General features: G+C 34.7%; 1 long non-coding RNA gene and 3 pseudogenes across 2 annotated transcripts; 2 read left to right on the top strand and 2 right to left on the bottom strand.

Moving 5' to 3' along the window:
• Positions 1-32,130: 32,130 nt before the first annotated feature.
• Positions 32,131-47,779, top strand: LOC140595784 (uncharacterized). Of its 2 annotated transcripts, none has more exons than XR_011997658.1 (3): positions 32,131-32,178; positions 44,232-44,325; positions 47,701-47,779. It is a non-coding gene; the product is annotated as an uncharacterized lncRNA (long non-coding RNA). The 2 variants fall into 2 exon arrangements; XR_011997657.1 differs by lacking the exon at positions 32,131-32,178 and adding an exon at positions 41,353-41,382.
• On the bottom strand, positions 42,834-43,340 carry LOC140595783 (large ribosomal subunit protein uL24-like; annotated as a pseudogene).
• Positions 47,780-52,099: 4,320 nt separating the features above from the next.
• On the top strand, positions 52,100-53,147 carry LOC140595782 (mothers against decapentaplegic homolog 2-like; annotated as a pseudogene).
• A 36,220-nt stretch (positions 53,148-89,367) lies between these two features.
• Positions 89,368-90,928, bottom strand: LOC140595780 (hydroxymethylglutaryl-CoA synthase, cytoplasmic pseudogene; annotated as a pseudogene).
• Between the last annotated feature and the right edge of the window lie 53,251 nt (positions 90,929-144,179).

The following is a 144,179-nucleotide window of genomic DNA, read 5'->3' as shown; positions in this document are numbered from 1 at the left end:
GAGAGGGAGAATTTTAGGCAGGCTCCATGCCCAGCATGGAGCCCAATGTGGGGCTCAATCTAATGACCTTGAGATCATAACCTGAGTGAAAATCAAAAGTCAGACTCTTAATCAAGTGAGCCACCCAGGTGCCCCAAGAAATCCTTTCATGTTGTAAAATAATATTTAATCTATTAAGGAAAGTACTTTATAAATGAATTAAATTGGAGTCAACAATATACATATTATTACTCCCAATATCTGGAGTGCATGACAGGTATTATTGATTGATCTGTGTACTTTTTTGTGTTAATTATTGAAGGAGCTTAAAGAGTTTTAGTAAGCTCATCCCAATCCAGCATGTGTACAAAGATGAAACTTGCCATTTGTGAGATAGTAATCTTGTTTAACTTAAAGTCATATATTTAACCTGCCACTACACAAAGAAAAAAAATATTTTTAATCTAAAGAAGAGTTTCCTTTGAATCTTAGATAGTTATCTTGAAGGTTTATCCTTGCAGTCACAGGTAATATTCATTCATTCATCTCTTACATTTCCAACAAGTTTGTTAATTGCACTAATGCTAGATATTCTGGGAGATCCAAAGGTATATATAAAAACTTCTTTTTGCCTCAATGATCTTTTAATCTAGTTAATGCTAGTAACAGTATAGAATGTGCTAGCAATATAGAATTTGTGCATATTATATATTAGAGTGGACAACTTAAAACTCATCAATCTTTAATTCATAAAGATAGATACACACACTCACAATTAGACAGCTGAAGAGAAATAATCATATATTTTGGAAACATTAAACATTTCAGCATTCTTTTCCTAGTGAGTGAACTTATAAATGCTAGCTTATTTATTATACTTTGAAAGGGAGGATGAATAAAACAGGCATTTTATTTGTTGTTGCTTTATACCATTCATAAGATGATATTTCTAATTCTCTTGCTCTTCTCACCATCCCACTTTTATTTTGTCCTCAGAACTTCAACTGGAAGTTAAATAAAAATTTAACTACCACTCCTAATGGATTTGGAATTTGTTCATTTACGTATCATAGAATTAGTGAAAGACCTAGAGGGAGAGAGGAAGTGGCAGAGAGAGAGAGAGACTGAAAGAAAATATCTGATAAATAGCTGCATATGACACTCCAAAAGCTGGATTGATTTGTTATGACACAAAGATGACATGTGGATGAGTATCTGTAACCATGTCTGTAAAAGTGCCCCTGTGAACACATTTTGAGGATGTTATTGTTCTCCTGCCCGTCAGTCAGACTTCTCAGGCCCCATATAAATAGTAAATGCAAATATATAACAAATACATATTATCAATAAGTGTAGAGCAATTCTACTGTTTCCAAATTTAAGCTTCAGGATAGAAATCTGTTAGCCACTTACATGGATATAATGGTTTACGATTATACATATGTATTTATTCATGATGACCTTAAATTAAATCTCTAGCCATTTCTGAGTTTTTATTTCTTCATCACTAAGTTTAATCTTCTAAATGAATATCTTTTTTCTTGAAATATCTTTTATGAGCACTATTTCCTCTCTACTCATTTTATCATCATCACAGCTTAGAACTACATAAAGGAAAGCTACAATAATTTCTCGGATTACCACTGAATCCACCTTCTCCCTCTTTTGCTCACATATTTAGATAGGGAAATATTCCAGTCATTAACCAAAACTTTAAGATCATTACTTTGCTTCCCATGATCTTATGATGCAGATTCCCAAGAAATCTAAGAAAGAGCAATATACTCCCTATATATTTACAAACATGCTTTCTATTCCTTTGTGGTATGAATCCCTCATTCTGAGAAAGCTCTTCATTCTTTGAATGACTCCTCACAGTTTTCCTTAAGTCTTGAAGACTGCTCTGTCCTGGCTGCAGGGTTTAGAGTCTCACACTTCTTTCTCTTCATAATCCATTTAAAGGCACTTTCTCCAGACAAGGTGTAGGATTGTGTGTCATCAGTTAGGTCAGAAATTTCTAGTGGATGGGTGGAATGGATGAATTTCATACTATTTTATTCCTCTGAGAATTATGTTTTCTTCAGTGGAGATAATAGAGAAACCTAGTTAATTTATCTTTCCATCCCACTGAATAAGACAATTGTTAATATACAATAATGTCTTTGCATTATTCATGAAATGGCATCAGTCAGATAAATTATGGTGATGCAGAAAAATTATTGATAGATGATGAAATAGTACATTTATGGAAAGCAGCATATCTTACACTTAGATTCCCTTATACCTGGATAAGATATCTTATTAGAAGGTTCTTAAGTAGTAATACATTAGAAATATTACCCAATCAATATACACTATAGATTCAATTAGGGACTAAATGTGTGCTTTTCAAAACTGATATATTTTGTGATTATGAATTGCCAATATATAAATAATACATAACATTTATGTATTAGAGAAAAAGACCAATATTTGGAAATTATTTGCTTTAAGAATCAATGTGATATAAAAAAGCCAATTTTTTCCTATAGATAGAGTAAATGGTGTAGGAAGTAAACATGAGCAATTCTTGTAAACATTGAAATGTCTTTCAATTATATATTATACAGTAGTTTGGGGATGTATTCAATAGTACTATGTGACACATCAGAGTCAAACTTGCCCTGAATTTGTTATGTTCAAATGTATATTATAAAAAGATACAAAATAAGGAATGAAATATAAAAGTAGATCAAGGCATACAATATTATAGCAATATTTTTTAGCATGCAACATGCCAATATGAGTTCTGATTTAGTCATCTCATAAAATAGCAACATCAAATCTGTCAGCATTTATATAAAAGTTTTTCAAAGAAAATTGAGATTTTATAGGAAATCGTGAGGTGGCATCATTCATTTTGAGTAATATATAAAACAATCTTTGAGAACTTATAGAAGGTTGGCATTATTTCAATGCAATATAAAGTTTATTCTTTAATATTCATTATACAATGATAGTGTCATAACAAAGCTCTCTGACCCGGGCAAAACCTATTTGGAGCTTTTGTATCTGTTTGTGTATATATGCGTGGGTTTGGCACCTATGTCAAGAAACAGTTCTATCTCAAGTCATGAAAAAAAAAAAAACAATTTTCTATTATTCTGTATGTTTTAAAATATTAATTTGCTTTTTTAAAGCTAACATAAATGCAGGGCACCTGGGTTGGCACCTGGGTTGCTAAGTGGTTGAGCATCTATCTGCCTTTGGCTCAGGTCATGATCCCAGGGTCCTGGGATAGAGTCCCACATCAGGCTCTCCACAGGGTGCCTGCTTCTCCCTCTGCCTGTGTCTCTGCCTTTCTCTGTGTCTCTCATGAATAAATAAATACAATCTTTAAAAAAAAAAAAACTGACATGCTAAAATCTTCCCACTTTCCTGTAATAATACTCCGTAAGTTTTATACCAATTCTGTGCTTAACATTAGCAAATAAAAATAAAAAGAAAAATTAGTGAATATTTTTGAAAGTCTGTATTACTGCAAAATAAAAATCTTTTTTTTTTTGTATATTTTTTATTGGAGTTCAATTTGCCAATATATAGTATAACACCCAGTGCTCAGTCCATCAAGTGCCCCCTTTAATTCTTAAACTCTTCCATCATTGAGTCCCAAAGCTCAGCCACCATTACACAATCATAAAGTTATTTCATAAAGTAATCCTAATAATTTAAATAGTATCTTCTATAAATAATTTGTATATGTACTTTTTAATTTTTGTAGTGAAAAAACATCATATGAGATTTACCTTCTAGCAAATTTTGATGTGTATAGTACATTATTAATTATAATCACAATATTGTATATCAGATCTCAAATTTTTCCATCCTGCAAAACTGAAATTTTTACCTATTGAACAGAAGCTTTCCATTTCTTCCTCCTTCAGCCCCTAGCCACCACCATTTTACTCTCTGCTTCTATGTGCTTAAATACTTTAGATACTTTATGTAAGTGTATTTCGGCAGTATTTTCTCACTGGCTTATTTCACTGAGCATAATGTACTCAAAGTTTATCCATGTTGTTGCATACGATAAAATTTCCTTCTTTCATAAACACTGAATGGAACCACATTTTTCTTTATCCATTCATCAAAGGACATTTAGGTTGCTTCCACATTGTGACAACAAATGTGGGAATGCAAATAACTCTTTGAGATCCTATTTCTAATTCTTTCGCATAAATACTCAGAAGTGAGATTCCTGGATCATATGGTAATTATATTTTTAATTTTGTGAGGAACACATATTATTTTCTGTAGTGGCTGTACACTTTACATTCCCGACAGAGTACAACATATACCTACTGGCCGTTTGTGTGTTTCTATGGGCAAATATCTATTTAAGTCCTTTGCCATTTTTAAAATCGGATGGTTTTCTTGTTTGTTTTTTATTATTGAGTTGTAGGAATTCCTTAGATATTTTGGATTATAACCCCTTATCAGAATGTAGTTTGCAAATATTTTTTTCTATTCCATAGTTTGCCTTTTCAGTCTGTCAGTTGTTCCCTTTGCTGTGCACACACATTCTAGTTTGATATAATTTAGCTTGTTTATTTTTGTTTTTGTTGCCAGTGCTTCTGTTGATATATCTAAGAAATTATTACCAAGACCAACACTGTGAAGCTTTTCTCCTATGTTTTCTTCTTGGAATTTTATAGTTTCTGTCATGAATTTAAGTCTTTAATCCATTCTGAGTTGGATTTTGTGCATTGTGTAAGAATCCAATTTCATTCTTTTGTATGCAGATAGCCAGTTTTCCCAACACCACTTTTTAATCTCTGTTACATAAATGATGGTTTGTCCATGTATTAAAGTATCAAACAGCAATAAAGATATCATGCTGAATTGGGGACCAATGGGGCTAGGCAGAGCTAGATTGGGGGCTATGATATCAGGCTCATAAAAATCCCCAAAATGCCGAGGGGTAAGGAAACCAGAGATAAACCAGACCATGAGACCACCCTGCCCTAGGTGTCTTGTTATATCAGATACTTGTGACTAAGGATGAATTCCCAGACCCTAAAAAGGAAGCAAGCTATTAAAGATGTTATTACTAGCTCTAACTATCAACTCAATGGTGATATCAATAGATATGTTAAAAGGACTTAGGTTCCCTGGTTGGCTTCCAATAAAAGACCAACCCTACAAGCCCTTAGTGGCAACCCAGTTGGGACCCCTCTCACTTCTGAGATCTTTCTCTGTATCCTAACTAATACACTTCTATCCCTTTATTCACTCTCCTTTGTCCACAGGATTCATTCTTTGACTCCGTGAGACAAGAACAAGCTCTCCTGTATTGTTTGCAAAGATTACTTTGCCAAAGTAATATTGAAAATTAAACATGGGAAAATGCCCATGTAATCATGGAAAGTGAAAAAAAAATTTGCAATGTAAAGATGACTACGGTATGATTTGTTTGTTAAAATTGAATGAATGAATGAATGAATGAATGAATGAATAAAAAAATATAAACTGAAGCTTTCCCTTCTCATTTTCATAGCATATACCAGAATGGAAAAGACTACAACTTATCCTTCACAAACCTTATCTCATGTTTTTTCACTTTCTAAACAAACCTGAATGGTGGGAAGCAGATAAAATTTTAAGAAACTTTAGAAGAACCTTTAAGAGCTAAGTACTCCATTGTCTGTTATTAAAATGGGTAAAAAGTCCTTATAAAATTTTGAAACATTACTTTCTTTTTTTTTGTTGTTTTTGTTAATGGATCATAAAACTTCATAATTTCAGGGATTATGATATCATGAAATGTAGAAATACTCCTTTTTATTATCATTTAGCATGTAGAGAACTAATAATCAAACAAGTGGGAGGCAATGTTATTTAGGGAAAAGAACCCTGGACTTGTCCTATTTCAACTTCTAGCTCCATTCAGTTATATAATCCAGAGATTTGTTATTTAATCTCTTTGAATCTTTCTTAGTTTTCATGATTTTATCATTGTCATTGTTTTGTTTTGTTTTGTTTTCATTTTTAAGATTTATTTATTTCTCCCTTTAACCTATTCCCCTCCTATCCCTTGCCTCTGGCAACCCATCTATTTTCTGTATCTATAAGCTTCTTTTTCTTAATTGTACAGAGACTGTGTGATATTTGTCTTTCTCTATCTGACTTATTTTGTTTAGCATAGTGTCCTCCAGGTCCATCCATGTTGTCATAAATGACAAGATTTCATTTTTTATTAAGCCTGAATAATACTATTCCATTGTATATATATATATACCACAATTTCTTTATCCACTCATCCTTTGATAGACCCTTAGGTTGTTGATACCTTTTGTTATAATTGAGTTGGGTTTGGTATAGTAAACTAAGCCTAAAGAATATAATCAAAATGTCTTTACTTCTAAAATTAGATGATAGCTAGTCCAGGCTTTTACGAATTATTGCTCAGTTTTTGAAGTACTAGAACATAGACTTTTATTCTCATCTTTTCAACTCTGAAAAATGAAATTTGGATCTCCAGCCAATGAAAAAATTCATTCATTTTGTGCCACACTTTTTTTCAAGAAGTGTCAAAGTTTTATTTGTTTATGATTATTTTTCAAAATAGTAATTGTATAGAGCACAAAGTACAAAAAAATAGCAATAGCTTTCTGAAAACAAATTAGAAATGACCACCTCACCTAGTAAGACTATAATATTAGAAAATGGATAAAGTGCTACTTTCTTTTAAAACAACAAATGTCACTGTAATCAATATGAGTTTTTAATAGTACACTGAAATGACACTTGCCTGGATGTTCTTATAAAGGTATCTGAAAAGTAAAAATAATCTTTCTGAATACCAGTTGTTTCTTTTTAAATTCATAAATAAAAGAAACTGTTTAAAACACACTATTTGCATGTTTTTCAGGATACAGTTGCAAAGAAGACAGCATAAAACAATTCAGTAAATCTTTAATTTGGCTTTGAAAATTAGAGTAAAAAAAAATTAGAGTCATATGTAAGCCTTTTTTATGTATGAAAAAGTTCAAATTCAAAACAAAAGTATGTTTGTTTTTTGTACAAAAGTATTGCTTGACTTTAATTTCAATTTTCTGAAAGAAAAATAATAATATAGGATATATTTTTCAAATACTGTATGTCAAGTTAAAATCCCAACGCTACCAGACCCCACACTTAAGTCTATAATTATTTCCACTATTTAGCTCCATGAGGCTTGTCTTGTATCATACACAAGGAGATAAGGATTACCTTGGTAGCCTTTTGTAGCACAAGGGAAACTATATTTCCCACACACACATCTAGAAAGCAAGGAAGTAAAAACTTTCATTTCAATCTAATATGACTATATTTGTGGAAAATGATATCCAAGAACAGGCCAATGTCAGTATTGCCTTATTTTTTTTAAAGGAAATTCATATGATTTCTTTTATAATGCAATAAAATGTGTCCAAGATTTTGAAATGGTACATGGCCTTTCAATAGCTTAAACTACTTTTCCTAACATAATTAATCTTGTTTTCAATATTTTTATTGACTATTTCAGAAGCATTTGGAGAATAGGATATGAAAACAAGGAGGGGGCGCCTGAATGGCTCAGTTAGTTGAGTGTTAGACTCTTGGTTTCCACTCAGGTCAGGATCTCATGGGTCATGGGGTCAAGCCCCACAATGGACTCAGTGCTCACATGGAGGCTTCTTGAGGTTCTCTTTCCCTTATCCTCTGGCCTCCCCCACCAACATGTTCTTTTTCTCAAAATAAATAAATGATATATATATATTTTTTTAATTTTAAAAAATGAAATGATAAAATATGCTATCAGAGGCTATGCAAGAGCATGATACAAAAACAAGGAGAAAATATGATACCTTATCTGACAATTGGAAATAAATTTCATAATTATCATAAATTCAGATTATAATGTTAATGTATCCGGTAGAGGTACTTGCCAATGTGAGGGACAAAAATCTTGATAAAGAGTAGTTTAACCAAGTTCACAGACAACTAGGACACTGGATGAATTACAATGCATATCTTAATCTCTCCACTTCATTGAATCAAGAGTGTAGGGTGTGTCCGCAGGCCGAAATTTGTGTTTGCTTGATTGGAAGGTGATTGCTTCAGTTACAATCATCCCATCCACAATTGAGGCTAACAGAAAGGGGGAAGGAAAAGAGAATGACCGTGCTCTTCGTTTTGACCCTTTTTATTAATACAGCAAGTGTTTTCCTTGAAACAACTCTTCTTCAGTAGAAAATATTTGTAGTTTATTGGTCAGGATGGTGTCAAATGGTTGACAGAGGCTAGGGATCTGAGTAGTGAGGCTTGTGATTGTATATATTAGAGGCAGAAAAAAGGGGATTTGGGTCTTTAACATTCAGTGTATGTTATCATTAATTTTGCAAGAGTTTAAGTATCTCTCAAAAGTGTGTTCAGAAAAGAAGAGAAGGCGGGACAAGCTGGCGGAGGAGTTCGGGCCTCACCTCACCCGGCCCCACCCCACCCCCCCCATACCTTCCAAACCATCCTGAACACCTACGAATCCGACCTGAGATTTAAAGAGAGGACAGCTGGAGGTTACAGAGAGAAGGGTTTTTGCTTCTAACCAGGTAGAAAGGTGGAAAAAAATAAAATAAAAAAGAATCGAGTGGGGGAGGGGCCCCGCAAGGAGCCAGGCTGAGGGGCCGGTGGGAGCCTCGGGACAGGAGAGCCTCACCCTGGAGACACGGGAACTTTAAAAATCCACACGGATCCTTCCCAGAGGGAAAGTGCTCAGCAGGGAAACGGGCAGAAGCGCAGGAGGGGCAGGGACCCTCCAGTCTCCCGGGGTCACTGGGAGAGGAGGGCGCCGGGGAGAGCGCACCCACACCGCGGGGAGCTCGGTCCAGGGCTGGAGCGCACCTGGCGGGGCCTCGGGAGAAGCCGGTGGGTCAGGGGGGGCTCCGGGCAGGGGGGGGCGGGGAGCTGTGCCCCAGGAGCCGATTCCAGCAGTGCAGGCCTCTGATCCCAGGGAACTAAGGGGACAGACACAGCCCCCATCCTGCGGTTCCCCCGGACAGGCTGAGGCGGGGAGGGCACAGGACAGCGAGGATCCTCCTGCCACCGGAAGCCCCTGAGCTGAGCAGGTCAGCGCCTCCACCCAGGAGCACCTAGGCCAGTGCGGACTGGGAGCTGCAGGTGGTTACTGGGGGAGCTGACTCCAGGGCTTGAGACCTGGCTGCCTCCAGTGGAGTCATTCCTCCTTGTGTCACCCTGTGCCTGGGAGAGGTGGGGCCCAAGGTACAGAGGCCTCATGAGGTAAACAGCTCCCACTGAGCCTGGCATGGGGGAGAGGGGATCTCCTCAGGTGCACACACCTGAGAATCAGCACAGCAGCCCCTCCCCCAGAAGACCAGCTGGAAGGACAGGGGAAGAGCAAGTTCTGGAGCAAGCAACGCTGGAAAGTTCCAGGGGAAGTTGACGGATTTACAGCATATAGAACTAGAGGGTACCCATTTTTTTTTCCTTTTTCCAATACAACTCGTTTTTATATCAGACTGTAAATTTCCATTTTTTTTCTCTTTTCCTACCTTAACTACAATATATTACCACCTTTTCATTTTTAAGACTCTTCCCTTTTGACTTTCATATTTCTACAATTACAGGTCTTAGATATATTTTCCATACCTAGATTCCCTTCAACATACTCAATTTTGGGAGATATACAAGATATGTTTGTGTGTGTGTGTGTGTGTGTGTGTGTGTGTGTGTGTGTGTGTGTTTTGTTTTCCCTGCCTCATTTTGTTCTACAATGGCAGGAGTTAATACCTTCTAAAAAATGACCAGCACATACCCAGAACCAAATAGGATACTATGCTGGTTCATTCTATGAAATTCCTCATTCCCATTCTGCCCCCCTCTTTTATCTCATTGATGATTTGATGGTCAATGGTGGGGTCCTCTACAAGTATTTCTGGTTTATATAAATTTGGGACTAAGCATCTTCCAATATACAGAACTTAATACACTCAGAACCAAGAGGATCACCCTCTAGATCCTTCAGGTAGACTACATTCTCCCTCCACTACAACTTCATCACCACCACCATCTCCTAGTCCTTCCTCCCCCGCCCCCATTTTTCTTTTTTTTTTCTTTATCTTTTCTCTTTACTTTTGATTTTTTCTCTACATTTTTTCTCTTTTTATTTTTTTTTCTTCTTTGGGATTCATGGCCTTTATTTTTTACTACTTTGTTTTAAAATTTGTGTTTCACTTTAATGATCCTTTTGTTTTATTTTGTTCTGATCTTTGTTTTCAATTTCTGGTCTCTGATCTCAGCAGAATCATCTAGGGTGAATTTTACTTAGGTCATGGTTGATATTGTTGATGCAGCCCACTCATACAGCACAGTGAGCAAAATGACTAGAAAGAAGAACTAACCACAGAAAAAGAATCAGAAACAATACTCTCTGCCACAGAGTTATAGAATTTGGATTACAATTCGATGTCAGAAAGCCAATTCAGAAGCACAATTATAAAGCTACTGGTTGCTCTGGAAAAAAAATCATAAAGGATTGACTGCAGAATTTAGATCTAATCAGGCCAAAATTAAAAATCAATTAAATGAGATGTAATCCAAGCTGGAGGTCCTAAGGATGAGGGTTAATGAGGTGAAGAAAGAGTGAGTGACATAGAAGACAAGTTGATAGATTAACAATGAGATGGATAAGCATTTTATTTTCCAAGGAAGGAAGATGAGGAAAAAAGAGAACAAAGATTTAAAAGTCCATGAGGAAAGGTTAAGGGAAATAAATGATAGTCTCAGAAGGAGAAATCTACGTATAATTGGGATTCCAGAGAATGCTGAGAGGGACAGAGGGACAGAAAACATATTTGAACAAATCATAGCTGAGAATTTACCTAATCCGGGGAGGGAAACAAGCACTCATATCCAGGAGTTAGAGAGGTCTCCCCCCAGAATGAATAAAAACAGTTCAACACATTGACATTTAATAGTGAAACTTGTAAATTCCAAAGATAAAGAGAAAATCTTTATAGCAGTGAGAGACAAGTGATCCATAAGTTATATGGGGAGAAATATTAGATTAACATTAGACCTCTCCACAGAGACTAGCAGGCCAGAATGGGCTGGCAGGATATATTCAGGGTACAAAATGAGAAGAACATGCAGCCAAGAATACTCTATCCAGCAAGGCTGTCAGTCAGAATAGAAGGAGAGATAAAGAGCTTCCAAGATAGGCAGGAACTGAAGAATATGTGATCACCAAACTAGCTTGCAAGAAATATTAAGGGGGACCCTGTAAAAGAAAGAGGAAGCCCAAAGAAATAAGCCACAAAAACAGGGACTGAATAGGTATTATGATGACACTAAATTCATGTCTTTCAATAGTTACTCTGAATGTGAATGGCCAAAATGATTCCATCAAAAGACGCAGGGTTTCAGACTGTATAAAAAAGCAAGACCCACCTATTTGCTGTCTACAAGAGACTCATTTTAGATCTAAGGACACTTCCAGCCTGAAAATGAAGGCTTAGAGAACAATTTACAATTCAAATGGTCCTCAAAAGAAAGCTGGGATAGTAATCCTCCTATCAGATAAATTAGAGTTTATCCTAAAGACTGTAATAAGAGATGAAGAGAGACACTATATCTTACTTAAAGGGTCTATCCAACAAGAAGACCTTACAATCATGAATATTTATGCCCCTAATGTGGAAGCTACCAAGTATCTGAATCAATAACCAAAGTAAAGACATACTTATAATAATAATTCACTAATAATAGGAGACTTCAACATGGCACTTTCTGTAGAAGAATGAAACTAGACCATTCTCTTACACCAGACACAAAGATACACACAAAATGGACAGAAGTTCTAAATGTGATACAGGACTCCATCAAAATCCTAGAAGAGAACACAAGCAACACCCTTTTTGAACTTGGCCATAGCAACTTTTTGCAAGATACATACATCTATGAAGGCAAGGGAAACAAAAGCAAAAATGAACTATTGGGATTTAATTGGATAAAAACCTTCTGCACAGCAAAAGAAACAGTCAATAAAACTAAAAGACAACCTACAGAATGGGAGAAGATATTTGCAAATGACATATCAGAAAAAGGGCTAGTTTCCAAGATCTATAAAAAAGTTACTAAACTAAACATCAAAGAAACAAACAATCCAATCATGAAATGGACAGATGCCATGAACAGAAATTTCACCAAAGAAGACATACACATGGCCAACAAGCACATGAGAAAATGCTCTGCATCACTTACCATCAGGGAAATACAAATCAAAACCACAAAGGGATCCCACCTCAAACCAGTGAGAATGGGGAAAATTAACAAGACATGAAACAACATATATTGGAGAGGATGTGGAGAAAGGGGAACCCTCTTGCACTGTTGGTGGGAATGTGAACTGGTACAGCCACTCTGGAAAACTCTGTGGGGGTTCCTCAAAGAGTTAAAATAAAGCTATCCTATGACCCAGCAATTGCCCTGCTGGGGATTACCCCAAAGATACAGATGCATTGAAACAGCAGGACACCTGCACCCCAATGTTTATAGCAGCAATGTCCACAATAGCCAAACTGTGGAAGGAGCCTTGGTGTCCATCAAAAGATGAATGGATAAAGAGGATTTGGTCTATATATACAGTAGGATATTACTTAGCCATTTGCTTCAACGTGGATGGAACTGGAGGATATTATGCTGAGTGAAGTAAGTCAATTGGAGAAAGACAATTATCATATGGTTTCACTCATATGGGGAATATAAGAAACAGTGAAAGGGATTATAGGGGAAAGGAGGGAAAATGAGTGGGAAATACCAGAGAGGGTGACAACACATGAGAGATTCCTAACCCTGGGATATGAACAAGGGGTAGTGGAAGGGGAGGTAGGCAGGGGGATGCAGTGACTGGGTGATGGGCACTGAGGGGGGCACTTGACAGGTTGAGGACTGGGTGTTATACTATACATTGGCAAATCGAACTCCAATTAAAAAAATATACAGAAGAAGAAGAAGGAGAAGGAGGGGGAGGAGGAGGAGGAGGAGGAGGAGGAGGAGGAGGAGGAGGAGGAGGAGAAGAAGAAGAAGAAGAAGAAGAAAGAAGAAGAAGAAGAAGAAGAAGAAGAAGAAGAAGAAGAAGAAGAAGAAGAAGAAGAAGAAGAAGGAGAGCACTCAGTAACCATTTTCTTACAGGTTTCTAAATAATCTTGAATTTATTCCATTTCAGTCAATAGTTATTTACACAGATTATTTTATTCAGCCCAGTAATTTTGAATTGAATGATATACCTAGGTTCTCTCTCTCTCTCTTTTTTTTCCATCAGATACTATATGCTCAATTCTGTGATAGATACCATAGTTTAAAGAACCATTGACTTTCAACTTGTCAGGGAGATTTTTATACCAATGAGGGAGTGAAACTATTGTGCATACAAATTAATACACTTATTGAAGTTACCATGAGATGGAAAAAACAAAAAAAATATTTAAAAAAATGTAAGTGCTATGGAATTCTAAGATAATAGAGGTAAATATTTATCAGTATGGCTGTGCTGAGCTACAAAAATCAGGAAATATTTGTGGAGATAGTGGGAATGAAGGAAGGGTATTCTATGATTTTACAGATAATTTTGTGGCACAAGGTTCACTTTGACTTAGTAAATGTTTAAATTTGGCCAGGGGAGGAAGATATTCATTTGATTATCTATAGGTCTTTTCAACGTGATTTAATTTCTGTTTGTTGGGTTGAGAATCTTTCTTTGAATGAGATATTCTTTGGTGTGTGTTTGGCTACTTTACAAGTCTTTCTAGGAGTAAAGCAATAATCCCTTTTTAGGTCATGGGAAATATTGAGTCGAACAAGAAGAAACAATCTTTTTAAGCACTAGAATAATGAAATATATAGTCTGACAGATAGGTACAAAGGCATGGTGAAAGGCATGGGAAGTAATTAAAATAATTCCAAGTTAAATTACTGTCTGATAAAGATGGTGATAGTTGAAAAAGAAATGAAATGTGAGGGGTCGTTTCATTAGACTGTATTTTAGGATTTTATAATGTATGATGGTCCCTGGCCTTTTATTATGAAGTATTATGCAGGATCTTTGAAAACAACAACAACAACAACAAAAATGAAATGACAAATCCCAATCTTGAGTGGGTTCAGTCACAGTTTTATAGAAGTTGGGGTGCAATTACACATACACCTGTTTTTCTTCGTGAATCAGATGTCTCTATCAAACCACAGTCATCTCCAGAATTAAAATGGCATATCAACTTTTAAATTTTAATAGTTCATATTTTCTAAAATCAGTAGATTACAGATAATAGAGATAATAAAAGTCAATAATGGCTCTTAGACATGTATCAAATTTAGATACTTTCTACCATACCCTGCAAATTTCATAAATAATTAGATTACCAAGCATGACTGAGTTTTTTCTCTTAGAATGCAAGATTCCCATATAGAATAGGAAGACATTGGGTATACTAGAAATACCTGATACTTATTGCAACAGAATATCTCATATACTTATACTGTCTTTTAATTGAGTATATCCATCCAATGCTGATTCTGAATAAACTGAATCACTTCCTTATAAGCTTTAAAAAATCAGAAGCCTATTTTCCCTATTGCTAATAGATAATTCTAGCAATTCTGAATTACAGAAAGTTCATAATTATAAAACAAAACAAAAACAATTATTTTTTTTCTTACATTCATGTTTTCTTCTTAACTCTGAGTATAAGATAGAAGGATTGATTATCTAAAGACAGAATTTGAGTCAATAAGGAGAGAATAGATTTCTTTGTATTTTAATTCCAATATAGCTAACATACAGTGTTATATTAGTTTCAGGTGTATAATGTAGTGATTGAACACTTCAATACATCACCTGGTGTCATTGTGATAAGTGCACTCCTTAATTCTCTTCACCCATTCCCCACCAACTTACCCTCTGGTGACCCTCAGTTTGTTCTCTATAGTTGAGAAAAGGGAATAGGTTTTAATAAATCTGTTAAGCTATAGCCATCCAAAATAGAAAAAAAAAAAAAAAAAAGAGCTGTTGAATGTAGGTTGTGGTTTATTCTGAGATGTTTCAGTTCAATTCTATACAAAGTTTGTAGGGATTATTTTCTTCTTCTTTCATTTTGTACCCAAAGTGTAGTAGGAAAATAAAACATTGGGAAAGTTCCTGTGTTATATCAAGCTTGGCAGAATGAATGGATAATCATGCAACATATATATTTGTATTCTAGGGGTTGTGTATGTATAAGTAAATATTCTAGTTTTGAAGCATGTAGAAGTAAAACAGACATTCTTGTTCTGAATGAGCTCACATTAAGAACAAGGAAATTTAATTAGACAACTTTTTGCCTTGCCAGAGCAAAAAGGAAGGCTATAGTCCCATTCAATTTGACAAAGAAAATTATTTCTGAGGTCAGCATATAGAATAAATCCTTTTGGGGGCAAAAACAAATGATAAATAGATTTCTCTGTAAAAAAACACTTTCCCTGAGTACAGTAACTTGGGATACATGATTGTATCCCCAGGAATTTTATACTTTTCCTTACATAGTCTATACTATTCCCTAATTTGTGGTTCTGAGACATCTGTAGTAGAGGTGCAGAGATTTTATGTTGGAACACGTTCATTTACTCATTTATTTATTAGTTTGTTTGGTCTTTCAACAAGTATTTACAGAGTGACTACTACATGCCAATGAGATTTCATCAACAGGAAATCATTCCTTTGTGAGACCTAGTGAGAAAAACGGGAGTTTGGAGTCAGTTATATTGGTGTTCAAGCTGCAGATCCACAATTTACAGACTGTATTTAAAATCTAGGGTAAATTATCAAACATTTGTATGTTCTCAAATCTGTTCTGTACCATATTCACAGGATCATCAGATGCCCAAATTGATAAGAGGTCTGCAGTGTGTGACAAAACTCTTAGGATATGATAGGTGTTCAACAGTTTTGGAATAATCCATTCATTAAGATTTGTTTACAGAAACAATTTGATGTCATAAAAAAAAACACTAAGGAAAAATTGGATATAATTTCTTATTTGTGATAGTAACTTTGGTCATATCACTTACAATTTCTAAGCCTTAATTTCTTATCTCTTAAATAGAAAGCATAACACCTATTCTCCCAAACTTAAATAGTTACTGTAAGACTACCATAAGAATGGATAGTTAAAATGATTTACAAACATATAAATATAAAATGTTTTATAAATATAAAAAATTGGGGATCCCTGGGTGGCTCAGCGGTTTAGCGCCTGCCTTTGGCCCAGGGCGCAATCCTGGAGTCCCGGGATCCAGTCCCACATCGGACTCCCGGCATGGAGCCTGCTTCTCCCTCCTCCTGTGTCTCTGCCTCTCTCTCTCTCTCTCTATAAATATGTCTATCATAAATAAATAAATAAATCTTTTTTTAAAAAATTAATAAATATAAAAAATTATATAATTTTAAAAGTAGAATATATTCTATTTGTGTTTTTTGTTTTTTTCTTTTGATTCTTTTATTATAATTTCAAAAATATGTATATTAAAGTGAAATTTATTTTTATTTTCTCCATATATTTAATATCTTTTATTTATGGTTCTTGTTAACTTTGTCTTAATTCATTTGCTCACCTGTTTGTCCTTTGTTGTATTTTACATTGCTTCGTAATCTCTTTAATCTTTCATCTTAAATTAGAACATACCTTCCGTAACTCTCCTTCCATTTTTTTAAAGATTTTATTTATTTATTCATGAGAGACACACACACAGAGAGAGAAGCAGAGACAGGCACAGGGAGAAGCAGGCTCCATATAGGGAGCCCAACGTGGGACTCGATCCCAGATCTCCAGGATCATATCCTGGGCTGAAGGTGATGTTAAACCCCTGAGCCACCCCCACCCCCCCGCCCTCTCCCTCCGTTTCTTTTCTTTAAAAAAAAAAAAAAAAAAATATATATATATATATATATATATATATATATATATATATATATATATTCATGAGACATACAGAGAGAGAGAGAGAGGCAGAGACACAGGCAGAGGGAGAAGCAGGCTCCATGCAGGGAGCCTGACGTGGGACTCGATCCCAGGTCTCCAGGATCACACCCCAGGCTGCAGGAGGCGCTAAACCGATGCGCCACTGGGGCTGCCCTATCCCTCCATTTCTTGAAGAAACAAAACACACACATATATATCCATAAATGCATAATACACCTACCAACATTCTCTTTTCCTATTCTATCACAAAAAATTCTAACTTCTCATGTAAAGAATGGCAACTATTTATCACATTGATAATAATGACTAACATTTCTTGAACTCTTATTAATATGGTAAGCGGTATACCAAATGGTTTTTTATGTACAAATATGATTTAATTTTTACAACAACCATATGAGGTTGAAGTTTAGTCATTTAAATAATTTGCATAATAATTAGATGAGAAAGAGTTCAGTTTTACTGATTCTAGAATAGAATACTTGAATATTATATGATACTTATTTTTTGATGGAGAAAATTCCAATCAGAGTCATTTTATTTTTGGCAAATGAAATTATAATTAAAACAATAAGACAGTTTCATGGGGTAGTTATTATTTTAACGTGAGTCACTTTTCCAAATGCATGACATGTAGTATGCCTGTTATGTTCTACATTTTTCTTTTCTTTATATTTACTCTTTACTTCCCTTAATTGTCTCTTAGTCATGGTGTTAGTTTTTCTAAAAATAACTTTACCTTTGTGGATACCACTATAAAAGTGATTTAATTCATTGTTTAACAGTATGCCAGAATAATTAACCACAAAAGCAGTTTTATTTATATTTCTATTACTATAAATAAAGATGGCTTTGAATAACATATAGATAAAAAAACCAAATTCCATCTAGTGGGAAATTGATTGGGAGTTGCTGTGTACATTTTTATCATATTACAAAATTATGTAAATAGACAATAATGTGAAGCAATTTCTAAGACAGGATCAGCTCCTATGTAAACCTATTTTATTAATAAAAGTTGCAAGGCTCTCGTTTGATTTTCACTCACAGCAAACAAGACCTTTGTTTTAAAAGGTTTCATTCAAAAGTTCCCTGCACAGCAAAGTGCATGACACTCAATTTATCTACCTCGAAGATGAAGGGCTTAACTGGCCCTATGTGATTGGAAACTCTGGCTTTAGGAAGTCTCCTAGAAATACAGCCTGGTAAGCCACCCCTCTGACTCTCACATTGTTATTATATAAAATGCTATGATTTTTTTTTCTAAAGAAAGATGAAATTGGCTATTTTTACCTTGATACAAAGCATTTTAAATAGGAACAATATTATTTTTTCTGTCAGAAAACATTTTATCTAAGCACATTGAGCACACTTCACTAAATCAGCACAAACAGCTATAAGAGCAAAGTCAAACATCTCCAAGCCTAGATTTTATTAAAAATAGGGCATGCTCCTGGCGGTGGAAATTTAATGTGGGCATATATGAGGGAGGAAGAGTTTTGACAAAAAATAATAAAATTATGTAATACTTCATTTTTTAATATATGAAGCATGTAATTTTATGAAGTGCTCAGTTATTATGTATAATAGAGCACTGACTAATGTTTTTTTATTTTTTTTACTGCTGTTGTATATATGCACACACAATAGCAGCACTTATAAATTACAAAATAATGCAAACAAGCAATTCACAGAAAAAAGTCATACCATCAATAAACAGGCAGAAAGGCTTAATTTTACTCGTAGCAATGAAAATTGAAACTACAACAAGACACCTTTTAAATTGGAATGCCAAAAATTAAATCTTTTCTATATTCATCATTATTGGTGAGAGCATGTGGAAAAATGAACCATTTTGCTATATGGGGGAAGGGATTAATATGGAATCCCTGTGGAATATTTTTGGAGGGTGGTTTGTCATTAGCTTGCCATAGGTAAAGTATAAAAACCTTTAGTTTTAGCAGGGATAGAAAGTTAACTTTCAGTTATATAGTCAAATGTATGCAAGTAGAAATGTTTAGTTTTACATTATTCAAATGTTGGTCTCAAAAGTGGAAACAATGGAATAATTTATTAATGAAGTGATGGCTAACTACATTGTTTATAATTGTAGGGTGTATTAGTATGTGACCATTAAAACAATTAGACTCGTATGTTCCAGGATGGGAAGATTGCCAGGCTATACAGAAAGTTGATAATATACAAAACAACAGGAATATTAAGATCTTTTTCTGTGAAAAAGAAAAGAAAAAAAATCATATGTGTAGATACTCTGAATGTTTCTGGTAAAGGATTGAGGTAGCTGATACAGAGAAAGGATTTACTTTAATGCATATATCTTCTTGTTCTTATTGGTTGATAGTGTTTGTTGATTATATTTGTACTTAACTATATACAACATTGGAAATAATTGCTTGAAAAATTGTTAACTCACCTGTGATGTATAGAATTGAAAAGTGGGGATTTGCTAGAATAAACCACTAATTCCACATAAGTCCCAACAATTTTATTTAAAGAAAATGATTCTTAATCATGTTTCTACAAAGGGGTCACTACAGAACGTTTAAATATACAGACTGTGGGACATCTGTGTGGCTCAGCAGTTGAGCATCTGCCTTTGACTCAGGTCATGATCCCGGGGTCCAAGAGCAAGTCCCACATCGGGCTCCTGCAGAGAAGCTGCTTCTCCCTCTGCTTATCTCTCTCTTACTCTCTCTCTCTCTCTCTCACACACATGAATAAATAAATAAAATCTTAAAAAAAAAACACAAACGGCTAGTTAGAATGCAGATATGCTATATAAGCATCTGAGCATATGACCTGAGCATCTGTCTTTTTTACTGAGCTCTTTAGATTAATTTTAAGAAGGAATTTAAGGACTGGCAGTGAACTTTCATTTAAAATATTTTAATAAGGGGTATTTTAGTTATTCTTATAACTCTGATTCTCAAACCACTGTGGTAGTTTGTTTATTATATAGAATCAATGCCTAGATCCCATATGTACTGATATAATTTATTTGTTATGGGTCATTGGAATCTCTCTTTTTAATAATTACATAAGTATATGAATTGATTCTTATGCAGAATACAATTTTAGGTATACTGTGTAGCAGAAAGTTAAATCATCAAATTTTTGGCTAATAAAATCAGTACTGTATTTGAGAATAGAATAACAAATTTCATTGTTATAATAACAACTTTCATCTTGGCCCATATATATGGAGAGAGAGAGAGAATGCTAAGGATAACCACAGTATAAACAAAAACATGAATGATTGTGATTGTACTAAGGTTGCAGACCAACTCATATCAATAACATGGAGAAACAATGGACTGTAGTATACAATAGAGACTAAATCATTGTGCTATCTTTTCTGTAAACCAATTAAAATTCTTGGTTGAAGACCAGAAGTGTGAGTCCCTACAGTATTGAGAACGCACAAGACAGAGAGTGTGCCACAATATGTGTTATACGTAGTTTTATTAATATCCCATCACCTAAGTTTCCTGAAATCCACAAATTATATTGATGTGTATCTTCATTATAGGTTTAATGACATGGAGATGAGCTGTGTTTTTCCGGTTATCAAAATAATTCATTGAAATTTTAATAGATTTCTTATCACTTCTTTTTTCTTCTTTATCCATGCAAATATAGATTATAATATCTGTATTTAAGTACTTTGTTAAATATTAACTATTATATATTGCAACATAAAATTCTGGTTCATTTTTTTTAAAGCAGCCAATATGAGCATTTCACATGTTTACAATATATTAAAACAAACAGACAAGGAAACCTGTCAGGACACCTGGGTGGTTTAGTGGTTGAGCATCTGCCTTCAGCTCAGGGTGTGATCCTGGGGTCAGGGATAGAGTCCCGCATCAGGCTCCCTGCATGGAGCTTGCTTCTTCCTCTGCCTGTGTCTCTGCCTCTCTCTCTGTGTCTTTCCTGAATAAATAAATAAGATCTTAAAAACAAAAACAAAAACTTGTTTACAATATAGTCAAGAATGTCTGAAAAGCAACATCTAAACAAAGAAAATGTAGGGAAATAGCTCTTTGACGTTGGTCTTGTTAGTGATTTTTTAGATTTGACATGCAAAACAAAGGCAACAAACACAAAATTCAGAAAATAGAACTACGTGAAACTGTTTCTGTTTAGTAAAAGAAATAATCAACAAAATGAGAAGACAACCTATGGAATAAGAGAAAGTATTTGCAAGCCATATATCCTAGAAGTGGTTAATATACAAAAAATATAAAGAACCCATACAACTCAATAGCAAAAAAAACAACAGCTCAATCACAAAATGTGCAAGGATCTGAATAAACTTTTTTCCAAAGGAGATATATAAATGGGCAAAAAGTATATGAAAAGATGCTGAACATCAGTGAATTATAGGGAAAAGGCAAATCAAAACCACAATGAGATAGCACCTCACACATGTGGTTCTTGCTTTTGTTGCCTTTGCTTTTGGTGTCAAATCCAAAAACTCATTGCAAAACTAATGTCAAGGAAGGAGAAGCAGGCTCCCTGCTCAGCAGGGCTTGACCCCAGGACTCTGAGGTCATGAACTGAGCTGAAGGCAGATGCTTAACTGACTGAGCCACCCAAGTGTCCCCTGACTATTTTTTCTTATGCTTTAACTCAAAAGATAAATTAATTTTCAAAATTGTCTAGCAAAATTCCTCATTATTTAGGTTAGGAATATAAGGAACACAAGTCTGCTAAATATTGTCCTGAATATTTCATGAAGCCAGTAGACCTTTCTCAGAAGGTGTGGACAACTATAATCCCAGAGTGTATTGCTAAGCAGTTTTTTCTTTTTCCTTTTACTACCTATTGTGGATTGAATTGTGTCATTCAAAAACATGTTAAAGTCTTAACCCCAATAGCTATGAGTGTCACCTTACTTAGAAAGAGTGTCCTTATAGAGGTAACCAAGTTAAAATGAGCTCATTAGAGTGGACTCTGATCCAGTATTATGACCTTATAAAAGTTGGGGTAAATTTGAGCACAGAGAAATGCATAGAGAGAAGATGATCTGAAGACACAGGAATAATGTTATCTACAAGCCAGGAAATGAGTGAGGCCACCAAAAGCTAGAGGGGAGGCATGAGACAGATTTTTCCCTCACAGTACTCAAAAGGAACCAACATTGTGAACATTTTCTCTTTAGTCTTCTAATTGAGCACTATGAGAAATTTATCTTCTAAGTCTAGAAACTACAACACTACCTACAGGTTTTCTTTTCTTTTCTTTTCTTTTTTTTTTTTTTTTTCTCAGAATGACATCAGGATTCCTACCCATCTTTTGCCTTGAAAGTATGTAGTATAAAGTACAGTCTCCAAATTCATATTATATGAGAGATACTGATGGAAAGAAAGAAATCAATATTATTTCCTCTTACATGTAAAAGCAGTTTCCATTTAGTAGATGCTTTATCTTTCTTAGGGCATTAGGAGATGAATGCAAAAGAAAATTGGCTGTAAGATTTATAATCATAACATTCTGAATCAGACAATTAATATTTTAATTTGCCTAATGCAGTATGATGATTTATCAGAGAGACTTGGAAGTTGTGGCCATGTCTAAACAATATTCTATTCTCAGAAATGAGATATGATTTGATTTCATTTCTAATGTTCAGCATATGGTAAACTTCATGAAGGGAAAAAAATCTGTTCTTGGATTATGATGAATGACTGATTATTACAAAGCAAAATGTACCCTTAGAACTCCTATACATTTCTGAGCCATTGAATATTGCACAAAAGTGGCTGCCTGTGGATCTTGGAATTGCTCAGTACAAAGGAACATGTTAATTAAGACAGTCTCAATTCAGCACACAAAAGCATGTAAATTATAACTCAATACAAGATCAATAAAAGGCTATTTTCTTGTTTTATACATAATACCTAAAAAAAATCAAACACATAAGTCTAGTCTTCAATAATTATAAGGTACAAATTCAGCCTACAAATATGAGAATGTTCTGTTGCAATGTGGTCATCTACACTTATACTTCTTCCTCTAGGGTCCAACAAAATTTGTACTGACATGCCACAAAGCCAATGTTGATACTGAATATGCACTGATTAAAAGGCAGGATCTAAATGGTGCTTGTGTAAGTTACGGTAGTATTTTAAGGACAAAAAGAGAACACTTTGTGGAGACAGTCTCCAACTGGCTTATAAAATGTTTTCCTAAGAATATATTTAGTATCAGAATTTACAAATAGAACGTAAGCTACAAATAATGTGTATTTTTTCTTTCATAGGTCCTAGGTAATATTTCAAACCTTAAGTATTTTCTTGGTAAACTTTGAAGTATCATGTAATAAAAAAAAAAAAAGAAAAGACCCAAGACAAAATTACTAATATGTACCTAGAAATAAAGGAACTGGGTCATTGTCATAAAATAAGCAATTTTATAATTTTACTTGACTCTTATAATTTGATCCTACTCATAGGAATATGTCTATAGGCTGTCTATGTTTGATTATGGTTATATCTTGGATTTAAAAAATAAACAGAGTCATTTTTAATGATATGTGCTTCATGGAATGTAAAATTGGAAGTTAAATATATGACAAGCTTAAATTTAGTGATTTTTTTTTTACTTTTATTGATAATCTCAAAATTGTAAAGGACTTGAATATCTATTTGAAAATCTAGAAGATAGATATATGAAACACATGGCAGTTCTTGAGGCATATTGATGAGAAATAATAGTTGAATTTTAGCCAACAGGATATATGTAAAGGAAGGACCACACTTCAGTGACAAAGACTGTACCACCTTTTGAGTGGTAGTGGGATCAGATTTTCATTAAAATTGAATGGATGTGAGAAAAGAGACATTCCACCATTAGATTCCACCATTGGACATCCAGTCTATCATATACAGATTCAAAGTTTCCTTCTTAGACATGGGAGACTGACAGGACAAGGGAGCACTTAAATTTACTAAAAGATTAGGTGAAAATGTTTTCAGTAAAAACAGGAAATAGAAACTAAAGAAGAAGGTACATTGACTGGATCATAATATTGAATGAGAATTGGATTATTGGAGTGAGAGAAAAAATGGTGGTGTTAAATAAAATATTTATTCTGACACTGGTTAAAAAGTAAGAAAGAGGGACGCCTGGGTGGCTCAGTGGTTGGGTGCCTGCCTTCAGCTCAGGTCGTCATCCCAGTATCCAGGTTTGAGTCCTGCATCAGGCTCCCTGCAAGGAGCCTGCTTCTCCCTCTGCCTATGTCTCTGCCTCTTTCTCTCAGTCTGTGTCTCCCATGAATAAATAAATAAATCTTTAAAAAAAAGTAAGAAAGACTTTATTACAGATTATAATAATAAGATTATTATAATGGGAGAAAGACCAGAGTCAACTCCAGATACAGCAAAGATAGCTGGAGATTTATGGACAACTGTAGAGTGAAGTTTCAGTGGATAGAAAATTACTGAAGAGGAAATCATCAAGAGTAGGGGGGACTCTTGCTAGTGCAATGTAACAGGCTTCTTGATGAAGGAAGCCCAAGGTAATCTGGTATCAAGAGTGAAGATAAGGAATTTGACTGAATATTGGGGGTGATCACATATTAAGGATGGATGCATTCTTATCATACTGACTACACACCTGGCACCAAGACTAGGCATAGTTATTAAGCTATTTCTGTCTCACCTATTTTGCCTCAGTTGTCAAGCAGGCTCGACTACTTCCTCTTTGTGGGGCCTGGACATACATAAGTTTCATTATGAAATTTAAATGTTTAGCATTATTTTAAAGTAGCCTATGATAGATAATTATTTCTTCCTCAAACACAAGATTTCATTTTTCCTTTGCATATTTTTTAAAATGTTATTTTGAATAGTATAAATAATATTATAAAAAATGTTCCTGTATTATATTACGAAGTAGAATTCATAGAGACAAATTTGTGACCCCGATAAAGCACCTATGTAAGACTCCATGTAATGGATTTTGATTTATATTTAATTTTATTTATCTTAATATAGTAAGATACTTATGGTTGACTTTTTCAGTACATTAGCCAGTAAACAATATTTCCTCCCTTTGGAGAGCTTTGATTTTAGAAACCCTGAAAGACCTCCTTCCAGTGCAGTTAATGCCATGAGAAAGAACATATATTGAGAGAGACAGAGAAAGAATATGTAATAACATTGAAGAGGAAGACTATGAGAAGAGAGAGAGACTAAGAGGGAGAAAATGCACAAAGTTCCTTGGGTTTCAGGAGTAATGAATGTTCTTTCTTGGGGCATCCTGTTTGTCAAGGTTTGTGAGGTTATTTGGCTCACACTGGGAGGCCAACCTAGGAGTGAAAGGAGTAAAACCCGATATTCAGCAATTTTGAAGTAGAGACAATGAGCAATGTCCAATCCATTGCTGGAGCAGTGGAGCAACTACCAATGTAGTTGATCTGTGCCATCACAGATGAAGCTTAAAAATTGATACATGTCATGTTATAGATACCAATGCTATTTTCTTTGTGGCTCAAGAGAACTAAATCCTCCAAAGTCAGCAAGATTATTGTTTTTAATTCCTAATTTAAATGTAATGATTCTTAAAAGTCACCATACAGTGTTACTTATTATTAAAAAAAGAAATACCTCAAAAATTCTGACATTTCTCTTATTGAGATATAGGACTTTTACCACTTCACTTTGAAATCAGGCAAATTTCATGACTTCTCAGTGCAGCAGAATATTGAAAGGTGGCCATGTGCCTGTATCCGGACCCAGTCCTTAAGAGAGTAGCAGCTATGTGTCCCTTGGAACACTTCCTTTGTGATACTGCCCTTTAGATATTGCCTATAGGTGCTCTATTAAACAACATTGTAAGAGTTTCCAGACAATATTACACATCAACTGCCATGTATGAGTAAGTTCTCTTCAGCATCTACTCCTGAGACTACTTCAGACTGCATCTTATCTTACCACAACCACTTGATGTAACCCCAAGGAGAACCACATGGTTGAGTTCACTCAGCCCAGATAAGCATGGAAGATAACATATTATTATTTTAAGCCACTGGATTTGATTTGCTTTCTTTGCAGAAGTACACAACCAAAACTAATTCTTTTATATTTTAAAATTTTTCTAGTTAGAATCTCTATTAAGTTGATGAAATTGTTACAATAAAGCAAGAGACAGGTTTTGTTTTTTTTGTTTTTTTTTTCCCCTTCTTGTACTAGTTTCATTTTTTCAAGGTTTATTTTTTTTTAAGATTTTATTTATTTATTCATGAGAGACGTAGAGAGAGGCAGAGACATAGACGAGGGAGAAGCAGGCTTCCTGCAGGGAGCCCAATGTGGGATTTGATCCCTTTTGACCCTGGTATTAGGACCTGAGCCAAAGGCAGACATTCAACCACTGAGACACCCAGGCATCTCTCAAGGTTTTGTTTTTGTACCAAGTATCAATTTTCTAAATGTGAGGAATTTGTTATTACCCATTTAATTCATCAGATTAACAAAAGGCAGCTGATGTTTTCTCAAATTTTTATTACCCATTTAATTCATCAGATTAACAAGAGACAGTTGATTTTTTTTCTCAAAATTTTTAATGCTGTGCCTCTCATTTCCCAAGGATAAATACATTTTTTTCCTTAAAAAAGGCAACCCCTTGGAGTTCACTCATTAAATTGTATAATTGTTCATTAGATTCTAGACTTTTCCACATTCTCATTTTGAATATCCAATTTGTGGCATGGAATAATTTACCAGATTATATTTGTTTCTGCTAACAATTCTTTATAGCTAAGTTGCTTTGTTCATGGATCATTTTTATAAACATTGAATAATTGCAAATCACACCTTTTTCATTACCTCTGAAGGTTCACTATAATTGCTTACCTGTAAAAGTTACCTAATCCATGTGGTCCAAAGGCATTTATCCTTTAGTCATTGCTTTTGTTGCTCTAATTTTTCCCCCCTAAACTATGAACATTATTGGAGACCTTTTCACCTTCATTTGGATCAGTGTTTTGGAATTTGATAAAGAGAACTTCCACATTCAGTCTCTCCACACAGTGAATGAAAGCTTCAAGCCATCATGTATTGTGGCCAAGGAATTATCACATTTTGAACCACAGTCACATTAAATGTTTGGCCCTTAAGACCATCTAGCAGCTGCCTCTGTCACTCTTTATTGACATTCGTTATCACTGTAATATTTCTGAGGATTAATTCAGCCAGTTTTTAGATGTTCCTCCACTGATTTGGGGAAAATAACACATAAAAATTTCGTTTTCAGTATTAGCATGGACTGTATTTCAAACTCTTTAAACCTGTGCAAAACATAAATTGAACATGATTATCCTCTGTGTAGCTCTAGAAAATCTACCAAAATTCTCCTTTCTTTCTGGAATAAAAGCCAGTTTTTAAAATTATATATTTAAGTTTTAGACAAGTGATCTAGCCCTATGATCTCGTAAAGCATCATTCATTCATCTGGTCAACAAAAAATTTATAAATATTTTGTGTGCCACATTCCATTCAGTCAAAATCTACAGAAGCCACAATACTCTTGCCATTATCAAATGTCAGACAATAAATAAGCATAGAAACAAATTAATTGTCAGGTAGCCTGGGTGGCTCAGTGGTTTAGCACTGCCTTCAGCCCAGGGCGTGATCCTGGAGACCCGGGATTCAGTCCCACGTTGGGCTCCCTTCATGGAGCCTGCTTCTCCCTCTGCCTGTGTCTCTGCCTCTCTCTGTCTCTCTCTCTGTGTCTCTCATTAATAAATAAATAAAACCTTTAAAAAAATAATGTTATGTTGTAAGAAGAGCTAACTAGGAAATAAGCAAATTAGTTTTACATAGAGCACTGCAACGATGATCATGGGCAGAGAATCTTAAATGTTAAAGAAAGGACCCAGATATAGCAGGGGTAAGAGAAAGTGTATTTTAGGCAGAAAAAAATGAGCTTTATCTATTTGAGCGCTGAAATTGTGGGTAGCATGAGTAAAGTTCAGTGTGAAAAGGAGGAGTGTTTTGAAAGTTGAGGAGGTAAGAAGATGTTCAATCATATTAGGGATTATATTCCATAGAGATATATTTATATTTTGATCCACAGACATCTTGGTAATTTAAGCAAATAGACACTTTTTCAAACAATCCTACAGGTGCATTTAGATCTTATTGTGTACATATCTGTCAGGCTGGAGCATTCGTACTGTTTCTGTTATATGGATAATGGATAGAGATGACAATGATAAATGATAGGTAGCTGAATAGTTTATAGATAGATACACATAGGCAGATATCTGTCACTTTTTTATAGTCAATAAAATTGCAGGATTGCTTAGGTAAGATCTAAAATTTTATAACGATGGTACAGCTCCTAGGGTACTAGCACAGTGCTAAATAGCTCATTGGCCTTATAATTAGCAACCGATTGATTAAGTCGCATACATTTCTGTTTATTTTATAAGCATTGTTTTTGGAAAAAAAGTTACTTTTTGACTGGTAAGCATTCACTCTGATTAATTGAAGGTCTAATTTGGGGACTGTCTTTCTTGGCATACTCTTTGGGAAAGCTTTATCCTTTTTCCTACCCAAATAGAGCTGTGAATAGCCGCATGATTTGGGCTCAGCCAACTGGATGTCCCCTTCAAGTTCTTTAAAGGCTCTAATACATTCAGTAGCTGCTTGGAGTGCTGCTTAAGCCTCCTATAACATTGGTTCTTTGGGTCTGTGATTTCTCAATAACCCTAATAATAAACTTTGTGTTGCCAGATAACCACATGATTTTTATGACATATTAGTTTACCTCCATATATAAACTAAATCTATTTACTTAAATATCTAAACAAATATCTATATAGCTAAATACATATTTTATTAACATATATTAATATATAATATTATCCATTATATTAATGAGGGGGTGTTTATAAATACTTTCTAAGAAAAAAGTGCTAACTTCAGTATTGCAGTTTATTGGCAAAATAGGTTTTTTAGTGGGTTAGTGTATTTGTACCAATACAGAATTCTGTGTTTCTAAAAAGGCATATGTTTGTTCTATAAAAAGACAAACTGTTGAATAGCTATAACTAAACACTTGGTCAAGTTGATATTTTAGAAGCTTAAAAAAGCAAACCTTGATCCATATTAATAAAAATATATTTTAGTTAAATATTTGCATTTTGTTTATGCTTAAAGTGAAGCATATAGAAGTCACCAGTTGTTAATCAACTAATAGAGTGGATATCACCAGTGTAATAGAGAAAGCATAAGCTTTTCATCCACACGGATCCTCTTGTGTCCACACAGATCTTTTCTCTAACATGAAGTTTTACCCTATGAACTTCATGCAAATTTCTATCTCCCCATCCCTCTTCTTAAAAGCAGATGAATTCTCATCTTCTATAGAATTTCTTCGACAGCTAGAATTGAGCACTCTAAACTCAGAACTCATTTGGCATTTTTAATTTTTATGTTAATTTGCAAGTATGATAAGCCTGGTGTTTCTGAGTCTCAGAATACGAGACAGTTGAGGGAGATATTATACCTTATTATATTTTTTAATTTGATTTACATAGTTTGCCTGAAGATTTAAGATGGTTATTAGAAAGAATTCTACGGACCTAGAACAACAATAAGGTACAAGGCTAAGTGAAAAATGAGATTTATCCGGTGACGTTGTTACATAAAAGCAGGACATACCAGTCAGAAAAACCATTGTCTCTGACCTTCAAGTCTCCATAAATTTGTCCAGTGCTTCGGATAATCCCTGAACAGAGAGGGGATCTTGTTATGTCCATTAAGAAGTATGTCTTTTTCTCCTCTCAGGAATTCCTAGACAGTCTTCTGTTTCTTCTCACTATTTTGAAAACTGACAGCAGCCTGGTTGGCTCAGCAGTTTAGTGTGGCCTTCAGCCCAGGGCCTGATCCTGGAGACCCGGGATCAAATCCCACATCAGGCTCCCTACATGGAGCCTGCTTCTCGCTCTGCCTGTGTCTCTGCCTCTCTCTCTCTGTGTCTCTCATGAATGAATGAATGAATGAATGAATGAATGAATTCTTTAAAAAAAAATGACAACTTGTTTGCCCATTTCCAAGTGCAAGTAACAGATCACCAGATCTGTTCAATCCTGAGAAATTACTGAAAGACTGAGTGAATCAAAGGTAATGTAATTGGCTTTCCAGTCTCAGTAGGTCCAGATTTCAGCCTGGGCCCGTTTCTAGACTAGGAAACACAGTACTGTTAGCATATTAGAAGCTGAAATGTCTGTAGGTTCAACAATAAGATGTTGTTGGCAGTGATTTCTGAAAGTTTGTTTCATAGTACAGTATTGCACACTTTTATTTGACTTATAATTTTTCCTTGGCAATTACTGAATTGGACATCCCTGACATATTAAGAGCCAGATCTACAAAATAAGGTTTCCATTTTTACTTCCTACCTCTCCAAAAGCAATCCAAGCAGGACTTAACTTTCTTTGGTTAAGTTCTGAATTTTTATTTCAGATAGTAAAATATGTATTTATGTGAAAATAATGGGGCTAAGGTGTGTTGTGAGAGACTTGAGATAATAAATAACTTGAAAGATGTGGAAAATATGTGTATTAGTTTTCCTAGTGCTGCTGTAACAAATTGCTGGCTTAAAACAGTGCAAATTTATTCTCTTAGCTTTCAGGAGGCTGTAAATCTGAAATTAAAGTGTTGGTGGAGCCATGCCCTTTCTAAAGGTTCTAAGGGAGGTTACTTTCGTGCGTCGTCCTCAGCTTCTGATGAATTCTGGAAATCTGGCATTCCTTGGTTTATAAAGGCATCATTCTAATCTCTGCCTGCCTTGGTGTTTTTATGTTTTGTGTGTCTTTATGTCTCTCCTCATAAGGGCATAGTTATTTTGGATTTAAAACTCGCCTTTTGGAGCACCTGGGAGTCTCAGTTGGTTAAGTCTTTAACTCTCGATTTTGGCTCAGGTCATGATTTCAGATACATGGGATCGAACCCCACATGGGGCCCCTGCATTGAACTCCACACCAGGTTCTGGGGAGCTCTGTGCTCAACGGAGAGTTACCCTGAGATTCTCTCCCTCTTCCTCTCCTCCTCCCCCAACTTGCACTCTCTCTAAAATAAATAAAAACTAAGAAAAATAAATAAATAAAGCTCACCTTAACAAGTAACAATATGAGAAAGAAAGAGAGAGGGAGGGAGGGAGGGAGAGAGAAAGAGAAAATAGAAAAGAAAATATGCTGCATAAGGAAAATTGGAGGACAATGTATGAGCCTGTGTAGTTAGAATTGTTTTTTTTGTTTTTGTTTTTGTTTTTGTTTTTGTTTTTGTTTTTTTAGTTTGAATTGGTTTTGTTTGATGTTTTGAATAGTTATGGTTTATTACAGAGGAAGGAAGAAGAGATTAGAAATTTCTATCTTAGATGATTCCCAGAGAACAGGAACTTCAGTATTCACTGCTCCTCCCTTAAGTTATGAATATCATCAAGATCATCTCTAGAATTCAGAAAATAACTTTATTTATTTATTAATGAGAAAGAGGTAGAGACACAGGCAGAGGGAGAAGCTCCATGCAGGAAGCCTGATGTGGGACTCCATCCCAGGTCTCCAGGATGACGCCCTGGGCTGAAGGTGGTGCTAAACCGCTGAGCCACCCGGGCTGCACTTAATGTCACTTCATAAAATATTAGATTGGAAGATACCTAGAATTTTGAGGACATTTACAAAATAGAGATTTAAAAAGATACCCCCACTTAGATACAAAAATTACTTCTGTTATTTAATATCTGATATCCTTTTATGTAATATACATATGTTTAGAGTAGTGATGTCAAGCATATTTTAGTGGTTTCTGAATATAAATTTTAAATTAAATTTAAGATTGTTTAATGGACATAAATATAATTTTATGTCTTATAAATATTGTTAAAATATGGGAAAATAGATTAATCTTCAAATTTATTTAGTTTGGTTTTACTCTAGTTTTTAAAGTCTCCTATTTCAAGATTCTTTTAATATCATTTAACAGCATATTCATGTTGTAGTCATCAAATGAAGGAATGACATTTGTAACTAATTTGAAATTCTGATATTTTGTTCTTTATTTTGTTCATTTCCACAACAAAGAAATTTAGTTTTTTAACCATATGGCATTTTATTTTTTCATCTTCTTATATAAAACAAGTAAGTTAAGGACACTCAACTGATCTTACTTTCATGTTTTAAAAAATATTTCTACTATTATAGTTTTTAATAGATAACATCTTACCTTGTATTGTAAATATGAAGCCATTCTCTAAACTGTTTGAGATAATGTCTTGAGATAATAGGTTATCATGCAATTAAAAAATAATATAGAGAAATCCCTTGTAACCTTTACCTGTTTCCCCAATAGTATTATCTTGCAAGATTATAGTACAGTATCACAACCAGTTAATAATATTGGGATAAATTAAGATGGAAAATATTTTCATCATCTCAAGGATCTTTTATACCACTCTTTATAACCATAGTCTTCTCTCACACCACCACCCATTCCTTAAATTCTGGCAACCACTAATAAGTTTTCCATTTCTAAAATTTTTTTCAGATTGAGAATATTATATAAATGTAATCATATAAAATGAAGCATTTAGGGATTGGCTTCTTTCATTGAGCAGAATTCTCTGGAGATCCATCAGGTTTATAACATTTATTTATTTTTTTATTTTATTTTATTTTTTATTTTTTTTAAAGAATTTTATTTTATTTTATTTATGATAGTCACAGAGAGAGAGAGAGGCAGAGACACAGGCAGAGGGAGGAGAAGCAGGCTCCATGCACCGGGAGCCCGACGTGGGATTCGATCCCGGATCTCCAGGATCGCGCCCTGGGCCAAAGGCAGGCGCCAAACCGCTGCGCCACCCAGGGATCCCCCATCAGGTTTATAAATGTATCAGTAGCCTGTTCTTATTTTTTCTGAGTGGTATTCCCTGTTATGGATATAACAAAGTTTGCTTAGCCATTCACCACTTGGAGAACATCTGGGTTGCTTCCAGCTTTTGGCTTTTAAGAATAATACTGCAATAAATATTCTTGTACAGGTTTAGATGGAAACATGAATTTCATTTCCCTGGGATAAATGCCCAGGAGTATAACTGTGGGACTGTATGATAGTTGCATGTTTAGTTTAAAAAAAAAAAAGCCAAACTATTTTCCAAAATGGTTATATTATTTTACATTCCTGCCAGAAATGTATGGGTGATCCAGTTGTCCACATTCTCTCTTGCATTAAGTGCTTTCACTACTTTTTATGTTAGCTATTCTGATAAGCATAGGATGATATTTCATTGTGGTTTAATTTGCATTTCCCTAACAGTTAATAATGTTGCACATCTTTCCAGCTGCTTATTTTCTATTGTATTCTTTTATTAAATGTCTTTTCACATATTTTGCCAATTTTCTAATTAGTTTTTTTTCATTGTTGAGTTTGAAGTGTTTCTTATATATTCTAGATCCTAGCATTTTGTTGGATATATGATTTTCAAATATATTTTTCCACTCTGTAAATTGTCTTTCATTCTATTACCAGAATATTACAAATAGTAAACATTTTTTATTTTAATGCAATTTAATTTATAAGGCTTATCTTTTTATTAATCATACTTTAGATCTCAATTCTAAGAACTTGTTACCTGGCTCTAGATTCTAAAGTTTTCTCTTTATTTATTTATTAGCCTCATACTCTAATAATTTTGCATTTTGTGTTTAAATCTATGATTGACTTTGGGTTAATTTTATATAAGGTGTGATACTTGACTGAGTTGTTTGACCTATGGGTGTCCAGTTATCCCATTTACTGAAAAGACTATCTTTCCTCAATTGAATTGCCTTTTTTACCTTTGTCAAAAATTAACTAAGAATATTGGTGGGATATGTCTGAATTCTTTGTTCTGTTTCATTGATCTATGTTTCTTTCTCTATGTTGTTACCACAAACTCTTGATTACTGTAGTTGTATAACAAGTTTTGAAATTTAGTAGATTGATTTTTTTCCTTTGTACTTATTTTTTTAATGATTTTGCTACACTTATCTCTTTGCCTTTTCATATAGATTTTATGATAAACTTGCCCATATGTACAAAAAAAAGTCTTGCTGGAATTATCCTAGCAATTGTATTAAATCTGCATTAACAATTTGGAGAGAATCAACATTTTTACTATGTTGAGTGTTCCAATCCATGAATAGAGAATGTCTCCCATTTATTTATATCCTTCATTTCTTACAAGAGCTTCATGTAGTTTGCCACGTACAAGTTGTAAACAAGGTTTATTAGATTTACATTTAAGTATTTTATTTTTTATGTGGTTGTAAATGATACTGTATTTTTTATTTCAATGTGTATATATTAACTGCTAGCATATATTAATACCATTTTTAAAGATTTAACAGATTTGGGAAACACCAGCAAGATCATAAACTAGGAAGCTTCAGGCCTTATTCTCCCACCAAAGCATTAAACAAACAACTTGAGACTAGTAGAAATAACTGTAGAAGTTCTAGAAGTGTGTCAAAGACCTACAGCAACAACAACAAAAAATGCCCAACCAAGAGAAAGCCATTTAAAATGGTAGTAAATTTTGTGAGATTTCTACTCAGACTTGCCTAAACCATTCTCCATGATGGTTTGGCATGGTTTGGAGGAATTGAACCCTGCAGTGTATTAAAAAGATTAGAAACCAAGTAGGATTTTTTCCTGGAATGGAAGAATGCCTCAGCATACTAAAATCAGTCAGTATAACACAGTAACAGAATGATGAAAAACAATAGCAAAAATGCCTCATCACCTGAATTGATGTTGGGAAAGCATTTGACAAAATTCAACACTCTTCCAGGATAAAAACAATGACCAAACTAAGAATAGAAGAAAATTACATCAATACCATAAAGGTCATATTTGATAAATTTTCAGCAAACATCTTACTCAATGGTGAAGAGTTGAAATATTTTCCTATAATCCTATAACATCAGCAACAAGACAAGGATACTTGCTTTTGCCACTTTTATTCAATGTAGTATGGGAAACCTTAGCTAGAGAAATTAGTCTATAAACATAAATAAAATTTAAATTGGAAAGGGAAAAATTCACACTATCTCTGTATGCAGATGATATGGTCATTTATGTAGAAAACTGTAAAGGCTACATTCACTCACACACCTATTAGAATAAAAAAAGAGAGAATTTAGTAAAGTTACAGGATACAAAATCAACTCATAAATAATCAGTTACATTTCTGTACACAAACTATGAAAAATATGAAAATGACATTAGGAAAGCAATTCCATTTACAGTAGCATCAAAAAAGAATAAAACATTTAGAATAAAACACTTCGTTGGTTAAATGAATTTAACCAAGGAAATAAATAACTTGTGTACAGAAATTAAAAATTGTTGAAAAAAATTAAAGAAGATGCAATCAAGTGGAAAGGCATCCCTTGTTCATTGACTGGTTGACTCAAATTCCATAAGATGTCAATACTATCCAAAGCAATCCATGATTCAGTTGAATCACTACTAAAATTACAATTACATTTTTTTGCAGAAAAAACCCATCCTAAAGTTCATCTGAAGAGTCAAGGGAGGTTCCCTTCCTGATTTCAAAACCTCCAACAAAACTACAGTAATTAATAGTACAAACTAATGACATATAGATAGATAAATGATAGATAGATAGATGATAGATAGATAGGTAGATAGATAGATAGATGATAGATAGATAGATAGATAGATAGATAGATAGATAGATGATAGATAGATAGATAGATATACCACCCCCCCCAATGGAATAGAATGGAGATCCCAGAAATAATTCCTTACGTATATGTTCCAATGATTTTGATAAGGTTTATAACATAATTCTGTGGGGAAAGAACAGTCTTTTCAAGAAATGATTTTGGGAAAATTAGATATCCACATTGAAAAGAATAAAGTTGTACCATATACAATCTTTTTAAAAGATTTTATTTACTCATGAGAGACACAGAGAGTGAGGCAGAGACATAGGCAGAGGGAGATGCAGGCTTCCTGTGAGGAGCCTAATGAGGAACTCCATCCCAGGATTCCGGGATCATGCCCTGAGCTGAAGGCAGATGCTCAACCACTGAGTCACCCAGGCATCCCACCATATACAAAAATTAATTTGAAATGGATCAAAGACCTAAATGAAAACACTAATACCATAAAACTCTTAGAAGAAAATATGCAGGATACCATCATGACATTAGACATGGTGATGATTTCTTGGCTATGACACCAAAAGCACAGGCAACAAAAATAAAAATAAATTGGGCAATGTCAAAAGTAAAAACTTTTGTGCATAATTGTACATTATCAACAGAGTGAAAAGGCAACCCATGGAAGAGAAAAAAAATTTGCGAATAATATATATGATAAAGATTAATGCCTAGAATATAAAAGAACTCTTATGATGACAAACAAAAAAGAAAAAAAAAGAAAAGAAAAGAAAAGAAAAAGAAAACAAACCCAAATCCCCATTTTAAAATGAGCTAAGCATCTAAATAGATGTTTCTAAAAGAAAAACTAGGGGATCCCTGGGTGGCTCAGCGGTTTAGCGCCTGCCTTTGGCCCAGGGTGTGATCCTGGAGTCCCGGGATCAAGTCCCACATCGGGTTCCCTGCATGAAGCCTGCTTCTCTCTCTGCCTGTGTCTCTGCCTCTCTCTCTGTCTCTGTGTCTCTCATGAGTAAATAAATAAAATCTTTAAAGAAATAAATAAATAAAAGAAAAACTACAAATGGCCAAAAGCATATGAAATGATGCTCAAAATAACTCATCATTAGGGAAATACAAATCAAAAGCACAAAAAGATACCACTTACCATGCATTAGGATGGTTATTATTAAAACACAAAACAAAACAAAAAACAGAAAGTAAGTGTTGACTAGAATGTGGAGAAATAGCAACTTTTGTGTATTGATGATAGTAAGGTAAAGTAGTGCAATTACTAGGGAAAACAATATAGCAATTAATTCCCCAAAACGTTAAAACTGAAGTTATACCATGTGATTCAGCAATTCTATATCTGAGTATACCCAAAGGAATTAAAATTAGAGATTCAAACAGATATTTATGTATCCATCTTTAGAGCAGCATTATTCACATTAATCAAAAAAGATGGAAGCACCCCAAGTTGCTTTCATTCATTGATGGTTGGAATAGATATACAATATGTTATACACATGCAATGGGATATCACTCAGCCTTAAAAAGAAAGAATTTTTGGTACATGCTACAACTGGATAAACCTTAAAAAAGTTAAAAAAAAAAAGTTACGCTAAGAGAAATAAGACAGACAATCATAAACGAACAAATTCTGTATGATTCTACTTGTATGATGTATTAGTCAGGGTTTTCCAGAGAAACAAAACAATGGCATATCCAGTAGGCTGGAGAGCCAGAGAAGAATTGATATTGCAGCTCAAATCCCAAAGCAGCCTAAAGGCAGAATTCCCCCTCCCTTGGGGCACCTCAGTCTTTTTTCTTGTAAGGCTTTCCATTGATTGGATGAGAACCACTCATATTATGAAGAGTAATCTGTTTAATTCAAAGTCTAATTATTTAAATGTTAATCTAATTTTAAAAATACCTTCCTTCATACAAACATTTAGACTGTTGTTTGACCAAATATCTTAGTACTATGCTGTAACCGTGTTGACACACAAAATTAATTATTCCAAGTTTATCTCTTATCAATTTGGCACCCATATACATTTCTTTAAAGAATAGCTAATCTACAAATAAATACAATAACAAGGTCATACTTTCACCTAACATGATACAACAATCCTGTGTATAAGCAAAACACACTAAGCCTTTCAACAGAAATGAATGAGAAGTCCTTGGGTGATTTTTCACTCTCCCTTGATGTCCTGTAAGATTACAGGATTACTAAATGTTATGAAGTAAAATTAATGATATTTAACAATATTTAAAGCAAATTTTGCAATATTTAACTATGAAGTAAAATTAACATCATTTAATGTCATGATGTTAAGTAAAATTGAATACTTAACAATAAATTTAACAATATAAATACACTAAATATTTATATACTATATAGTAGTGGTTCTTTACCTTGTGACATGACCTAAACCTTCATTCTTAAAGGGTATGGGACATAAGTAGTTCTGCCTAAATTGGATTACTCTATTTTTCCATTAACTTTCATCACAGGACATAGTGATACTAATGGGGAGCCTAAGGGATCTCCTGTACCTCTGTATGTCCTTTGTTACCACCACTGTGGGGTTGCAGTTCATTTTCCCAGTGTTAGTCAATATCGCACACCCCAGCCAGCATTAGTAACTCTCTCCTTTGCTTGTTGATTCAGAGTTATAAGGAACCCAAAGTGACCAGATAGCAGTCTTACCTTCCAGTTCAATAGAATCACTATGTCTCCTACTATAAATAGTCTTCCGTTTGAAACTAAGATGTCTAGGCTAGAGTATAAGTCATGAAAACAGAAAGAAAGATTTTTCCTAGGGCATTCCTAGCGTAAGACAAGTAATGCCACTCCCATTTCTACTCCTTTTCTCCTATGAATCTTGAATATTGGAGAAACAGCGCTGTATATCAGAAGCTTATTTGGAACATTTACCAGCTCCTGGAGAACCTTGCCCCAGCCTTGCAAGATGTTGCCATCTACTGGTACTATAATTGAACCCTGAAGAAGCCATTCCACACTTCTATGGAGTCAGCTGCTTCAGGATGGTGGGGAACATCATAAGACCAACCAGTTTCATGAGCATTGGCCCCTTGCTGCAGTTCATTTTCTCTGAACAGTTTCCTGATCAGAAGCAATGTTGAGTGGAATACCATAATAATGGATAAGGAATTCTGCAAATCCACAGATAGTAGGTTTTGTAGAAGCATTGTATGCAGGAAAAAAATGTTCAGTAAGAACAAAATGCTGCCCCTTCTGTGATGGAAGCAGTCCAATGTAATCAACCTGTATAGCTTCTTGAATCTATAGCTTTATGTCTTTTGTCAAAATGGGAAGTTCTTAACCATTATTTCCTCAAATACATTCATTTATTTTTATCCCCACCATCTTTTTCTCTAATGGCATGAATTTTATTTTTTGTTGTTGCTGTAATTGCATGGGATTCTAGTCTGTTTTTTAAAATTCATTTTTCTCTATTGCTCACATTGGTTAATTTCTATTTTTCTGTATTCCTGCTTATTGATTACTTCCTTTTATTTCTTTGCTGAAGTTTTCTATTTTTATATTTGTTTCAAAGATGTTCATAATTACTCATTGAAGCACTTTCGTTGTGACTGGTTTAAAATAATGGTCACATAATTCTGCCATTATTGTCATCTTGATGATGGCATCTATTGATTATCTTTTGCATTCATTTTGAGATCTTGTTTCTTGATATAATAGGTTATTTCTCACCGAAACCAGCACATTTTGGGTATCAGAAGACCGGGTCTTTTCTAAACTTTTTGTATTAGCTAGCTATTTGACACCTGGAGGAAGTTCACCTGGAGGAAGGTGAAACTATTTTGATATTTCCAGGTAGACATAGATGTCTATATTCACTGTTTGGCCTCTGCTATACTCAAGACAATAGATCTTTTCATTGCTATTTGGCAGGAATTGGCTTTCTGGCTTAGTGTGTATTCTCTAGTGATACCACACTAGAGTTGTACTTGTAATCTCTAAGTGATGGTCAAAGACTAGACTCTGTGCTTTCTCTGATACCACCCTGGTGGGAGTGTTCAAGAGTGTTCAGTTATCTCATTATACTCTTTTTGAAGATGTAATTTTAGTTTTTCTCCTTTATGAAAGACCTTTTAGCTTTTTTTTTATATTTTATTTATTTATCCATGAAAGAGAGAGAGAGAGAGAGGCAGAGACACAGGCAGAGGGAGAAGCAAGCTCCATGCAGAGAGCCTGATCTGGGACTCGATCCTGGGTCTCCAGGATCATGCCCTGGGCTGAAGGTGGCACTAAACCGCTGAACCACCCGGGCTGCCCAAAAGATCTGTTTAAAGAGAGAGAGAGAAAAAAAAAGAGGGTGCCTGAAGAACATCAAAGTGATTGTTAAGTGCTTTTTTACAGATAGGTATAGAATTTGGAGAAGTTTTCAGCAATAACATCTCAGAATCAAAAGCATTCATTAAGGTGTTTGAACTTTGACATTTTAAAGTTTTTTTTTTTCTCTTTAAGTAATCTCTCTGCCAAACATGGGGCTTGAACTCACAACCCTGTGATCAAGAGGCAAATGCTCTACCACCTGAGCCAGCCAGGCACCCCCTACACTTTTACATTTTATTTTAGTTCTAAGGATTCATTTATTTATTTGAGAGAGAGAGAGAGAGAGAGCTCACATGTGGGCATGGGAGGAGTAATGGACAAAGGGAGTAAGAGAATTTCCAGCAAACTCCCCACTAAGTGAGGAGTGGGACTCAAGGCCCAGTCTTACCATCCAGATATCATGACCTTGAGATCATGACCTGACCTAAAGTCAAGAGTTGGATGCTTAGCTGACTGAGCCACCCAGGCACCCCAAACTTTAACATTTTAAAGTTTATTGTTTTAGGGAAGGATATATATATATATATATATATATATATAGAGAGAGAGAGAGAGAGAGAGAGAGAGAGAGAGAGAGACTGCTGTGTGGGTGAAGGAGGGGAGCAGAGAGAGAGGAAAGAAAATACAAGCAGACTCCACGCTGAGTGTAGAGCCCAACTCGGGGCTTGATCCACCCAACTCTGAGACCATGACCTGAGCCCAAATCAAGAGATACTCGACTGTTGGATTTGAAGAGAGCATTTCTGTCCAGAATCTGTGCCATTAACCTTTACATTCAAATACCTCTAAAAATTTGCTATATATTAATCAGTATGTTAAAAATTACTGCTTTTTTAAATCATATATTCTCACTCTTTAATGTTTTACAGTGAAAATCCTATGAGATTGTTAAGTCTTACCAAGTTTCAACTTTTCCACAGAAGCTTCCATGGTCTAAATTTAAAGTAATGTCTCCGTTGTTGATAGGTTAACACATTATTGTAATAAAATTTTACCTTATTATTAATATTCTATTTTGCCTTTATTGTATGTATTTTTAGATTCTATAAACTATATGATATTGTTTTAAGTGAAAATTCTCTTTTTTAAAATATTTTTATTTTTTTATTCATGAGAGACAGAGCGAGAGAGAGGCAGAGACACAGGCAGAGGGACAAGCAGGCTCCATGCAGGCAGCCCAATGTGGGACTTGATCCCGGGACTCCAGGATCACAACCTGAGCCAAAAGGCAGACGCTTAACTGCTGAACCACCCAGGCATCCTTTAAGTAAAAATTCTTAATGTTGGTAAGAATGCAACTAACTCGATGATGGGATTATAAATTGGTTAAGTTACTAGGAAAAAAAATCATTTTAACAAAATTCATAGAACCTCCAAATGTGTTATACCCTTTATCCTGCTAATTTTAAATTTTGCTAATATTTCTAATCCTATTCTGGAATATAATCACAAAGAAATGGGAAGTACAGAAGAATTTATACATAATCTATAAATTATAGTATTATTTCTAATAGTGGAAAATTGAAAGCAATCAGAATATTAAGCTAAAAAGAAAGAACTAAGTTACTCCTCATTTTTGTTACTATTCTGTCATTAAAAACATTGCTAACAGAGATCATTAATATCATGAGAAATTAACAATGCTTTCTAAGTAAAGTTATGCAAGATGTTTATGAGAGGTACTCAATATTTTTTCAACTGTCAAAAATGTTTTAAAACAATTATCAAAAGTCAAAATCATTAATCAATTGTGTTTTCATCAGGATTAGCTCATGACTTGAATATTGACTTGATTTTTTCCAGATGAGGTGGCGTGCTTTTTCCATGTAGTTGCATGCTATAGTATTTATTGAAATTTTTAAAGTATCTCTTAATCCTCTTTTAAACAACATATGTGATACTGGGAGTAGGATATGAATCTACGTTTTTTTCTTTTCTTTTTTTTTTTTTTTTTTGATATCTTCAGTTCCCAATAAGAATTGGTCATACAAAAGTTGTTGAATGAATATACTTTGAATGAAGTTAATTTAGTTATTTGCTATAAGACTTCATTGAAGAGATATCTATGGGCTGCCTCAGCCTTCTAGAAAATGTTAAACCTCTCATGATAACTAGTCTAATAACCACCAATAATAGAATGAAAGATTTCATTATAGCCAATTAGTTCCTTTTCCTTTTCACAACATACATTCTGCCCATACTTATCAAAGGGCAACTATCAGATGTACATCTCTCAACACTTCCTTAACCTAATGGTAAGCACAAAATACATGCTAAAGTAAAATGTAGGTCACAGTTGATGCTTTTAAATGTGTCTTAGAATATTAGAAAAACACATACTTCTGAAACCATGAAAAAAAAAATTAAGGAGAAACATTTTCATCACTTCAGATGTTTATTCTTAATTCTCTGTACATAAAAAGGACACAAATATATTCCTTATAATAAACTTTGTTCCTCCCTCATCTATTTTTGGAAAATCTATTCCATTTCTTAAAAATTTGATACAGTTTTAACCATCTGGGCCTGATATTTTCTTTGTGGGAATAATTTATGACTTAAAAAAAAATCTGTCTCTTCAGACGTTCTATTTCTTTAATTTTGGGTGTTTACTAGGAATTATCTATCCTATTCAGGTTATTGAACTTATTTGCAAAAAGGTGTTTATAATATTTTTCACTTTATCCTTTTTTTTCATTTTTTACTTTTTTTATTTAAAGTCCTATATAAGATTACTTTATTCCTGCATCTTCTCAATTGTTTCTTCCTTATATTTGCCCTTTTCCTTTCCTAGTTTGCAAGATTTGGCTTTATGTTCAAGGAACATTTTGTGGTTTTTGTCCAGTTTTAGTCTAGTGATAACCACCTTGCCAGGGTGAATGCTCACGCAGGCAGTTGTTCCAACTGCCGTCTCTCTTGTGCTTGTTCAATGTAAAAGATGTATTTTTTCCTATAAACCCGGGGTACTCTACCAGTTTGCTGATTTGTAGTGTCCTCATACAACCTATACTTCATCTTCTTTTTGGATGGGCATAGATCCAACATTGTACTTCTATTTCAGCTCTTCAGAAAGAGAGGAAGACAATCTTCCTGTGATATTGGGAAGACTTAAATATCTTTTACAGTTCGTGCTATCAGAAGTGACAAAGGGATTAAACATCATTTTGGCCACTGGTTTTTCAGCAATGGCTGCAAAAGGGAAGAGCTTGCTTTATTCTTTTAATGTCTTTAAGGTCTATGATAATATCTATCCCCTCTTATATTTCCTATTTTCTTTTTAATCTCTTTCTTTATTGTTGAGTCTCTATCAAGTCATTTAATTTTTAAAAACTTTTCAAAGTACCAAAAATTTTGTTCTTCTACATTTCCTCCAACACTTGGTATAGTCCATCTTCTTAATTTTTGCCACTCAAATGAGTGGTAATAATTAATTGCACTGAGCGGTTTTTTTTTTTTTTTTTGTATGTTTGATTGCAATCCATATATCTTAAAACCGCAAGTAATGTTTAACAAGAAGATAGCAATACACAAGCATTTTGATTTAATTAGAAGAAATTTTTTACCAAAATAAGATAGATATTAAATACAGAAATATTAAAAGTTCTCAACCAAAGCAGTCAATTGTATTACTTAGAGAGAAAGAGAGACAGAGAATGATGGGGAGAAAAACAGAGAGAAATATTGGATATATAATAGATTTATTACTTTGTTGAAGTGCTAAAGGGAGGCTGCCTAAGTTACCTTAATATAAATTACCTTGATATTTGTGTATGTATATGCTAAAATGTGTTTTATTAATAATTCACATTAATAATAGTCATTTGCCTGACTAATCTATTATGTTTTATCTTCTATCTGGAATAGTTGACCTGTGAAAACTTGCTATAATGAGACTATGCTGACACTGTTGTTTTGCTTTGTTTTGTTTTCCATTTCATTTCCAGGTAGTTTCTTGTTCATCTTTTCATTTATTAACTACTTCCCTAAGAACCTAAATTCATTTATTCCTAAAATATTAGACTTTCTACAACTGAAATAAACTCTAAGTGGTTGTAACTTAAGAACAGTAGTTCTTATAATTTTTTTGTACAAGATTTTAATGTTAATGTTAATTATGGTATTTATTTTTCCATAGGCCAACATTGATTTCAGCCCAGCCACTTTTCAAATTTCACCTTAAAACAGGCCTTTTCAGGAACACTGACAACTGCATGCCCTGTGGAGATGAGGTAAGTCTCAGGAATTCATAAAATGTGGCTTCATATCTGAACTGTGCTTCTGAGACACTTGAAAAGGATAAGCAACTGATGGGCCATGTGCCTGTTGATAGCAGGACTTACTTGGTTTCCTGTTGTTCCCCACTAAGCTCTTAAATCTCATTATTCTGAAGGACTGTGGAGAGGGATTAAGTATGCCTGAGAGAGGCAGTGGTAAATTAGAGGGCAAAAATAGAAAAATCTTATATTCTTGCCTATTGGTGCTTGATATTTCCTGGAATATTGATGAATTTACTCAAATTTATTGACTAATGATTATCTTTTCTTAGGTCTTTAGCCTTATCCCTTCATGATACATTTTCTCATTTGGTTCACTGTTCAATTTCTAGGATGTCCAGTGACCTAATTAAATCTTAGACAATAGGCTATTTTCTCCTTCCTCTAAAATACAATTGTATATTGATATTAATAGTTCATCTATTACTTTCTGGAATAACACAAAATAAACCTGGACTCCTATTCATGTAGAACATCTTAAGTGATACCAATGCAGTGATCAAATTGCCCTCTAAGTCTTCTTTTCAGACTAAATATGACCTGTTTCTTCAAATTTTCTTAACCCAGCATGATTTCCTGCAATTAGGTCACCCTTTCTGAGAGTATTCCACTTAGTCACTGTCCCTTCCAAAATATATATGAAGGGTTCCCTTTTCTCCATATCTTTACCAATGTTTGTTATCTCTTGCCTTTTGATGACAATAATCTCAATAGGTTTGAGGTAATGTCTCATTGTGGTTTTGATTTGCATTTCCCTGGTCATTAGTCATACTGAGCATCTATTCAGTTCCTCTGCCCATTTTTAAACCAGACTGTTTTTTTTTTTTATTGACTTGTATGAATTCATTATATATTTTGGATATTAATCCTTTATTAGATATTTGATTTCCAAATATTTCTATTTCATAGTTTTCTTTTTATTTTGTTGTTTCTTTTGTTATGTAGAAGTATTTTAGTTTGATGTGTCCTGCATATTGATTTTTGCTCTTGTTGTTTGTACTTTTGGTGTCATGTGAAAAAAAAAATATTGCAAAGACCAATGTAAAGGAGATTTTTCCATTTTTTTCCCCTCTAGGAATTATATGTTTTCAGGTTTTATGTTTAAGTGTTTAACCCATTTTGGATTAATTTTCTGAGTGATATAAAATAGGAGTCCAATATCACTTTTCTATAAGTGGATATCCAGTTTTCCAAACACCATTTGATGAGACTGTCCTTTCCCTATTTAATATTCTTGGCTTTCTTGTCAAATAGTTTACCATTATTCATTATCTCCAACATAAGGAAATAACTTAAGTGTTCATCAATAGATGAATGAATAAAGACACACACAATGGACTATTATTCAGCCATGAGAAAGAAGGAAATTCTACGATTTGCAAGAACATGGATGGTACTTAAGAACATTATGCGAAATGAAATAAATTAGGCAGAGAAAAACAACTATTGTATGATATTACTTTTGTGTGATCTTAAGAGTTGAACTCATGGAAATAGAATAGAATGGTGGTTATCAGGGGCTGGAGGAGCATGATTGAAGAAGTGGGGTGATGTTGGTCAAAGGGTACAGACTCCCAGTTATAAAAGAATAAGTTCTGGGGATGTAATTCACAGTATTGAATTGACTGTGACTATAATTAATATTATTAGGTTACATACTTGAAAGTTGCTGAGAGAGTAGACCTTAAATGTTCTTACCACAAAAAAGAAATGGTAATTTTGTGATGAGATGGAGGTAAAGGTAAGATAATAATCATTCTGCAGTTATATAAGGGTATCAAATTAACAAGTTGTACATCACTTATAAAATATATGTCAATTAAAAAAATATATATGTCAATTATAGCTCAAATGAAGGGGAGAAAAATTATATATGAACTATTCAAGAAATACTTCAGATAAGTTCTTCAAAATACCAAGTAAAAAGAATACATATGGGGATACAGCACCACCAAGCAGTTGGTTTATTGGAATTAAACAATCAAAAAAGATACTTAAGGATTGAGACATTGGACAGGCTTATTGATTCTTAAAAGCAGTGCATTTCTGAGAAAAGTAGCCTCAGTAAGGCTTTTCAGTATCTGAGAGTGCTCCATTAAGAAAGTGGGAGATGCTGCTCGCCAGCCCGCCCCAGACTGGGGACAGGTCTTAGCGAGGACCCTGCCCATGCTCGGATGCGCTGCCCTCTGGCTCCAGGGTGGCGCTTCCTGGGAGAGGGGTGGGTTGGGGCTGGATAGCATCCAAGCACCTGCTAAATCCCGAGCCTAACCCAGCTGTGCCACGTCTGACCAAAGCTCTAATAAAAACACTTCCACCCTCCCCCCCCAAAAAAAAAGAAAGTGGGAGATGAACTAAAACTTCAAAGATGAATAGGTTTTCATAATGACTTACAGTGGTACTTAGTAATAAGGAACTATATTTCAAATAAAATAATCCTACTCAATGTCCCTTCTGTTTGATGTTTGTACAAGTGAAAAGGGAGGAGAGTCTGACTTGACATGTGGCAGCACAGCAGGTGCTAAACAAACACAACACATTGTGCTCTTGTACGAAATATCATGAAAAAAACACCTTCTCCTACTTTCCATATGCATACAAATGTATTAAATATGGACTCCCTACCTATACAATATAATAAATTAAGTCCCACATTTTAAGTATATACAAGTATAGGTATGCATACATTTATACTTTCATGTATAGGTTTATATTTTAATAAAATGATCAGTGTGGAATTTCACAAGCTTGTATGAAATTTTATAGTGGGTTTTATGATAGTTAAGTAATTAGTCAAATAAATCTTCCTCAAAATTATTGTACACTGTAAAGTTTCCTGTGATATAAAAAATAAAATGTTAATGATCCATGAATTTTCAAAGAACAAATGCAGCATGCACAATATATTAAAATGCTAGCACTTTTATTTAAAAAAAAAAATCAGTGAGTCCAAGGAAACCTAATGACAAAATATAAAAATAGTTTTTATTATTCTAGAATCGGGACAAAAGTATCAGATACATAACATATTGGTTAAGTGATAATGATACTCTTAGGCTTGTTATTTAGGAAAACTTGCAAAGCAAGGAATATACTACATATTAATGCAAGCAGCCATCTTTTGTCTATAGTAATGTTCTTGAAAGGTTGAATTATTTGCGTGGAAACTATCAGGACAATTCAAGAAAATTATTTGAATTATTTCAATGAATGAATGTTGGAGTTTATTTTAAGATGCTTACTGCTTGCAGCATTTTGGGGATTTCATATCTCTGGAATATAAAGAAAGTTCTGGCATTTTTTGTCCTTTATTGTTACTTCATGTGTGCACAGATTTCCAGAAGGAAAAGACCAAAATCTGGTCAAATGGTTGAAAATGATGAGCAAGAGTGAAAGTACATGCTCATCATCTCAAAGAGAGTAAGTCTTTCTTACACTGACATTTAGGCAATCTGAACTTCATATACTCCATGGGGAAACTGACAATTTCTTGATTGATGAGGAGGAGTTGGTAATATAGAAATAACTGTTGCCAAGTTCTGGCCAATAATTCCAATATATTTCTTTCATTCTTAATAAAATTTCAAAACCTGAGATGTTGTAATAAAGTAATTGTAGCATGGTTCTTGGATGATGGAAAGAACTTGAGTGAATATCCTTTAATAAGTGTTTTTTCTTGCCAGATTTTTAAAATAACGTTTTTAATATATATATATATATATATATATATATATATATATATATATGTGCTTGCTGATAAGAAAAATGCTAAATTTCTTCATCCTTTAATAGTTTACATATTGACTCATTCCCCTCTCTACTACCACCCAATAGTTAACTTTTAGCGGTCTGTTACTCATTAGTGATATTTTCAGTAAATTAAATCTATCTATAATTAATTTTTTTTCAGTTGAATTATTTTGATGTTTCAGTTTCCCCCTTCAAGATTTTAGCCAAGTATATTTGATGTATTTCACTGTATTTCACTATTCCTGTGTTTTTAAAACAAGCACTAATGAGAAATTAAAAGTAGCTGTAAACACTCAGACTCAATTTTCTCAGTCACTGAATTCAGTGCAGTTAAAGCTAACAAATAGTTTATTATATTGTGGTCAACATTATGGTAGAATATTCTCATTGATGGATATAAATTTAGCATATTCCCCCACTAACATTTTTGTTATGTTCCAAAAGCTGCCTGCAAAGAAGTTTAGCACTTTGAAATGCAGATTTTTAAAATTCCTCTTATAAACAATACCTTACAAGGTGATTAATTGTTGAAGCAAGTTCACAAATACTATTTACCATAATGTCATAGAGAAATATATTGACTGCAACATTTCTATTGTTATTAACCACAACTCATAACCTAGTTTCTATGGAAAGTATATTCAAAATTCTGTCAGGAAATGCAGGTCTATTTTCCCCAAGTAAGCAATGGGAATGGGAACTCCTGGGGTTGTTTTAGCAGTAGGAAAGAGATTCCAGAATGAGCTTCCACAAGGTGACGTCTTTAGATGAAAAGATATTGGACAGCAGAGTATTGGGGTTGCAAGAAGTATGGCTCATTTATTGTAAACACACACACACACACACAAAAACTCTAAATGAGAATTCTTAAGTGTTATTGTATATTGACATCTTCTGTTGCTCTCTGGCTGCCTAGAACCACACTGTTGGGTCAGCCTTTTACAGAAAGAGCCTCACATTCCAAAATATTTCCTCCCAATTACTATAATAAAAACTTGCATTCTTCCAGAGAAGATGCTTTAGGATAATGTTTTGAGAAGAGACTGGTAAAAGAAATTCACAAAAATATTTGAAGGCTAATAGTCTAATCTTGTATTTCACACACTTTAGTCTGTATCTGAATGATAATTTCACAGTGGAGTTTGTACTTATAAAAGGACTTCCATTAGCACCACTAAAAAAACTGTAGCATTAATATATGTAGCTCAGTTATGTACAAAGGCCATTATAATCCTAAAGTAATATAGGGTGATGCCTTGTAAAATAAAGAATGAGAGAGAATTCAACACTACTATCTTAATGGTCATTGATAAAAATCTATGTCTTGAAACCTAATGCCTTTAGTTATAGAATGGCATGATATTTTGGTTATCTTGAATAAGAATACAATCAATTATAAAAATGGTAGAAACGAAACTGCTTGTGTTTATTTTCTGAACAAGATGACGGAACTGATAAAGATTTATTTAGTTTAATATATTTATAACATGTAATATTACTGACATTAAGTATTTAGTTTTTTTTATAATGCCTCTGCATGTAGAATTTTACCATGTCTTCCAGGTTTGGGAGGATGGGTAATATCTTTGATTCATTTAATAATCATTTTGAGTTTCTTTATGAATTCACTTATTGTGTATATATCTGTTAATATACAGTATTTTAGCATCAACTTTAATAACTACTTTCCTAGATAATGGTAAGAAATATTTCTTGTTTTCTTACACTTAATTAGCTTATAAAATTAGAGCTAATATTTATATAGTGCTTAACATGCTCCTGGCACTGCTCTATGTTCTTTAACATATAAATGTATGAAATCTTTATAGCAATCCTATGTGATATTACTATCTCCATTTAATAAATGAGAAAACTGAGGTACACTATTTAAGTAACTTGGCCAAGACTACACAGCTAGTAAATGTAGAGAGTATTATGTAATTTATCTATTTTTACCAAAGATATTTTCCAGTGTTTAGGCATAGGAAAATATTCAGGATGCTTTTAAAGTCATCTACCTTGAGAAGGTAGTCTATCTGGAAGGATGGTGTTCTTAAATACCTAAACACAGGGGTGCCTAGTTGGCTCAGTCACTTTAGTATCTGGTGTACCTTCAGCTCAGGTCATGATCCTGGGGTCCTGGGCTCCAGTCCTACATCAGGCTCCCTGCTCACTGGGAATGTCTGCTTCCCCCTCTCCCTCTGACCCTCCCCTCTGCTATGCTCTCACTCTTTCTCTCTAAAATGAATAAAATAAAAAATATTTTAAAAATACCTAAACACAGAGAAAACAAATATGTAATCACAATGTTTTTCAGTGTTCTGTGGTCAATTACATGACATGGAACAAATAAGAGACACGTGGTAATTTAGTAAGCATGGCATTGCTGAATATTTTCAAAGAAGGGGAATTATAATTTGAATGAAGTGTGGAGAATGACTTGTCAGGCAATAATGATAACTTGCAGAAATTCAGAGAATTAATGATAGCAAGATGAAATTAGTGGCAAGTAGCAAGAGAAAAATTAGGGAGCATTTGGAAACTAGAATGCACATGTAGTTTGTAAGATATTGGCACGAGGTAGGAAATGGGACACTGAATAATTACACATAGGCTTCTGGGCTAGGTGTTAAGGTAGTTGCTGTTGATAATCATTCATTTAGACAAAGTAAAAGGAAAAAGCACCAGCACTGGCAAATTTGGGCTGGAGGATAAATGACTTCAGATATGGACATACTGATTTGAGTTATAATGTAGGAGATTTTGTATATGTGATGGCATAGGGACAAGTTGGATTCTGCTGTGATTATTATACTATAATTAGATTTTTAATGAAATTAGAATTTTTAAAAAATCTGAATTCAAATCAGAGTAGTATAGAGTTGATTTTTACAAAAGTTCTTAGATTTATGTGACAAAATGGTGATTTATTGTGTACTTCAAAAAAAGTTTATGTTTTATAATATTTAAAAATGATTGTCTAATGTCTGACATTTTAAAAAATAAATTTTGCACTAGAGCCTCTGTGAAACTTTCTTTTGCTCAGGGTTTGGGTTTGTCTGGTCCTCAGGGCACTCCATGGGGCTGCCCCCAAATCTCCTCAACAGGTGAGCAAGTGTCCACTCCTGGCTTGACTACAAAAGGTGGACCAGGGCAGCGGCCCTCAACAGGCCTCTATCTATAGTGCAGACAAGAGACCATGGAAGGGACCTTGGGCCAAGGCATTGAAGGACAGATGGTCAGCAGCACTTTAGGTTAGATAAAGAAGGATATTTCCTTAGTATGGATTGCTGCCTTTAGTAAAAACATGTCCATTTGCCATTCACTCCACCAGTTGTGAAGAGACTGCTGGGATAGAAGAAATCATGTGGATGAGCAGGTAGGAGAACAGAATGGAAAAAAAAAAAAGTGGTTTGAGAAAGCAGTTAAATGTCTGGCAGAGAAACTAAAGAAAACAGGACAATTAGATAAGCTTGAGAAAGCCATCACCACTCAAAATTGTAATACTAAATGTCTTACCATACCAGGCACTTGCTCTGAAATTCAGGAACTGAGGACACCCATTGTGATAGATCGGTGGGATAAGACAGGCCTTCACAGCTTCTTTGAGCAAACCAGGTCTCTTGATGGTTGTCTTCAAGTATCCCATTGAAAAGGACAGCCGCATTTATGTGTCACTGACGTGGTACTGGCCTGATCTTCACAGGCATCATGAAACCAAAGCAATTGTAAACTGTGAATGTGCTTTTAATCTTTAAAAAGATCTGAAGTATGTTTACACTTTACTATTACCAGAGATTTGAGACACAAGTTTTGCTTCCAGTATTGAAATCCTAATAGAACTGTCACCTCTAGATGATTATACCTGCTGCATTCCTGGAAATACTAATTTCCCAGTGAGAACCGAGCCACAGAGTAATTAGACCCCAGAAACTCCATCTCCTGGATGTATCATGGAAATTGGAAGAAACATGATCAACAGATGAACGGATATAGGATCTCCAGCAGAACTATCTCCTACTACTTTTTCTGTGTTAACCATAGTTTGAATTTGCAGCCAGTTACTCATTTAGGTGTTCAGTAGCATATTATGAATTAAACCGGAGGGTTGGAGAGAATTTTCAGGCATCACTGCTCTCACTCAGTGTAGATGGCTTCACAGATCCATCAAACCCAGAAAGGTTCTGCATAGGGTTATTCTCTAATATCAACCAAAATGTGACTGTAGAAATGACAAGAAGACATACAGGAAGAGGAGTGTGCTTATATTAGACAGGTGGGGAATTTTTCACCGAGTGCCTAAAGTGATACTGTAGTCTTTGCAGAGCCCCAAGTATAATCAGAGATAGAGCTAGCACCCTGCAACAGTGTAAAATTCCACCCGGCTGCAGTCTGAAGATCTTCACTAACCAGGAATTTGCTGCTCTTCCCGCAGCGTGCTAATCAGAGTTGTGAAGCTGTGTATCAACTAGGATGTGCATCCTAAGAATGAGTTTTGTGAAATACTAGGAAGCAGAATACAGAAGGCACATGGTAACGAACACTCACCAGATTGTGTTGGGGAATGACTGCATGAGAAGGTTTCCAGAAGGAACTGTCCTCTACAAAGATGCCATGAATGTGATGGTTCAGAGGGAGACTTTATCTTATGCAAGGTCAAGCCGGAAACAGTATGGATTCCTCCTTTTGTCCCTTGAGAAAGGGCGGCCTAGCCTCAGATAATATGTAAACAACCTCTAAAGTAGATTGGGATGAAAAACACAGGGCGTGCTTTCTCTGCTTTTGCCTGAGAACTGAATAAATGCAGCCTGCAAGGGCAAAAGCTTGCCCTTAGCCCTAGAGGCTTTGAGACCCCCACTGTGTGTTCATTCATTCATAGCCAAGCAGCACCAACGGGATTGAACTTCATCTGAATGGACCTCTACAGTGGTTGGACAAAGTATTAGCTCACATATGATCCCTTTGTTACAGAGAACTTGGTTCTTGTCTCACAGAGTCAAAGAACGAATCTTGAGGACACAGGAGCGTGAGTAAAGGATAGAAGCTTATTAAGTAAAGATACAGAGAAAGCTCTTAGGAGTGAGAGGGGTCCCAACGATGTTGCCACTGAGGGCTTGTAGGGTTGGTCTTTTACTGAAAGCCTGATCAGGGAACCTAAATCCTTTTAAAATATCCATTGATATCACCATTGAGTAAGGACTAGTGATAACATCCTTAATGGCTTCTTCCTTTTTAGAGTCTGATGATTTTTTTGGTTACAGTAGGTGTTAGAACAAGACACCCTCCTCACCCACACCTTAGGGCAGTGTGGTCTGGCTTGTTCTCTTATCTCTGGTTTCCTGACACCTCAGCATTTTGGGGATTTTTGTGAGCCTGCTTCCATGGCTGCCTACCTAGCCCTGCCTAGCCTCATCTGTCCCTAACTCACCTTCAGGTGTGTTGCTTAAACATGTCATCAAGCTTTATTGCCAATCAAGTCCCATCAAAAGGCTAAATGTAACAACTCTTTTGTCATAGTGTTTGTCATAGCCCCATGGGCTGTTTACTGTCTAAAAACTTAAAAGAGAAAAAAGCACTTAAAGTCCCACCAATTGAAGCACCTTGTAGAATAGGTTTTCTGCGTTTGAATGTTAAATGGGAAAATTCATTTCTGGAAATACTTTCCTGTACAGGAGGAAGAGGAGATTTTAAAGACATGCTGATGTCTTCTTGGGCATTGTGGAGGCTGAGAAAATTAAGGCCATTTCACCTCAAGTTCAGCATTAGCACAAGTACAGACATCTCAGCCCCCCCACCCCCACCCCCACCCCCACCCCCTGTGCTTAATGCCCTTGAAAGCCCCATATCAGAATTTAAACAGAGTTGAGAAATTCCTCCACCCCTTCTGGAGGTCCCCTAGACCAGCCCATGAAAACCCAGCTGAAACCCACCTCGGGTCCAAGTCCCTGATGCCGTATTGGTTATACGTGGATCCAAGCTCGAGCTTGTTAGTAAACCCTCATGTACTTGCATCGGTGTGGCTCCTTGGTGGTTTTGTGGAGGCTGAGAAAATTAAGGTCATTTCACCTTAAGTTCAGCGTTAGCACAAGTACAGCCATCTCAGGCCCCTGTGAATAAGAGCTGAACTTTACTTCAGTTACAGGAAAAAACAGCTTACAGCTTAACACCCTAGAAAGCCCCATATTAGAATGAGAACAGCTCAATGCCCTTGAAAGCCCCATATCAGAATGTAAACAGAACTTGAGAAATTCCTCCACCCCTTCTGGAGGTCCCCGAGACCAGCCCATAAAACTAAGCTGGAACCCCCCTCGGGGTCCAAGTCCCTGCTCCGCTGTGTCAGGTATACTTGGACCCAAGCTCGAGCTTGTAAATAAACCCTCGTGTACTTGCATCGGTGTGGGCTCCTGGGTGGTTCCTCGGATTCGCAATCTTGGGCACAACAGTTTCTCAGATTCACGATCTGGGGCACAACAGGCATAAAACTGAGTGTCCCAAAGGTTTATTAATAACAGTTATAGTTATGTGTACAGGTAATATATCATGATTCAGTATTGCAGCATTTAGCTGTTTATATACATTATTAATTTGCATAAATTTGGTATGTATGTGCTGTTTCTTGACTTAATGACTTCATAAAGTTACAGTTATCTGTTATTTCCACTTATCCATTATTTTTGTCTTTTTTTGATATAGAATATATATCAAGACTTTCATGTTATCATTTAGAAACAGATTTTCCTTGTAGCAAAACATTTTTTTTCTGCCTTCATGGGACCCAGGAAATTTAACAAAAATCCCCTACCCTGGACAAGCAGAGCAGGACTGATTCCATTTTGTGCTGCACCCACCACCTCCGCTATGACCCCCACATGACCTGCTTATTGCTTAAGGCGCTGCCCACCCTAGTCAGGCCGCTGGGCACACCCTTATCGGAAATCGGCTCCTAACGATGTAACCTTGTGCCCTCCCAAACTGCGCGCCAACTCCGAGCAGAGTGATAGGCCAGTTCAAATGGTCGCTATAGGGTAAATTGTGATTCAACTGCCCACCTGCGTGGGGACCCACATGACTGTGCAACTTTCTGTGTGTGTTGCAATCCCATGGGCCACGGGCCCCTATAAAGCTGCTGCGCCTCTTAGCCTCGGGGTCCAAGTCCCTGTTCCTGTGTCGGGTGCACTTGGACCCAAGCTCCAGCTTGTAAATAAACCCTCGTGTGGGGGATCCCTGGGTGGTGCAGCGGTTTGGCGCCTGCCTTTGGCCCAGGGCGCAATCCTGGAGACCTGGGATGGAATCCCACGTCGGGCTCCCGGTGCATGGAGCCTGCTTCTCCCTCTGCCTGTGTCTCTGCCTCTCTCTCTCTCTCCCTGTGTGCCTATCATAAATAAATAAAAATTAAAAAAAAAAAAAAAACCCTCGTGTGTTTGCATCGGTGTCAGCTCCTTGGTGGTTTCTCCGATCCCCAATCTTGGGCACAACACCTTTTACCAAAAATAAAGTTTTTTTTTGGAGGGGGCAGATAAAAATAAAATAATAAAACAAAATAAAATGAAATAAAAAATAACAAAATAAAATAAAATAAAATCTTCCAACAAGAGAATTCTATCAGTCTTCAAGCAAAACAAAAACACTAATCTATTAATCTATTATAGTAATCTATTTACTGTAAGTGGTCACACTTGTAAAAAATAATAATGCTAATATATTGATATATTAGAAAACAAATAAAAATTCGAATTAGAAATTAGAAAATAAGGCATTTCATCTGGCTGTCTTACTGATTACTTACTGCCAATAAGAATTTCCCTGCTATTGAAGTCTGCCTGACTTTGCCTGTAGAGAGTTTATACAAATTTATACATTTGCAATCTTTCCATCTAAAAAACAAAAATAAAAATCTGTAAGATGACAAATATATTATTTTCTCTTAAATCAAATTTCTTCTCATAGTTTTAGAATTATGTGCCAGTTTGGTATTTAAAGTGAGACACATTTAGAAGCATCAACTGTGGCCTACATTTTATTTTTGGCCTATAGTTCCTATTTCCTGTTATCTTAAGAAAATGTTGAATGATACACATATCTGATAGTTGCCCTTTGATAGCTGTGAGCAGAATCAATGTTGTGAAAGTAGGGGAACTAATAGATTGTTATTAAATTTTTCATTCTGTTATTGGGTGGTTATTAGATTAGTTATCATGAGAAATGTTTAACAATTTGCCCAAGCCTGAGGCAGCTCATAGATATATTTTATTGAAGTCTTATAACATATATCTAAATTAATTTTATTCAAAATCTATTCATTCACCACCTTTCGTATGACCATTTATTTTAATCAGGAGCTAAAAATATCTTTGAAAAAGAGTGATTTTCTCAATCCCATCCCCAGTACCACCATGTGGTTTAAGAGATAAATTTTCAATACAATACCTTTAAAAATATATGATTTTGGCTTAGTAATCAGAAATTATAGTTTTAAAGTTTAGCCAAAGAATTGGAATATATTAAGAAATCGAGGTAATAATTGCCCCTCTGAGACTTTATATGAGACACCTCTGAAATATAAATATATTTTTAATAGAGGTTCAATGCACAAAACAATCTAAAATGTGTTATTTACCATTAATCTGTTAATAAAAAATGAGGAAGTTGATTAATAACATTATAAACATGACCTTAATGAAACTAGAATTAAATAAAATATCCAATTAGTTGCATTAGCTTGCTAAAAGAAATTCTCCTGTGTGCCTTAGAAAATGTAAAAAATTGGAAACATTTGAATGATATATTATCATTCTGTTGATGGTTTGAAATTTTAGTGGTAGTAAGAGTATAATCTGATCTGTGTGACCACTCTATTGGTCAGATCTTGTACATGATACCATTCTCCTTGCAGATGAAATTGAAAATGAGTGTCCAAAATGATGCATTTTATTTTCAGTGCAAGACATCAGAAGGCTAGTAGCTACTATATCCTAATAGCTGTACTCCAAATATTGAAAGGAAATTCCACATTACCACATTCTGTACAGTATCCAGAACAAGCAAAATATATGATTTATGCACATTTATAACGTAATCCAAATAAGCCTATTTCTCCACTGATACATGGAGTTTACCGTGGTTAGTTTGGAACAGTAAGTTTATTTAAAGGATTTACTTTTTAATTTCAACTTATAAAGCTAGGGAACATATTTATATAATGTATCACAAATAGTGCCTTCACAATCTAGCTAATCTGTACTGTGCTTTTTCTACTTTGTCATTCTTGTACCTTATGTTGACTACAAAGCAAGGGTGTATACTTGTCCTCTGCAACTTCCCTGAATGTTTTGTTAATAAGAATGTTATTCATAATTTAGGAAAATGATAATTTCCTAAGACATGAAATTGCAGTATGCTTATTTGTTACTATATTTTAGGTTGTATCTTTCTTAGAAGTCTCTTGCATATAAGACAGAAGGGGGACAAATTATAACAATCATTTTGAGTATGTATTTCCTTTCCAAATATATTTTCCATTTTCAAGCACAGGAAAATATGCAGCATATTTCCAAAATCATACAGCAATAATTTGAAAATGATTTTAATTTTGCAGTTTAAAGAAGTAGTGTATTTGGCTAAGATGGAATGTGCAACTAGATATAATACTTGTGTTTCTATCATTTAGTTCTATTATTTCCTTTAAACTCTGAAAATATATTATCCTTCTGTATCTTGTATGATCATGAAGAGCTCAACCAAGATGAACTGTAGCAGTGGACAAGCAGTGGACGAGTGTTAACAATTAACCTTACACAAAGAGAGATGAACTTTTGTCCTCATTTTCTAGAGGGTAATCTCTAACTATTTGGGATATCTTGCCTGATAAAATGCCTTTATAGGCCTGGGGGCCTGGGGACATGTCTGATAGTGTATACTGATATTTATTGTGGGAGCTTTGGACCTCTGGAGAGGCTAGACTTAGGTCAGCCATATGGGCATGTCTATATGACCAAAATCCAATTAAATTCTGGATACCATGGGGCACCTGGGTGGTGCAATTGGTTATGTGTCAGCCTTCAGCCCAGGTCATGATCTCAGGGTCCTGTCTGGAATCAAGCCCTGCATCAAGCTCCCTGCTAGACCAGAGTCTGCTTCTCCCTCTCTGCCCCTCAGCTCCTCCTCTCATACTCTCTCTTTCAAATAAATAAAAATCTAAAACCAAAACAAAACAAAACAACTCTGGATATCAGGACTTGGATAACTTTCCTTGTTGACATATTCCATGTATATTGTTAAACCTGAATCCTGGGTTACCATTGTTCACAGCTCCACTGGAAGAGAACTATTAGAAGTTTTAAACTTGGAAATGTCCTAGACTCTATCTCATGAACCTCTTCCTATGGTTGATTATAATTTGTATCTTTTCACTCTATTAGTTCCTGTGAATATAATAGCTTTTAGTGAGTTCTGTGAATCTTGAGTAAATTATCAAACTGGAAGGTGGTTTTGGGTACCCCCAGACTTGTAGTTCGTGTGAGAAGTGAAGATGGCTTTGGTGACTCTGAAACTTCGTATAATTAAATAAATATTTATCTCTTTAAAATTTGGTTTTGGAGTGGAGTAGTAGTTAAGAACAAGTTTCTAAGGCAGTTGGTGTGGGTCTGGGCTAATAGAGAAGCTGACAAAATCTTGTGAAGATTACATAATTTAATGTTTTAAAGCACCGAGAAGAAGGATGCCTGGGTGGCTCAGAGGTTGAGCATCTGCCTTTGGCCCCACATCAGACTCCCTGCATGGAGCCTGTTTCTCTGTCTATGTCTATGCCTCTCTCTCTCTGTGTGTGTGTCTTTCATGGGAAAATAAAATCTTAAAAAAAAATAAGGCACTTAGAACAGTTCTTAAAGAAGATTAAGCACTGCAAAAATATTAGCTCTTGTGTTAATTCTTTGACATAAATAAAATCCTTTAAGTAGGACTTTAATATAGCCAGTACTAGTTAAAGAAATGTATACACAGTCAGTCACTGTTCAAATCTTAAGTGACTTTTGATTGACTTTGGCCAACTGCCATAGAGCCTGTACCCATCAGTCTCCTCCATTTACTCTTTAAATGAAGGGATTGCATTTTCAATTCATGGTAGTATGTTCTAGAATCTCCTTTCCTGTTGATGTGATGAAGTTTCTATTCTAGAACCTGCCAGCCACAGATCTGAGGAAATCTATTTTTCTGGATCTTTTCCTATGGTAATGAGCCAAACATTAGTATCTTCAACTAGGAGAGTTATTTTCTGTCCAACTTCTGAACATTCTCAGAAACTCATTTTTTATTCATATAAAATGATATATTGATTTAATCTGTAATCTATTTGTGCATGATAGGTGCACTGAATCTTCACTCCCACCTATTAATATCCTTAAAATGCTTGATAATCTTTACATGATGAATAAATTCAGTACTTAGAAATCTAATGATGCCTCCTGAAATCTTATTTATAAGAATGTCTTATGTATGGTTTACTTTGATTTATTTTGAAAAAAACATTTGCATAATTTTGTCTTTTAATGATAATGCTTATTAGCCTTTTCTTTTTCTTTTTATTTAAATATTTTACTTATTTATTCATGAGAGACACACACAGAGAGAGAGAGAGAGAGAGAGAGAGAGAGGCAGAGACACAGGCAGAGGGAGAAACAGGCTCCATGCAGGGAGCTTGATGTGGGACTTGATCCTGGGTCTCCAGGATCACGCCCTGGGCTGATCACTAAACTGCTCAGCACACTAAACTGCTGAGCCACCCGGGCTGCCCTAGTTTTTTCTTTAGGAAAACATCTTCATTGGTTTTATAAATCTTAATATATATTTACCATATCACCAAATTTTTAATTTTCCATTTTTAAAGTGAATTAATCCAGATGAGACAAGTGACAAAAATTACTACATTTCCTGATTTCTTGCTAAGTTATTTTAAAATACATTTTTTCTTCCTTAAACAACAATTAGCCCATATGGATATCAGTAGATTAAGTTTCAATTATTACTATATCATTTAATATTGGTGATGGGCAGCCTTCTCCTTCTGCCTGTCTCTGCCTCTCTTTCTCTCTGTGTCTCTCATGAGTAAATGAATAAAATCTTAAAAAAAAAGTATATATATATATATATATATATATATATATATAGGATCCTATATATATAGGATCATTTTATTTTTATATTTGAAAAGCTAATGTTTCTAATGTCTTTTATATTCTAAAGCATAATGGGTGAAATGTTTTCTTAGGAGGAATATATTTATTAATTAGGTATGTGTTTAATGAATTATTAGCAAATTATTCCAAAAAAAAATCTATAGTTTGTTTTTAACAATACATCTGAATGCCTTAAGCTCATTTATATAAAGATGTGGTATATTTTCAATTATCTTTATTCTAGATCAGGAGTTGTCAAATTTTTCCTTTGAAGATAACCAGATAGAAATATTTAGGCATTTATTTATTTATTTATTTATTTATTTATTTATTTATGAGAGAATATGTGCAGGGAGAGGGGCAAAGGGAGAGGGAGAGAAACTAAGCATACTCCCCACTGAGCATGGAGCCCAACCTGGGCCGCAATCCCAAGACCCTGAGATCATGACCTGAGCCAAAAACAAGAGTCAGACACTTAATGGACTGAGCTACCCAGGTACCCCATAGGTGTCTGTTTCTTATGGTCTCTGTTGCAGCTACTCAGCTCTGGCATTGTAGTGCAAAAGCAACCATGGAAAATTTGAAAATAAAAAGATGTGACTGTAACCTAATAAAACTTTATTTAGAAACAAACAGATGGCCAGTGCATGGGCCATAGTTTACCAGTGTCTGTTGTAGATTAATAATATATACATGTACAAATTAGTAGACAGATTAAAATTATCTGAATGTGAGAACACTAATAAACTTCACCATTTTTATTGCTAAAATGTTATCCCATCAAAAACATTTGATTCTTTAATATCAATTATGTAAACTAGACTAATAAAATATTTCAGGTTTTGTTTGTTTTGATTTTTTCTGTGCAAATTCAGAGTAAGGAAAGATTGAAAAATAAGTGAACAGTGTTTTAGGGACATGTGGAACAATATTAAAAACTCTAACATATCTGTAATCAGTTTCTCAGAGAGACACAGGGGCATAATATGTGAAAAAAGCATCTGAAATTTTTACAAAAGTATTGCTAGATACAAATTTAGAGATTTGAGAAGCTGAGCAAAACACAAGTAGAATAAAAACAAAGAAAATGACCTAGGCATCTTGTCAAATCACTAAAATCAAAGTTAAAGAGAAAAATCAAGATGAATCCTCAGAGTAGCCAGAAAAAAATAGCATGTCTTGCACAAGGGGTTATGATTTGAACTATCATTGACTTCTTATCAGAAACAACATAGGCTTGAAGACAATGGAACAATGTATTTTTTAAGTGCCACCGAAATTGATTTCTGCATCCACTGAGAATGTCTTTTAAAAATGAAATTGATATAAAGATGTTTTCAAGTAGAAGAAACAAAGATAATTTTTTTTCCCAGAAAACCTGTACTTTAAGAAATGCTAAAAGAATTTTTTTAAATGAAGGATAAAAAGATAATAAAATAAAAAAATAAGGATAAGATGAAGAATACTGATATGAAATGAAAACTTGAATCTAGAAGAAATAATAACAAAAAATTGTGAATAAAATATATTTTCCTCTCAATATGCTTTAAATATTTTATTTATTTATTCATGAGAGACACAGAGAGAGAGAGAGAGAGAGAGAGAGGTAGAGATACAGGCAGAGGGAGAAGCAGGCTCCATGCAGGGAGCCCAACCATGGGACTCGATCTCGGGACTCCAGGATCATGTCCCTGGGCTGAAGGCAGACGCTAAGCCAATGAGCCATCCAGGGATCCCCTCCTCTTAAGATTTTTAATGATATATAACTGTTTTGAGGTAAAATTATATTACTGTCTTGTGAGGTTTAGAAGGAACGTATGTAGTCATAACACATGTATATATAACTAGTAGAGTATAATGGACTTGAGGTAGGTAAATTGTTATATATAGTCACAAAGTTTCCACATTTTCTGTTCGATGTAAATATGTTATTTCTTGTGGACTACAAAAACCTATGGAAGCATATTTTAGTCCATAGGGTAGGCACCAAAAATTTGTGCAAATATTTTTATCTAAAATGTTCTTAGGTTAACTAAAATGAAAGTCTAAAAGTATTCCCAGTAGTTCAAAAGAAGTCAAGAAAATGAGACAAAAAAGATAATGATAAGCAATAAAATAAAATAAGATTCTAAAATTAAATCTAATCTCATCAATAATTGAACTAAGGAGTAATGAACTAAACATACCAATTAAATGTAATGATGACAGGATGGAGAAGTATAATTCTGCAAATGATGCATTTTTTAAAATTTTTTTTTATTTTTTCAAATGATGCATTTTAAATAAAATGGTATGGAGATGTTGAAAGTAATTGGATAGAAAAATACATACCAACCCAAAGTATAAGAAGCTTAAGTAGACTGTGTGTACTAGAATAATATGGGGAAAAAGTAGATTTCATGACAACTGTAAATTGCAAGAGATAAAGAGCAGTATTTCATAATGGTGAAAGGTAAAATATTTGGAAATATCAAACAATTAAAAATATATATGTTCAAATAATAGAGCTTCTAAGTTTGTGAAACAAGAATTGATAGATATGGAGATATACAATATATCATAAGCAGATTGTGCGATATTGAATTTGTCTTTCAGAAATTGATAAACACAACCAAGGGGGAAAAAACAAGGGAAACATAGAAACTCTGAGAAAAACTCTGTCAATCACTTGGAATTGGTTGTGATCTACAGAATATTGATCCTAACAACTTCATGATATGCAATCATTTCAATTAGACATGGTACATTCAGCAAGATGCATTACTTGATGAAAGTTAAAGCAAATGTTAAGTAATTTAAAAAGCTAAATATTTTACAGAGTTAGTTGTATAAATAAAATGCAATTACAGTAATCAATAACATGTCTCTTAAAACTACAAATTTTATTAAGTTTAACTATACACATAAATAATTCAGAAATCAAAGATCCCTCTCTCACCTGTATGCACATATACAGAAAGATACACAAGATGAATATATTTTGATCTAGAAAGCATAACATATCAAAATCTATATGATACAGATATTAAAATAGTTGAGTAAATTTATAGTTCTAAAATTTATGTTAGGAATATTTGGAAGGAAGTTTATAGTGTTACACACTAGACTACTCATTGTATGATCCATTTAGGGGAGTTGGTAGAGGAAGCCAGGTGAGCATGTGCCATAAAACAATCAGTATTATTGTTTTCTCTGGGTAAATGGATACAGGAATTGAAAGAGAAGGGGCATGAAGGCAATTTCTGTAGCAGTGATGCTGTTCTCTCTCTTGTTTGGGATTTCAATTGCAAATGGTATATTTATGAAGATTGACTATACCTCAAACAATCAAGGAAGATTCATAATAAAAAATCAATATTAGACAGAGCATTCTCTGATCACAATACAATAAAATTGGAAATCCATAACAAAAATCAAATTGAAATTAAAACCTTGTTATTAATCAACTGTTGGGCCTAAAGGAAAATACTAAAATTTCAGAACATTTTGGAAATAGTCAAAGAAAAGCAACTGGAAGTTATAGGATAACCAAGTTATGAGAAAAAATGTAGTAAATAGATTTATATTAAAAAGATAAAAAGAAAAAATGAAATTAAATATGTAATGAATAAAGCTAGGAAAAGAATTTAAACCAATAGTAAATGAATATATCCAATTCAGATTTCCTTCAATAGAGATTAATTGAATAAATTCTATGTACCCAATGTAAGGCTATGAAGCCTAACAAGGAATGAAAATAAGCTATAAGCGTTGATATTGATATATTTTTAAATTAATAAGGTGGACAATGTGTGAAAGTATGCTTCCGTTTTATCTAAGAAAGGATGGATGACACAAATATGCATGTGTGTATTAAAAACAATTACACAAACATAAGCCAATAAATTAAAATAAAAAGGTTATGCATGTGTAAGTAGAGACAGAGAACAGAGTAAAGAGCACATAAAGAAAAGTCACATTTCTAAATTGAACTCAATAAAAAAAAGAAAAAGAAAAAAAATAAATGAACACAGATCTCAAAACTAAAAAAAAAAAGTTAAAAAAAGATAAAAAGTCGCATTTCTTTTTTTATACAGATTTTCCACAATTTTAAAACCAAATTATATAAAAAAGCAAATCCGAAAGAGTTAAAGATCAGGAACATAACAGGGATGTCCACTCTCACCACTGTTGTTCAACACAGTACTGCAAGTTCTAGCCTCAACAATAAGACAACAAAAAGAAATAAAAGGCATCCAAATTGACAAAGAAGTCAAATTCTCACTCTTCGTGGATGACATGATACTGTTCGTAAAAGTTTCAAAAGACTCCATCCAAAAATTGCTAGAATTATTACAGGAATTCAGCAAAGTCACAGGATATAAAATCAATGCACAGAAGTCAGTTACATTTATAGACACTAGCAATGAGACAGAAGAAAGATAAATCAAGGAATTAATTCCATTTACAATGGCACCGAAATCCTTAAGATGCCTAGGAATATCTAACCAGAGAGGTAAAGGAGCTGTACTCTGAGAATTATAGAACACTCATGAAAGAAATTGAGAAAGACACAAGGAAATGGAAAAACATTTTGTGCTCAAGAACTGGAAGAACAAATATTGTTAAAATGTCTGTGCTACCCAAAGCAATCTACACACACAATGTGGTCCCTATCAAATACCATCAACATTTTTCACAGAGCTGGAACAAATAATCTTAAAATTTGTATGGAAAGAGAAAAGACCCCAAAAAGCCAAAGGAATGTTGAAAAAGAAAACTAAAGCATGATGCATCACAATTCTGGACTTCAAGGTGTATTACAAAGCTATAATCATCAAGACAGTACCACAGTGTAGTACTGGCACAGAAACAGACACATAGATCAATGGACCACAATAGAGAACCCAGAAATGGACACAACTGTATGGTCAACTAATCTTTGACAGAGCAGAAAAGAATATCCAATGGAAAAAAGACAGTCTCTTCAACAAATGGTACTGGGAAAATTGGACAGCCACGTGCAGAAGAATAAAACTGGACCTCTTTCTTTCTTTTATTTTTTTTAAGATTTATTTATTAATTAATGAGAGAGAGAGAGAGAGAGAGGCAGAGACAGGCAGAGGGAGAAGCAGGCTCTTTGCAGGAGACCTATGTGGGACTCAATTCCGGATCCTGGAATCATGACCTGAGCTAAAGGCAGACGCTCAACTGCTGAGCCACTCAGGTATCCAGGACCACTTTCTTACAGCATACACAAAAATAAACTCAAAATGGATGAAACACCTAAATGTGAGACAGAAATCCATCAAAATCGTAGAGGAGAACAGAGGCAGCAACCTCTTTGACCACGGCCACAGCAACTTCTTACTAGACATGTTGCCAGAAGCAAGGGAAACAAAAGCAAAAAAGAACTATTGGGCCTTCATCAAGATAAAAAACAAACAAAGAAAAAACAAAAAACAAAAAACAAAACAAAACAAAAACAAAACTTTTGCACAGCAAAGGAAACAGTCAACAAAACTAAAAGCCAACCTAAGGAATGGGAGAGGTATCTGCAAATATCTTATGAGATAAAGGGATAGTATCCAAAATCTATAAAGACCCTATCCAGCTCAACACCCAAAAAACCAAAAAAATCCAGTGAAGAAATGGGTGGAAGAAATGAACAACATTTCTCCAAATGAGACATACAAATGGTCAGCAGACATATGAAAAAATGCTCAACATCACTCGGCATCAGGGAAATCCAAATCAAAACCAAAATGAGATATCATTTACACCAGTCAGAATAGCTAAAATTAATAAACTCAGGAAACAACATATGTTGGCAAGAATGTAGGGAAAGGGGAACCCTCTTCCACTGTTGGTGGGAATGAAAACTGGTGCAGCCACTCTGGAAAACAGTAATGGAGTTTCCTCAAAAAGTTAAAAATAGAACTATCCTACAACCCAGTATTTGCTCTATCGGTATTTATCCAAAGGATACAAGCAAAGTGATTCCAAGGCACACATGCACCCCAATGTTTATAACAGCAATATCCACAATAGCCAAAATAAGGAAAGAGACCAGATTTCCATTGAAAGATGAATAGAGAGATGCCTGGGTGATTCAGTGGTTGAGCATCTGCCTTTGGCTCAGGTCATGATCCCCAAGTCATGAGATGAAGTCCCGTATTGGGCTCCCTGCATGGAGCCTGTGTCTCCGCCTTTCTGTGTCTATCATGAATAAATAAATAAAATCTTAAAAATAAAAAGAAAAATGAATAGATAAAATATAGTATACATATGCAATGGAGTATTACTTAGCTATCAAAAAGAATGAAATCTTGTCATTTAAGCGATGTGGATGGAACTAAAGGGTATTAAGCTAAGTGAAATAAGTCAGTCAGAGAAAGACAAATATCATATGATTTCACTCATATGTAGAAATTAAGAAACAAAATAGCTGAAAGTAGGGCAGGAGAAGGAAAAATTTTAAAAGATGAAAACAAAGGAGGAGACAAACCATAAGAGACTCTTAACTATGGGAAACAACTGAGGGTTGCTGGAGGGGTGGTGAGTGGGGGGATGGGAAAACTGGGTGATAGGCATTAAGTAGGGCACTTGATATGTGGAGGACTGGGTGTTTTATGCAACTAATGAATCACTAAGTTATACTTCTGTAACTAATAATAATTGTATGTTAATTAAATTGAATTTAAATTAAAAAAATTTAAAATAAACAGTTAAAGTAAAATAAAACAAATGAATTTAACTATACCAAGCTGGTCGCATAGCTCATATGAAGTAAATATATCAAGTAATTTTAAAATATAGTAGTCTGATGAGGTATGTCTTAAAGAGAAAAAAAAAAACTGCAATAAATAAATAAACTGTTCTCATTAATCATATTATTGATAGCAATATTAGTATTTTTATTCTGAAAGTGGCATACATGTAAAAAATGCATGTAAAGCAAATTAGTAATAATGAGAATTTGATTATGAGCCCTGTTTTTAAGTATAAAAACACGTAAGTATGACATAAAAATGTTAAGTAAAAATCCAAAGTCACATACATTATCTAGGAATATCAGGATGAACTTATGATCAATGTGCATATGTATGTGTATTTTTTAGCTCTATTCCCTGAAAAAAAATGGAAACAGTGACTGACTAATTTAGTAGCAATGAATATCACTATTGGCAGATTCTAGACTCTTAATATCATTCCCCCTAATATGAATGAGGGTTCTTTGGAGAAATAACTGATTCCAGTTTTGTGACAAGTAATATACAAATGCTTTGTCATATCAGAAAATGAGGAAACTGCCACAGAGGTCATGTCAAGAAGGCATAAATGCTATCATGCATTTGCTTTCAGTGGCCAAAGATGGCACAACTTTGAGCATCAATACACGTAATAATTATACTAAACATACATACTAAATACATCTGAATCCAAGATATTGTGCTACTTAAATATGTATAGTAATAACACAGATGCCACTTTGAATGATTCTAGAAAGCAACTCCATATTCTGAATTTTGGGAAATGAAAAGAAATAAGCTTTTAATTGCCTTCCTGGTACAAACTCTGTCTCAGAGTAGGCAAAGGATTTTTAAGGTAAAATTGCTTTTTGCAGTGTCCAGCTAAACATGAAGTTGGAATGATAAAATTAGAATTTCAACACTTTGCAATCCATAATGAAGTAATGGATATAGGTAGCTAAATTTATTATTTTGTTATGGAATAGGAAAAATAATGATTTCCATGTACGTGCTTCCTGATGGAAGACTATGTCACCCATGACATAACCTTGGATTAAAAAAAAAAAAAAAAAAAAACAGACCAAAAAATCAAAATCAGATCAAGAGTCTAGAATTAACAACCATTTTAAGAAAATAAAGGACACATACCAATATATTGAAGAAACTTCATGGAGAAACTTGGCAAAATCACAACTCAATAGGATAAATGGCTTAGTTAAAACAAAACAAAACAAAACAAAACAAAAGGACTTTTGAGGTAATCAGTACAGAGTTAGGGACAATTATAAATTATAAGAAATTCAAGAGAAATATGAATGGCATTTTATTGACTTTTTTGTTGTTGTTGTGATTGTTCCTGATTAAAACATATTGTAAAAACAATTTTAAGATATACGACCATTGAAGACACTGACAGGATATTTGTTATTAGAATAATTGTAAACTTATTTAGGTGTAACAGTGGTTTTGGGCATTTGTATAGTTTAATTAAAGAGTTTCTGTCTTAAAAATGTAATGATCTATATAGATAAATACCAATTGATGCATAATATTGATGGCCTCCAGAGCCTTATATTGAAGCAAATTTCCAACTTAAGTTTATTAACCAAAATTTTGGATTGTTTTACTCTAGTAATGATTTTCATATATATATATATATATATATATGGATAGTTAAATGATGGATGGATAGAAAATACATACATACATACATTCATAACTGTGGTGATGGATGAACGGATGAAAAAGAGATGGTGACATGAGGTGGCGGAAAGGAGAGAATGTGGGAAAGGGAGAGAACTTGTGCAGATATGTGCATGTAAATGTGCGGACACCATTCTATGAACTTACTAGTCATCACAAGTTATTTTCCTATTTTATTAAGTGATTTAATTCCCCTCAGTCCCTTCCTTTCCAGTATTTCTGTGAAGATAATTCCAAGGAGAAATTGCAAAACCTTCCATCTCTTAGTAAAATTGTTCTTGCATTAGTATCTGGATTAAATGATCACAGTTGCCTTATAAATAATCAAATAACTATGTGTAAGATTAAAATCAGTATTTGAGAGGCAAATGAATGATCTTTATTGAAGTTTTCAACTGCACAGATGAATAGCACACAATTTAACAGAGAAATTTAAACTGTTCCGTTTGGAATATTGATAACTGAATAATGAGGAATGGTGGCATGGTGTTACCTATTTAAAATGTATTTAAAACCAATAACGACTAAGCAATTAATTTATTGAGAACATAAATTTAGGGGATTCTCTGGAACCATTAAATGAGGTAACCTAACTTCATTGCTATGTAAAAAGATATCAGAATTATTATTATTTAATTCTATATTTGGTTTATTATATGTATTACATTACCTTATAAGATTAGAATTCAAACAGTAGTTCCTTAAGAAAAATGATTTAGACAAGATATAATTTGGTCAAAATGTACAGCTAAATAATGTCTGGCAGGAAATTCAGCTTTGGTTTTCATATAATTATTTGCGAAGGAATTATGTAAAAGAAATTGGAATTTAATAACTGAAACCTGAAAATTATTTAACAAACAACAGCAAAAGTGGTTTGCCTTATTTTGGTGTATTAAAAATTCCTCTTTTTGGGGTGCATGGGTGGCTCAGTCAGTTAAGCATCTGCCGTCGATTCAGGTCACAATCCCAGGATCTAGGGGCCTGGGATCAAGCCCCACATTGGGTTCCCTGCTCAGTAGGGAGTCTGTTTCTCCCTCTGCCTCTGCCCTTTACCACCTCTCACACATTCTCTCTCAAATAAATAAAATTAAAAAAAAATAACTTTTTAGGAATTGTGATATGATTCAAAAAAAGGTACAAGGTTTAAGAATAAATCCTTTCAGGACTCCTGGGTGCCTCAGTGGTTGAGCATCTGCCTTTGGCTCAGGGCGTGTCCCACATCAGGCTCCTTGCATGGAGCCTGCTTCTCCTGTCTATTTCTCTGTCTCTCTGTGTCTCTCATGAATGAAAAAAAAAAAAAAGAATAAATCCTTTCTTTACTCCTATTTTTGCTCTTAAGCTACTTAGTATGTGTTTCAAGTTTAAAAAAAAAATGTATCCATGAAGTATATAACTGGAGAGTCACATGATCTTATTTAACAAATTAAAACAATAAGTATAAATTCAATTAAAACATTGTTTGCCAATTTTTTTCAATATCAGACACTGTGATATCCTTTATTTGTTTAGATACACTGTCCTTTTATGACCTTCTAAAAAGATCTAATAATGTATTATTTCTTTCAATTAAAATGAATTGGATTTTGAGGATTTCTTGACATCTCCATGACATCTCATAGCTAACTATTCATGTGGAGGAAAAGTCATAGGTCAATTTATTATTCCTTTATAATTCTTATTGCCATTTTCTCTGAAGACAACTCAATTGTAGTTCAATGAGTTAATTCTGTTATTCATCCACTATACAATGTAAATAAATGTCTATAATTTTAACCTCTTTCAAATCTAGAGTGTCAAACTGTTTATAATTAGGGTCATGTATCAAGATTGAGTCCATTTTACTTTGTCTAACATTTGGAGTATAAAAGGTGAATTTATGCTATTTAACATTTATCTTTGTAATATTTATTTTATTATGGAAAATTGAAGTGTTTTCTTTTTCTTTTTTTTTTTTTTGAAGTGTTTTCTTAAGGTTTACAGAAGTTAGCACTCTAAACTGAAGGTTCCATTGCAAAAGAAATATTAACTCTTACTGAAATATATATACTACCTTAAATTTTAGTGAATATTCATGAACGCTATTTATGAACTGGATAAACTGGAGACTTAAATTGACCTCTCTTAAAACACTAAATATGCCTGTAGGATGACTGGGAGAATATAAGAACACTTTTAAATTTTAAACTATAAATATTGTCTCTGAACATAGATTTTCATTTATCGGAGATCTGCCACATTGTTTTCTGCTTATCACAGGATATCAATATTCATCTCAGATAATCCCTCCCTTTCTCTTTCTTTCTCTCTTTCTCTCTCTCCTTCTCTCTCCAGTGACCCTCCCTCCCCTCCTCCTTCTCCCTTTCTCCCTCCTCCTCTTTCATGAGATTATAGGACATTCAATTTTGACACCAAGTGGGGATCCCTGGGTGGCTCAGCGGGCTGGTGCTTGCTTTTGGCCCGGGGCGCGATCCTGGAGTCCCAGGATCGAGTCCCACGTCGGGCTCCACGTGTGGAACCTGCTTCTGTCTCTGCTTCTCTCTATGTCTATCATGAATAAATAAATAAAAATTTAAAAAAAGATTTTGACACCAAATGTAATTTTTTTTTTTTTTTTAATGATAGTCACACAGAAAGAGAGAGAGAGAGAGGCAGAGACACAGGCAGAGGGAGAAGCAGGCCCCATGCACCGGGAGCCCGACGTGGGACTTAGTCCCGGGTTGTCCAGGATCACGCCCTGGGCCAAAGGCAGGCGCCAAACCGCTGCGCCACCCAGGGATCCCATATTTTTCAACTCTTTAAACAATTGGAAACTCTGTAAATTTAGAAAACGGACATTTTGTGTATTTTTTAAAGTCAAGACAGAAATAACATTCCCTTGAGTTTTACCAAATCTTTTCTTATCTCTGCATGTCTGTCTTTATCCATCTACATTAAAATAGGTCTGTGTTTATACATTCCCTGGTGGTTCCCATTCTGGATTTTTTAAATAAATGGATCATACAATTTAGATATTTCAATCATGTTTTGTCTTTTGTTCCTTTAGCATTGCTAAATCAGGCTTTTTGTTTTTATTTTTGTTTTCCTTTTTTTTTTTTTTTTAGGTTCCTTGAATTTCAAAGCATTGTTAGGCTTGAGAAAGGAGCGAGATATTTATCAGTTTACAAAGAGCTTCTTAGTATTTTGGAATTTCAAGAGCGTGGTGCACATTTTAAAATTCTATAAGGTATTACCCTACAGCTTTGGTATAAAATAAAACTTGGTATAGCTGTAAGAGCTTTCCTCAGCCTCAGTAGTCATGTTTTCTCTGGGAGACTTAGCTTAATATAATGTCCCTTTCCCTCTATTTAGCTATTTAAAATCAATGGTCTAACAAAACTTCTGAGGTGGTAAGTTGGGTCAGTGTGCAGTAGAGAGATCTTTCAGACTGTGTTTTCTTTTATCTCTTTGTTTTATGAACACTTCCACATTTAGCTGTCTTATGCCCTCTGGGAGATCAACCAACCTCAGAGTATTTTCTTAAAGCCTTTTCTGAACTTCTACCGTTATTATGAGAATTGTGAAGTCTTTTCTCTGAACCTTTTCCAGTTGATTAATGTGGTCAGCACTGTGTCTTTGTGTGAGCCACTTTGATTCCTCTCCCTGGACTGTATTCACAATTTTTTACACTTTTTTGTTCTTTATTGATTCTCCCGCTAAGAACTTCTCTTTTTTTTCCCTGGGATATTGAGATTCCACATTGTTGCACATCCAATTCCTTTAGCTTTTAAGAAGGTTCTTACTGAATTGTTCATTCAACAGCGGGACTAGGAAAACCCAGTAGCAGAGAGGATTCCATGTCTGAAGATATGCACAAGAGGAAACCAAAACTAAAGTGAAAATCAATCAACAAATGAATCTCCCTAAATTATTTAAATACAAGTATGGAATTTTAAGGGAAAGGTGTTGTGGGATCCCTGGGTGGCGCAGCTGTTTAGTGCCTGCCTTTGGCCCAGGGCATGATCCTGGAGACCTGGGATCGAATCCCACATCGGGCTCCCGGTGCATGGAGCCTGCTTCTCCCTATGCCTATGTCTCTGCCTCTCTCTCTCTCTCTCTCTGTGACTATCATAAATAAATAAAAATTAAAATAAGGGAAAGGTGTTATAAATTTTATAGGATTGAATGTTGGAAACATAAACCTTTGTAAATATCATCTACTCCAACACATCATTTGACAAAAGAAACTGCATGAGAAGGCCAAGCAGTTTGTTGTCTGATCCGAAACAGGAAGATAATTATGGTAACATTATCAAAGGATATAGATCTTAACTGCTCCTTTTTAAACTTTTACAAGTTTTCAAACTTCAGAAGGAATTGCTAGAGTCTTTGGTATGCATTAAATGATTGATGATCCATATTAAAACAAATATAATGTGAGATTCCAAGGAAATCACTAGGAAAATTTATGGGTGTAAATACTTTAACCAAGAAATAGTAAGAAAATTATAATACAAACCTAGAAGAATTCGTCATTCAAAATTCAGAGAATTTTTAAAACTCTTTTGTCACTTCCAAGATAGACAAGAATATGTACATGATACATTAGGATGAGATATTCGAAAACCAGGCAGTGTAGAACTTGACTTAAAAAGGGCCTTTTTGAATACACACACATGCACACATATGTAGGTATATAAATCAGTAGATACATTTCAGTATTTCACACATATACACACACACACATATATATATACATAAAGTGAAATAAATATTAAAGGATGTACATACTACAATTTTGTTTGAAGACCTTTGCTCCACATATAAAGTATACTAAATTTCCTTGTAACCAAAGACTTAATTTCTATTTAAGTTTATTTACTTACTTAAAATAGTAAAGAATATATTTTTATTGTTCAGCATAAAACTTGATTGTTTCTTGGGGGAGGGATTCCTATAATCTTTTAACAGCTTAGATTGTTTTTGAAAATTACTGTCACACTTCTAATACCTAGAATTTTAACAAACTTTTTGTAACCTAAAGCAAAGATTTACTGTTGTTCTCTACTTTTGTCAAGAAGATAACTTCTTTGATTACTTTTGTGGAATACAGATTAATTTTTCTATCAAAAATATTTTTTAGGGGATCCCTGGGTGACTCAGTGGTTTAGCGCCTGCCTTTGGCCCAGGGAGCGATCCTGGAGTCCCGGGATCAAGTCCCACGTCCAGTTCCCGACATGGAGCCTGCTTCTCCCTCTGCCTGTGTCTCTGCCTCTCTCTCTATCATGAATAAATAAATAAATAAATAAATAAATAAATAAATAAATAAATCTTAAAAAAATATTTTTTAAAAAACAGATAAAGTAAGGTCATAAAAGGCATCTTTTTAAATGCTTCATATTTTTTATAATTTCTGCAGTGACCAAAAAGTAAAAATCTCTCCTAAATTTTAGTAACAACACTTTTTTAGGGGGGAGGGGTGCCTCCCCGGTGACAACACTTTTGTAGGGAAATTTTCTGACATTTGTCTTTCAAATTTCCCTGTTTTTCTTTTTTTATGTTAGAGGTTTATGTATTTATGTTTCAAAAGGAAAGGAAACTGATGTGAGCCAAAATAAAAGAGCCATGATACCTGATTATCATTAACTCAGAAAATATCAAGGGTTAATGATGATTGATGAGTGTGAGGGCAGAACAATACTTAGATCCATCAATTATCCTCTATTTTGATGTTACATTGAACAGGTTAGTCAAGTCAAGAAATTAAAAGTGTAATTATTGTACATCCCTCCATGAAATCTATTAATAACCATAGGTTGGAAAAAAAGGTGAAAATAATTTCACTTTAAAATATTCTAAGTTCTTACTAATATGAAGCTAACTTTATTAAGCACCCTTCCTACAGGTCAAATGCTGCTCTAGATACTGAAAATACAAAGGCATAAATGTCATGGGCCTCAGGGAGCTTCCAAATTAATAGAGGAAAGAGACCTGTTATTCCACAGTTAGAAGGGAGTGACTTCTAAACTCAGCTATGAATGATGAGTAAGAATATCTAGAGTTCAGAGGAGGCATAAGACAGTGCAACAAGGACAACTGCAGCGAAGTACTCTAATCCATTGCAAATCATAAGCTAATTCTCTGAAGCAAAAGAAAGATGTCACCTTAGGAGAAATAAAATAATTCAAACAGTTGGAGGAGGATGGGGTGATAGTGTGTGTGCCTCGTACACACACACACACACACACACACACACACACACACGAGTGTACCCTCATTTGCAATAGAGAACCCCTTGAAGGGTTTAGGAGCAACAGTCTGTTTAGAAAGAGAAGCCTAAGAATATATTTGCTTCACCCTTTTCATAAAATAAGGAAATGCCAGTTTTCTATATCAGAGTGTTGGCTAGGTCAGTACTGATGCAGTAAAACCTCTCAAACTTGTGTTTTCTCAAATCCTTGTGGATAAATTTGCTGGGTCAAGGCCCTGAAGAACCTTCTAATCCTTGTTAAAAAGGTTGGACCATATTCTGAAGGCAGAGAGATGTCATTCAAGAGTTCTAAGGAAATGGTAATGATCAGAATGTGTTATTTATTTATTTATTTATTTATTTATTTATTTATTTGAGACACACAGAGAGAAAATGAGAGAGAGAGGCAGAGACACAGGTAGAGGGAGAAGCAGGCTTCATGCAGGGAGCCCGATGTGGGACTCGATCTCGGGACTCTAGGATCACACCCTGGGCCGAAGGCAGATGCTCAACACTGAGCCACCCAGGCGTCCTGTAAAAGGAAAATTTATAAGATATATGGAAATTTGAGAAGAAATTCCATATGTGAGTTATTGCTCTCTCTCTCTCTACTGGTCCTGGAAGAATACACATTCAAATTTCTTTTATAAATGATTGCTTCTCAAAAATGGCAGATGTATTGTTAAAAAACAGTATGATTTTTATTATTTTAATCTCCATTAATGCTAATAGCACCCTGAGTTGATAAGTACATTCATTAGGCTCTTTGAAGAATGTGTTCTGAAAGAATAAATTTTTCTCAACATATTTGGTTATGTATATTGTGACTCATTACATTTCCATAGTAGTGCTAAGAAATATGTTTTAAAAATTATTTTTGTTTATTCCTTAATAGCAATATTTTTTAATGTCTTAAATAGTAAAGAGATGCATCTCTCCATCAAGTTGTAATTGAGACTAAGCAAACTATTTTTAAAGTTTTCATATTTATTAAATATAAATATAATTCCATTCATTGATAGTTAATATTGCCTTACAGTTTTTACAGATTATCATAGATAACCATGATTTTATATTGTTTGAAGTATAAAGATGGAAAACTTTGTAGAGTTATTAATTAGTTCTGAATTTGTGAATGTATATGTTGATTTTTCTAATTCAAAAGAAAACTGGGAAGCAAACAGCTTTGTTATTTATTTTGCTGAATTCCTATGACTGAATATTCACCATTTTATGTGCATTTTATGTAATGAAATATATGGATGTTCTGTTACATAAAACAAAGTAAGCAATATATAACAATTTGATGTAGAAAAACATTTAAAAATATTTAAGAAATAAATGATATGAAGAATAATCATAAGAAGAGTTTTCAATATATCATTTGAAATGCTTATTTAGTCATCTGATTATTATTTTCCTATTTTTTAAATTTTTTAGTTGGCTTTACCAGATGAATTTATTGGGCATAACATGCAAAAGTATTTGTATATTAGTCAAGAGTTTTAGAGAAACAGAATCAGTATAATGTGTGTATGTACATAAAAATATATATATATATATATATATTTTTTTTTTTAGGAATTGGCTTATGTAATTATGGACACTGGTAACCCCAAGTCTGCAGGATAAATTGACAGACTGGAGACCTAAGAAAGAGTTGATTTTGCAGCTTGAGTCCAAAGACAGACAGGAGGCTTCCTTCTTTGAAGGAGAGGGAATTTTCTATAAAACTAGTTTTCTATGAAACCACTGATTTTAAGGAAAAGTCCAAACATCCCGAATCTTTAAGTGTATTGTTATTTCATAGGACATCAACTAACTGGTAGAATTAAGGCTTGCTCTTTTTTATACCGTATTTTCTTCTTTTTTTTTCCCTCCCTCCTTCCTTCCCTCCTTCCTGCCCTTTCTCCCTCCTTTTTTCCTTCCTATCTTCTGTTTCTTTTTGCAAGCATTGAACGTTCATTTTCATTTAAAGAGATATAGAAAGGCAACTTAAAAAAGGATATACAAAATTTTAAATGAGGATCTTTTTTCTTCATTACACCTATGCATATGTGAGCAAGGTTTTATTTAAACTTTTAACAAGGTTTTATTGTATCCATAGCTGAATGAAATACTTAAGCACTTTTAGTTGTTTCAGAGGCATGATATAGTTTATGTGCAGCACATTTTATTTTATCCTAAATGTTTATGATCTAAAGAATAAAAACAATAGCTTAAATGTTCAAGTGACTTTCTATTCAGTGTTTATTAGAAATAGCTCTGATAGCTATGACACATAATATTCATAGCACAGCATACATAGAATGAAAGTTCTGATTGCTAGCTCTTACTGAGGCAGTACCTACCCTGTTATTGCTGATGTTGGTAAGCTGCACACAGAAAATAGCACAGCAGAAGCTTCAATACAAGGCGATAGCACTTTCAGAACTCATTACATTCAGTGGGAAGTGTGCACACATGTAACAAAGAGCAGAAATTTTGGCTAATAAATCTCTAAGACATTTCCTTTTTCTTTTTTTTTTTTTAACTCTACACAGATGCTATTGTACATTTCAGCATCTTAGATGGAGAATGGATAGTTGGAGGCAAGAAATTTTTTAAATCTGCAAAAATTCTTGTCTAAAACACATACACACATACACACACATACAGAAACAAGATGAGAAGGGCATAGTAGCTTATTGAAATGACTTATTTAAAGAGCCTTTACTATTTTTTTGTGTTGGTGCTATGAATACATCTAGTGGAACCAATGTATGTGGATGTTTTCTGATCACTTCATACTTTAGATTGGCTGCGTGTTTGTGTATGCACAGATGTGGGGGCACACTTGCATGCGTGCGTGTTAGCCTTTGAGCGTATAAAAATAATAGAAACAGCAGAAACTTATTTGGGTCATATATAAATCTTAATTTAAAAATAGTGACAAAAAGATATACTTTTTTTATTCTCCTGAAGTTTCTATTTCTAGATAAACCTAGGATACTCTCATGCTGAGACGCATACATAAACCTCCAGAATGTCTGAATTCTCTGAAGTCATGTGAAAGTTTGTTTGGTCTTGATGCACATCGTTGGGCTGGCAAGACTGGGGACCTCCAAACGGCCGACCCAAGCCAGCAATCCCCCCATAATGCCGCCTTCCCCCCACCCCCACCTTGCGGAAAGCTCATTACAGACCCCCCTGGGTCCGCCTGGCGCGACTTCCCCAGCCCGGGCTGTGCCTCCCCGGCCCTGCCCCCACCGCGCCCGAGGTCACGCCCGAGGTCACGCCCAAGGTCACGTCCCATCCAAAGCCTCTTTCGACCAACCTCTGCCCGGCCTCTCTATTCCATTTCACTACCAATCGGGTTAACCCTGACATTTGGCGCTGAGATCCGGGGAGCTGAAGGCCTCGCTCCGGGAGGGGCCTCTCCCCTCTCCCCACCAGGACCTGAACTGAACCCAGGGCCTGGAAACCCTGGGCAGGTTCCCGGTCCCCTGCCCCCGCCTGCCAGGGCACCTGCGCCCAGCCACCAGGTGGCCCTCGCCAGTCCTGGGGATCAGGAGCCGTCCTCCTCCTCCAGGTGACCTCCATTCCTGTCCAAGACCCTGAGCTGAAAACGAGGACACCTGTTTCCAGCCTCTGGGCTACCCGGCAGGAATCACGGGAACTGACACTCCGTTGGGTTTTCCCGCGGCCAATTCCAAGACTCTGGGCCTCTTCCCAGGGCCTCTTTCCCTTTGCCAGAAAAGGCGCCACCTCCTTCATTACTGTACAATGGCCCGGCCCCAATATTGCCTAGACAATTGGTCCCAATGGTCTCCAGAGGAAACTTTTGATTACCAAATTCTTATGGATCTTGATAACCTTTGAGGCACCAAGGCAAATGGCAGGAGGTCCTTATATACAAGCTCTCTGGGATCTGCGCTCCCACGCCTCCTTCTGCTCCCAATGTTCCAGCACCCAGGTCCTTTTGGTGTGGGCGCTGCTCCCTCCCTCCCTCCCTTCCACCTGTTCCCTCAGCTCCAAAAGCCCCTGAAACCTTTCCGCCTTCCCCTCCCTTGGAGTCTCCTGAGACTTTGGCCTGTCCACCTACTAGGGGATGCTAGCCTTCCCTCCTCCCTATCCGAAACCCCCTGCCCCCTCCTTCTCCTCCTGCCTCCCAGCCACACACCTGTTTACCCGTTCCTGACCCCCAGCCTTCACCCCCTACCTCCCTCTGATCTCCATGTGCACCAGATCCTGCAAGGTCTCCTCTCCTGACCTGGTCTGCCCCCTGCAAGAGGTGGCGGGAGCTGAAGGGGTTGTTCGGGTCCCTGCTCCATTCTTGCTCCAGGACCTTTCCCAAGTTAAGCAGCTGGGCTCTTACTCTGCTAACCCGGGAAACTATACCAAGGAATTCCAACATTTGGTGCAGGCATGTGACTTGACTTAGCATGATGTGCGTGTTATGCAGACCCCCACCGTCACCCTGGAGGAGAGGGAATGTACTCAGGCTGCTGCCCCAGAGCACGCTGACCAGGGCATTAGGCCTGCGCCGCTGTGCCGGTCGGTGCTCGGGCAGTTCCCCGGGGATCCGGGCGGGTAATCAGACTGGCCAGGAGGGCCGCTGGCGCCAGGACCACAGGGCCATTGTCTTATCACTGCCACGCGGGCGGCCTCTAACAGGGCCGTCAACTGTGACAAACTCTGGGAAATCATTCCAACCCCAAGTGAAAACACTGCAGTTTTCCTTAATAGGCTGACTGAGCCCTTAACCCAGTACTCTCACCTGGACCTGCCTCCCCAGCCCAGGCTACTGTCTTGGCGACCCATTATATCTCTCAGTCCTCCCCTGATATCCGTAAAACATTAAAGAAGGCCAAGGAGGGTCCTCAAACTCCCATTCTTTGGTGAAAACGGCATTTAAGGTCTTTCACACCGAGAGGAAGTGGCTGAACTTAAGAGGCAGGCTAGACTCCAGCTAAGGTCCCACTCCAGCCCCCAGCCTTGGTGGCAGCCCTGCAGCCAGCGGGCTCTAGGCTCCGGGAGCCCACAGAAAGGGGGAACCAACTGCACCCCACCTGGGGCTTGCTTCAAATGTGGAACCGAGGGACACTGGGCCCATCAATGTCCCAATCCCAAGGAGTCAATGCGGCCATGCCCTCAATGTCGAATGATGGGGCTCTGGAAATCCAATTGCTCGGGTCTCAGAGGATCCTGGCGGATTTCCACCTGGAGGAAACCCTGAGCCAATAAGTGCAGCCCCCCACTACTCGGATTGGATGATGACTGACGGGGCCCAGACTCGGACACCCCCAACCCAGGCTGAGCCCAGGGTCCTGCTCCAGGTAGCGGGTAAGTCCTGTTGGACATGGAGGCGACCTACTGTGTTCTGCCTTCCTACTCGGGGGCCAGTTTCCCCTCTCCAGTAGCGGGGGTGGGAATTGATGGCACTTCCTCTATTCCACGGACCACCGCACTCCTCTCTTGCAGCCTGGATGGGTTCCCCTTCTCACATTCCTTCCTTATAATGCCTTCCTGCCCAGCCCCCTCCTCGGCTGGGATATCCTACACAAACTCAAGGCCACCGTTCATCTTTGTCCCTCACCTCCTGAGTGCAAGGCTATAATTGGAGTCAGCTGGGCTTGGTCTACCTGGGGACGGAGACTTTAAGGAATATTCTCAAGCAGCTGCCCAAACTCCTTTTGTTTCAGGGAAATTCCCTGTCTTATCAGGCCCGACGTGGACTGCCTGTTCCCCCTTGTTGGTGGGAAGACATGGAGTCTGCTCCTCTGTTGGAGCTGATGAGCTCTAGAACCGGGAGATCTTTCTCTGCCTCTGGCAGCACCTCCCCTCTTCTGCCTCCCCCTCCTCCTGTTTCTGCAGTGCCCTGGGTATGGCCTGCATAGCTGGCTTCTAGGCTACCCTCAGGGCCTCAAGTGCAGCAGTTCCTTCTCCCCTCACCATCCAGGAGCAAGAAGACCACCAATTACTTAACACTGCCCACTCCAGATTCCTCCACCAGTGTCTCAGATAAAAATGGACACTGGGGAGCAAATTGGTTGACTTTCTAGGTGGGACATAAATAGGTACTAAATTTGTTGGTTTAACTAAGATAGGTCTTGAAAATTATCACTACTAAGCCTGAAACTTTTGTTCTATTGAGGTTTACTGAAGGTCATATAAACTCTGTTATCTCTTTGCAATTTGTTAGTTAAAAAAAAAAATGGCTAAAATGATTGTTAATTGTTTCCAAGTTTTCATAGGTAATTGTTAAAATACCTTTCAAAGTCTTTGGTAACCTGAAACCTTAAAGTTATGCCTGGATGATAAATGGGATTGAATTCATTGGACATTTAGGTCTTTTCCAAAAAGGAAAAAGTGCTGAAATGTTAATTAATGGACATTACTTTGTGCTTTTAACTTCTGAAAGATATTCGAATCTTTTGGTGAGCATGCTTTGTACTTAACTGTTTCATAAATTTGCCATAGAAAGAGTTGTTTTCTCTTTGCCTGCCCAGAAACAACAACAACAACAACAACAACAACAACAAACAGTTTCTATTGTTTTGCCTTTATCAGCTCTTTAATCCTATATAGGTGTTTTAAAACTTTCTTAAGATTTTAACAAACTTCTACAAACCACCCTAAGTAACCAAACTCACACATATGTGCACAGGAACTACTTCTCCAAACCCACCTACAGACTAACCCAACTCAGGACCAGGACCCCTTCTCCTGGGTAAAACTTATACAACAAGGCACTTCTCTCGCCAGCCTTTCCGGCATGGGCAATCTGTCCCACTGTTTTATCTGTGCCACCTTGGGCAAATCCCCCCTGGTGGCTATTCCCTTCCCTAATGCATTTAACTGCTCCAACCCCACACCCACACCTCTGGGACATTCTCCCTCTCTCAGCAACATTCCCTTATTCACAGACCCTCTCAACCACCAATTCCCTTTCTGTTATTCTACCCCCTAACTCTTCCCTCTGCAACGCCATCCTGTCAAATGTTACGTCTCATCACGCTCCTAACAGCAGTTTTTCTTGGTGCAATGGCACCCTATCTAAATCTCTCAGTACCTCTGCCTCTCTCCTCTGTCTTCCTGTCTCCCTAGTTCCACGATTAACTATCTATAGTCAGGCAGAAAGAGCCCTCCTTACCAGCCCTCCCCTAGAAAACAACAAGGGGCAATCTTTCTTCCACTAGTTGTCGGTGTCTCCTGGTGGCCACAGGGTTGGGTACTGGGGCCTTAATTCACTCTGTAGATTCCACCAGGGACCTATCTGAGAGGTTTCAAATGGCCATCGAGACCTCAGCAGAGTCTCTGGCTTCCCTGCAACGCCAAATAACCTTGGTGGCCCAGGTGGCTCTTCAGAACCGACATGCGTTGGACCTCCTTACAGCAGAAAAAGGAGGAATTTGCACGTTCCTCAGCGAAGAGTGCTGCGAAACAGGTGTAGTTGAGATATCCTTGCCAAAGTTTGAACAAATTCGCGAAATGTCTCAGGCGTCAGTCAACCAACTTCCTTTACACCCCTAAGTTCACCTGCCCACCTCTGACATGCCCCACGACGCCCCTATATCAGCAGGAAGCAGCCAGATCTGAATCGTGGCTCCATTACAACAAAATAAAAATATCAGAATGTTGGGCTGGTGAGACTGGGGACCTCAAAATGGCCAACCCGAGGCCAGAAACCTCCCAATAACGATGCCTTGCCGCCCCACGCCCATCTTCCTGCCCAAAACTCTTTATAATTTTTTTTTTTATTTTATGATAGTCACAGAGAGAGAGAGAGAGAGAGGCAGAGACACAGGCGGAGGGAGAAGCAGGCTCCATGCACCGGGAGCCCGATGTGGGATTCGATCCCGGGTCTCCAGGATCGCGCCCTGGGCCAAAGGCAGGCGCCAAACCGCTGCGCCACCCAGGGATCCCCCAAAACTCTTTATAAATCCCCCTGATGTTTGCCTGGGTGTGACTGACTTCCCTGACTTGTTCTTCCTCTCTGAGTCATGGAACCTCGCCCAGAGCGCTCCCCATTTGAGCACTCTCCAACCTGGCTCTGCTATCTTTAATTTTGTCCTCCGATCATTAAAAAGAAAACCTAACACATTTTTTACTCTTTTTCATCACTTGTGAAAGAACTGATATTCAGACAAGGCACCCTAGTTTGCTATCTAGCCAAGTTGAGTATTCTTTCAAAGTTTTTACATATTTCAAATTTACCTTTGATTTCCAGTGTCCATAGTTCTAACTCTGATTTTTTTTAAGATTTATTTATTTATTCATGATAGACAGAAAGAGAGAGAGAGAGAGAGGCAGAGACACAGGCAGAGGGAGAAGCAGGCTCCATGCTGGGAGCCCGATGTGGGACTTGATCCCAGGACCCCAGGATTGCACCCTGGGCCAAAGGCAGGTGCTAAACCACTGAGCCACCCAGGGATCCCCCTCTAACTCTATTCTTAAGGAGAGATCAAGTTCTCATCATAATGTTATCACTAATTCATCCGGGATTTTTGAGAGAATGTTTTTTTGTTGTTTTGAGACAGCAAATTGCTGACAATTACATAATTTTCACAAAAATGTAGAAGACTGAGTAGTAGTTTAAATCGTTCCAGATGTTTAATATAACATTTCTACATAGGACAGTGGCTCCTCTTGTAGTCCAATTATTAAAGTCTAGGTTTTGAATAAAACCAAATCTCTTAAAAAAAAAAAACAAACAAACAAATCTCTTTGTGTGTTTTTTTTTTTTTTTTAAGATTTTATTTATTTATTCATAGAGACAGAGAGAGAGAGAGAGAAGCAGAGACACAGGCAGAGGGAGAAGCAGGCATCATACAGAGAGCCTGACGTGGGACTCCATCCATGGTCTCCAGGATCAGGCCTTGGGCTGCAGGCGGCGCTAAACCGCTGTGCCACAGGGGCTGCCCCACCCAAATCTCTAAACAATTTATTTCCTCCCTCCTTCCCTCCCTTTCTTCCTTCTTTTTTCTTTCTCTTTCCCTTTTTTTTTTCATGCAGAATTAAAGTAGATCAATTTGTAATAAACATACAAAGGTGGTCACCATATTCCATTATTTGATGAGACAAAAATATAATCATGACTAACTGAATAGAATGTGTCACAACTATAGGGTAAGATGAATTATATCAACTCTCATCAATTGTTTACCAAAACCCCCAAGAACATAAGGCATTACCCTGATGCATCGTGCTAAGAATTTAATGTAGACTGGCATTCTTTTTTAGTGAGAAATACTAAATCTCGACAGACAGCTTTGCCCAGGCATCTTCAAAAGAAATTGAATACAGGGAGTATGCAACATGAAAAACGTGTAATATATTCTAATAAAATAGAGATCCAAACCATGAAGAAGCACATGTTATTCTAAAATTATCTGTATTGTGCAACTAAAGTTTGACTCTCCCTTAATCTAGGACAAAGTATTTTCAGAAAATACTCACAAACAATCCAAGAACCAAAACTTAATTAGAATTACAGTCCATGATGGGAGAACGAGAGGAATGGCATACTCACCAACTCATTGCATTTGTGATCATGTGAGAGAACTAATTTTTTTTTTTTTAAATTCAACAAGCAAGAAGGAAGTCCTCTCAGGGATTATTCTAAGACTCATTCTGAAACTCAGAATTACACTGTTACTTTAGTCTCCATCTCTAGGAAATAATGAGATAAAAGCCCATATTTGCCATTCTATAGGTTATGTGTAAGTGGAGTAATTGATGAGAGTATAATTCAACTTGCCCTATGGTTGTGACACATTCTATTCAGTTGGTCATGATTATATTTTTGTCTCATCAAATAATGGAATATGGTGACCATCTTTGTATGTTTATTACAAATTGATCTACTTTAATTCTGCATGAAAAAAGGGGAAAGAGAAAGAAAAAGTAAGGAAGAAAGGGAGGAGGGAGGAAATAGCATTGTTTACTATCAAAGAGATTTGGTTTTATTCAAATCCTAGACTTTAATAATTGGACTACAAGAGGAGCCACTGTCCTGTGTGAAAATGTTATATTAAACACCTGGACTGATTTAAATTACTACACTAATATGTGCTGATGTCACTTAAAGTTTCACTCCCTGTTATGTACTGAAAGTTTGTGTCTCCCCAAAATTCATATGTTGAAACCCTAACCTTCACTGTTGCTGTATTGGGTGATGGAATCTCTAAGGAAGTAATTAGGCTAAATAAAATCACAATGTGGGGAATGCACCTCAGAGGATGAATGTCCTTATAGAGAGACCCCAGAGAGCATGCTCTCTTTCTCCATCCCTACACACCTAGGAAAGACAATGTGAGGACAAATTAGTCATCTGCAAACCAGAGAGTCTTAACCAGAAGCCAAACCCTGCTGGAAATTTGAACTTTCGCTTTCCAGCCACCAGAACTGTAAGAAAAAAATTTTTTTTCGTATCTTTAAGCTGCCTAGTCTGTGGTATTTCATGTGCAGTCCAAGCCTGCAAATTCATTCCCTCTACTCCAGACACACAACTCCAAGAACTCCTTCAGTCTTTAGGTTTGCTCTGCCCTAGTATCTTTCCTGACTGATTCTTGTTACTAATCAACATAGCCCTTTGCCTCACATCATGAACAGTTTTATTCTATGTCTTCAGTTGTCCAGGTATCTGCTGCTGACACTGTGACCTGTTATATCCAAAAGGGGAAATATGAAACTGGGGACTGACTGGTTATAGAGCAAAAAATTCCTGTCCAATAAAGACGGCTTTGGGAGCAGTGACTAGAGATAAGGAATAGAGCCCTTTCCTTCTAAAAAGCAGTAGGCAAAAGGAAGGGCTGAGAAAGGGCTAATTTCTTATATGTATATACATACTGTATATGTATAAGTATGAATCTTACTGTATGTTTTTTTTTAACTTGTTTTGTGCATGTTTTCTGTCCTGTAGTGAATCTGATGGCATTTAGTAGCAGAGTTCAGCTATCCCTTTGCCTTGTGAGCAATGAAGCCCTGAAGAAAGCAAATCTATTTTAATTCTGAATATTAGGTGCTATTTAAAACATCAGTAGACTTTGATAGTTTTTATTTTAAGGAACTCTGAATTCTGACCCAATTCTGTCACTAAGTTGTTGTATGTTTCATATGTTTGCTGTATATTTGCAATTTTACATATTTTGAGATTGTCTCTGTTTTCTTTAGCTCCTTTAACATATTTATTATATTACAAATTTAAATTGTTGTCGTCTAAACTAGATTCTTCTTTAACAGATCTCAGAGAAACATAAAATGACATTGATAATTTCAGTGATGTTGTTTTCCTTTGAAATTTAATGAATAGTTGAATGACATATGAAAGGAGAAGATATATAATATGTAGGTTTTTTAACGTGGAAAAATACAACAGAGATTTCTACTTCATTTTGCTAACTCTGACGTTAGCAGCAGCCACTCCTCTATTTGTCTATAAATGTATAAGTGACATGTGCCTGGACATTATAAACCTTTAATATAAAAGATCACATTTCAAATTAGTTTGCATGGCTACTTTTAAAATTCAAACTACTTTTCACAGTTAAAAACCAAACAAACAAAAAGAATAACTTACAGATCTAGCCTGTCTCAACAATAAGGTAAATCCATCTGGTTGAAGAAACTATAAAGGCTTTCCTCAGGACCAAAAGAGTTTGCTAAATTTAAGATTTAGGAAAGCCGAGAATGCACTATTGTAATTCTGTAAGAGAAATCTGCAAGAGAAAGAGACTGCTGTGTGTTCTCAGAATCCTAGTTTACAACTTCCTGTTCCTTCAAAGATCGGTTGGAAAAAAACGGAAGATGTGGCCAAATTAATTTTAGAAATTTACTTTTTAACAATTTTTTATTGTATTGTTTTATAAATGAGGCATAACTCAAGGGCAGATTAATGACTAAAATGCATTTTGATTTAACTGTCTTCTCTGATAGTGTCCTTGAGTTTGCTTTTTGAATCATTCTTACCAAGGAAAGTTATACAGATAATAAAACAATAGGAATCTATACTGGGTAGTTTTATCAAATTCACAATCAACTTAGAATTTTAAGTCTGAAAGGACTGTAAATGTGCCCCCCTCCTCCATTTTACATAGTATTTCAAAGGATAGAGGTACTTGTTAAACTAAATTTATTTACCTTAGTCTGTGAGACTTTGCATCATACTGAATCCTAGTTTATATCACATTTTAGAAAAGGATACCTATGGGTTAATCTTGTTTAATGGCTATAAGACCTGAGGATACAAGGAAACTAAAATTATCATCTATCTGACATTAGTAAAGGTGAAAGAAAGGCATTTACTCTCAAATGTACTCACTGAAGAAAATGCCCAGGACTGTTTTTGTTTCCTAGTCCTGAAACGTCCACATATATCTTTGTAGAGCTGTTCATGATGATCTTTATAAAAAATTATAAAGGTTTAATTTTTTCCAGTGTGCAGCAGATGACAAGAAACTAACTAATTCCCGCTGATCCTCTTAAATTCCCTTGGGTACATATCATATTATTTTCTGTTGTTTCTGCTTTGCTGAAGACTTAAAACCCTTCATTAATGTTTCAGACCATTTTTCATCACATTTTTTGCCAACAGGTAAAATGGAAAAGGAGACATACCATGCAATTATTAAAATGGTTCTTGCCAGTCTTCTATGTCTTGAAATGCAAATCCTCTGGATTTCCACCAATATTTCAAGTTTCTTTCTTTTTTTTTTAATTTCTCTAAAACTTTATTCAAAGTTATTCACCTCACTGTTAATAAGGTGTACAGTTAATGCTCTGTGCCAGTATTATGAGGCTTGCCCATTGCCAGCAATGGACTTTGAGAAAAACCCATTTCCTGACACCCAAAAGTTAAATTACTCTCTTCAAAACATACTAAACTCCCAATACTTGTGAAAGTATTACATGCACCATTTTCCCATTAGTCTTTAAATGTGAACTTACATTATTAATCTACATCAGTGGATGTTAAAGTCATTTTAACAAATTGTACAAATCAAAATACCACTAGTTAATATTAGACAAGAGTATTTTACACACATTGCATTACATATTACCTTGCAATTTGAAACATTACAGTTCATGCTTGTGTAAGTTTATTTTAGATAACTGAAACTTCACAGAATTTAACAGCAAATAAAGTTTAAAAAATTTAGTTCTGTACCTTAGTTCCAACTATCTCTATTTTACAGTCTATAAGGCTCATGTCATACATAGTTCAGCACCAAAAATATCTACAAAACTATCTAACCAGTCTTCTTATTCATTTCATGTTGTTGTTGTTGTTGTTTTAAGGTGAAAGTCTGAAAAAATTCTTTATAAATCCTACTCCCAGACCTTTAAATGGAATACTTTTTTTGGCCAGTCATACTTTATAAAACTTGGGTTGTCCTTTTATTTATTTTCATTGAATAGATATCAGGAAAAGGGAAAAGAAAAGAAAAGAACACTTACATCCTGAATTTAGGCTGTCAGTCTGTAAGTTGAATTTATAACACTGAAGTATCACAGGTAACCTAATAATGCCCTGTGCCCCATCCTTCTATTTTGTTTTAAATTTTTAAAAGGCAGCCAGAAAAATGTTTTATTTATTCTTTAAAATAAGGCTCAAAGAAAGATTGCAACAACTTCCTCATACACCTCTCTATTACCATCTCCACCTTGAACCAATGATTCCGAAGCAGACCCAGAGCTACGTCCATAATTTTCCAGTGTACCATGTTGTCTATACCAGACCTCTGCTCAGTGCTAGCATCTCTCTGTTCAGAGGTCATTATAATAACTCGCAATTGCTGGCCTGGATTTAAAGCAACATTCCAGTTTCCAGAACCATTCCGACTCTTCTCCCTCTTTAGGATTTATAAATTATAGAAAAAGAATGTATTTGTCTTGCCATTTCTAAACAGGGTTTGTGCATACCACATTTTAAGACTACATTCCCTAAACTAGAAACATTTTTTTTTTCAAAAATCACAGGTACTTTCAGTAAGCTTGTTGGTTCAAAGTACAAAAGTCTTACATGTTTAAAAAAATTAAAATTGAAAAAAAAATAAAATAAAATAAAAAAAATTAAAATTGGAGACTAGTACCTTGGCTTTCTTCACCTGAAGCACACGATTCATGATACCACATTTAAAAACTAAGCTTCATGCATACAAATGGCCAGAGAGGTATGAAGTTTACAGAGCCCTTTAACATTACTCCCGTAGATTGAGCACTGGCTGGACCACAATAGGAAGCATGCGAGCAAATTGAGCAAAGAGACTCCCCCAAGAACATGATAGTTTTCCAGGCTTCATGTCAGTCACATAAAAAGTTACACAACATGTAATCCTTTAAAATTGTCCCCAGGCATCCCATTCCCAGAACTGTTCCTATACAGACCCTCCACCCCAACCCGCGCTGAAGTCTTCCACCTCATAGAAGTATCTTAATGCTCCCTGTTGCTAAAGACAGCTGCTTCGGGTTCTGCTGCTGTGGCAGGGAGTCTTGGCACTTTCTTAGCAGGACTTGGAATATGCTCAGTGGCTGCACTTGAATGTATGAGTCCTACTCCTTCACCCAGAGTATAGTCGCTGGGGGAGGGCTCTGGGCATAGGTCCTCCTGTGCTTCTCATCCACTCTGACGAGGTACCAGGTCCCTTCGAAGAGGGAATCTACTGAGCTCTGAGGAATATAGTTCATCAAGTGATGAGTGTGCTCTCTGAGCTTCATGTTTTCAGCAAAGACATCTGGTTCCACATAAGTTCTTGAGTCAAGTCTTGATTTGAGGTCACATAAACTTGCAGTTATTTTATCAAGACCAGACCCTGGTGTGGCATCTTGCATAACTCCAAGGGAGTACAGGGTGGCAGCCAAACCAGAACCATAAGAGAACACACCAGTCCTCTTTCCTGCTAGCTGTTGAGGTGAGTACTGTGCTAGAACAGAAGCGAGGGAGCCATAAACAGATGATGTGTACATATTTCCATTTTGATTTGACACAAGCAAAGATGCCTTTGTTTTCTGATTAGAGTTCAGCACTAGCCTTCATAAATGCCTTTTCCACATCTCTGTCAAACTAGGTATCTTCTGATTTAACATCCCCAAAGGCTTCCAGGCCACTATAGATACTATTTTTATCTCTGTTCTGGTCATTAAGGATGTCATTCAGCAAAATCTGAGCTAGAGACTTCTGAACCAGCTTACAGTAGGGTGAGTGGAAGATCATGAAACCAAAATCATTCAAGGTAAAGTCTTTATCATTTCCCTGTTTCTGCCACTGGGCTTGGATCTTTTTGTGATAGAATAGCAGCGGTCTAGTCCACCGAAGTACCACTGTATGGAGAGTTTCCCATCTACTATAGGATATTCCGAAAGCATGTCAGGCTTGTAAAAGTCATAGGCATGTTACATATGTGTCCCACGAAGTCCTTGGTCAAAAATTAAAGGTGCATTTGCCCCAATTAGCAGAGCAACAGATCTCACTTCACCTGTAGATCTAGAATTTCCTGTGGCATATACAGCAATATCTCCCGCAACTACCAGGGCATACTGTCCATCCCAGGAGCTGGACTCAATCCAATTAACCCCATTTAAGACAGCAGCTGTGCTTCCATAGCATGCATTGGTTGTATCTATTCCTTCTACATCTGTGTTCCCAGACTCCTCAAAGAGCTGCAGCAAATTAGTCTTCACGGATTTTCTTTTGTCGATGATTGTCTCTGTTCCAACTTCTAAATGCCCAATGCAATCATACAAAATGCTATCTCTCCATAAGATTCTGAACCACAGTCAGGCAAAGAGAGTTGATATCTTCTCTATCTGTGCAGAAGCCCATCTTGGCTTGGCCCATGCCAATAATATACTTTCCAGCATCTACACCATCATATTTTTCCAACTCTGCTTGATCAACAAATTGAGAAGGAAAATAGATCTCAAGGGCAGCAATTCCCACATCTTTTGGCCAGCAGGCTTCTGCATTCAAAGGAAGTGGCCCAGGCATGGTGAAAGAGCCAAAGATAACCAGGCAGTGGCCGTGGTAAGGGAGTGAGCCACAAAAGAGAAGTACCTCAAGTTGTTTTCATTAGAGAATCTCACTCCTTCTTAATTGGGATGAAGACTTGAATATAGACAACATTTTGACAACTGAGATAAAATTGGTCTTGTCAGTGTCACAACTGACATACTTTTGGCCTTCTGAAACCATACAAATCTATTATGGAAATTAAAGAAGATTTTACCTTAATTATAGGATAATTTTCAAATGAAAGCAAATGGAAATTGAAGTCAATAGGTGTATTAAGTTCTACAAATAATACTTTATAAGGGAAAAATCAGTACTATCAATTTGAAAAAAAATAAAATTAGCAAATACCTTGTGTTTCATGGAAAGTTATACTAAAAGAAATAACACGAGTTAATAAATGTTGAGTATTTTATTCTAGATGGCCAACATATTTTTAAAGTAATATTCGTTATAATAAACTTCCTTCAATGGGTTAAGTTAGGCTATACAATTTTTTTTTTTTTTTTTTGAGTACAAGTGAATTTTTAAATATGTCTCTGGTATTTGGGCTTTCTTCGGAAAGAAAACTAAGCAGAAATTTCCTGAAGAGGTTTATAGTGAATTGAAAGAATGGAAGTCACACTGAATAAAGCTAATGCAAACAAAACTTTGATTTGCTATTTAAAGCTTCATGGATTCTAACCTTTTAAACTTGTATTTTGCGAGCACACAAATGACCTTTAAACTAAGTGGTACCGTCTGTTGTTACATTCGTTGTAGTTTGATCCTGGTGCTGGGTGTTGGATTTTTTTTTTTTCTTGACATATCCTTAGAAATGCTTCTGTGTTCCAATAAATGGTGATAGTTAAATAGCATCAAAGGAAAAAGAAAACTCTGTCAGAAGAAAATTTTCGGTCTATGCACATCTTAATTTAAGCAGAAAATTCAAAGAATTGTCCAGTGACACAATAACAAATTTATGTTCTACAATATTCAGGAATAGGTTCAACTCATCCCATTTGGCTACTTAGCATAGAAGTTAAGGTGGCAAGATCTAAATTCTAAGACTGTGTACCTCTTTCCGAATATGTAGCCTTGGAAATTTTAATTAGCCTCTGAGTCATCCTTCCGTAATTTAGAAAATGAGGGCAAGACTAAACATTCCTTAGAGGGTTTTGTTGAGGATAAAATAATACAGTGTTTGTAAACCAATTATTTTGTTGCGTGGTTCATGTTCAACTATTGCCAACTGTTATAACTTTGATAATATTGAAAATCATTTCCATTCAACAATCCAGTTAATGGCTACAAACAACATGGATTTCCTGGTGCTCTTATTGATAGATTTCTTTTCTTTTTCTTTTTTTTTCTTTTTTTTTCTTTTTTCCTGCCATAGTATGATTATTCATAAGAAGAGACTGACCTCTTGATCTCTGCTTTCTAGTTTATATAGGGCAGGAAACTTCTCAGAAACTTTTATCATTACTACATTTCCCATATTTCTAGAAGCTCACTTGATCCCCAACAAAGTATTTTTACTATTTTTTTTTTCTTTTTTACTGACATCCTGGGATGGTTGTACTATTGAGACTCCTTACTCAGAAATAAAAGCTATTTTAGAAGAAGCATTATATAAGGTGTATCATTATATTATATAGTTTATTTGTATTCAATGCTCTTGAAACATAGCTCGTACATGGTGTAGCTTATGAATCTCTGAAATTTCAGAGAAATGATATGTAAACATTCACACCTCTCACTGATCAATTATCTATCCACAATCATAACATTTACATGAGATTATCAATTATCACATATTTTAATCATATATCTTATAAAGATACTCCATAAAACTATATATAAATACATATACATATATATGCATAGACATAGTCTATATGTGTATATATGCACATATGTATTTATATGTGTTGTGCCCAAGATTATGTATCTGAGAAACCACCAAGGAGCCAACACCGATGCAAGCGCACGAGGGTTTATTTGGAAGCTCGAGCTTGGGTCCAAGTGTACCTGACACAGCAGAGCAGGGACTTGGACCCCGAAGTGGGTTACAGCTGGGTTTTTTATGGGCTGGTTTAGGGGATTTTCAGAAGGGGTGGAGGAATTTCTCAAGTTCTGTTTACATTCTGATATGGGGCTTTCAATGGCATTGAGCTCTGTTCTCATTCTAATATGGGACTTTCTGCCATTGACTTGGGCTCTGTTCTCATTCTAATATGGGGCTTTCTGATATAGGATTCTCTGCTGAGGGCAATTCTGAACTCTGTTGTCTTTCTGATATGGGATTCTCTGCCGAGGACACTCTGCAGTTTTTTCTGTAAAGTTCAGCTCTTATTCACAGGGGCCTAAGATGGCTGTACTTGTGCTAATGCTAAACTTGAGGTGGAATGGCCTTAATTTTTCTCAGCCTCCACAATATGCTACAGTAATGTTTTGAATGAATGTTCTTAAAAGTCTTAGAATTCAAACCATCAACTGTGAGTAGCCCATATTGAACACCCATGGCTATATTTAGGGATTGGTAGAAGTAAATTTTCTGAAAAGAACTGTTTATTTTAGTAATGTAAATAATACTTATCATATTATGAATCCTAGGACAATGATAGTTGGTATCATGGATCTGTACTTTACTGTCACCAAGGAATTTGAAAAAGTATGGAACCAGGCAAAGCATGCAAGGTAGGGGGACTAGTTATAGATGAGAAGTCTGTTCAGATGCTGCTGCTCACAAATGACTAGAGAGGAAATTCACATGGAAAAGAACAAACATCTATTTGGGAAGTGTTGCAAGAGGGGGTCAGGAGAACTGAAAATCAAACAGGTAAACATTAACAAGAAAAACCTGAGGATTCATGGAGGGAATTTTAAGTATCAATCATATATAAATATTGAATAGAGAAACAAAGTTCATAAACATAATTGTTGCATAGGCTTGAGAATATAGGTCCTAATACTGATGTATTATGTACTATGTCTTGTATCTGTGATGGCCACTGGAGGCAGGAAGTTCCAAATTAAAAAATACTAATTTTAACTGAAAATAAATAAGCATATTAGTGTGTTTACCTTCTGGATAAAGTTACAGCTTCTTTTTGTGACTCATATATTTTTACAGGGAGAAAAGATCATGGGCTAGAAGTTGACAGGAAGCCACAGTGCACAAGATCTATTTCTCATGGGCATGTTTAAGACTTGTAGAAGATACTAGACAAGGTTGTGAAGTAAGGGGTTAGGATAAGACCAAATTATACACTTGATGAGAAACAGGAAGGAATACAGAAGCTTTTCAATAGAGATCCGATATTTCCCACATACAAATTTACTGAAAAGGCAAAGTAGCTTAAGGCTGTTGTATCACCAAAGTTATTTGTTTCTTCAGGAGTTATTTGAACTATAGTAGGTGTAAAACTCCAAAGTTCATTAGAGAGTTTGTTCTCAAAGGAAAGGAGAAAAAGTAAGATTGTGTCAAAGTTACAGATAACACAGCATTTATTTATAAAGCATATTTAATATTATACTGGGCCTAAGTGGAAGAAAATATTAGCAAGAATGTGTACAGAATATTAACTGAACTCTTTTAGTAAGAGTCATTATAATTACTTTAAAATATTCTGTTTCATTATGAAATATTTTGAGAAAAAAAATTTATAGATCAAGAATTGAAATAATCTTAAGTGGTGATTTAATGACTTTAATAAACTGTTTTTTGCAGGTAGAAAAATACGGATTAATGGAGATTAAAAGTTTAAAGGGATGTTAACGCTCATGAATCCAATCTTATCCCAAGTTTTCTCAGCATCAGCATCACTTGGAAACTTAATAGAAGTGCAAATGCTCAAAGCTCTCCCTACATTTAGTACACTCAGGTTGGGTCTCAGCAATCTTGTGTTTTGTCAAACCCTCTAGGTCCTTCTTAAACATGCTACATTGCAGAACCACTAATGTACTATTATACTTGAATTAGGATTGCCTGAAGGAAACCAAATAAGCAAAACCAACAGCAACAACAATGAAAAACAGGTTACCACTTCAATTAGATTTTTAGAACAATAACAAATTTTTAGTATAATCATGCCCTACGTGGTACATTATTTGTTATTGTTCGTTAGTTGTTTATCTGAAGTTCCAATTTGTTTCTTTTATCTAACAATTCTATCTTGAATGGACAAGACTAGAGATAGATTGGTCAAGGTAACCCTTTATTTTATTTTATTTATTTTATTTTATTTTATTTTATTTTATTTATTTTATTTATTTTAGATTTATTTATTTATTTATTTAGTTATGAGAGAGAGAGAGAGAGAGAGAGAGAGACAGGAGGAGGGAGAAACAGGCTCCATGCCGGGAGCCCGATGTGGGATTCAATCCCGGGACTCCAGGATTGCACCCTGGGCCAAAGGCAGGTGCCAAACCGCTGAGCCACCCAGGGATCCCCACCCTTTTATTTTAAACATGGAAATAATCATGAGACTCCTGGGTGGCTCAGTGGTTGAGCGTCTGCTTTCGGCTCAGGGTGTGATCCTGGAATCCTGGGATCAAGTCCCATACCAGGCTCGCAGTGAGGGGCCTGCTTTTCTCTCTGCCTGTGTCTTGGCCTCTCTCTCTCTGTCTCTCATGATTAAATAAATAAAATCTTAAAAAAACAAAACATGGAAATAACCAGATTTAAGAAGATAGAAAAAATGATCATGTTCCAAAGTTGATTTATTTCAAAAGATAGTCTGTGTGCCAATATGGTGAATTTTAAGAGCTCCATGCTCCTTCCACAATTTCCTCCTGATATATCCTAAACTCAGTGGAATGTTGTCTTAGTCTTCTAGTGCTGCCATTATAAAATACCATGGGCAAGGTGGCTTAAAGAATAGAAATTTATTTTCTCACAATTCTGGAAACTGAAAGGCTTGCCAACATAGTCATGTTCTAGTGATAGCTTTCTTCTTGGCTTGCAGAAGCCCTACTTCTTGCTGTGTTCTCATATACCAGAGAGAACAACTCTCTAGGATCTCTTCTTATAGGAGCACTAATCCTCTCATGAGGGTTCCTCATGACCTCATCTATACCAAAAGCCCCATCTACAAATGCCATCTAAATGGAGTGAGAATTCAACATATGAATTTGGGGGGGACACAATTCAGTTTATAGCAAGTTATATGTCTTATAAATGTAAAAAAAAAAGCCCCAAGAAAACATATTTTGAAATTTAATACAAAGATGAATGCTGAAATACCTACTAAAATCTAGTATTTCTGAGCAAAGTTCTGGAATGTTTTTGGTCTGAACTACCCACATTCATGAAGTATGTATGTATGTATGTACATATGTATGTATTTATTTATGATTTTATTTTTCCACAAGACAGGCAGAGACATAGGCAGAGAGAGAAGCAGGCTCCCTGCTGGGAGCCTAATGTGGGACTCAATCCCAGGATCAGGACTGGAGCTGAAGGCAGAAGCTCAACCAATGAGCCACCCAGGTGCCCACATTCATGAAGTTCTAAGCAGTGCAACAATCAATGAAGCCACATAATCCAGAGTATATACTGGGTCTGCCCATATTGTGTAATATCCACCAAAGTGCATATTTACTAGAAAGGATTCAATTTTTATTAAATTAATAGACCTTATTCTTTTGAGCAGTTTTAGGTTTGCAAAAAATACAGTGTTCAATATACCTCCTCACTCATCCTCCATTTCTTTTATTATTAACATCTTTTATTAATCTGCTTGTTTGCTGCAATCAATGAGTCAATACTGATACGTTATTAACTAAAGTCCCTTGTTTACATTAACTCTTTACATAAGATACTTTGCATTTTATATCCTGTGGGTTTTGGCAAATGTATAATGCCATGTATCTACCATTACAGTATCACACATAGTAACTTCATTGCCCTAAATGCCCCTGTGCTCAAGGATTCATTTCTAAACCAGATGTTTTCATTGATTGCAAAGTGAAATCTCTACTGCAGATATCTAAAATGAATTATTTGAATAAAGGAAGAGAAACATCTTTCATTCTTATTCTCACGGAAGCAATTACTGTGGTTGTACATTTGTGTTTGCATTCTTTTTTCTTCTTTTTGTTTCCAGAAAGGTAAAAGGCCTAAATGGTATGGCCTTTATTCATATCCCAATATTCACTTACCATACTGCCAACTAAAATTAAAGAATTCACTAATTAACCAATTAATTTAACAGAAAATAAGAATAATTTTAAAAGACCCAAAGAAAATCAGAATCTTCTTCCTTGAGTCTTTAGGCAGCACTAAGTGACATAGAGGGGATATTTATGCTACCTTCCTAATAGCAAAGCAATCTTTTTTATTTGCTGTATTCAAGCACTAGCATCTGTTGGTTACACATCAGCTAAATTTCATGTTGTTAATAGTCTGTTCAAAACAGCCACTTCAAAGATTTCTTTCTGTAGCTGTGTTTGATATTGGTATTTGTTCTTAGTCCTTTGTGGGGTACATTAATTGGATCATTTTGCACTAATCGAAACTGTTTGGCAAACAGTTACTTTGGCAATTTGGAATAGAGTTTCTATTTTTGTCTTGCATGCAGGCTCTATTTGGATCAGAGTAGATACAAGAAAACTGATGGATATGCATTTTCTTCTTACCAGTTCCTAGTATTTTAGCCTCATGTTTAATTATGCTCAATCTGCATACCTTTATAAATAATAGGAGATTTTAGTTGCAAAACCCCTTTTAAATTACTATACCTTTCTAGTTCAGCTGGTTGGAAACTATACCTATTTGGGTCACTGTATTTCCCCCTGTGATTATTTAATTCTAACAAAAAAAAAGTCATTTCTTTTGTTTAACAAAAAACCATTGTCAAGTAAAACTGAGCTAACAGTATGAGACACTCATTACTTTTCAAACATTGAAATCTAACATATATTTTCCTAGAAAACTTTGACCTGAGATTTGGATGTAGAGCATTCTAGTTAAGCTACAAAATGATATTCAGTAAACAATCTATGGACATTCAACAAGGAAGACGTGTGTAAGAATAGAATATTAAATATTGCAAAATTTAACACCATAAAAAAATCTTGAGTTATTTTTAGGTGAGTCCATTGTGAAATTTGAGAGTCAAGGATGTTAGCAATGAAGGGAAGGTTTTGGTATTAATATTTTTTAGATGACACTCTCTTAAATCACATTAGTTTTTACTTACCAGTATACAGTAAGTACAATATTATTTTACTTGGAAAATTGGGATAACATTTGACAAAATTGATAGCCAAAATTTGCCCTTGCCAGTTATGTGAGATCTTTCATTTAGATTTTAGATTTACCTTTATGTTGAATATCTCTATTTATCACCAGTGTTCTCATGTCTCCTGTCTAATTTAATCAATGTAAAATGCTTAAAATACACAGTTTATTTTTTCAAATAACCAATCAGTTTGGTTGATATGTTGAGTCTGCTGTCTTCTCTCTTGAAGCACAGAAATTATATACTTCTATACCATTAAGTATCATAGTCTAATCCAGAAATGGACCTTTATGGCAGTATTGTCTTCAACTTTTCCTCTCAATGTAATTTTTTTTTTTTTTTGTAAATCTACGTTTGATTTTTTTTTTTTTATTTCAAATTCTAATTTGTTTCTGTTTTCTTTTGGAAGGTAACTCATTCCAAATTCTTTTTTGAGAAAAAAAGAAGAAAATAGATTATCCTCTTCTTTAAAACTGCATGTCCTAAATGTAGTCAATAGAACAGTAGCCACATGGTCAAATATATTATGGAAACCCTTCATGTATTTTTACTCCTTTCCTTGTTAATTGTTAACACAGTTAAAGGTTCTGATGAAAATGCAAAAAAAAAAAAATCATGATTAGTACATAATTGACTAAATATATTTATTTTCCACATTCTTCCCTCCCATCTTTTTAAAGAGATCTGCTAATTATTACATAGTATCCATTGGAACATACTACTCTAAGTATTGCCAGAGTAGAGTAGAAAGGACACAGAGCTCTGCTTTTATTTATTTATTTTTTAAGATTTTATTTATTTATTCATGAGAGACTTGGGGGCGGGGTGGGCAGAGACACAGGCAGAGGGAGAAGCAGGCTGCTTACAAGGAGTCCATGTGCGAATCAATCCCAGGTCTCCAGGATCATGCCCTGGGCTGAAGGCAGATGCTTAACCGCGGAGCCACCCAGGCGTCCCCAGGGCTTTGCTTTTAAACCAGATGATGATGTTCTTAAATCTTTAAACTACTAAACTGGTATGAAACATTCTTTCATCCTCCTTAGGATGTCTCACAAAATCAAAGTATGTCTACAGGCTTTATAGGTAACTAATTTTAAAAAATACTGAATAAATCCAACAAGGTCTTTGAGACAACCACTCCCCATCTCCTCTGAAATTTACATGAATACTTATATGTTGCTTTTATAAGGATGAAAGCAGTTTTCCTAAAGTGCTTGATATTGAAAATGGAACAATACAAAACAAAAGAAAAATATGTTCTTTAGAAAAATATGTTCTTTAGAAAAGAAAAATATGAGAGCAAAATTATATATTTGCAAATATTGACACAAACACTTCTACTAGAAGGTACAAAAGATGAATATGCCCAATTCCCCAAAAAGTGTGAACTTCTTAATTAAAAATATTTGACTCAGGGGCACCTGAGTGGCTCAGTTAGTTGAGCATTGGACTCTTGATTTTGTTCAGATCATGATTTCAGGATCATGAGACAGAATCCTGTGTTGGGCTCTGCACTCAGTGGGGAGTCTGCTTGAGATTCTCTTTTTCTCCCTTTGCCCCTTTCCTATACACACACTCTCTCTCTCTCAAATAAATGAATAAGTCTTAAAAAGAAAAAGTATTTCACTCAGAATTAAGTGAATAAAAGCTAGAGAACTGAAAGGAGAAATGCTAACCACAAAATCCAACTCTACAACTTATAGTTGTGTATCCATTGGATAACTCCTTGACACCTCTAAGTTTCAATAGTAAAATTGGACTACAAATAGAAATAAAATCATAAGTTAATTTGGATTTTAGGTGAGATTGTTGAGATAAAATCCTAACACAATGCCAGGCATGTGATAAGCACACATTTTATTAGTTACCATCATGAAAACCTGATGTGCAACATGTCAACCATATAAAATTTTCTGTGCTCACAAAAAGACAAAGATGTTCAAGACTTGGCCAGAAAGAAAAAAAAAATTGGAAGAGATGAATGATCTTCTCAAATATTTGAGCTCTTCTGAACATTTGCTATTTGCAGTTAGAGGCTTGGGTAAATTTTATAAGAAGTAATATAATTTGCCACAGCCTACAGTAGAAATAATTCTTAGGAATGGGAAGAAGGTGTACCAGTAGCATCTCTCTAGAATTAAAGTAACCTAAATCTAGGGTGGTCTTTGAGGTATGTATTAAAAGGAGGAGATTATCAAGGGAAGTACAAAAAGTCAGCTGTTGATTTCATTTCTATACTCTACCTATGAGCTATGGAGGTCACTTTGAGACTAAACTGTGTTTGTAATTGATGTCCTCCAAACAGAAATAAGAAGTTATGGATGCCTATAACTAGTGTTTTCTGTGTTCACACAGGATGTGTGGAAGCCTGAGACCCCTCATTCTTAACTGTCTTTTACCTAAGTTAAAGTGTTATAAAATAGAATGGAGAGAAAAAAAAAGGATCTCTAACTACAAAGAGTAATGTATTAATATATTATAAATTATAAGAATTATGAATACACTATACTCATATATTGCTACTTGGAAGGTGGTCAAGAGTAGTTTGGAAAAGTATTCTACCATTAATGAGAGAAGATAGAAGGGTTGTGGGAGAAGATAATCTGTATTTTCCTTTCTAAAGGAAGACTCCTTTTAAGAGTCTATGACTCTGGGGTGCTTGGGTGGCACGGTTGGTTAAGCATCTGACTCTTTGTTTCTGCTCACATCAGCCCCACATCAAGCTATGTGCTCAGTGTGGAGTCTGCTTAAGAGTCTCTCTCTTTCTCCCTCTGCCCCTTCCACTTATGCCCTCTCTCTAAAATAATAAAATAATAAATCTTAAAAAAAAAAAAAGTCTATGACTCTGTTCTAACCTGATGAAGTGACCAGAAGATGCTGAGTGATTGAGCTCAGGATCATAAACTAGGGCATTAAACTCTGGAGAAAGATGATGTGAAATGACTTCACTGAAAATAATAACCTGTGTCTAAGAATGTCTACAATGAATTAATAAAATTTCTTTTAAGAAAAATTTGTCAAGGGATCCCTGGGTGGCGCAGCGGTTTGGCGCCTGCCTTTGGCCCAGGGCGCGATCCTGGAGACCCGGGATCGAATCCCACATCGGGCTCCCGGTGCATGAAGCCTGCTTCTCCCTCCGCCTGTGTCTCTGCCTCTCTCTCTCTCTCTGTGACTATCATAAAAAAAAAAAAAGAAAGAAAAATTTGTCAAAATTTGTCATACTGATACAAAACTTTAAACAGATGTGAAAGAATACAAAGTGAAAAATTCACTTGAATATATGAATGCTAAAAATTTTTTTAAGTGTGGAGTTTTTGAAATCATACTACTTTATATCCTAAGCAGACATTGCACTTCCATGGTTGCCTTTCTATTTATTCTAAGGAACCGATGGTCTCCGTGGAGGACTCTGCCATTTCACTCTTTTATGTTGCTCTGGTCTATTGTCCTTATGTGATGTCATGATTTAAAATGGTGTTCATCAAGAAAATCTCTTTTCTCAAAAACATTTTATTGAGGACTTGTTTGTTCACTACCTTTACTGCTGACCCAACAAAACAACGAATTGAACATTCTGACTTTTCACTTTTCAAGCAAATACTTGACATCATATTGGTAAAGTTTTAATCCTTTTGAATTAGTTTTCTTATCTCTAAGATTGCTGTTACTTGTATGCCTTTTGGAAAGGTTCTAAGTAATAACAAAAATATATCTTACTGAAGTTTGTGGAACAAGGAAGCATACAGAAGATACTATTAATGACTTTTTTATTAATCCGTATACTTCCGTGAGGAGTATATCCTTGATATGCAGGTGAAAGAGGATTATATAGCAAGCAGTGATCCAGAGTGTTTCAATATAGCTTATGGAACTATAGCAAGAGTTTCTATTCTGATTAGGTTTACTGTTTGCTGAGAGTTGCTCTTGTTAGAAATAATCCCACAAACAGATTTAAGAATTCTTTTTTAGGAAAAATATAAATATAACCTATAAGTAAAAATAAAGTAGTTCTCACTATGAGCCTATGAAGCCAAGTAAGGTGAATCAACATCTATGTAATAAGCTAGCCCTGATAATAGAGGGCCACAATTGGAAAAATAAGACACAAATAATTTAAACCTTTGAGTGATTATTTTTAATTTTATGTTTGTATTATGTATATTGGAAAAAATATTTTAGGCATCCATATTCTCTAATGTAAAATTAATGTTTGCTATCAGATATTTGCAGTTGTCTTTTAAAGACAGTTTTTCATCCATGTATTTATTTTTCTCTCTTTTCTTTTCTTTTCTTTTCTTTTTTTTTCATAAACAATGTGTATAGCATTACAAGAATTTTGAGATCAGCATAAAAATGTGATATTTACTCTCGAGGTGCTTAATATTTGCTGAAAGATAAATTTGAACTCTGAAATGTTTAAAATCAAGGAAATGATTATGTTCACAGTGCCTGACCTGTATATAATTAGGTATCAGGTTAAACAACATGCCATAAGCAGTTATTGGGTTTATAAAAATATCAATATTCTTTGTTAAGTAACCTTACTTAAAATAGAAATGATACTAGAATAATGTTTTTAGCAAATAATAAGTTTTAAATTATTCCATTGTTTCATTTGATATTAATGAACAATACTGTGAGGTATCTCATTCAAATTTAAAACTAGAAAATTATTTTATTTTTTCATTAAAGTATAATTAATATATATTGTATTAATTTTAAGTGTACAACATATTGTTTCAATAATTCTATGTATTACTCAGTGTTCACCATGACGTTTGGTAGTTATCTGTCCCCATACAATTTTATTGCAGTATTATTAACTATGTTCTCTATGCTGCATTTTCATCTCTATGATTTATTTTATAACAGAAAGTTTGTACCTCTTGATCCTCTTGATCTATTTCACTCAGTACCCCCACCCACTTCCACTCTGGCAACCACCAGTTTGTCCTCTGTATTTGAAAGTCTATTTTTTGGTTTGTCTGTTTCTCTGTTGCTCATTTGGTTTGTTTTTTTAGATTCCATATTTAAGTAAAACATATGGTATTTGTCTTTCTGACTGACTTATTTCAATTAGCATTGATACCCTCTAGGTCAATCCATGTTGTGGCAAATGGCAATATCTCATTCTTTTTATGCCAGAGTAATATTCCATTGTGTATACATACCCCACCTTCTTTATCCATTTATATGTAGAGGAACATTTGAGCTACTTCAGTGTCTTGGCTGTTGTAAAAAAAAAGAAAAAAGTGCTGCAATAAACCTGGGTACATATATTTTTTCTAATTGGTGTTTTTGTTTTCTTTGGGTAGAAACCCTGCAGCAAAATTACTGAATCATAGGTTACTTCTATTTTTAATTATTTGAAGAGTTTCCATAATGTTTTCCACAGTGACTGTAGAAATTTACATTCCCACCAACAGTATACAGGGAAGAAAATGAATTTACTCCACATCCTCACCAATACTCATTATTTCTTGCCATTTTGATTCTAGCCTTCTGACCAGGTGGAAGGTGATAATTTTAAATCATTTTAAGAGAATTTAAGTAGTTTGCCAAAATTCACACAGGTAATAAATACTCTACTTATTTTACTCCAAATACAATGTTCCATATTCAAATCTAAATTTCTATGCTCTCTTCTTTATTATAGCAGCTTTGATTGCAGTCATAATACTTGAACACAGTCTTTCAAAGGCACATCAACGGAACCAGGCAAATGAGTGTGCATAATCATGAGTCACCGCTAATTGTAAAAGTGATGCCAATAACAGTGGTCACTGCTGATTTCTTCAAATAATTTTTGACATTTTAGATTCTATTTCTTAATAAATTTTCTTCTCCAGCTTTCATTTACATTTTGAAGTTTGAAAGCTATCCTGAAAGAAGTTGCCTTGAGCTTGATGGTTAAGAAAACTGCCTGGATGTAGTTTACTATGCATGTATTGTACCCACTCTAACCTGAGGTCCTTACATTATTATAAATACATAAAATATGAAAATAATCTTAAACAGTAGTCAAAGATAAATATTTAAATATCAAAGTTTTTGCAACATCTTTAGAACAGGTTACATATTACAATAAATATAAATCCATAACTGCAAATCAATTTAAATATATAATACAAATATTTTTGCATTGTTTACTCTTGCTGTCTGAATTGTTTATACTTATCTTTTTTACAACTTCTACTAGAGATTTTTCTCTGTATATTTTATCATCATTCCAAAATCTGTATTCATAAAACCAAACTTTCTGCTTCAGCATATTTGTCATGTAACAACCAGATTAAATGTCATACGTTAAGAACCTACACAACTTCAATATTGCTTTTGTTTTTATATTGTATTTATTTTTCAATATTGTTTTTAGAAAATGTTTTTGGCCAGTCTTCCAGATGCCCTTGATAGTCTGAGCCTGTGATTATACCATTCTCCACAATATGTCATCCTAGGGAAGAAAGATGATCAGCTTCTGTTAAATACCTCCCATAAGTAGTGTTTTAGGAATATTTATTCCTTTAAATTAATTTAATAATTCTCAATGGTACAAGTGAGGAAAATTTAAGAACCATGCTTTAAATATTAGAAAATAAATTGAGGCTTCTTTTGTTACCCAGTTCCTCACTCTGAATAATACCATGGCCATGTTCCTCTTTCCCCAACTTTGCTTATGGCCAGTAAGCTTTATAATCCTTCCAAATAGTCAAATCATGTCCTTACTTCAAAGTTTAGCTTATGTCTTATTTGCTTTATAAAATATTAATAATTTTTTAAATAATAAATTTATTATTTGAAGTTATATTGCCCTTAAAATTAATTTTTTATCAAATATAAGTAAGGTGGAACTCCTGAATGGCTCAGCACTTGAGCATCTGCCTTTGGTTAAGGGTGTGATACCAGGATCCATGATCGAGTCCCACATCAAACTCCCTGCATGGAGTCTGCTTTTCCTTCTGCCTATGTCTCTGCTTCTCTCTCTCTGTGTGTCTCTCATGAATAAATTAAATCTTTAAAAAATATATATGAGTAAGTTGAGGGCATGGAAATTGTTTTGTTCTTTATTGAATTCCTCAAACCTGGTACATATCAGGTATGGGAAGAATGGGTAATGCACATATGTTATGAAAGTGTCATTGTGTTTATATCATTCCAGTGTTCTTATAAGTATTAAAAACTTTTGCAAAACCTGTATTATATTTTTAGTGTCAGGTTTCTAAAGATCATAAAATAAACCTAATTGAAGATGCAGCAAATATACTGGTGGATTATGAACAAACAGCACACGATATATGTGGTTAGTCAAACTTTTTTTTCACTTAGAAGTTCATCTTCGTCAAATCCTAGGAAAGACATAGACAAGTTTCATTTTTTAAGTTCATTTTAAAATATTGTCTCTATTTCTGTTTTTTATTTAATTAAATACATTTATTATATAATTATATAATTATATAACCCTAACCCTAACCCTAACCTAACACATAATTATTTATATATAATATGTCAATAATATATTATATATATATATATATATATATATACATATATATATATATTTTTTTTTAAGAGAGAGAACAGGGGAAGGAGCAAAGGAAGGAGAGAGAATCTTAAACAGGCTCCATGCCCAGCTTGGAGCCCAGTATAGATCTCCATTCATGACCCTGAGATCATGACCTGACCCAGTCAAGAGATGGACATTTAACCAATTGAGCCACCCAGGGCCCTTTTTTAAAAAAAAATAATAATTTATTTATTCATGATATATATATACACACATATATATTTCATGAAATATATATATATATGTGTATATATATATATATATATAGAGAGAGAGAGAGAGAGAGGGAGAGAGAGAGAGGCAGAGACACAGGCAGAAGGAGAAGCAGGCTCCATTCAGAGAGCCCGATGTGGGACTCGATCCTGAGACCCCGAGATCATGCCCTGGGCGGAAGGCAGACCCTAAACCGCTGAGCCACCCAGGTGTCCCTTGATTTTAAATAAATTATATCTACTGGCTCAGAACTTGGAGAAAGGACTGTTTAAGGCAGAGAAGAATCCATTCCTTTACCTAGTCTTGAATAAAGTGTCCCACTACCTTCTTGGTGAGAATAAATTTTATACCAGAATCTCCTAATGATTGACTATTTGTACAATGAAAAAGTGCTTCTGATATATGTATATGTAGGTTAATGAACATCTAAAGTTGAGTTATTCTTTACAGATTTTTTATGCAAGTTCATCAGAACCTGACTTAAGGAATCTCTGGAAGGCAGCATTTTAAATGGATATCTTTAGAGGTTGAAACTTCATAAATAATATTTTTTAAATTCTCATATCATCTCCTGACAAAGTTGCATTCAAATAAGACTTATTTTTGTTTAATTGAACTATAAAGCTATTTCTGTTTCCTATCCTCTCAAAGTGTCTTAAAAGTTTAATTTTTCTTACTTAACTTTGACATTTCATTTCTGAAAGCCAATAACCTCTCCAATTTTCCAAGAACCAGAATGTATCAAACTCAAATAAAATTATTAGTGCAAAGTGATAATACCATGAATTTTATTTATTTATTTATTTATTTATTTATTTATTTATTTATTTATGAGAGCACAAGTGGGAAGGGCAGAGGGAGAAAGAGGGAGAGAGAATTTCAGACTCAGAGGGGAGCCCCCAGGAGGCTCTATCCCAGAGCCTTGATATTATGACCTGAGCCAAAACCAGAAGCTCAACAGACTGCACCACCCAAATGTCCTATGAATACCATGAGTTTAAATTCAAATAGATTAGGTATGAGGTGATTTTTATAGTGCATCAACAATATAATCTCTGGCAAATTAGTTAATCTGACTAATCACTTTCAGTACAATTCTTCAAAAGTACTTTTTGGTTAAAAAAAATGAGTAAAGAACCTAAAATCCTATTATAGAGATTTAAATATATAAATAATTTATAGCAGTGGCTGGAACCTAATTAATATTTATTAATATTAGGTTTAGTATTTTATTTGCTATAACATCATGTGAAAGAAAAGGTTTTCATATATGCAAATTTGAAGCCATTCCATTATTTTTATTTTTTAAAATTATTTATTTATTTATTTATTTGAGACACAAAGAGAGAGAGAGAGAGAGGCAGAGACACAGGAAGAGGGAGAATCAGGCTCCACTTAGGGACCCTGATGGGACTGAATCCTGGGTCTCCAGGATCATGCCCTGGGCTGAAGCCTGTGCTAAACCACTGAGCCACCCCGGCTGCCCCATTCCATTATTTTTAATTTTCTCATAATTGTTGCTATTTCATTAGAATGTTAAATTACCATTGATACAAAGTCAAAACTGTTCCCCATCATTTACATTTCTATTCGTGAATTCTTTTGAGAACTACTGTTCTTTTGACATTCAACATATATTCAAAACTTAGATTTCTTAAATGTGAGGTTTTATATTTCTTAAATTTCTAAGTAGTTTTTCAGAGAAATTCAGATCAAGTGACAGAAAAAACAGCAGGATATAAGATCCTGTTCAGAATCTGTGTTTGCAAAAATATTTCAGATACATCTCAACTGAAACACATCAAGTGATACAGTAAAACTGGTGGAAAAAAAGAGATTCTATATTTTGAAATTGATTTTACAGAAATATTTTAGATATATATCAGTTTCATAAAATAATGTTCAACTCTATCAAAAATGTGCAAACACATAAAAGTCTGTGCAAAATATCCAATTTTGTTAGATCTCTTGTTCTCAAAAATTTAAAATACACAGATGGCCAAAGTACACATGATCTTTGGGAAGTCTTGCTCCCTAATGCCTCTGGGCGTGCTGTGCTTTGTTTGTCAAAATGGTATCAAGTCTGTTAGAACAGCTTGGCCAGTTTTGAAAGAATTCTTTCCTGAATTAAAGCTAGCAAGATGATGCTTGCTGGAAACAAATTATATCACTAGTTCTCAGTGAGCAAAAGCTATTTCCTACTACATAATTTATGTTTCCTTTTTTATTTGAAAGAATGCTTAATTATTTTCAGTGTTTTATTTAAAACTCTATGCATGCTTGTAACTTTAAAAAAATTGTATTGTACACATAATAATAAAAACAATATGACTAAATTAACTATTTCATCAGACAAAACTTTGATATCAGGGAAAAGTAGATTTGAATTCTGATTGTGTCACTTCACACCTGCATGGATGTATGTTCTTTGAAAAAAAGTCTTCAGTTAAAGCACAAAATATAATGAGATTTTTGTCAATATTTCAGAACATAACTAAAAGTATTTACCAGAGTGCTTAACAAATTAGGTCTCTATATGCACTACTTGTTGTTTCTGTTATTATCATTATGGGTAGGCTGAAGTTTTCAGTGAGCATTCTGTTAATTATATTTTGTGCATAGGGAACTGATAATGACGTGGGTGTTAAAAGGGAAAAAAATAGTGTGAAATGAAACTGATACTTACTAATGAATTATCTGCTATATACACATCAGAGCTAGGTATTGTGTACATACTAGGTCATCAAAATGGTGACCATTTTACAGATGGGAATCATACGCTCCAAGATTAGATAGTTGTCTTGTTCAGTTTTTATATTCCTAGAAAATAACCGACCCAACAGTTAAACCTAGACCTCTCTGAGTCCAGAGCCCTAGGCTGTGCTGTTATTAACATTGCCTCTCCTGTTGCTTTGTGTTTGGATTCAGAATTATGGGAAGACCTCTGTACTGTGGTAAATTTTACTCCCTCTAAGATCATATCAAATATGATATGATTAATTTATAGTCACATTAGCTTCTTGAAAGTAAGTCAATAGATGTCATTTTTGTTCTAATATTATTATTACAGGAGGGATTAATTATATTAGCATTAATTAAGTTGGTGCTATAATTGTTTACTGGTAAAATAATCTATATAACTGTCTGAAACTGTTTTTTTTTCCACGTGCTTTACCAAATTTGTGCCCGAAATAAACATAAATCACATTTAAAACTATTTATATGACAAATAGCAACCTAATAATGTTCAAGGCACATAAACTACTGAAAATACAACTAATAATACAATTACTAAGACACTATATAGTTGACAGTAGTGGTTTCAAGTCATTTGTGTGAAATAGTAGAATTTCTAAATCTGATACATAATAAAAAATGATACTTATGTTTAGTAAGATGCATTAATTATAAAACAAGACACACTGGTTTCCTATTTAATATCCATTAATAAGAATTAACAGTAAAAACAGTGCTGTGATAAATTTTATGCTCTGCTATATCCATATCCTATAAATACTTCTCCACAGTTAGATTTGATAAGATAAAAATTAAGTTAATTAACTTAATTTCATCAGTTAATTAAGCTAGGTAATGAAGAACTACATGTTGAGTAAAGAAATCATTGACCCAGAGTCATAGAATAAAGTAAAGCCTTTTAGATTATAAGTATTTGTTCAGTATTTTATGTTCATCTTGTATCTTAAAGCTCATTTTCATTTCTTACCTTGTGTGTCTGTAGGGCAGCTATAAGATATACAGTTGTAAGATAAGTAAGAGTATCCCAATTCTCTCATTATTAATGCTACTTTTTATTCATTTTCTTTATATGGTGTCTACATTCTATATAAAGTGTTTAAAGATAGGGATACAATCTGCAGGAGTTGTATAAAGTTAAAAGTTATTATGCAACGGTAAAAATGTATTTGTATTTGATAGACTCACATTGTAAATGAAACTTTCTGGGTTTTACTTTTAGGAAAAATAATTTGTATGGTGTCCTATTTTAGTAAAACCTAAAGGAGAAAGAAAATAAGAGTATTCAGAATGCATCAAGTCATGTGTTTTGACCAGTATGTATTAATGGAGTTCTAGAGGCATTAATGATGTACTGAACCAGAATTATGCTGCTAGGAATTACAGACCAAATTTTTGTCCTGGAATACAATCCTTTAAGACAGCTGTATGGCTTGGTTCTTTCAAGTGTGTTCTTAAGTGGAATATTATCAGATAAGCTTTTTTGTGAATGCTCTGTTCAGATTATTCCCCCTTTATTCTTTCTCCTTTAATCCTGCTTTATTTTATATTGTAATTCTTCTACCAACTGGCACAATATGTGCTTTGTTGTTGATGATGATGATGTTGTATGTTTGCTTATTATCGATTTCTTTCACTGGAATGTTAAATCTATGAAGGCAGAGACTGTTTTCGCTAACTCTCCTCTTCCACACCTGTCACAATTATGCACTCAAAAATATTTGTTGACTATTGAATAACAAAACACAGGAAGTTGAAAACATAACCCAAAACACATCTAAATTACAAATAATTAAATAAGATATTAAAAATTATTTTTATAGAAGTAAGCATTTGATGAAATACAAAAAAATTATCATTTTAGTTGCAATGTAGTCACAAAATTTATAACTAATTCTCACCTTCATGGTGTTCCAAGGATTTCCTTCTGATAGAAATTCATGTTCAGAACACTGCAAGTACACTTTGGTGACAATCTGCACTTGGCAGTGAGGCACAGAATTCAGCACATAGAAGACACAAAACACATCAGGGAGAAGGAGATCCAGGATTTGGCATTATTCTCACACCCTTGAAACAGGACAGATGCTGGGGAAATGACCTAGATGCAGAGCTATGCTTCTGACAAACAGGTGGTGGGATTCTAAAAGGAGATGGCATTTGATGGACCTTTTAGTTACCCAATCGATCAATCAATTGGTCTACCTTCTACTGATTGTATCTTTCAGATAGTGGCCATATTCATTCTCTCTTAGCCATCTCTGTATCCATTAATATAGTTTATTACGGACTCTCATTTAGTTAAGTACAAATTAATTTTCATATGGTCTCCAATTTAGTCCCACAATTCTTTATCTGCTCCTCTGTTTCTAAAATGATCTTGTATTCAAAACATAAACTGTTACTTTCGAGATTCAAGATTCCTGAGGACATGCATTGCTAAAGATGTTATTACTATTTTTGTTGTTGTTGTTGTTATTGATTGTCTGTCTCCTGCCATCTAAAATATAAACCCTAAATGGGGGAGGAATTCTTTTGGCTGTTTTGTTTCTTCATATATTCCTAGTTAATATACACTTAATAAATATTTATTGAATGAATAACAGAATAAATGGTCAAAGAACTATTTCTAGTCTCTTAATTCTGATCAGGCCCAGGATCATAAGACTGTGATTTCCAAGACTGTTTTCATGTATGTGATAAGTTTTCTGTCTTATTTTACCTCATGTCCCTCTCCCTTGATCCCAATACTTCTCCCCACTCTTCCCACCTCCACCCTGCAACAGCACACACACAAATTAACATCTATATTTTAGCCTACCCTCCCTGCGCCATGTGCCAGGAATGGCATCCTATTCTGAACATCTGTTATTTAGTTAAGCAAACACAAAGCATATAATTCATAGCATCATTTAAGATGTATTGAGTTAATTGAATGCTGCTAGACCTTAAAGAACAAATGGAAGACAGGGAAAAGATGACAGTATACAATCATGACTGATCTTGTACATCCTATTAGAGGTAGAGACACAGGAACAGAGAAAGGGAAGCAGGAAGTGGGAACAGGTGCACAAATGGTTGGGAAGGCTGAATTGGAATAGGGCTGTGATCATTACTACAGTTTCCTGAAAGATCCCTTTGCATCACACTGTCCTCATCATGTTATATTCTTTTATCCCTTTACTGGTTCTCTTTGCCAAAAGTTTTATCTGGTCAAATAGAACCTTCCAGATATAAAATTTGTTTTGAGAAATGGACATATATTTGACACCCATTAAATGAATGGGAGGGGAAGGGCAAGAATATTTCAGCTTTTCCCACTTCGATAGAATTTGCTCCACACTGACTGAGCTAAAAGCATAGGGTTGCTGTGTCCCTTTTTGGGCCCAGCTGTGTGAAGTTAGTAAAAGCAGAGGCCAGAGATGATAGTCATAGGCTGATATAGAATATTTCCTTATTTTGCTTTTTTTGAAATTTAGAACATTTAAGTCTCTTTGGGTATATATACCTCAGTCACTCTCTAGAAAAATCTTGATTGAATTTAACTAACACCAAATCACATTCAACTGTTATCATATTAAAGAAAACCCAGGAGTAGGAATCAAGGTACCTGCCAAACAGAACCAGTGCTACACACCAGGGCTTCAGTCAAGTTGAGAGACATGCTTTTATTGAGAGGAAAGAACAAGAAAGAGAAACAGGGAGAAAGTAGCATGGAAAAAGAATCAGAAAGAAGATTGAATTGAAATTTATGGAACTTTCATGGAGACCTGTACTTCTTTTAAAGTTGCTTTCTAAGCCTGGCCCTGCTTTAAAACCATATGACTTATGACTTTGCTCAATGTAAGAAGAAAACGAGGAATTTTTCAGAGATTTTTGTTTAAGCTATCTGGAAGACAGACACATGATTTTGTATTCTTTTATAAACAATATGTTGATTTTAAAATAGTTTCTTTCTTACCCAGCAATTTCACTAACAATTTCATTCAAACATCTCATATTAGACTTGTAGATGAGGTGAAGGAACACAAAATTTTCTTTGCCAGAAAGAAAAAGAACTTCTCCTTCCTTCCCTCTTTCTTTCCCTTTCTTCCTTTCTGCCTTCCTGTTTTGCTCCCTCCCTTCTTCCCTCCCATCCTATTATCTTCCTTCCTTCCTTCCTTCCTTCCTTCCTTCCTTCCTTCCTTCTTTTCTTTCTTTCTTTCTTTCTTTCTTTCTTTCTTTCTTTCTTTCTTTCTCTTCTTTCTTTCTTTCTTTCTTTCTTTCTTTTCTTTCTTTCTTTCTCTTTCTTTGTTTCTTTCTTTGTTTCTTTCTTTCTTTCCTTTCTTTCTTTCTTTTTTAAAGATTTAATTTATTTATTCATGAGAGACACACAGAGAGAGGCAGACACATAGGCAGAGGGAGAAGTAGACTCCCTGCAGGGAGCCTGATGTGGGACTCCATCCTAGATTCTGGGATCATGCCCTGAGCATGATCAACTGCTGAGCCACCCGGGCATCCCACTTTATTTCTCTTACATGAAAGGAAAGCCAAAATGATATTGCACTGAATTGAAAGATGATATATGTGAGTAGAAGGAGCATAGAAGTAAATGGCACTTGTGTCATAAAGAAATACCCTATCAGGACTTTTGATCAGATAATCCTATCATTAAAGAATAAGCTTCCCTGAATGCTGTGTGTATATGTGTTTCCTAGCCAAAATCATAATATTGAAGTTTTTGCAACAGATGGCAGTTTTCTAATATCAAAACTACTGCCTTTGTCAATGGAATGAAGCTCTGGCATAAACAGTTGGCCACTTTTCCAAATCCTTACATGTGAGGGGCATCTTAAATGACTAAAGGACGAGTGTAGTAATGAATGGTGCAAAAGCAATGTTGCTGTGCAATTGAGGGTAGTTATGCATTTGTTTCAGTTAAATGCATGTGCTAGAAAGCTCTGTTTAAGGCCATCCAAGGAGAGAAAGAGATGGCTCAGCCTAAGGGCACAGAACAGTGAAATATTTCTTAAACAAGATCTATTCTAGAGTACAACACAATGTCACTTTCACAAGTTGATATTCAAGGGGAAAAGAAAGGGCAATTGTAACTATTTTTAACCCCTTTTCCAGATATTTAAATTAAAGAGCAGCAGTGAGTGGAAGATTCCACCTACCCACCGTATTTCTCCTCCTGCCCACAAGAATAAGTACTTGGCATTATGTATTGCTGCTACACAAGGTGGCATTTTTATACTTACATACTGGGATTTCTTAAAGGCCTTTGAGCTCTTTAAGTACTAAATAATTCAAATATGCATTGACATTTTTTGACATTTAAATTTCTATTTAAGACTCACAACTTCATCAGTTTTAAATTGTCTAGACAATAATCATCCTTGATTAAAGAATTATTCTCCCCCCTATTTGCTTTATTTTGAATATATTGAAATTTATTTTTATGCCATAAACTGTTTTCATGTAAATTTATATATTTATAACAATATGTTGGAAAAGTGTACACTTTTACAGTAATTGAATGATGAAACAGCTAAATCTGCATCATAACTATGCAATTTTAAAGATTCTCCTACTGTTTTGGCCTTTTGCTTTAGTTTGTTTTGTTTTTAAGTATTAGCAGTACATTTGAGGCAAAATTCTCAGAGATTGAAGACTGAAGCTTGGGAGAATGAAATAGAAAAAAAAAAAAAAGTCAAATTCTTAAGGAAAAGAGACAGTATTGATGGCCTCTAAAACCTGCATATAATCTCTACGATTTTCTCCCTTATAATTAATCTCTCAATTTTAAGTGCTTCCTTCTGGACCATTTTATCAATAAATTCCCAAGATTTAAATAATAATAATGATAATAAATAAATTAATTAATTAAAAAAAATAAGAGGGCTATGCATTCCTTTGGAAAGGTAAGGGACTTGGAAGCAGAAAAATTCTTCTGGTAACATCATCCCTGGAGCCAGAAAGAGAAGTGGGTAGGACGACTGAGAGGAAGAGTAAAAACCCAGCAAACACAAAAAGGAGAGGCATAATCTTCCCAGTTTGCTTTCCATTTTAGTATGAAAATATCAGGAGTGAACTGGAATTTCCATGATTAGATATAGTGAAGGGACATTTTGAAGTACCTACATTACTGGATTATTATTTTGCTGTTACTTTACTCAAGATTAAGAAGTTCACTTAGGTTAGTAGCAATGTGGGAAAGGCATTGAAGAGTTCATGGGAGGAAAAGGAGGAAACAGGCATGACAACCTAAGGCTGTGGCTGATGACACTCTGCTGTCTACGGTAGAGGGGTTACAGGCACTGTTACAGGCAGTGGCTCTGGCTATATTTAAAGACTAAACATAGGGCATTGCTTTAAAACTTGTTTTCCGGAAGGACTTTATTTCCAAGTTGCAGGCTAACTTAAAGATTTTATTTATTTATTCATGAGAGACAGAGACAGAGAGAGAGAGAGATTGAGAGAGAGGCAGAGACACAGGCAGGGGAGAAGCAGGATCCATGCAGGGAGCCCGACATGGGATTCAATCCCAAGTCTCCTGGATCACGCCCTGGGCTGAAGGTGGCGCTAAACCACTGAGCCACCTGGGCTGCCCAACTCAGCAAAGAATTAAGAAAATTTTGAACATGCAGAAAATATCACAGATTGAAATGCTTTTGCCACTGGTGTACAAATACATAATAAATACAAAAATTACAAAGGTAAAATAATGCTGTGCTTTCTCTCAGAATGTGAGATGGCAAGTCTCTGAAGAGATGTTTTGTTCTAATTCCATTCAGGTCAGGTCAAGGTGAGATAAAAGTAAATGCAACCCCATTTTTATATTCATTTTCAATGTACCTTTTTTTTTTTCCATTTCTCAGTTTCTTTGTCCTTGTGGGAGGTCTTCTTGGTCAAGTAATGAATTTTTAGTATTAGTATTAGTATTTTCAAAAAGGTATGAAGTTCTTTGCTTTGTTTCCTCTGATCTCTGAATGCTCATCTTGCATTAAAAATCTGCCCTATTTGTTTGGAGTCAATAATGCAACTCCATGAGTTGTGAGCACTAGAATATTACCTTTGTGCACTAATTAATTGAATATGGTAATGAGGGCATGACTACAAAGTCAAAGTCAGAGAAAATGAGAAATAAGGCAATTTATTTACCAATGCAGAAACAATAAAGGCAGGTTTTACTGTCCCTAAAATGATAGTTTTTTGTAGTTATATTTTACACATGTAGTTATATATTTGTATTTAAATAGATATATCATGAGAAGAGTCCATTTTATATTAGTTTCTTTAATTGAAAAATAGCGAAACTGCTTAAATTGAAGATATTGAGCTAAACTATGAGACTGTTCTAATAATTCTTCCAAATTACTGTTAAAATAATTTATTTCTGCTTCATATTTTAAAGCTTTAAATGTATTTAACTCTCTACTACTGCATATTTTATATCCAAATCTTTATATTATGAACCACAGTAGAGAGCATTTCTTGATCACTTTCACTATAATTTAAGGGCAAAAATAAAATTATATCCTAAGAAATAGTTGTTAATGTTACAATGATTTTAGCAGACAAATGCTATTTCTCAAAAAATTACAAATAATCACTAGTCAATAATAAGTGAAACATTTTATTTTTATTTTTCATGAAAATAGATATCTGTTTAAAGATTTATTTATTTATGAAGAGAGAAAGAGAAGGTCAGAGGGAGAAGGAGAAAGAGAATCTAGAGCAGAATTCCAGCTGCATGTGGAGCCCAACGTGGGGCTCAATTCCACAACCCTGAGATGATGACCTAAGCTGAAATCAAGAGTCAAGCCCTCAACTGCCTGAGCCACCCAGGCACCCCTAAATATTATTGGTTTAATTATAAAGGTTTTTCCTCACCTTACTAACTCATGATAGGGGCCAAGGGCAGATACCTCAGGATGGGCCACTTGGTGTGAATATTTTTTTGAGTTAAAAGCAATCCAAACCCAGCAAATTTAGGGAAAACTCTTTACCTCCCCTTCAATGACCTAAATTTACATTGGAAAGGAGAGGCTGTACCAAAATAAAAGAGCTATTATTAAGAGATTTCTGTTTATCTAACAAACTTAACTGCATAAGAGGGCAAACTTTGCTTTCCAAGCATCTTTCACTTTCCTGATAATGGTCTTCCTTCCATTTGTATCCCTAGGCTCTACCTCTTTCCTTAGCTCAGGATGTCATGTCAGGATGCCTGACTGTCTTTGGAATTTCAAGTCTGTGTGAATTCCTTAGATAGCGTTGGAGAGGAAGAATTTCTTCTCCCCTTCAAGGTCCTTCTAGCTGGACTAAGAATCAAATTGACATCAGACAGATTAACAGAAGAAAAATCAGATGGGGAATCCACACAGACATGGAAATTCCACAGATAGTGGAGCAACATGATGCTTATTCAGCTAAGGAGAGGGGTAGGGATCTGAGGATACTAAAGGGAGAAAAGCCATTAGCAGGAAGGTGAAAGGAGATGTTTGGAAAACAAAGGTTTCCCTATATTATGTAGATAAGTTCCTTAGGTAAGAGGAATCTCTATTAAAGCTCTCTTTCTGGTATAAGAAGGTAATTGAGGCACTTTTCTGATTTGCTGGGTTTAGATTGCTTTTAATTTTTTTTTATTTTATTATTTATTTATGATAGTCATACAGAGAGAGAGAGAGAGAGGCAGAGACACAGGCAGAGGGAGAAGCAGGCTCCATGCACCGGGAGCCTGACGTGGGATTCGATCCCGGGGCTCCAGGATCGCGCCCTGGGCCAAAGGCAGGCGCCAAAACGCTGGGCCACCCAGGGATCCCCTAGATTGCTTTTAACTCAAAATAATGTTCATGACAAAGTGGCCCATCTTGAGATGGCCTGCCCTTGGCCCATACAGAGGGAAACTAATTTGTTTTTCTCCTGCCTCATGTCAATTTGATTCTTAGTCCAGCTAGAAGAACTTTTTGGGTTTGTGTGTGTGTTTGTTTTAAGATTTTATTTATTTATTCATGAGAGACACAGAGAGAGAGAGAGAGAGGCAGACACAGGCAGAGGGAGAAGCAGGCTCCATGCAGGGAGCCTGATGTGGGACTTGATCCTGAGACTCCAGGATCATGCCCTGGGCTGAAGGCAGATGCTCAACCGCTGAGCCACCCAGGCATCCCTAGAAGAACTTTGGACAGAAGAAAATTACTTCCTCCCTGATATCACAAAAATAAAATTGCTGACTTTTTAACTAAAAATAAATAGATTTTAATTTTTCTTTGATGATCAATAATTTCCCTTATATTTTAGGACCCTTTTCATGAAAAGCTGAAGTAGGTCCATAAGATTAATTATATTGAGAAAATGTATATCATTAATGTCTGTAAACAAAGTAAATTAAGGAAAAAAAAGAAAAAAAAAGAAGATTGTAATTCATGGCATTGGAGTTTATTATCATAATCACATCAAAAGTCTGCTATTATTTCAAAGATGTGGTCATGGAAGATGACTACCATGCTTTTCCACAAAATGTCACTTTGACCACTGTCACTGTCAAAGAGAGATTACATTAGATAACTGGACTGATGACCTATGACATTTTCTCTGATCGTATTAAATGTAACGGTGGTAGGGTATTGTTAATATAATATTTTGCCATTTGCATGTCAACTTGTAGAATTTTTATCTATTTAAAAATTTTTCTAAAGCGATATACTTTCACCAAGGGTAGCTGCTCCCAAATAAGGAGGGAGAAGTGCAGATGTAACTGAACTAATGTGAATTTGCTCCTTGGTGAGTTACAGATAGAAACTAAACCAGATGGAGTCCTCACACAAAGGAAACTTTATTTGCAGCAAATAAGGAGATCACAAGGAGTAGCTTCCAAAGCTGTGACTCCCTGAGCAAGGGTGAATGAGCATCTTTTACTTAGGGTTATAGGATGAATATTTAGAAAGGGGAGACTTACCATATATAGAGGTGAGCATGAGGTTGCACATGTACCTTAAGGAAACATGCCTGTACATACATTGTGTTATGTAAATGAGGTGTGTGCTCCTCCTTGGGCAGAAATTTTATTTTCTTATTTTTTAAAGATTTTGTTTATTATTTGAAAGAGTGAGAGTGAAAGAGCACAAGCAGGGGCTGAAGTAGAGGGGGTGGCAGAGGTAGAAGCAGAAGTAGGCTTCCTGCTGACCAGGGAGCCCAACGATTTAGTGCCCAATCCCAGGGTTCTAGGACCAGGACCTAAGCGGAAAGCAGACACTACTGACTGAGGCACCCAGGTGCCTGGGGGCAGAGATTTTAGTATTATGTTGAGGTAAAGGTACTATAAGTCACTCCATAGTCAATCTATGCCTGGTGAGTCATGTTAAGGTCAAACTGGTTTGAGTGGTCTGGGCCATGAGAGCTCTTAATGTGGGCAGTCCTTATTGTTTGAGGAGTAGTTTTGGTTTCCATCACAGGATGCTATGCCTGTTGAGTTTTTTGCCTGAGTTAGGAGATAAGCTGAAAAGAAGAGCTAAAGGAAAAATGTGGGGCAAAGGTTGGTGGGTAAAAGCAGATGAGCAGTAAAAATCAGGTCTAAGGGTTTAGCTGGTGACACAGATATTTAGATTTAAATTTACACTTGATTTTCTGATAATCCTTCATTAGAACAGAATAGGAACAGTGGTTAAATCTAGAAATATTCTTATAAGTAAGGATATTGTATTACTTTGTGTTCTCACCAGAAATATGAAATATGTTATAAAATGATGAGTCTGTCTACCTATCTATCCATTTCCTTTACGATACCATACAATTAATTTAATTCTCTACTTCCTTTACTACAACTATTATTGAAAACAATAGTGTAATTTAAGTAATAATAATAGTGTAATTTAAGTATCTTTAAGTATGTTGATTAATTATGACTCAATTTCTCTATTGTATTAATTATTTTCCTCTCAACTATTTGCCCATCTGTGAATATTTCCAGTCTCATTGTTGTGATTCAAAATACAAATGGCCACATCTTAGCAAACATTTTTAATATAATTAATACATAAAAAGAGCAAAATTAGCTTTCTCCTAATTCAATCATGATATTTGCTATTAACAAAAAATAATCTAAGAATGTTTTCTTTCTATATTTTTCCATTTAGGCAAATATTTATAAACTGACTTTTCAGAGAGGATTTATTTAATATTAATATTTCAGAGCAAGACTAGCCCAATGCAGTAATTTGGGGCTTCTTCATCTAAAGCAGTGATTCATAAAACATAATGTAGATCTGAATCATCTGGGGGTGCTTGTTAAATATGCAAATTCTTGGATTCTCCTTCACATTCATTGAAGCAGAATTTCTGGGGGGAAATTTTTATGCAGATAAATATGGATTATGGTCTGCCAAACACTTAGCTAACTGAATGAAAGTAGCTAGCCTCTTAAAAACTACAGATTTCATTCCTTCTGTGTTCTTTGAAACTCATCTTAAAATTCACACAGTGCATCAAAATTAGTTTTCTTTTCTGTAAAAAAGGAACTAACATTTGTCAAAAGCTGGAAATTAGAAGGGTAGGATTCAAATACAGATCTGTCTGGCTCCCAAATTTGTGTTTTTTCTGCAGCAATATGGACATCTATTCTAGTTTAAGAGTTTCTTGCATGAATATATGAATTACTTTGGTATCTTTCATTGCATAATCATATAGGAAAAAAGGAAAATGTGGAGTTAGATTTTGCCTACATTTAAATTACAACTTACTTTATAATTCTGAAAAAATGTGAATGAAAATCTTGCTTTCTTACCCTCAAAAACCTCTATGACCTTTATATTTTAATTTTTATTTGCACATTCCTTTCCTCTAATTAATTCTTTTCCCATTTTTCTTAATGTTTTACTTATTAAAACCTATTTTGTCCTGTATGTCCTGAATTAATTTTAGATGCCTTTGTTCTCAAACTTTCATCTCTTATTTCTGTAACACTCTGCTCTATCTCCTTTCCAGAAGGAAGCAAATAAATGTGAGTAAAAAAATATTGCAATTCACTTTAAAAAATTTTTATTTTGAAGTGCTTTATTTGCAAAAGAATATAACTTTCCATATGCCCTTTACCTATAATTTATGTTAGCATTTTATTACATTTGCTTTGCCATTCTCTTTCTCTGTCTCTCTGTCTGACTCTCTCTCCATATGTGCTCTGAAATGAGTAAGTTACACATGCCTTGTTGAGAGTATAATGATGAAAATAAGAAAATCAATATTAATTATGTAAACCAAAGATATTCTAATTTCATCAATTGTCTCACAAGCAAACTAATTTACTAGAATTTGATCATGGATCACATGATATATTAGTTATTATGTCTTTATTTGGAAATTTGGAAATTTTTAAAATTTTTCTTTCTTCAGAACCTTTGCATTTTCTAGAGCAAAGGACAGTAATTATATAGAATGCCCAATAATGTATATATCTATCTTATAATTTATATTTGTTATGCATTCAGCTTATGCTTTTCTGGTAGAAATTCCACAGAATAACTCTATAGTTTCAGTGATTTGTAACAAGAAACAAATGATGAAGCTTAGCTCCATTAGTAATTTCACAATGAAGAAAACTGGCTCACCACCTATTTTTCCCTGTAAGTATCTTGTGGGGAAATACTTTGTTACCTTGTGACAGCATATTCTCATGTTAATCATTATTTTGCCCACAATACATGGATGATTAATACCTGTGATGGGGAGGAAGAATTTCCTCTGCCCTTCAAGGTCCTTTCACTGGACCAAGAATCAAATTGACATGAGATGGATTAACAGGATAAAATCAAATTTAGTTTTGTACATATAGTGAATCCACACAGACATCCCAAAGACAGGCAACATGAAGCTAATATGACATCCTTAGCTGAGGAGAGAGATAGGGTCTGGAGATACAAATAGGAAGAATACCATTAGCAGAAAGGTGAGAAGAGATATTGGAAAACAAAGTTGCCCTTTGTGCTCCTAAGTTTCTTAGGTATGGAGGAATTTGTTAATAGCTCTCTTTTTGGTACAGGCTCTCCTTTCCAACATAAATGTAGATCACTGAGGGGGAAATAAAGAACCTGTCCTGAATCTGTTGCATTTTGACTGCTTTTAAGTAAAAAAAAAAAAATTAATATTAATTCTAAAGTGGCCCATCTTGTGATGGCCTGTGCTTGGCCCCTACATCTGAAACAATTATTGTTATTCATTAATGATACTGCCTGAAAAATTATTATTTTGATAGTTGTTAAATGGTGATTTAGTAATTCCACCATTTATTTTACATTTATTACCTGCAAACTAGCCATAAGTTACAACCTTTCTTCTATTGGTCTATCTAATCATCTACCTATCAATATATTTATCTTCTACTTTTTATTTATGATGATGTGATTGCATGGATTTTTATTTTATTCATTGAGCAATAAAATATTTAGAGTCATATCTTAAGACTATAGAAGATCTCATTGAATTTTCTGTTTATGACATATAGTATTTCAGTTTTTATATTCAGGAACTTGACATATATGGCATATATTCTTATTTCTGGTGAGATATGTGATTTTAACAGTCATATTCTGTTTGTCCAAAAACACTGTCCAGTTTTCTTAGCACCATTATTGAAAGATTTATTTATTTATTTATTTATTTTTATTTATTTTAGAGAGAGAGTGAGCACAAGCAGGAGGGGGCAGAGGGACAGGGAGAGAGAATCTTAAGCAGACTCCACATGAGCATGGATCCCAATGTGGGGCTCCATCCCAAGACCCTGAGATCATGACTTGAACCAAAACTGAGAGTCAGATGCTTAAGCAACTATGCCACCTATGTGCCCCAGCACCATTATTTAAAAGTTTGTCTTTCCCACAGTGATTAGAAATTCCAAATTTAAGATATATTCTCTAATATTTGATATATATTCTTAAGGTATGACTTACCAGTGACGTTGCTTATATCTTCTATATCTCATTCGTATTTTGTCTACTTAGGCAGTCTTGTGGTGAGAGTCATTGAATTTCCTTTTGCCAAGTAAAGGTGCATGCCATGTTATTTGGTACAAAGATGGTCATCTAAGTTATGAATTGTAGCCTTACAAGAAGCATCCTTTGCATGAATAAATCTATTTCATTTGAATTACACTTTGAATGGTACAAGACTGTTTACAATCTATCACAGCTGCTAACCCAGGAAAGCAATGGGAAAGCCTTGGTGCACAGCAGCAGCCAACTCTTCTAGCCCAGGGAATCTCAAGGGGGCTGGACAAATCAAAAACATAATTCCTGGCTGGGTTTGCAAATGCTATTGCTGAATGGACTTGGATAAACTCATCACAAGTGAAGGCAGTAACTCAAGAGACAAGGGTTTTGGAAAGGAGAAAGGGAGAACTTTATTTCAGGTCCTTGCCACCAGGGAAGGTGGCAGGTTCAAGCCTTAAATGACCTCTCCACAGACAAGATAGACACCTAGAGTTTTATAAGAGGTTGGGGGTGGTGGTAGTGTACAAAAAAGTAGGTCTTGGGTGGTATATGATTATGGGTGGGAGTTGGTATGTGTTCAGTATATAAGGTATGCATGGGGTATAGTCTTCTGGGCATTCCTTTGCTATCAGAGCTTTTCTGGTCTGGTGATTTGAATGTTCTAGTCATTGTAAAACACTTTCATCAATGCCTCAAGAAGATGCAGCAAGAAATAATGAGTTGTAGTTAGAACATGAGTTAATCAGTCTTGTACCTTTCTATTTTTAACTGTTGGGGTCTCTAGTTCAGCAAAGGGATTCACTAACAAGATAACAAACCCTGCATCTTTATTATTTCAATTCTCCTGGTATATCTTTGGCAATTTCTTATTTAGCCTTTTCTTAATTACTTTATCTCTTATATTAAGCAAGCACATAGTTGAATATTTTTCGTGTATGAATCAAATTGGAAATATTTTTCTTGCAATAAGTTACTTGTACATCTGTTGATATGTCTGCTGTGTTTAGTCTCAATTTTGTTCTATTTTTTAAATCATAGTGAAAAGAAGGAAAAATTATCCTCTACACTCCAATGTCTTGCAGCTGGACTAAGAATTAAATTGACCTGAAACAGATTAACAGGAGAAAAAATACCAGAGTTGTATTATGTATGCATGGAGGCCCAATCATGAAACTAAGACCCCCCCCCCCCAAAAAAAAGATCAAGGCAAAGAGTTCATACTTTTTATGCAAAGGGACAATAAGTTGTGAGGAATTGAGAGACCAAGAAAATTTACCTTTGGGAGCTTCAGTAAGTAAAGAATTCTAAATGGAATTAGGGCTCAACTATTAAATTAGTACAAAGTAACAAGATTTGTTTACATAGCCTTCTCAGCATTAAAATTCTCCATCTGTAGTGATAAAAATGTCTCTCTATCTCATGATAAAGGGTGGGTACCTTTCATATGGGATGTGTATTTCCTGATTTCAGGGGTAGAGAAGAGGGTCTGAGTGTCCTTGCACAATTTTTCTCTCAAGTGACTTTTATTTAAAATAATCAACATACCAAAGTGGGGACATATTGGGGACAGTCTGCCCTTGGCCCCTACGATGATATATTTTCCATGTACTCATTGCTTTCTTTCTTTTTAGTGCATTTCCTTTTTTTCCTATTTAGCCTTTTATTATCTGGTTCATTAGCTTTCTATAGTACTCTTTCACCCATATTTTACCTATTCAACCATCAATAAACTAATTTACTTTCCCATTTCCTTGTTCCTTCTGTTCTCATACTAATTGTATTTTACTTCATCAGAATATACAATATTTGCATACTGTTCTACTTATATTCCATTTTTGTTTTGTATTGTTTTTAGAGTTTATATGAGTACAGTTGGTTTTAGGCAACCATTCATTTCCTCAACTACTTGGAAGATCTTGCTACTGCATTTGTATTCTTTAATCTTTATCTTTGTCATGGTGCTTGAAATTTTCCATAACTCATTTTTTATCCTGAGGAATCATCCATGCCCTTATTTTTTATATTTTTACTATTCCAGTTTCTTAGTTTTATTTTTTAATATTTTATATAATGGCACTTTCCAGTGACTTATGACATTTTCATGAAACCAATGATAAATAAATATTTGAAAAAGTAAAATATCATATCTGAATAGACATGTTTTAAATATGTGATTTAATAAGTATTTGCTACTAAATATTATAAGTACATATTTGATTATTCTATTGACATCTCTGAATGTTTAAATAATCAAGTTAGCTAAATATGTCTTTCAGTAGATATTAATCTTAGAAAAATGGGAGATTATCTTCTATTTAGGCTTTTGGAATATTTTCACTATGTATTATACATATGATTTTCACGTATAACTATAAAGAACTGACACTGTACATACGTTTACACCTCACTACAACAAATATTGCTTTATAAATGATTTGTAAATAAGATACAAAAAGATTAAGAGACTTACATTTGTTCTAATATAATGTATCTGAACATATGATATTTCTTAGGAAGAGGTAATTTATGTAAGAAAAAGCCAATCTATCTAGTGATTGAGAATTTTAGAAATGTGTCATTGGAATGATTAATTCTCTAATGAAATATTATGGTGCTTAATAGTTTGATGCCAACTATCTAAAAACTTCAGAAAATTTAAAAAGAGAATGGGTAAATATATTCAGAAGACAATGGTTAAAATGTTAAAGGCAATCACTGCCCTGTTATTAGGAGGGAAGTATCTGAGGGTGGATTATAAATTGTGGCCACATAGCTGTGTCTATACAACCAAAGAAGTATTATGTTGAACATTAGATTATGTCTATACGGACTAAAAGGTTATAACAAGGTAATTGGTAAAAGCTTAAGAGAAAATCAGTTGTCTAATAAAAAAAAAAAAAAAAAAAAAACTTCCAATGTGATAGATTAAAAAAAGGCTACAATATTTTGAAGTTCCTTCTTAAGTACTGGTGTCTATTTTCCAATGTTTTGAGACTACTGGCTTTGTGATTTGCATTAACCCTAAGACATGGTAAAATTTATGTCTAACCCTAAATTTATGTCTTTAACCCTAAGACATGGTAAAATTTATGTTGTGCAAGTTACAGAGCTTAAGTCTAAAGAGATCTTCTAACTTTCACATTTGACTTTCATGAAATCTTATCCTGAGACTGATATATATGGGAGTTAGACTTGTTTACTGCAGATTAAGAGGTCACTAGAGATTAGGGCCAGCATCCCATAGCTGACAGCTACCTTCTCTGCATATGATGTTAGTGGGGCCACCTTGGATTTTCTAGACCAGCTGTGCCTCTTACTTACTGCATCCACATGAGTAAGTCTCAGCACATTCTATAGGGACTCTACCCAGCCACCACACAGAATGTTGAGAAATATTGTCGCTTTAAGCTCTCAAGTTTGGGAGTAATCTGTATGTCAGCAATAGTTAATTCATGCACAAAATCTTCTGAGATATTCACAGACAAAATGAAGCATTAAACATTCAAATAACACTTCTCAAGATATTCTTAAATTAGATACATGCATAGAGAAGATAGTTGGAATAAATTACTTTAAGATTACTTCCAAATCTGGAATTTTGTCATATTGTGAAGAACAACTTTAGATCATAGGATTTCCCTCTGAGTTTTGCCATCAGCTAAAGCTTAAAACATTAAGATTTTACCCAAAATGTTTTTCTTTGCCCCCAAATACCTCAAATGACAAAGGGAAATCTACCTTAGAGATATGAGTACTGATCAGTACAGAGAGTGCCAACTAATGAAGTGGTCAAAAGAAAGCATAAGTTACTCAGCCCAGGCCATTTCTCCAAATACTGTCTCTTTGAGTGGAATTGTCTCTCTAGAATAAACTACAGCCTAAAATACACTGTATCTTGCTTTCCAGTTTAGATTTCTTTAAAGTGCAGATAGGCCATCATGATTCCTGACATTTATAAATCAAATCTAGGGGAAAATAAATCTGAATTGTAATACTAACCTTCCCAAACTCTCAGTCTCTTCATACACACTGAATATGTTAGAAAGTTATCTAACCTTTCAACTTTATAGATCATTTCTAAGAACACAACTAAGTTTACATAAAATCAACATTATCTTCCTTTTCAAACTCATATTTAATTAATTTGCATAATATGTACTTGAACTAAGTAATTTCAGAACAATATGCCTGATAAAATCATTTTCTGGGCATAGACACAACTGACTATTGGTACATGACAACTGTTAGGTGTAAGTAGAAGTGTAGATTATATTAGAGAGTAGTCTAATGCTTTGTACTTTACTTAGTAGTTTAAAGAGGGAACTTAATCATCAGTGAGTATGGCAAAACATTTAAGTAGAGATCAGATAAGGAACAAAACAAAGCATAAATAGATTCAGATACAGAGAACAAATCAGTGGTTGCCGGAGGCTGGGGGAGGTGGAGAGGGGAGGCATAGGGGCGGGCAGCAGGGGAAGCAGGTGAAATAGGTGATGGGGATTAAGAGGTACGAAGTTATGGTTATAAAAAATAAGTCGGGGGGTATAATGCTCAGGATAGGGAATATATCGCTAATATTGTAACAATTTTGTATTGTGAAGGATGGTAACTAGTGATCATTTCATAATGTATAAAAAATTCAATCACTGTAATGGTATCCCTGAAATTAATATGATATTGTATGCCAATTATAATTCAATCAAAACCCTCCTTGTATTTTTGTGAAAGAAAATAATACAATTATAAAAATAAAATGTTAAGATATATAAAGGTATAATGTTAAGAACCAAAAATATGGCGGGGGGGAGTAGTTGTTTACTTAATAATAATTACATACTAACAGAATTCTTATAATGACTTGAATTTTCTATAAAATTTAAAAAATGACTCCAGTAAAACACCAAAATTTTAATAAAGGAAACTATTATAAATGTAGTTATACAGCAACTGAAAGATCAGTATTTCAAAGATTCCGCACATTGATCAAAGAATTAGTCATGGACACATTAAGTTATTGACTCAATGACTTTTTAAAATTCATTTATTAAAAATTATTTGGATTATAATATCTACTATTCTAGAAATTGACACGTGCATATGAGTTAACAATAGATATATCATTCACCGATAAATTCAGATAATTTCTAGGCAATAATGTATTAGCACTTTACAATGATATGATTTAAAAGTTAAATAGGATGTTAATGAAATATATAGTTGTAACAAATACTTGGAATCATGTTTTACTTTAAAAAGATAGAGCAGTAATAAAATGCATGTCAAATTTTCACATAATTGTAGAACAAAGTTACCTTCTCAGAAAAAAAAAAAGAAAGCCATTCAAAAAAATATAATCTTGAAGTAGATGTGCTTAATCATGTGGGAAACTGAGATTGGAAAATAAATCAAGTCAGTAAAAAAGTTCTGTTTGATAAAGACTCACCAGCACACTTGCATACATACACGAACACACACACACACACACACACACACACACACACACACACATTACAGTATTTAGTATAACAGATTCCATTTAATATATAGGGGTATTAGGACAATGAAAGATAAACCCAATGAATTGAATCACAACATTTTCTTAAACATAGGAGCCCTTATTTTCTACTATTTTTCCCAAAACCTGTTATCCCACACCCTTAAATATATTACCCCAATATTCCTTAAAAAGAGTATTTTTATTTTGATTACAGCTACAATTTAGAGATTATGTAAAATGTGAAATCTGTCCTAAATATGCTATGATTAAAAGGGAACATAAAAAACTCAATAATACACCTAAACAGAGTAGAAATAGAAAAGTTAATTGACACGATGATTAGTGTAGGAAGAGATCCCAGAGATATGAAGTGAAATAGAAAGAATAAAATCAAAGGCAAAGTACCAAACAGAATTAAAACTTATCAGTGACCTAGTAAGTTATTGAAGAATCTTTAAGAAAACAGAGAACTTTTATTACTGTCTGGATCTATATGGACAGATAATAAATAAATGTACTAAAGGGAGTAGTTTGTCTGTGGTCCAATCATTTGAGAGAGCTTTATAATCTGAAGCATACTTTGCATTTCTAATGTGGGAAATTACCTAATATCAATGGCTTGATTATAATGTTCATATAAAATGTAATATGATATATGAATGCAGGCATGCTGCCACAAGTGTCTTAAATATCTGAATACTAACACGTCAAAAGGTAGGCTGTGTCATTCTATAGAAAAATTCCACATTATTCATCTCTGAAGGAAGACCATGAATTTTAAAGTCTATAGAACTTTTGATTAGCATATGCCTTTACTTATATATTCCCATAAATGTATATTATTTTAAGGCAGTTTAACATAAACACAAGCTCAAAGGACAGAAACACTGCAAAATCCAGGTAATAAAAATCCAACTTGTATTTTTGTGAAAGAAAATAATACAACAATACAAAAATAAAAAGTTACCCTTAAAAGAATGTTGAGACTGACTTACCTGGAATATCATAATGAGTAGATAAATGATTTAGTCTTTAGGTTAAAAATATACTGTAAATTTTATATAGAGAAAAGGAAGAACAAAGATCTGAATGAAAATTACAGTTAAAAGCATAAGGAGCAGAGCTCTAAAATTGAACAAGTTATGCTGTATAAAAAAATAAATGTTAAATGAGATTACTCTATGAAGATGTCATCTGTTTAGAACTTACATTTGCACAATATTCAAATGTCAATTAAAATACTTTAAGGAGGAATGTGTGGGTGGCTCAGTCAGTTAAATGTCTGCCTTTGGCTCGGTTCATGATCTCAGGATCCTGGGATTGAGTCCCTACCCCTTTCTCCCTCTGTGCTCTCTCTCTCGTTCTTCCTCTCTTTCAAGTAAATAAAATCTTTAAAAAAATACTTTAAGGAATGAAACAGAATACAAGCAATTAATCAAAACCTTTTATGGGCTATAGTCAATCTACTTGGAATATTGATAATGAATATTTACCCTCCCCCCAAAATCAATAACAGCTGAAATTTGAATCTCATGTTGCATCTGACACTGGCATAAGCTGTTAAAGATGATCCTCTTTAAGGACTGACTCCTGTTTTTGTTAATGATATCTAGTTCTCAGATTCAGATTATGATTCTAATCATTTCTTGACCCTATCAGGCTCTTCAATCTTTTGGGTATACCACTTTTTACTCTTCCTCATGCTCTTCAAATCACAGCTTTTTCCTTAGCTGGCTTAGATTCCACTGTCCACCACTGTAATTACTCTATCAATAGCTTCTTTGTCCTTTCATACAACCTTTTTACTCAACTGGCTAAAACCCTAACCTGATTAAATATATTACTTCTCTTAATCCAAGTCTAGAGAAAGATGTTAGTCTACCCTGTCTACTAGAAATTTATACCCATAGACATTCAAATAAATTAAGAGATTAGAAGTTGATGTATATTTTCCAGTTTCTAAGTCCTTTTACTCTATTTGACTCAACAACTACCTCATTCTCTTCTAGCCTCCAATATATATCCACCCTGATTACTCTCAAAAATTTATCATTATTCTTGATTCACTGAAACAGTAGAAACAATAAAATATAAAACAGTAGAAAAATTATTTTTCTTATATTCTCATTAAATCTACCAACATACCTACACTTTCCATCCATACACTGTTTTCTGTTAAAGCAATGACCCTCCCTATTCTAACAAAGCCTACTCTTCAACTGTTTCCTATTTTCTGTATTATTACATTAAGATTATATAACATACTAGCTACATTTAACAAATACATCTTTTAATCTATTTCCTCCAAGATCAGTCCCATTCCTCTGTTCAACTTAGCACAAATATTCTTCAAAAGAAAAATATTAACAGATATTTGTTCTCATCATTTTCTTTATTATCACTCTTTAGTCAATGCCCAATAGCCTTTCACCCTGCCATTCTATCAAAACAGCTCTTGTCAGTGTCACTAGTGACCTCCACAAGCTAGATTTATTATAAATTCTTACCCAATTTGTCACCCGCTTTTAATACTGATGTACCTCTAAAAAGGGGGAAAACTCTTTTTCTTTGGATGCTGAGATGGCATGCAATGTCGTGTCTTCTTCAGTTGCATTTTCCTCTTTTTCTTAGACATGTTTGCATGTTCATAATCTTTCTAAACTGTTATGTGTTCCATGGCTCAGTCCGTGGTTCTCTTCTGTATCTAGATACACTATCTAAATGATACTATTCAGTTTTGTGGCATTAAATACACTCTATATATGGATAGTTCTTACATTTTTATCTTTAGCTTAGACTTCTCCCTTGAACTCCTGGTTCATATATTCAGTCCTTTACTCAACATTTATCTAAATATATTAGTTTGAGTAAAGACCAAGATATTGTAATGGGGATACCTCAAAATGCAGTGGTGTCAGTATATAAAAGTTTATTGCTTATTCAGATTTCAGGCTAAGATGAACAGACTATGCTCAACAAAGTCAAATAAGTACACTATTTCCTTCTATATCATTTCTTCACAATCATCTGGCATGCAGTCCTTATGTTTCTGCCCTTTATAACATCCATTATGCAACAGATAAAAAAAGGAAGAACAAGATTAGAACATTTGTATTTCAATACACAGGCTGGGAGCTACATATGCCACTTCTACATGCATTTCTTTAGATGTATTACCTAGACTGCAAAAGAATGGGAAAATTGTCTAAAATATGGATGTTTCAAGGATTCTTCTACCTACTAATAGTATGTTAATTAATTTGAATCAAAGCTCCCACTTAAAACTGAAAATGCTGATCAAGAGTTTTAAAATATCTAACCGGGAGGCCTGGGTGGCTCAGCGGCTTGGGACCTGCCTTCTGCCCAGAGCGTGAACCTGGAGACCCCAGATCGAGTCCCACATTCGGCTCCCTGCATGGAGCTTGCTTCTCTCTGCCTCTGTCTCTGTGTCTCTCATTAAGAAGTAAATAAAATCTTAAAAATAAATAAATAGATAAATATAGATAGATAAGATAAATAGATAAATATAGATAGATAAGATAAGATAAATAGATAAGATAGATAGATAGATAGATAGATAGATAGATAGATAGATAGATAATCTAACCAAAGGAATCACAGAGTTAAGAAGTAGTGAAAAATGTGATGACAAGATTTGGGAAGAATAGATACACTCAAAAAGGTGAAAGTATCATTGAGTCTGTATTTCTTGTATGGGAATCTAACAATTCTGAAATAAAGTGATTAGATTAAGAAGCTAATTGAAACTTTCAAGAGTTTTGTAGGAATAGGAATAATATAACTAATTGGGAGTCCAGTAACTACAAATGTGAGAAAATTATGAAACTCTGTCTGTCCTTTAGGAAAATTAAGTAGCCAAAACTTAGTAACAAGGGCAAAGCAAATGTAGAGAAGATCATGAAAAGACTGATAACTAGTTTCAATTAATTGCAATTCTGAAATTGCTTCCAGGTGTACTTGAACCAGGACTTAAGGAGCTTGCAAGATAAAAATATAAATTCTCAAAAGGAAAGTATCATCCAAACTTCAGTTTTTGTCCATAATTTTAACATCATATATGATAAGGAATCAAACTTGATCATGAAGAATAGAGTGAAATCTCAGATAAAAGAGATTCATAGGAAAGATAGGTAATTGGTTCATGAAACAAAGTCCTTAAGTATATAATATTAATATAGTCAATGATATGAAACACTGAGAAAGTTGATGAAGGACTAGAAGCCTTTATAAAAGCATAAAAAAAATCTAAAACTAAAAAATGAGAATGCAATGAAAAGATTCAGCAGTCAAGTACAGTTGGATGAAGAGAATATTAGCAAGCTGGAAAATGGCAATAATAAAAATAATCATAATAAGATCCAGAAAAACAAAAAGATGAAAACTACAAATGGAAATACAACAAATGGAAAATATATGAATAAACATGTGTACATGGAGTCAGAGAAAAAAGAGAAGATAAAAATATTCAAAGAGATTATAGTTGAGAGTTTTCAAAAAAGTATGAAAGATATAAAACACTAAATTCCTGAACAGTGAAGAAATAATAATCAGAATTAGAAAATATCTGGATCTAATGGTAGTTATATATTTTCTTAAAGCCTTAGGGTACCTTCTAAAGCTAATCTTGGAGAAAAAGTGATATCCTTGAATGTCTATATTAGAAAAAAAGTTGAGGGACCCATGGGTAGTGCAGTTGGTTAAGTGTTTGACTCTTGGTTTCAGCTCAGATCATGGTTTGAGAGTCCTGGCATCAGACTCCACTTCTGGCTCTGCCCTCAGCACAGAGTCTGCTTAAAATTTTCTTCCTCCCTTTTCCTCTGTCCCTCCTTCCTCTCCTGCAAGGGTATGCTTGTCCTCTCTCTCTCTCTCAAATAAATAAATAAATCTTTAAAAAAATAGTTGAAAGGATGAAAATATTTGAACTAATTATTCTCCCCAGAAAGTAGCAATAAAAGGAAATTTAATCCAAAGAAAGAATAAAAGGAAAATAGAAGAAATATAATAGTAAAGTAATAAATACCCTCTCATTAATGACATTAAAGAGAGTATGGAAATTAAAATACAATCAAAAAGCCAAAAACTGGCACTTTCAAAACACTAATAAAATTGGTGAGATTTCCAATAAAAAGAGAAAACATGAATGCATAATATTAAAAAACTCCTTTATACAGTTAAGATAGAGAATTCTTCACATGGACCCAGGGCAAAGTGGTTGCCTCAGAAAATGCATACCAGCCTCACAAGACACATATACCTGCTGTATTCCTCAAGACTGCAGAAATGGTGGTGAAGAATGCTATCAAGTAAGTCCTATAAAATTATGACACTCAGAACAAAGAAACCACAGAACCACAAAACAATACTTGATAATATAAAATGAACATAAAGGAAGATAAGAGTGGCTGTATCAGTTTGCACTTCCACAAACAGTGCAACAGGGTTCCCCTTTCTCCATATCCTCGCCAACATCTGTTGTTTCCTGTGTTGTTAATTTTCACCATTTTGACAGGTGATATCTCATTGTAGTTTTGATTTGCATTTCCCTGGTGATAAGTTTATGAGAATCTTTTCATGTGTCTATTGGCCATTTGTGTGTCTTTGGAAAAATGTCTATTCATGTCTTCTGCTCATTTTTAATTGGATTATTTGTTTTTTTGGGTGTTGAAGTTTGTAAGTTCTTTATATATTTTGTACACTAGCCTTTATCAGATGTTATTTGCAAATATCTCCCCTATTATGTAGGTTACCTTATAGTTTTATTGATTGTTTCCTTCACTGTGAAGAAGCTTTTTATTTTAATGGAGTACTAATAGTTTATTTTTGCTTTTTGTTTCCCTTGCTTCAGGAGACATATCCAGAAGGAAGTTTCTACAATTAATGTCAAAGAATTTAGTACCTGTGTTTCCTCTAATAATTTTTGTTGTTTCAGGTCTCACATTTTGGTGTTTAATTTATTTTGAATTTTGGTGTTTAATTTATTTTGAATTTATTTTTGTGTATGATGTAAGAAAGTAGTCCAGTTTCATTCTTTTCCATATTGCTGTCCATCATTTGTTGAAGAGATTGTCTTTTCCTAATGGATATTTTTTCCTGCTTTGTCGAAGATTAATTATCCATATAATTGGGGGTTTACTTCTGGGTTTTATTTTGTTGCATTGGTCTATGTGTCTATTTTTGTGCCAGTACCATACTGTTTGATCACCACAGCTTTGTAATATAACTTGAAGTCTGGAATTTTGGTGCTTCCAGCTTCATTTTTCTTTTTTGAGGTTGCTTTGGCTATTTGGAGTCTTTTGTGGTTTCATACACATTTTAGGATAGTTTGCTCTATCTCTGTGAAAAATGCTATTGGTATATTGACAGGGATTGCATTAAATGTGCAGATTGCTTTGGGTAATATAAACATTTTAACAATATTTGTTCTTCTGACCATGAACATGGGATGTTTTTCTATTTATTTGTGTCCTCTTTAATTTCTTTAATCAATGTTCTGTTTTCAGAATACAGATATTTTGCTACCTTAACTTTATTCTTAGACCTTTTTTTAAAAGATTATTTATTTATTTATTCAAGAGACACAGAGATAGAGAGAGAGAGAGAGAAAAAGGCAGAGACACAGGCAGAGGGAGAAGCAGGCTCCATGCAGGAGCCTGACGTGGGACTCGCTCCTGGGGTCTCCAGGATCACGCCTTGGGCTGCAGGCGGTGCTAAACCGCTCAACCACTGGGGCTGCCCTATTCTTAGATCTTATTGTTTTTTACATAATTGTCAATGGGATTGTAACTACATAACAATACAGGCCTACTTCAGGAAGCAAGAAAAATCTCAAATAAACAACCTAACCTTACACCTAAAGGAACTAGAAAAGAGCAACAAATGAAACCTAAGGCCAATGGAGAGAAAGAAATAATAAAAATTAAAGCAGAAATAAATGATATAGAAACTAAAAAACAAAAACAAAAACAAAAACCAAACCAAACAAAAAGAAAACAGTAGAACAGATCAATGAAACCAGAACCTAGCTCTTTGAAGAAATTATTAAAATTGATAAACCTCTAGCCATAGTTATCAAAAAGAAAAGAGAGAAGACCCAAATAAATAAAATCACAAATAAGAGAAGAAAAAAAAAACAATGCCACAGAAATATAATTATAAGAGCTATTATGAAAAACTATATGACAATAAATTGGATAAAATGGGAAAAAATGGACAAATTCCTAGAAACATATAAACTACTCAAACTGAAACACAAAAATATATAAAACTTGAAGAGACTGATAACAAGTAAAGAAATTGAATCAGTAATCAAAAAACTCCCAATCAACAAAAAAGCCCCAGCCAGATAGCTTTACAGGCAAACTCTACCCAACATTTAAACAAGTTTTAATACCTATTCTTCTCAAACTATTCCAAAAAATAGAAAAGGAAGGAAAGTTTACAATTTCATTCTATAAGGCCAGCATTTTGCTCATACCAAACCATATAAAGAGTCTACCAGGAAAGAGAACTACACACCAATATCCTTGATGAACATGGATGCAAAATTTCTCAATAAAATACTAGCAAAATGAATCCAATAATACATTACAAAATCACCACAATCTAGTGGTGCATTCCTGGAATGCAAGGATGATTCAATATTCATAAATCAATCAATGTGATACACCACATTAATAAAAGGATAAGAACCATATGAACTTGTCAGTAGATGCAGAAAAAAACACTTGACAAAATACAGTATCCATTCACGATGAAAATCCTCAACATACGTCAACATCATAAAGGCCATATATGAAGAACCCACAGCTAATATCATCTTCAATAGTCCAAAATTGAGAGCTTTTCTTCGATGGTTAAGAATAAAACAGGGGCGCAGCCCGGGTGGCTTGGTGGTTTAGCGCTGCCTTCCGCCCAGGGCATGATCCTGGAGAGGTAGGATCGAGTAGCACGTCAGGCTCCCTGCATGGAGCCTGCTTCTCCCTCTGCCTGTGTCTCTGCCTCTCTCTCTCTCTCTGTGTGTGTGTCTCTCATGAATAAATAAATAAAACCTTTAAAAAAGAAAAAAAGGAATAAGACAGGGATGTTCACTCTCACCAGTATTATTTAACATAGCACTGGAAGTCTTAGGCAGAGCAATGAGGCAACAAAAAGAAATAAAAGGAGGAAGAGTAAAAAGTGAAGTAAAAAGTAAGGAAGAAGTAAAATTGCCGCTATTTGCAGATGACATGATACTCTGCAGAAAACCTGAAGGATACAACAAAACTGCTGGAAGTGGCAAATGAATTCAGTAAAGTCATAGGATACAAAATCAGTATATAGAAATCTGTTGCCTTTTTACTCGGCAGTTTGAAGCAGCAGAAAAAGAAATTAAGGAGTCTCAGAACTTCATATCTGAATCTTTTCACCTGCTTAAATTCAAGTTTCCTCCCCTATAATGTAGTGATTGATCTTAGATAAGATTTTGGATAAGAAGATAAATCTTCTTTAGATAAGATTTTAGTGTCCTTAACATTCATTAATCAAAATAATTTTACTGGTTGACATTTTCTTAAATTCTAAGTTCACATTTTGGAACTATATTCATCAAAACTTTGTATTTTGTTGGTATATTTTCCTGACATACCAGTTGATACTGACTTCTTGCTGTGTATTTGAACATTCCTCAACATCTGTAGAAATTATGACACTTGTGCTCAGTGGCACAATGTCATTGAGTCTGCCATTAGGTAAGGAAGATTCTGTGGGATTTTTTTCCCCCACAAAGGGTCATTTCAAGTAACACTGATTACAAATAAGATCTTAAAAGTTTTAGGTTTATTTACACTGTAGCAATGAACACTGTGGGTTTTAACAGTAAAGTACTATCTTCCCTTTTCTGCCTCGTCACATTGTTGTTATTGTTGTGGTTGATCTTGAAGTCTCATCATTGTAGGTAGGTCTTCTTCATTAAAGTTATTTTTTATTATAGTGGAAAGCTTTAATGGAACATTAAAATTTGCATAAAGAATCAATAAAAAAATAGAATTATTTGGATCCAGTTGGGCTAGAATCTGCTCTATCCTTGAGTCATGAAGAAACTATCAATTATAATTCTATCTAACTCCTGGGTAAATCAAAAGGGGCCAATAGCATGCTACTCATCAGTAGGAAAAGACACATAATTTGTTTCTTCATATTTTTATTATTTTGGATACCTATGATTTTCAGGAATCTTCATCATTATTATTAATTCCACACATTTATTTTCCTCTGTGGGTCCCTTTGCATTCCATTTATTTCCATTTTCTGAGTTGTTTTTGATTCATCCTTTTGTTTATCTCTTTGTTTACCACTGTGTGCTGAGTGTCTAGGACCATTTGTCATACGTTATAGATGTTTGATTATTTAACAGTATGCATTTTTTAAATAGCTAAGGCCTGATTTATTATTTTTTAAGAATTTTATTTATTTATTTGAGAAAGCACGATCGCACAAGCCAGGGAAGAGGCAGAGGAAGAGTTAGAAGCAGACTCCTTGTTGAACAGGCAGCCTGATGCAGGGCTCCATCCAGGACCCTGGGTTCATGACCTGAGCAGAAGGCAGATGCTTAACTGACTGAGCCACCCAGGTGCCCCAAGCGGTATGTATTTTAACAAAAGCAGTGTGGAATATCTGGAACATAAAGGAAAACAGAAAGTTGCAGAGACAAAGAGCATGGGTTTGAAATAGGATAATTCCATATTAAAATCTTGCTCAGTCCTTCTGTTCCTTATTTGTGACATATGGATTTTATGTACATGAAATTATACATAAAAAATATCTGACAAACTAATATACTGTGCTTATTAGTAAATCTGGCAATGAACAACATAACAATAATTGCAATGATTGCAAGATACAATCTAATTTACTCATAACTTCAGTATTTAGGTATGACATTTTATTTTTTAAAAAGATTTAATCAATTTATGTATTTATGTATTTATTTATGCATTTATTTATTTATTTATTTAGTGTGTGAGTGAGGGGAGGGGCAGAGGATATAGAGAATCTCAAATGTACTCCGTGCTGAGTTTGGAGCCTGATGTTGGGCTATATCTCATGATCCTGAGATCTTGTCCTAAGCTGAAATCAAGAGTCAGACTTTTAAACGACTGAGTCACCCAGGTGCCCCTGGATATGACATTTTATTCTTTCCATTTCTATTTTTTCCTATAATCTTGTGTATTTGTTTGACAGAGTATTCCCTAAGCAAATATTCTTCATTTAGAATTTTAAGTATAGCTTCAAGATACTATTTCTAATTCTCAAGATAATATGCTTTATATAAATCTTGTTGGAAATGTAAGAAATTTCCAAATTTTATTATAAAAGAAGTAAAATTTTATGAAATGTTTTCTTCTGACAGCACACCCTGAGAATGCTTATTTTTGTGAAATGTGTACAGTTTTAAATATTATCAGTTGCAAATGTTTTTCTAATCAGCTGACTTGCATTACAAATATTTTCAGTGTTTTAAGAATATTTCTAATATTATTACTCATCTATATTTGTAAATAACCTGTTCATGTCTTTTGCCAAAATGTGTTTTTCTTATTTATTTGTATGTTCCCATTTTAGTAAGAATACCAACTTTTGGTCATAATTTTATTAAACTATTTTTGTTATTGAATGTATTTTAATTATATTTTCAACAGTTAAAAACTTAAATTTTATGCAATTACATCTATTTATAATTGTTATTATTCTGTTATGTGTCTCATAGCAATTAAATGTCCAGAGCTCGTGCCCGTTTAAAGAAAGTTCAGGTTTCTAAAATTTAACTTTCTAATCCACCTTAAATAAATATATTTTGATGTGTAAGATGAGAAGATGGTCTAATTATTTATTTCTTTATTAAAAAATCTTTTTATTGCAGTATTGACACATCATATATCAAATGCTATCCCTTTTATTGCAGTTTTTTCTAATGATTTTAAGTTTTACATTACAATTAAAATTTAGTCATAGAATTTGATTGTTAGAATGAGGTTAGGATCTATTTTTGTTATCTTTGTAATGATTATTTTTCTGTGCAACCTTTACCATTCACTTTTAAAATTATTCCTACAATTGTATATGGAAAATTATATAGAGTGCATTTTTATATCTACATTTAGTACAGTGATCAGAAAATATAACAGTAATAATTAAAATTACTAAGTAGTGTAGGACAGTGATAGTTTCTCCTACTTCAAATGTGAAACTGTCTAATTAGATTCCTTATAAAATATACTAATATTTCCTAATCAGAAAATCTCAAAATGTAGGAGAGACACTTTTGACTCATCTTTCTGCTCATAACCTACATTTGCGTAGTTTAAAAATTTTAATTTCTTTATAAGCAGTATTTTTCAAGCTGATCAATAAATTGTATCCATTCTCTTTGTCACATCTGATTTAGATTTCCCTATATCTCACCAGAATAGGGATAATACAGCTTTTTACTTTTTTCCCAATCTCTTTTTTCTCCTTACTCCAACCTTTCATTCCTAATGCTGTTACTTTTTGCTTTTAACATAGATTTATGATTAGATTTTTTTTCATTAAAATTTATATACTAGTACTATAGAACCCATTGAATTGGTTTTAGGTTTTATTTATTTTTTAAAAAAGATTTTGTTAGTTTATTTATTTATTCATGAGAGACACACACAGAGAGAGGCAGAGACCCAGGCAGATGGAGAAGCAGGCTCCATGCAGGGAACCAAATGCAGGACTTGATCCTGGATCCCGGGACCAGGTCCTGAGCTGAAGGCAGACACTCAACCACTGAGTCACCCAGGCAACCCAGTGTTTTAGGTGACTGTACACACCTCAGTCTCCATTCCCAAATGGCCATGCACTATTGATCCAGTTTTTAACTTCCATTATGTCTTCAAACTGACTTTTTCCGTGTTCACCATTGATTTAAAATTTTTAGGGATCCCTGGGTGGCGTAGCGGTTTGGCGCCTGCCTTTGGCCCAGGGCGCGATCCTGGAGCCCGGGATCGAGTCCCATGTCGGGCTTCTGGTGCATGGAGCCTGCTTCTCCCTCTGCCTGTGTCTCTGCCTCTCTCTCTCTCTCTCTGTGACTATCATAAATAAATAAAAATTAAAAAAAAAAAAAAGCTTTAAAATTTTTATGCCTTCCTATTTTCCCCTTTATGAAATTTCTTTACAAACACTCCTTATCCTTTTAATTCCAATATATCATCTCCTAAATTTTTTTCTTAACCTACTTTTAATAATCTCTTTTAGAACCTACACAGAATATTGTATTTATTTCATTGTAACAGTATTCATCTTGTATTGTGGCCACTTGATGTTTGTTCTTTCCTTCTTCTTCGATTATAAGTGATTTGGGTATTGCTCTGAACATTGGTCCTTTCATGTAGTAAAAATCTTTTTAATAAGTTTATTATAAGTACCCAGTAAAAAACAAGTATCTAAAGTATGCAAAAATATAAGTCCAACAATCTGGAGTATCCAAAATCACATTATTCTTGTTTCAGTTTAATAAAAGCCTTTATTTTTCTTAAGAAAACAAGATTTTGAAAATGTTATTGTAATCCTAAGTATTCTAATTTTGAGAAAAAATCAACAAATGATATTTGCAGTGATTATAAGATTTTAAGATTTCTCCCACCAATGTACCAAAAATATTTACACAAATGAATAAGGAAAAGTAAACAGGAGGTAGAGATTATCTAAGTTATATATTTAATTAAATGCATAGCCTATTTAAGGAATGTTTGGAGTTATGGCATACAATTTTCATATGTTTTCAGGAAAAAAGGAAAGGCAATTTGTTATTCTAGCCATAATTAGTAGTAGTAAAACTAATTTCAGTATTTAAACAAAAGAGTTTCAATTAAGAAAAAAGAAGAAAATAAGTAAAGAAGGAACTTGTAAAAATATGGCAAAGGAGAGGAAAATGAATCAGCAATGTGTAGAGGATTTTTAAGGCAGTGGAAATACTCTGTGTGTTATAATGATGGACATATGTCATTATGCATTTGTCCAAACCCAAAGAATGTACACTAGGAAGTGTGAAACCTAAGGTAAACTATAGACTTTGAGTGATTATGATGTGTCAGTGCAGGTTCCTCCTTGGTAAAAAAAAAAAAAAAAAAAAAAAAAAAACTACCAATTCTGGTGAGTGATGTTGATAACAAGTGAGACTATATATATGTTGGAACAGAGAATATATGAGAAATTTCTGTACATCCCTTTTAATTTTGTCATAATCCTAAAACTCTCTAAAAAGAAGTCTTAATGAAGTCATAAAAAAGTAGGACAGAAATCAAGGTGAGTAATTGAAGACAAATTGAATAAAACAACCTCTTTAATCCTCAGCTAGTCTTTTACCCTTAAATTCACACCATACATCCAAAAATAATTCAAAAATCTTCAGAAGGGTCAACATTGCCATTGTTTGCTGGTTACCTAGAGGTCAAGTCTCCTTTTTTAAATGCTTTTATCTGTCTACACACTGCCTAAAATGTGTTAACTCCAATTCAATGTAAAATTATTGCTCTTTGAACAACATGGTGCTGTGCCCCAAATTCAGGTATAGATAAAGTAAAAACAAAAACTATAACCCTTACATTAAACCACATATGCAAATACATAATGTGATTATTGATAGATCCAATGTAAATGTTAAGATAATAAAGCTAATAGAAAAGAAAGACTATCTCTATGATTTGTGTTTTCAACAGGACACAAAAATCATTAACATAATCAGAACACTGGACTTTATTACAATTACAGAGTTCTGTTCATCAAAATATACCATTAGTAGTGTAAAACTATAAGCAGTGCAGTGGGAGAAAGGACGTGTGATATCAGTAACACATGATAATACCATATATAGAATATAGACTGTATTTGAATTTCCTTACCTGATACCAAAATCACAGTGTCTTAATTGCTGTAGCTTTATGTTATCTTGATCTCTGATACCATGATTTCTCAAATTTCTTCTTATCTAAGATTATTAGGCTAGCTTGGGGCCTTGGCATTTTCCACATAAATTTTAGAATCAAGTTGTTCATTTCCACAAGAACAACAAAAAATTGCGAGATTCTATTTGGATTTATTTTGGCCATAACCTTATTACTGAGAGTGGTTTCAGAAGAACAGAATCAAGATGAGTTTCTGAATTGATTCTGGGGTTTCCAGAATAGGTTCTCTAATCTGATTAGATATAGAGGCACTAATGACTATTTCCACTAGTAGAGGGCACTGATAGTCCATGGTGTCACGTGCAATAAAAAAATGTGTAGTATTACCCTGGATGTGTCTATTCAAATCTTATTAGAGGGAATTCTGCTTCAAGGCTTCCATCAGCTTTGCGCTGCAAATCAGCTTTTCCTTGTGTCTCCAGATGGCCGGCTGACCCACTCTGCAGATTTCACACTTGCCAGTCCTCATAATGGTGAGAATCAATTCCTTAAACTCTCTCTTCTCTTTTTCTCCTTCCCTCCCTCTCTTCTTCTCTGTCTCCCTCTCTCTCATTTCGCTCTTTCTGTCTCTCAAGTATTTATAATATCTATAAATATAAGATATATATCTTACTGCTTCTGTTTCTCTGGAGAAACCTTACCAATGCAGATTTTTAATTTTCCAACCCATAAATATAAGAATATAGTATCTACCCTCTTATAGAGAAGCTCCCTACAAAAAGCTTGATGTAGGACTCGATCCCAGGACCCCAGGATTACGACCTGAGCTAAAGGCAGACACTCAACCACTGAGCCACCCAGGCACCCCAAGATTTTATTCTTTCTAGTGGCAAAATAATATCCCCTTGTATGTAGACCACCTCTTCTTTATCCATTCACCTGTCATTGAACACCATTATTTGCCTATTGTAAATACTGCTGCAATAAGCATCAGGGTGCACATATCCCTTTAAATCAGTATTTTTGTATTCTTTGAGTAAATACCTAGTAGTGAAATTGCTGGATTGTAGGGTAGCTCTATTTTTAACGTTTTGAGAAACCTCCATACTGTCTTCCAGAGTGGATGCACCAGTTTGCATTTCCACCAACAGTGCAAGAAGGTTTCTATTTCTCTACATCCTCACCAATACTTATATCTCGTGTTTTTTAGTTCAGCCATTCTGACAGATGTGAAGTGATACTTCATTTTCATTTTGATTTGCATTTCGCTGTTGGCCAGCTGGTCTTTGGAGAAATGTCTGTTCATGTCTTCTGCCCATTTTTAACTGGATTATTGCTTTTGGGGTTGTTGAGTTGTATAAATTATATACTTTAGATATGAACTTTTTATCAGATATATTATTTGGAAATATCTTCTCCCATTCAGTAGATTGTTTTTTAGTTTTGTTAATTGTTTCCTTCACTGTGCAGAAGCTTTTTATTTTGATGTCGTTCCAATAGTTTATTTTTGCTTTTGTTTCCCTTCCTCAGGAGACGTGTCAAGAAAAATATTGTTACAGCCAATGTCAGATAAATGATTGCCTATCCTATCTTTTAGGATTTTTATGGTTTCTGGTGTCACTTTTAGACCCTCAATCCATTTTGAGTTTATTTTTGTGTATGGTGCAAATGTGGTCCATTTTCATTCTTTGGCATGTAGCTGCCCAATTATCCCAACACCATTTGTTGAAGATATTTTTCCCCATTGGAGTTTCTTTCCTGCTTTGGTGAAGATAAATTATCCATACAATTGGAGGTTTATTTATGGGCTTTCAAATCTGTTCCATTGATCTATATTTGTACTTTTTGTGCCAGTACTTTACTGTTTTGATCACTATAGCTTTGTAATATAACTTGAAGTCTGGAGTCATGATGACTCCAGGTTTGCTTTTCTTTTTTCAAGGTTCTTTGGCTATTCAGGGTCTTTTGTGGTTACATACAAGGGTTATGATTGTCTGTTCTCTTTCTGTGTAAAATGCTGCTGGTATTTTGATAAGGATTGCCTTAAATGTGTAGATTGCTTTAGGGTAGTATAGACATTTTAACACTACTTAT

The sequence above is a fragment of the Vulpes vulpes genome, chromosome 15 (genome assembly GCF_048418805.1).
Source record: "Vulpes vulpes isolate BD-2025 chromosome 15, VulVul3, whole genome shotgun sequence".
Classification (NCBI taxonomy): Eukaryota; Metazoa; Chordata; class Mammalia; order Carnivora; family Canidae; genus Vulpes; species Vulpes vulpes.
Note: the sequence above shows the minus strand (reverse complement) of the source record. Positions and strands in the feature narration are given on the sequence as shown.